Raw genomic sequence first — 144,179 nt, forward strand, 5'->3', positions numbered from 1 at the left:
CAATCAAAGCCACTCTCCAGGCCACTTCCCACACGCTTGGGCTGAGCCTGACATGAGTGAACATATTCCTGGTTCACGCATCCACTTCATCATAAGACACTCCCTACCCATTTTCCATAATTGCCACATCATATTTGATGGGGTTTAGACAGTAGGCAACAAATCAGAGAGGGGAATGTGTGTGTGTGTATATATATATATATATATATATATATATATATATATATATATATATTTTGGAGAACCCAGCAAGCTACCAAGAATATCCCACCTGCACAGCAGAGGCAAGCCTGGCAAGCTCCCCATGGAGTATTCCATATGCCAAAAACAGTAACAATAACTGTTACTGTTACATTCCCCTGACCCTGAAAGAGCCTCCAATACAGCAGCGTTGGGAAAGATGAGTAAGGAGAGGCTGCTAAAATCTCAGGACTGAAATGAATGGAGATGTTACTGACACCCGCTCGAGTAAATTGATGAACAACAGGATGACAGCGATACAGTGATACAGTGAATTGGAGATGATCCATAAAACTCTCTTTTAAACATTCTTGTGAAAAAATTCATAAAGGAAAATAATAGTATAAGTTTCCAATAGTATAAGAATTAGCAGCTTATGAGCACCCTTAATTTTTATCTTTGTCCTTCTTGCTTTTACCTGGTAGATTATTTTTAAAGAAATCTATGATATGATTTCACCAAAAGCAGTTCAGAGTCAGGGCAGAAGTTCAGTAGTAGAGTGAATGACTATACTACTATATGAGTATGGTGGCAGTTTTTCAGTGATGGCAAGCACTATCAAATTATTTATTGTTAGTGATATCAGTAATTATAAGTGATCATTGCTTATATTTGTTCATTATGGTCACAAAATGATAATGGTGATATTTTAATTATGTTATTAACTCTTTGCTTTTTTTAGAATATTTAATAAATATTAATTTGTCCGTTCTTTTGTTTCTCATATTGTAGCTTATACAGGAAAGATTACAAAAATGCTCAACTATTTCATTTTATTAGTTTTTAGATTGGTTCTGGGCTGGAGTGATAGTACAGTGGTAGGGCGTTTGCCTTGCACGCGACCAGCTGGGCTGACCTGTGTTTGATTCCTCCGCCCCTCTCTGAGAGCCTGACAAGCTACCGAGAGTATCATGCCTGCACGGCAAAGCCTGGCAAGATCCTCATGACATATTCGATATGCCAAACACAGTAACAAGTCTCATAATGGAGACGTTACTGGGCCCGCTCTAGCAAATTGATGAACAACGGGAGGACAGTGCTACAGTGTAGTGCATATTGGTTCCAAAAATTCTACAAAAAATGATGAATATATTGATTTTCTTGAAAATCTATATGTTATTTATTATAATCAACAGTCTATTATAATCCTGGTAAATGTGAATATTGGCCCATCTTTGATTAATGACACAGCCCTCTTCCAAGATGACTTCTGAATTCTTTTGATGCTTATGTTTTTTTGTTTCATACCATAAAATTACACTTTATTGTTCCCTTGTGCATTTTTATTCTGCTTCTATAATAGACATTCCTTCTTATGAGCCTGAGTTTGCTTCCCTGGTAAAAGTATTTGAATGAAAAAAAAAAAGTATTTGAATGGGGGTATGGTGCCGCTAGCAGGTCAACCAGTACCTGCAAGGTGAGTGCATCAACAGCCTGATGGTGCATTCAGACTTCCTGTTACCCCAAAATTGCTATGTGCCTTTGGCCAGAACCCAAAAACTTGGGACCAAGTTTATCAAGAAATTAAATGACCAAAAGTTAGATGTGTGGGAGACACATCAACAAACCACCTCCGGCTCAGCTATACAAGCTCATTTATTGGCCTTACTTCACAAACCTATAAATAAATCTTGAAAGAGATCAAAGTTGCAGTTAATCTCAGACCCGTGCATGGTTGAACAGACCAGGGTAAATCAGAGTGGGGAGCGGGCTAGTCTTGGGCCCACCCAAGCAGAGCACCTGGCAGCCACTTGTTTCCACAATCCAAAATCACCGCCATACTCCTGGCCTGACTCCATCTCAGGACAGACCTCACCAAGATATAATCTGCTTAAAATTTGGGTATGTGGGTTTTGTGACTGAAATCTCCAGGCTTTCTCAGGGTCAGGATGGGCTACCTTTCCCCACCTCCCTATACTTCCAAAAGCCTTGGTAGTCACATTCACATCCTAAAGTGACCACCCTATTGAAAAGCTACTCCAGCCTTACAATCCTGATAAAAATATCAAATGCCCTGAACACCATGACCTCTTAGCATCTGTATTACAAACCATAATGCACAAAAGGAAAAGGAGAGAGAGAGCAAGAAGGAAAGTGCCTCCCATAGAGGGAGCCTGGAGGTTGGGTGATGGGGTATTGGGGAATGGTGCTAGGGAAACAAGGGTCATTGGTGGTGGGAGGTAAAAACTGATGGAGGGATGGGTGCTGGATCATTGTATGACTGAAACCCAACTATGAACAGCTTTGTAATAGTCTTTCTCATGAATATTCAATTAAAGATTAAAATAATTTTTTTTCTTAAAAAAGTAATGTGGAGTTCATGCCCAATTCAACAAGCTTAGTTAATGGCTGAATAAATAGCAGTACTCCGACATTAAAAAAAAAAAGTATTTGGACTGTACCTCATGGTATTTCACTAATAATAAAAAAAATTTAAAAAAAAAGTATTTGGAGACCACCTCTTGGCATTGCTGTGTTCAATATATTAAACATCACTTATTGTTTCTAGGTTTTTCAATGGACAAAGCAGAAAATATGTTTTTAATTCTTTTAAGAGAGTTTTTAAAAATTTATACGTTATTTCAATTCCATTTTAGAACTACAGAAAGTTAACAAAATTTTATTGTAATAGCCTGCGATATATTAAATTATTGTTAAAAATATTGTACTATATAAAATCATTATTGTTAATCACTTAATCACTTAATTACTTAAGTGATTATTGTTAAAAATATTTAAAAATTTTATCTGCTTTAAACCATCATATTCAATAATAACTTTGTAATGGCAACGTTTACGACATCCACAAAATAATATAAAATTGTGGGTACTGGAGATATAGAACTGGAGCTAGGACATTTGCCTTTCATGTGACCAATCCTAGTATGATCTCCAGCATTGCACGTGGTTCCCTGAGCACTGCCAGAAGTCCAGCTGGCACAACTGGCCATGGCCCCCCAAATAATAAATAAATAAATGAATTTTTTTTAATTGGGGATTTGGATTATACCTTGCAGTGCTCAGGTTCTACTCCTGGCTCTATGCTCAGGAAAACTTCATTGTTTTACATTCTGGTTCTTTTTTTTTTTCTTAGAATACGTTTGTCTAGTAATTAGCTGTCAGAATATTTTGTCAGTATATTAAATAGTATACATAAGTATTTCAATATATAGGAATATAGAGAGAGAATGTTAAAGCTTGGCAAAAAAAAATGAACCTGTGCATATACTTTGAATTTTTAAATTAGCAAAATTTCAAGTTTGCTGTAACCCCTAAATAGGAGATTTAAAATGGTTTACATTCTGGGGTAGAGCCAAGATGGTCAGATAGGGAGACCTTGTGTTTATTTCTTCCAGCAATGAGAGCAAATCTACACAAAAATCCATCTGTAACTATACAGAAATCACACTGAAACCTACACAAACAAAGCTCTACAAAAAGGGTTTAAAGGGCAGCTCCCAGGATTGGAGAAAGAAATAGGTTCACCAAAGAAAGAAATGGGTTAGCTAGCTATAATCACTAAGAGATCTCTAAAACGTGGGATTTTCCCCTAGGAGTAGGGAGGGTTACACCCCAACCCCAAGTCCCTGATCTTATATTTGTAGCATGGGATTAGGTGTATTAGAAAAATACAGAACATAAGCAGGAATTACAGTTGAATTTTAAAAAAGAAAGGCTGAGAAGCAATTAGGGCAGAAATAGGCATCTCACTAACATAACAATAGATTCTGAAGACCAGTTCCTGAGGACAACTCCACCTACCCCTACCAAATAGCCGAGAGCTGGGAGAAAATGGTCAAATCAGTGTGCTCTGACAGAGAAAATGTCTGGGCCCCTGTCAGCCCACATCAGAGTACTAGCCAGTAAACCCTACCATTAATGGCAGATTGAAACTGTGGACAGCTCAAAGCACAGAGAGTAGCAAGCCGGGCTCTCTCTCTCAGCCTCAGTGTATGATCTCTGTCACTAGCGAGTAGTGAGGTACAGCTTACTGAAAGACCTGCTCTAACACAAACTCTGCAGTGGCGATCCAGATCTGCACTGCCACAATGCTTTGATTAGAACCAGACACTCATGGCAAGAAATTTCTTGATTGCTGCCAAACCTTGCTTGAAGAATATAGGCAGTGCCAGCCACTCTTGACCATAAATTCCCAGACATTTTTCAGGTCTTCTCAAACTCAGTACCATAGGCAGGGCAAAGAAATGCAGTTGTGATTTTTTTCCCAGTGACTTCCAGACCTTCACAAATTTGGCAGTACAACAGCAGCAAGGCACTAAAGACTCTTTACCTTCTAGACACTTTCAAGTTCACTCAAGCAGTGCCAGGCATTGGTAACTGAATTGTCTGGTTATTGTCAGGCTTCTTTAAATGTGGTGACATACACAAGGACAGGAACTAGAAACTATGAATCTTTTAGTTAACCTCAAATCCATTCAACCTTCTTGCAGAAAAACCCTATAGCTATAAAAAATGCTGAAAGTAGACTATAGACCAAACATGATTGCCACTCAATGCCTCTTTTGCAAACCACAACATCCAAAAGGAGAGAAAGAACAAAAGGGAATACCTTGCCACAGAGGCAGGGTGAGATGGGGGGATGGAGGGTGGGAGGTATACTGGGACCCGTGGTGGTGGAAAATGGGCACTGATGGAAGGATAGATGTTTGATCATTGTATTATTGAAACCCAAGCACAAAAATTTGTAAATCTACAACTGTACTTCATGGTGTTTCACTAACAAAAATTTAAAAAACGTAAATGAAGGAGAATGGGCACTGGTGGAGGGATGGGTACTGGATCATTGTATAACTGAAACCCAAGCACAAAAATGTGTAAGTCTACAACTGTACCTCTTGGTGTTTCAGTAATAAAAATTAAAAAAAAATACTGACAGTTTCCCAGGCCTGTCCAATTATAACCCCACATGAGTCCCTCCACACAGGTCTTTATGAGAATAGAGAAAAATGCATTTGCACAAATTGGTCAAGAAAACTGCCTCTAAAGACTACCTAATACAACAGAGTTATGCAAATTGTCTGAGGAGACGTCCAAGTGATAGTTGTAATAATAGCCAATGCAACAAGTAGACTAATGGAAAAACTTACACAATTACAAAAATAAAAGGTGTGTATGTGTGAGTGTGTAAGTGTGTGTGTATGTGTGTGTGTGTGTGTGTGTGTGTGTGTGTGTGTGTGTGTGGTATGCAGGAGAAAACTCCAGAGATATCATGGAGCTAAAGAAATTTAGCTCAGTAATTTAACTAAAAATTGTAATGGGAAGAACAGAATAGGAGATATTCAAAATAGAATTAGTGAACTTGAAGATAATGTAGAGAAAACCATCTGAAAAAGAGCAACAAGAAGAAAAAAATTATTTAAAAAATGATGATAACATAAGAGCCATATGGGACAGTATCTAGAGCAATTTACAGCAATTGCATTGGGGTCATAAGGTAGCTCAATAGATTGAACACATGTTTTTCATATAGGAGCCCCAGGTTCAACCCCTGCACTTCATGGTTCTCTGAGCACTGTATTCAGTAGAGTAGTACCTGAATACTGTTAAGGGTGGCCCAAAATACAAACAACCATAAATTGCTTCATTAGTGGTACATAAAGAGATGAGAGAGAGAAAAAATGGATGGATTTTTATTGGATGAAATAATGATTGCCAAAGCACTTTCCCAAGCTGAGAAAGAAGTTAAACATCCTGTTCTAGGAAGCTCAAAAAAGTTCCAAGAAAAATAAACTCAAATAGAGGCACACCAAGACTTAAAATGGTAAAAATCAAAGATAAAGAGAGACTTCTGAAAGCAGAAAAAGAAAAGCAAAAAAAAATCACATATGTTACCCTCATCACAACATCAGCAGATTTCTTAGTAGTAAGTATACAAAGTTCTAAATGAGAAAGGCTGCCCATCAAGTATAATCTACCCACTAGATTATTACACAAATTTGAATTTGAATGAGGAATAAATAATTTTTCTGAATTCATCTCCACTGAATATAGTGTACAAGAAATAAACTTTATAAAATTAAAGAAAATGTCATGTAGAAATAGCAAAACATCTGAGAAACTTAGAATATGAAAGTTAAAGTGTGAAATTTAAGAATTTACTCAATATCTGCCTGCATTCAATTTAAAATAGGCTGGAAGCTTAAGACTTTATATGGAAACCTTGATTTAAATTCAAAACAAAAGTATTTAGAAGAAATATTTTGTTGTTTACTTTTGGGGCTACACCCAGTAGTGTTCAGGCTTACTCCCAACTCTGCACTCAGGATGACTCCAGGCAGGGCTTGATAGACCATACAGGGTATCTGGAATTGAACCCAAGTTGGGGTTGGCTGCATGCAAGTATTACTACTCCAGCTTTACTACTACTTAGAATATATTTTAAATAGAAACAAATAGAACCTGCTCACTGCATAAAACATAGATATGAACATATAAGGGACAAAAATAAGAAAATTTAAGAACAACAGTGAATTACAGCAACATCACTCAGAACCCACATAGAAAAATATAAATAAATTCCTTTAGATAAAAACATTCACTAAATGTCAATGGCCTGAACTCACCATTCAAAAGATTCATATTGAGTCAGGAAACAAAAGTGAACTTTCTGTCTGTTGGAGACACATTTGATTGCCAAAGACAAAATAGGCTCAAAGTAAAAGCTTGGGGCCAGAGAGAGTTCAAAAGGCTGTGTATAAGAATGCCTACAGTAAACCCAGGGTCTGGTAGAAACTGGAGCACTATCCTATTCATAAACAAACATAGGCAAAATACTCCCTGATATTGACTTTCATGATGTATTCAGGATTCAACTACATTGTCAAGGGAAACAAAATAAAAAATAATCAAATGGGATTATATCAAACTAAAAGATTTCAGCATAGCTACACAGCTTGCCACAGATTAGGAGAGAATATTTTCATACTAGCCATCTGACAAAAAACTAATATTCAAAATGCACAAGGAACTATCGAGCATGAAGAAAACAAGCTAATAATAATAATAGTTATAATAATAATAATAATAATAATAATGAGAAGAGTTGAAAAACCCTTTACCAAAATGGCGTATAAATGGCCAACAGGCATATGAAAAAATGCTTATTGTTATTTAATGTCAGAAAACTATGCATCAAAAGTACAGAAAACTATACATAAATATTACTTTACATCTGTGGGAATTGACATCATAAAAAATGACATAAATAAGTAGTGTTGGACAGGCTGTGGAGATACAGGAATTGTTGGTTGGAATGTAAACTGGTGAAGCCTCTATAGCAAACAGTATAAGGAACTCTCAAAATATTAGAAATGCATTCACTTTATAATCCATCATGTCTACTACTAGGTATCATTTTTATTTATAGTATACACTTTACAATTTTATAATAAAATATTAAAAATACATGAGTTGATTTCAATTAATTAAAAATTAGATTATTTTTGTAAAGTATGATTTATACTTGTATTGAAGAACAAGTCCAAGAAACTTATAAACTATTAAATAAAAGCATATTTGGCTATAAAAATGAAATATTTATTAGGTAAAATATCATTAGTAAAACTAAAAATTAAATATCAAATTTAATTTGTATTTTATTACAGACATTCATATAGAGAGATATATCATTTATCTATCAGAAATAAAGCAAACCCCTACTGACCTATAACAAGGATATATACATAATATTGTATATGTTAATTTGAACAATAAATATATGAAAAACTCACATAAAATCATTGTATATAATAATTTGTATATAAGTAAAGTGAGGACCAAAAAAAGTTTAAATCAACTGCTTATGTAAATACTGATAAAGTTGAGATTAAGTCTTCTGTGGTTTCAGTTACTCCAATGATGGAGAAAACTCAGATGAACTTCACCTACATAAAATTTTTGTGCAGCTAAAGAGGTAGTCCAGGAAGCAAGTTATTTGTTTTGCATGACTCTTATTATAGTTTGATCCCCTGCAATGAATATGGTCTTCTGAGACTATTGTAACCCTCAAATCCAAACCTCAGTCATTCTCCCACACACAAAATATTTATGTGGCTCATGGTTTTAATCAAGAGTTCTTGAGATTAAAGAGAAATATTCTCCTTTTTTTGAATACTAGACACTGACTAAACTTCATTAAACTATATGATTCAATTATTTTCAATTCCAATATAGCATACTTTTCATTTACCTTTTAATGTTAACAGAATTTACATGTTTATATTATTAAAGTATCGCCCATTAAAGTATTATTCAATAAACATGCTCATATTATTAAAGTGTTAAGTGTTAAAATCTTCAAGCTGTCCTTAAGTCAAATTGGAAACCACAGCTCAGGATAATGAACATTTTTGTCTAACCAAGCACTTCCTCAATATAAAAGCCATGTTTTATAAAGTATTTTTAATGACTTTCATACATTTATCTATCACTTTGTTCTTTTTGTGGATTCAGATATAAATATAGAATTGAGGCCTTAGACATTTTTCTTTAGTAGTGGTTTCTTCCACCTACCACTTCCCATTTGTTTAATGATATTTGTGGCTATAAATTAAAAGCATTCATACACTAAAATTTTTCTAATTAGGAAATTTTCTACATACAAATTAGAAAGCAACCAGATGCCTTGAAAGTTTTATAAACAGCACTGTTTCTGCAATAGTTTTTTTTTAATGCTGTATATATAGTGTATATATGTATATAGTGACAGCATTCTGCTGCCATTCTTAGCTGTGGCAAAGGAGTCAACTGATATGAGAAGTGTTTGGAGTTTTTTTGAGTTATATGGCATAGCTAAACTTCGTTCTTCAACCAATTCTAGAACTCTTCATTAGTAGCAAAGTCAAGAACCACGGTATCATTGAAAGTTCAAAACCTGGACTAAACGATTTACCAACTTCTATTATTTTTTGTGTATGTTTAGAATGCTGAAATTTTTGGAGTTTAATGAAAGTATTAAGTTTTCAAACTGTTCTGTGAAAAAAAAAATTTTTAATGCCACTGTGGATAAATAACCTTGTAACTTAGAACACTTTCCTTCCAAGCCTGTGGTTGCTAGTTTAACTCCTGATTGGCAGTACATGCACCAAACACAAACCTGGCAGTTCTCCTGTCTGTAAATCTGTGTGAGCAGCAGGTCCAAGAAGTCCTACCCCTTGCAAGAATGTCTATGAGAGCACTGTAGCTGCCCTTGGTGAGCAACGCAATCAGAATGTTGCATGAGCACCACAACTAAAAAGTGATACCTAGTGAATGTATGTGTAAGCACAACTAATAGAGCGAGGTCCTCATAGAACATGACTGCCGAGTGTGTGAGCATCCAAACCTAACATGTAACAGAGTAAGTAGCAGATCCCATGTGTGACACTGGGTAAGGGATGAAGGATAAAAAATAAATTATGGCTGGAGCAATAGTACAGCTTGCATGTGGCTGACCTGAATTCAATCTCTGGCATCCTATATTTCCCCCAAGCCCTCCTGGAATGATTTCTGAGCACATAGTCAGAAATCTGTGCTCCAAGCACCATGGGTGTGGCTCCCAAACAAAATAATGACAAAATATTTAAAAGTGAGATGGCTATTATTTCAATTTTAAACAGTGCTTGAAAAAGAACTTTTTTTCATTCCATGAGTGTTATACACCCCCCCATGAGGGTAGACAAATGGGCTTATATGTTATAGTCATCAATCAATAACTTAAGGTGTCTTTTTTTTCATATACTGTCATCAATAATAGAAGACCTAAGTGTGTACAAAACTGATTCTTTAGGATGTGACTTTGGTGGAGCAGCACACTTGGCAGTGCTCTGGGTTTACTGCTAGCTCTGTTGCCCAGGAATTACAGCTGATGTGTCTTGGGGGACCATATGGGGTGCCTGGGATTAAAGCCAGGTCGGGTGAGTGCAAGGCAGTACCCAAACTACTGTACCAACTCTCCAGTCCCGGGGTATGTGGCTTTTTTTCAGTTCTTATTTCAGTTTCCTCACTGAGTCTGGTATGTCTCCCCCTAAAGAACAAATCCTTTGTCTACTGGTTCACCTCAAACTTAGAGGAAAATTTCTCTAAAGTGGGACACTTAAGGAATTTATGAATTGATCTGTCACAATTATTAAATAATTTGTTTAGTGTTCCTTATAAATGCTTACTCTAGAAATCAAAACCGATGACAAGAAGGAAAAGAATAAGAACTGGTGTTGCATGCTGGTCTACAGTGGCAGCAAAAATGCATGCATGGACCCTCTGGTGAAATTAATGAAATTGATGAAGGGCTCCTCTTGCTCCTTGTGAGCACCAGCCTGCACCCGCTCTGTTGTCCTCCCTCCCTTTTATTAGCCCCCTTAAATCTATGAACATTTTGAGCACTTACATTTTTACAAGGTGGAAAAAAATCTGTAAATAATGAATGGCCACTTTAATATTTATTTCCAAAAATAGTGTTAAAATCATGCCTAAATGAATGATCAAAGAACTGCTTAATAGCCTGTCTTTTCTTTCTTTCTTTCTTTCTTTCTTTCTTTCTTTCTTTCTTTCTTTTCTTTCTTTTTCTTTTTTAATCAGAGGACATAGTTGGTAGCCAGAAGCTCAACATTAGGGAACTCTCAAAGATCATTTCAAATTCAATTTTTATCCAGCACCTGAATCACCTCTACCACTTGTGGTGTTCCAGCCTTTCACCTACAGAGGTACAGAGGTTTGCGAGGTCCCAGGGTAGCTCATGTCAATATTGATCAGCTCTAATTGTTAGAATGTCCTTATTTACACTAGATTGTTCCTTTCACTGTTAGATATACCTATAGGCTTGATAGAAAAAATTGTGATATGTGGGGAAAGGCTGGAGGCGATCTTTATCTGCAGAAGAGGGATTTGGGCAGAATGTGAATACTGCTGAAATTTAGGGTGGTGGGGAAAAGTGAGAAGTGTAGCATTCTTAGATTTTTTTTCTGTTACTTTTGGTGAAAGACTTCATTGCATATTTAAAATATCATTCATTATGGGCCTTGAGAGATAATACAATAAGTAGGCTATCAACCCAGGATAGATCCTCAGCATTACATATCTCAGCTCTGTCAGGAGACCATATCCCTGAGCACAGAGCCAGAAAGAGGCCCTGAGCACAGCTGAATGTGGTTCATCTCCTCTAATCCCCCAAATACAAAATGGCATTTATTGGGTGTACCTTTGTTCACCAAAAGCATAAAAACTTACCACTATTGTGACCATGTTACCTGAAATATAATCAAAATTAAAAACAAAAGAAGTCATTATGAGGCAGGATAGAAATGCTACCTTGAAGGTCTTTTAGTAACTTGTCAAAGGCTACAGAGCAAATATAGAAGCACAAGTATTTCTTACATGAAACATTTATGAACAGGATGCCAGAAAAAAAATCAGAAACCATTCATTGGTGATGTCAGAAACTTTTAATTAATCCTGCGCACAAAGTAGATACAAGGAAAGGCTTTAATTCTAATCAGTTTTGTTGGTACTCAAGTCAGAATGAGTGCAGCTAGCTTGCCATAAGACTTCTGCCTTTTTGAACTAATTAAAGACACCTTTCCAAACTCTATATCAGGATTTTCTCATTTATGCCCTGATGTTAAGAAATATCTTTATTATATTTATTAGTTTTTTTGAAACCCAAACTGAATTTAACCCAGAACTTCAGTTGTGCGCAGTACAAACCTTGCCACTGAGTTCTATTCACAGCCAAGATATATGCTTTTTAAATATTGAAGAGAACAACAATATGTCAAATATCATACTTTTTCATAAATAATAGTTGAGAAAATGAGTAGCGACTCTACAGATTCTCCACACTTATAAAGCAGATAATTGTCCATCCACCACAGATGGGCCTGCTCTAATCTGATTCTGAGTGGTCAGATTGACCCAGAGTGCAAAGGAAGTAGGCAGACACACAGCTGTGTCTTGGAGGTAGCACCGGTGTCAAGGTAAGAAAATAATTGCAATGATTTAAAGTAATGCATGGTGGATTGTGGGGGCACAGTTCTGACAGCTTTAAGGGATATGGGCGCACTGTGTTGGGGAAACCCAGAAAGATTTGGGCTATGATTCCATATGAAAAGTCTGTTCCCATCATTCATTAAATGATGAATCCAACCAGAGATGGGGCTCAGTGGGAGAGGATAGACTCGTGTGAGCCCTGAACTCAATCCCAGGCACCATGCACACACTAAGAAAATAATGACAGGATGATATTTGATAGAATACAACCATATATCATGGTGAGATATTAATTACCTGCTCACTAAAATGACAAAAAAATGGTTTGAAAGGCGAACACTGAAAGGGGCATGAACACAAGTATTTATTTTTTGCAAGGCAGAGTTTTCTGAAGTTCTGCAAAAGAATGAATAAACTTTTTGTTTATTTATAAAGTGGGTGATTTTTTATGAAATTTGGTAAGAACTATATTTTGCATCTGATGGATTATGGAATTTTATAGCACCAGAGCCAAAGAACACTGATCTAGGGTGGTAGAGAGAAAGTAAACCAGAAAAAAACTTCTCCAAAAATAAGGAATGGGCTTTTGCCTTTGGAGTGGTGTTTAACAAATTTCATCAGAGCATGGGGGCAAAATAACTTTAGCTGATTTTTAGGTGAAATCTATAAAATTTATTTTTAGGACAATCTTCCTCCTGAAACTAATGTTTAAAAATTCTTTATTCTCTTTATCAAAGTATCTACTTAAAGGTCAAATTGTCTTCTCGAATTGTGAGCATATTTTACTGTTAGTACTAGTGAATAGTCCCTCTACAAAGCCCTAGGATTTTCTAAGCCCTGTTTCCCTAAATGTTTAAAGTTAATTTCCTTCCCTTGCCTATTCTTAAAGCTTAAAAAAAACTAACTTAATTTTGAAATGCTTTGAAACTTAGAGCACATTAAAAACCAAGGTCATGTTACTCAACTTCCAGCTTGCCTACATTTTGCACATGGGGGAACAATAGTTAAAAGATGTAACTTCGAAAAATCTTTTTATGACTTTAAAAGAAGAAAAACTTATGTAAAAGAAAAAAGTCAGAGGTCACCCACAGGCCGTTGTTCTGGGATAAAATGATTTTTTTTTAAAAAAAAGTACTTTAACATTTTCTGTTTTAGAACCTGAAGAATTAGCGAACACTGTTCTTATGTGATGGGAGCTGACTTGAGAAAGGCTGGATTTAATTTGTTTTTCTGGAACTGGCCTTGCTGTCTCCTGGCAAAACAAAATTTAAATGATAATAAATCCATAGCTGCCACTATGTGTTCAAAATAAAAAGTTTTAAACTCGTTCCGATTTTAAACTGCAAACTGATGTGTTGCCTAAGGTGATTCTATTCTTAAATTCTTGCCCAAGTGTTCCTAAACCACATATTCCTTTCAGGGATATGTTAAATTTCTGATCTACCTGCTGAAAAGCAAGGTGCTAATTGGACTTGAGCTAAAGACACACTTATGTTTCTTTTTCTTTAGAAATAATATTAAATGAAGTGATTAATACCCGTTTTCTTGATGTATTATACATTCAAATTTGTATCAAGTTCATCTAAATTAGATAAATTAAAGTCATTAAATGTTTATTAAATATTTTGAAGGAGCATGAGCATATGTGGGCTAAATTAAAGCAAATTATAACATGCTCCTTGATGATTGTAAATAAGAAAGTTACAAGTAAATGATAAAAATTATGTGCATATTGGTATTTAGTTGAATAGTCCTAACAAAAGCATCCTATAATTTTTCTAAAGATTCTTGGTGTTATAAAGCAATACATGGAAGGCAACATAGGGGCCTGGAAGCCTCAGTGTCTGCAGTGAGAGGCCGCAAAATCCATCTCAGGACTGCAGCACATACCAGCAATATGACTGCCCTCCTGCATGCTGGGGTCCCTGGCATGGCAAGTACTTTCACACCTTCAATTTTTTTTCTGTTACTTGAGGAGTTCAGGTAAGTATTCTCTATATAACATCACTACAAAAATGACAGAATTTCAAAGAGGGAAGAATTGATTGTCAATTCTAATAGGCAGAGATGATAGGGAGAAGGTTGAAGGAGTCTTAGAATATGGATAAGTGTTTTGGACAGTTTTTGATGAAAGAAAGGCAAGTATTCAGGGCAGAAACACAAGGCTCACCAAACATTTTTTAGTGTAAAATATTGCTTTAATTTATATTTGAATAAGGAGTTGGTGCCTACAGTCATGGGAGATAAAGCCAGATAGCATGAGTTCATCTAATGAAAACTTTGAAAACAGGTTATAAAATTTGAATTGTATTGTGTAAGCAAAGGAGTTTCTTAGAAGGCACTTCTGTTAAATGAGATGATTGGAGAGACTCAATGAATTTGGAAGGAAGAGGAACTTAACGTGAGAATGGTAAAGGGGTGAGAGACCATAATATTTGGGAGTGACTGCCCAAGGACCAGATCAGGTGGGAGTTAGAATTAAGTAGTTAAGTCAATCTCTATAGTGTGTGTGTATAGAGTGTGTGTGTGTGTGTATGTGTGTGTGTGTTTGTGTGTGTGTGCATATGTATTTTAAAGGAACAAGTAGCATTTTGTTATTGATAATATAACAACAATTTCAAGGCTAAATTGATCGATAATCTTTGTTGATGAACAAACATTAGTGGAATGATTCCGGTCTCTTATAAAAGACAGCTGCCTGAGCTGTTTAGCATGACAATATGATGAGCATAACCTCGTTTCACTCATGTCGTTTTCGAAGTAAGACATTCTGAGAAAAACTTGGTGTGCTTTTGAGACACCAGTATATTTGTGTAATTCTTATAATGAGAGCTACAAAGTCCGGGCTCTCTTCCCTGAAGGCTAGCAGGCTCCAACCTAGGCTTCAGAACAGCTGTGTTGACTTTAGACCATAATCTCTGCTTTCACTTTTGTTAATTCTCCTCCACACTTTTGTCATTACTCTTCGCAAATCTTACTATCTTGAGTTTTCCTCTTTTCCTCAGTAAGATCCTGTAAATAATTTTCAAAGAGACAGCAAGATAAGTACATGAAATATGTCTCAATGTCTTCTTCTGTGCTTCCAGCATCAGTTTCTTCCCTGACTTTTACATGGTATTTCTACACCTTGTTGTTTTTCCCCAACCTCTAAGCAGATGCCCCCAACTAGCATTTCTTTTATGTCCGACCTCAAACTTTATTTCAATGACATCTTTGAACCAACAGTAACAGTAGTCTCTGATCAATGTTCAGAAATAGGAGTTAACTCACAGTACTGAGCAGAAACCAGGAGTGACAACCTGCAATCTTTTATTTAACAAGCTTCTCAGGTGATTCTGACACATATTAAAAGTCTGAGAAACACTGCTCCACAATGACTGTACACTTCTGTCATCTATGTGTTCTCTCTTTCTCAATTCTTTAGTAGGGGGTGGAGTGGGAATACACAAGTGATGCTCAGTGGTTATGGCTTGGTGTTGGGTGAGGGCACTCCTTACAGTTCTGAGGAACCACATGTTACCTGGGATTGCACTGCAGGCCTCCCCAGTGCAGAAAATGTGCTCCAACAGTTTGAGCTTTCTGCCAATATCCTCCTTCTGTGTTGTCAGGCTCAAGATGTATGTTTCACTGTGCATATTTGCTCTTTTAATCTGGAAAAATTCTTCTTTATTTTCTTTCTCAACTGGGCCAGAAACTCAATAGAAGAACGGTTGCAGTGCTGCTCTGGCTTGTGGTATCAGAGACTATCAGGGATATCTATGCCAGTGGTGCTTAGGGGGTCTCAAGGCTGCACCCTGGAATGCTGAGATGGGGATCAGACAGTTTGGTACTGGTAAGTGAACTATGACTACTTGTAAGATTACTTGTATGCAAAGCAAGTGACTTAATCCCTGTATTACCTCTCTGGCTCCAGGAAAAATTCTTTAAATAATTGATTTTCAATCTAGTTCAACCTGGGTCCTAAAAGTACTCCCCAAACCAGGGCGTGAAAACAACTGTGAAGGTGTTTATCTGATTGGTGTAACCAGTAATAATCCGTCACAGTTTATAAAGTGTTAATGGGTTTCCTATCTCATAGCCATTGGCTGGTCATGCGTGAGGCATTAGCAGTATCTGCCAATCACAGCCTGGCACTGCTTCCCTGAGAAGGATGCAGTAGATAAACCAGCAGGCCTGCTCTTGTCCAATTAATTCATCTTTAATCGAGTAGAAATGTACAGTATGACTCCAGCAGAAGGCCAGCAGAATTTTCTTAATCAGATTTTAAGTTGGATAAAAAGCTAAGTCTGTTTATGTTGAGTCAAAACCTGGATTTCAGAGTTCTTTTAGGAACAAGAAGAGGCAGCTATCATTGTTTGACATCATTGGGAACAGTAAGAGAAAAGGAAGTTTATTATTTTGATATTTGAAGATGGTTCAAATTAGGCTTGAGATGAAAGGTTCTTTTATAAATGGACAAGAACACCATTCATACATTACACAGATGCCACCCAGTCTATATCCTTAAAGGAAATCTGTTGCTAGGTGGTTACTTTAGTATCTAAGAATACTATCGCTTCTCCTTTTTAAAGTTAAGAATCTCTTTATAATTTTAAATGTAGAAACTTAATAAGAATCTGTTAAAAAACTTCAAGTTGTTTTGTTGGAGGCAAAACATAGTGGGGTGGGGAGAATATGTATTAGGGGAAATCTCATTAACTGGAAGCTGGAGAGAAGAAACTTCTGGAAGCTCTGCATGGTGGCAAAACAAAAAATAAATGAGTATTCTTGCAAAATAAATGTGTTCCAAACATTCACCCTATTATAATTTGAAAAATGCTTGTGATCCAGGAAGCTTAAAACTGGGCCAAAGTCTGTCTTGGTTCTATAATTGATCTTGAAAGAAATTTAAAAAATAAAAAGAAAGAAAGAAAACAGAACAAATAATTATTAGGCATTAATGTAACTTTTAATTTCTACAAGGAGACTTTTATCTCCTTGAAGAGTCAAGGTTAATATATCAGAAGCAATATCAAAGTACAAGATAACAGATGGTAAAGTGCTAAACTACCTTATCCTTTCCATATTTGTCTTTCTACAATCTTGGAAATCTCATTTCTCATGAGATTATTAGATATTAGACATTATCTAATAACTATGTAGGCCAGTGTTTCTCAGTCTTGAACAATGCAGGGATGGCGTGCTGTGTCAACTTTCCCTTAGTATGCAATGAAATGTTTTCATTGTCTTATTTAAACCTACATTGATCCAAAAGTAGACGTGAACCATTAAACAGTGTATGTCAAAATAACTATAAAAACAAAAATATAATAAATATACATTTTAAAAGTCACACATCTAGTAGTATTTCAGTTAATATGACATTGATAAAGTTTTATCACAGCATATAAAGGTAAAGGTAAAGGCCCTCCTGTTGATCATCGATTTGCTCGAGCGGGCCCAGTAACGTCTCCATTGGAGACTTTATTGTTACTGTGTCTGGCATATCCAATACTCTCGGTAGCTTGCCGGGCTCTCCGAGAGGGGCAGAGGAATAGAACTCAGGTCGGCCATGTTGGCCGCGTGCAAGGCAAACGCCCTACCCGCTGTGCTATCGCTCCAGCCCCTCAGCATATAACAGCACCAAAAGCTTCAGCATTCTGCCAGTAAGGTATAGTTTTTCTGCTTTCAACGGCCCTTTCTTACTTTGAGTTAAGCAGTTGGTGAGTTGGGACTCCACTTCCTTATTCAGAAGATTGTGAAACTACCCTCTCTTTTCCTATGTTTTTTTTTTTTTGTAAGAGTACTGCTATTTATTCAGCCACCAATTAGCTGAATGAATTGGGCATGAACTCCACCTTAATTATTTATTTATTTATTTATTTTTCTTTTTATATGTATTTATTGAATCACTGTGGGAAAAGTTACTAAGCCTTCAGGTTTAAGTCTCAGTCATACAATGATCAAACACCTTTCCCTTCACCAGTACTCATTTTTCACCACCAAGAACCCCAGTATACCCCCCTTCCTACCCCTCCAAATGCCTGTGAGGCAGATGATTTCTACTTAATTCTTCTCTACAATGATTACATTCATCATTTCAACAAAAAATGCACTATTATTGTTTAGAATTTCCCCCCAAACAATCAGAATTGCTGAAAAGGCATTGTGAAATATTTTGTTTTCTATAGCTGGTTATGAGAATCATATAATGTCACGCAGCCACAATTTTGGATTTCTGCAAAGAGCCAGATAATTACGAGATTGGTTTCTGTGTGTGTCGGTGTTATGGCCGTGCCAGAGAGCTGCTCGTGGGGGGGTAACTCATGTTACCTCAGTAGGGCGTGAAGGATGTGCCGGTACCGCCCCCCTTCCCATGAGACTGCAGTTGCCCCGTCACCCCCGGCTCGTACCTGGCTTTCGTATAAGCTCTGAGGCGGCAGCCACCTTGCTGCCAGGGGGGAAAAGGCAGAAGGGAGCAACACCATTTCCCTCCTGGGGAGGCATGGCACTGTAGTTTAATGCATGGTCCATTCACTCTTCTTCTGCAAGCTGCTGGGCTCTGGAGTAAGTCTTTTTGCCTCTGGAGCCATGACTGGGCCAGAGCCGCTTGTGGGGGCCAACTCATGACCTCGGTAGGGCATGAAGAATGAGCCGGTACCATCCCCCTTCCCATGAGACTGCAGTTGCCCCTTTACCATCAGTTCATCCCTGGCTTTCCAATAAGCTCTGAGGTGGTGGCTACCTTGCTGCCAGGGGGAAAAAGGCGGAAGGGAGCAACACCCTTTCCCTCCCAGGGAGGCATGGCGCCATAGTTTAATGCATGGTCCGTTCACTTTTCTGCTGCAAGCTTCCGGGCTCTGGATTAAGTCCTTTTGCCTCTGGAGCCATGGCAGTGCCAGAGAACCACTTGTGGGGGGCAACTCGTGACTTCAGTAGGGCGTGAAGGATGAGATGGTACCGCCCTCCTTCCCATGAGAATGCAGTTGCCCCGTCACCGCCAACTCATACCTGGCTTTCTAATAAGCTCTGAACCGGTAGTCACATTATATGTAGTCCAGATGCATTTCTGCCAAAAGCTGCTGGGTTTCAAGATTTGTTTCTGAGTCTCCAGTATCATGGCTATTAATCAACTTGATCAGGAGCCAGAGAGGCCATTTGTAGGCAGCAACTCAGAGTCTCGTTGGGATGGGGAGAAAGAGTCGGCTCTGGAGCACTTTCAAAATCCGCGCTCCCAGCTGCTGAGGAAACTTGGTCTGACTTTTCTAGATTTTATGCTTTCCAGTAGAGGAAACCTATGGCATATTAATTACTCCTGTGATTCTAGAACCACGACTGATGGCCTAGTTACTTTCCAGGATGTGGCCATTGACTTTCTCAGGAAGAGTGGGACTGCCTCAAGCCAGCTCAGAAGAACTTGTATGTGGATATGATGCTGGAGAACTATAGAAATGTAGTCTCACTGGTGAACTTCACATCTCCTACTCGGACTTTCATGCATTTGACCTCTCCTTGATGACTGGGGTAGATATGCAATATGAAGAATTTGTTTCATAACAGCCAGGGACCAGCCCTGGTGAGCAGGGTTGAAGCAGAGGCACCACAGAGGATTAAGAAAATGAGATAGAAATAAGAGAAAAGGGCTGGAATCATAGTGGAGTAGGTAAGGCACTTGCCTTGCACATGTTCGATTGAGTTTGATTTCTGGCACCACATAGGGTTCCCTGAGCCTGCCAGGAATGATCCCTGAACACAGAGCCAAGAGTAAGCACCATCAGGTGTGCCCCAAAACAAAAAACATAAAAAGAGAAAAAGCGACCATGTGGAGGGCTGGCTCCACAGCTCCCGGAGAAGACACCAGGTTCCAAAAAGAGCCGAGATCACCAGGAAGTTCCAGATGGGGTAGATGCCGCATCCCACGTCCCCCAGATGGAATCCCGGTGACCAGAAGCCTCTACAAGCATAGCTCAAGTATGCGGGAACTAGGACTTTTCCTCCATATATACAAAGTGATCAATGGGAAGTAAATCACCCAACGTTTCTCCCTGAAAATCAGAGTTAAGCTTGGAGCAGAAAAGTGAACGGACTATGCGTTAATCCAGGCCATCATGTCTACCCGGAGGGGAAAGGGTGTTGCTCCCTTCCGCCCTCCTCCCTCTGGAAAGAAAGATGGCGGCCGCATGGGAGCCTTGTGGACAGCAGGTATGAGTCCGGGGTGTGGGGGCGACTAAAACCTCATGGGAAGGGGGGCGTTCTGGTCCATCCTTCACGCCCTACCAAGGTCACCAGTTGCCTTCCACAAGCGGCTCTCCAGCACGGCCACAGCCCCAGAAGCACAAGGACTTAATGCGGAACCCAGCAGCTTGGAGCAGAAAAGTGAATGGACTATGCGTTAATCCAGGCCATCTTGTCTGCCTGGAGGGGAAAGGGTGTTGCCCCATTCACCCTCTCCTCTCTGGAAAGAAAGTTGGCGGCCGCATGGAGCCTTGTGGAGAGCAGGTATGAGCCGGGGATGTGGGGGCGACTAAAACCTCATGGGAAGGGGGGCGTTCTGGTCCGTCCTTCACGCCCTACCGAGGTCACCAGTTGCCCCCCACCAGCGGCTCTCCAGCATGGCCACGGCCCCAGAAGCACAAGGACTTAAGGCAGAACCCAGCAGCTTGGAGCAGAAAAGTGAACGAACTATGTGTTAATCCAGGCCATCATGTCTGCCTGGAGGGGAAAGGGTGTTGCTCCCTTCCCCTCTCCTCCCTCTGGAAAGAAAGATGGCGGCCACATGGGAGCCTTGTGGAGAGCAGGTATGAGCCGGGGGTGCGGGGGCAAATAACATCTCATGGGAAGGGGAGCGTTCCTGTCCGTCCCTCACGCCCTACTGAGATCACCAGTTGCCCCCAATGAGCGGCTCTCCAGCACGGACACAGCCCCAGAAGCTCAAGGACTTAATGCAGAACCCAGCAGCTTGGAGCAGAAAAGTGAATGGACTATGTCTTAATCCAGGCCATCATGTCTGCCCGGAGGGGAAAGGGTGTTGCCCCATTCGCCCTCTCCTCTCTGGAAAGAAAGATGGCGGTGGGAGCCTTGTGGACAGCAGGTATGAGCTGGAGGTGCGGGGGCAACTAACACCTCATGGGAAGGGGAGCGTTCTGGTCCGTCCTTCACGCCCTACCGAGGTCACCAGTTGCCCCCCACAAGCGGCTCTCTGGCACGGCCACGACTCCAGAGCACAGAAACCAATCTCTTAATTATCTGACTTTCAGTAGAAATACTTCCAGGGTTAATAAGTAAAATAACGGAAATCTAAAACCAACATTTAATTCTTGAACCCAGCTGTAGAAAGCAAATCATTTCACAATGCTTTTTCAGCATGTGTGATTGGGGGGGGGGGGGTGGTAAACTCTAAATAATAGTGGTGCATCTTTTATTGAAACAATGAATCTAATCAAAGCAGATAGAGTGTTAACTAGAATTCATCTGCCTCGCAGGCATTGGGAGGGGTGGAGGGTGGGGTTTTATTGGGGTTCTTCATGGTAAAAAATAAGTATTGGTAAAGGGAAATGTGTTTGATATTTGCATGACTGAGACATAAACCTGAAAGCTTTGTAACTTTTCCCACAGTGATTCAATAAATAAACTATATAAAAAAAAAGAAAAGAAAAAAAGTTGGCTCTACCCCCATGTGGTGAGGCCCCGTGAGCCTCGTCACTGCAGGCCCAAACCTGACTGTTCAGTTGCCTCTGGAGGATGGCGGTCACCAGGCCGCCAGGGAGAACAGGCCAAGGCACAAAACCTATTCCCACATGGAGTGGCCCAGCGCCAGTAACCTACTGCAGGAACAGGACGCATTTCTGCCAAAAGCCTTTGGGTTCCGAGATTTGTTTCTGAGACTCTGGGATCATGGCCATTAAGCAGTTCGATCAGGAACCAGAGAGACCATGCCTCCAATTTTATAGCTGAGCTGGAGGTGGTTTGTGGGTGTGTCTCCCACATACCTAACTTTTGGTCGTTTGCTTTCTTGGTAAACTTTGCCCCAAGTTTTTGGGGCCTGGCCAAAGGCACAGCAGCAATTTTGGGGTATCTGAAAGTCTGACGTTGCCATCAGGCTGCAGGTGCACTCACCTCACAGGTACAGATTGACCTGCTGGCGGCACCATGCCCCCATCCTATAAGTTTTTGATTTTCTTTCTTGCCTGGAATTCATACAAACACATTTTGTGTATATTAACTTTGTTTGTAATCTATTCTCACTATTTGGCAACAATTACTATAGTAATATGGATTGTTAATTCGATTGAAATATATCTTAGAAAAAGGTGTGAAATAAGATATATTATTTGTATATGAAGCCAGACAGACCCAGTTTCTTGGAGAACTTTTTAAAAATTGTCATAGATATAATGACATGAAATCATCATTAAGAGAGGTAATAACCTAATATTGAAGCGACTTTTATTGATTACCGAAAGCAGTGTGGTGTTCTAACTACTTACATTTCAGCTTTCATTTCCTTGTGGTTTGTTCAGTGGCAATGAGCTGTCTAGCTCACTAGCATAGATGACTGCTTTCAGTGACTGATAAAGGTAGTTGTAACAAAAGTCAGCTATTTCACTAGAAGAGGAACAATGCCAATGGGTCAAGTATACTTTTAGGGGAGGCAGGGAATAGAACATGCACACCTGGTGGTGTCAGGGATCACTTCTTACTCTGCTCAGGGATCACTCCTGGTAGACTCAGGGAACCATATAGGCTACAGGGGACCCAGACTAGGTTGAGTGCAAGGCAAGTACCTACACACTGTAGTATCTCTGGTCTATGGGCCAGTTTTCCTATGGATGTAGATTCCCTGTGGATTTGGTTGAGTCTTTATTAGCCTTCTTTGCGGTTCACCTAGCCCTCCCAAAGCTATTCTCATTTTCCTCATTTGTTGTAATTCTGAACACTGTACACTAAAGTCTACTTTACTATCCTTTTTTTCCCCCCAAGAATTCCAATGAAGAGCTCCCAAGAATCTCTGAGTACTCTTCACCTGCAACAGGCACAGAAGAGTAAGAATGTTTCTTTTTCAGCTCTTTTCTTGCAGTCTTCTAATTTGGAAGTTCAACTTCCAGTCCTCTATTTCCACTAGCATTTCAAACTCCACAAGGCAAAAACTGATGTATAACTGATCTCTTGGGATCATAGCTCAAGACATATTGTGAGGTTTTCTTCCCTTCTGTTTTATAATTTATTTATGGACACTACCATATTGCAATGGAATCAAAACATGGGGAATAATTTTGGTTCCTCACACACCTTGCCCAGAACATTCAGTGTATTATTCATTCTACCTAACAAGGGAAAAACTTAACTCATTTTTCTTGGAATTCATTTCCCTCTAAACAAGGGATGCTGCTGAAATGGTAATGGTGAGATTCTCTTTACTCCCTGAATATATATATTCTAATAGTTTTAATGTCTGCTTGAGCAAACTGATGAACAATGGAAGGAGAGTGCTACAGTGCTACAGTTTTAATGTCCTTATATCTTTGAGTCTATAGACCAAAAGACAAAATTTCTGTGGTTTTATTTTTTCCTAACAACATAAACATAAACTCCCAACTCACAATCATCTACTTATTTTGGAGGACAAAAGATATGCTTTGAGCGAACAATAGCAAATGTCAAGGCTTCACTTGTGATTAAGATTAGTACAACTAGGATGGATAGGAGATAGTATAGGGAGAATTATGGCACTTGCCTTGCATGCAGCCAACCTCTGTTAGATTCTTGGCACTGCATATGATCCCCAAAGCTCTGCCAGGGAGTGAACCCTGAAGAAACAGCCCCAAGTACCATCTATGTGACGCCTCCCCCAGGTCTTTCTTTTCCCCCTAACCACCACCCCCCAAAAAATAATGCAGAGGTCAGAGAGAGATTACAATAAGAAGGGAGTTGTCTTGGATGCAGTCAACCAGAGTTTGTCTCCTGGCACCTTATATGGTCTCCAAATACTGACAAGAGTAATTTCAGAGTGCAGAGTCAAGCAAGGTATGTCACCCACCCCTGACCCCCAGCCAAAAAAAAAAAAAGTTTAGTGCAGTCCACTTGTCAAAACAAAACATTTAAATTTTTATCTCAGTTTAACATAAAACAGTTTCAATTTTATTTTTCTCTTTACCTTTTATATTGGACTAAAGATAAACAAAAGCAAGTTCTAATCAATTTTGTAACACAGAGACTAGAAGATGTGAATATTAAGGTGCTTAAAGACATTGATTTTTAAAGTAGTCAACTCATTGAAAGTTACTGCTGTTCAAGTTGGGAAATTGTGTTGTTAGTTGCAAAGGAGACACTGAAATGTTTGTGAGAGATAAATTGTTGGGAAAGCAGTAGAACATTTCCTGCCCATGTGTGCAGTCTTGAGGATGTGTGACAGCCATGACGAATCCAGCACACAGTACCACGGCACCAAAGGAAAGCATGACACAGGACATAATCTTATCTAAGTGTGTCCTTGGTTCCTCCGACAGCTTCAGATAACATGCTGATGGAATGATAAAAATTAGGGGAGTTGCGCAGAGCACACCCTGGTATTTAAAACAAGAAAAGAGATAATGTTACTGGACAAAGCATTCCTGGTATGGCTTTAAAAAGACTTTTTTTGTTGTTGTTTTTCTTTTTGGGTTACATCCAGTGATGCTCAGAAGTTATTCCTGGCTCTACACTCAGGAATTACTCCTGGCAGTGTTTAAGGGATCATATGGGATGCCAGGGATTGAACCCAGGTTGACCGCATGCAAGGCAAATGCTCTACCCGTTGTACTATCACTCTGGCCCCTAAAAAGACATTTTAAAAATATATTTATCATTGCATACATTAGAAGTTTGACAGGTTCAGTCAAATCAAACAAAGAAAAGAAAAATAATTCTACGAAAGGATAAAGAATGAGTTTTGCTGTCTGATGGTGTAATTACAATAGAGAAGAGAAGATATACAAATATATCAAACTGAAGAAAAAATAATCAGGAAAGAGTACAGGAAATAAAAATGATATGAGAAACTTCTGACTATCTTCAAATTTCCCATTTTCAATTTTTTCCATATTTATTTTATATTCTTATTCTCTTTATCTCAAGTTACTGTGTAGCTACTGTGCTGTTCAAATTTGAGAGGTCTATTTGTCATTAGGTGCAAGTCAGTACTTTAGGGAGCTGTATAAGTCAATTCTGTCTTTCATCTTTTACTTGGGCATGTTTGAAAATCAATTCCTGCCTCTATAAGGAAGGAGAACTATAACCCAAGGGCACTTAATGAAATAGCGTTTCAAAATCCTCTTTCAAGCAAAACTGAACACATTAATTACTTTAGAACATTAACAGCAGAACTAAATGACTATGACTCATTCACCACCCCTACATTAGCTTATGGATATGTCCCACCTGAGGGAGAATGTCAGATTAAAAATTATGAGGAGTAAGTAGTATAGTCTATTATAAAAATATCAGGAACTACAGACCTCAAAGGAAAAAGAACTTTCCCCTTAGAAAGCATAATTTTCACTAGAAAGTGTCTCAAAAATATGGTGAAATTTAATACATTTAAGGTGTTATATTTCTAATCATGTTCAATGTTAACATTACAAATTAAATATAGTATATATTGTCAATAAAACATAAAATAGTAATCGAGTGACAAATGATATTTATTGTTGTTGTTTTGAGACAATACCCAGCAATTCTTTTTTTTTATTATAAAATTACAATTTATTCATTTTTTGGGGGGAGAACAATTTTTCTTTTCTTTTTTATTGAATCACTGTGAGGTACAGTTACAAGGCTTTCATGTTTGAGTGTCAGTCAGACAATGATCAAGCACTCATCCCTTCACCAGTGCACATTTTCCACCACCAGGGTCCCCAGTATCCACTCCGTCCCACCCCTCCCCCTACTTCTATGGCAGACAATCTCCCCCATACTCTCTCTACTGTTGGGTATAATGGCTTGCAATATAGATACTGAGAGGCTATCACGTTTTGTCCTTTATCTACTTCCAGCACACATCTCCCATCCGAATGATTCCTCCAACCATCATTGACTTAGTGATTACTTTTCTATTTCAGCTGCCTTCTCCCCCAGCTCATGAGGCAGGCTTCCAACTATGAAGCAATATTCCTGGACCTTGAGTCTACTGTCCTCACCCAGCAATTATTAACTCTTACTCCTGGTTCTGCATTCAGGGATTACTCCTGGAGTCATTTATAGGACCATATAGGATGCCAGAGATTGAACCTAGGTAAAGTACACGCAAACAAAGTGCCTTACCCGCTGTCCTATCTCACCATGCCCCAGTTTTGAAGCTTTCTGACACATTATTTTGTTTTAATTTCCCCTAGGAAAATCACAGAAATTTTATTTTGTTGCTAGATGATATAAAATAACATTACACTTTCATCATTGTTTGTTTGTTTATTTATTTATTTATGGTTTGGGGTCATACCTGGCAGTGCACAGGCATCACTTCTGACAAGTTTGGTGGGGTGGCGGGTGCTATGGATTGAACCTGGCTTGACTGTGTGCAAGGCAAGGGCCTTACAGGTTGTACTATCTCTTTATCCTCAAAACATGTTTAAAAGTGTTTTTTTCAATATCCCCATTTAGGAAAACTGCTCTTTTATATGAAGGAGGATATTGATAGCACAACAGCAGTAAGAGATTTTAGCACTCTTCTATCAGTGCTGTATAGATCAATGCAGCAAAAACTCAATACGAAAATGCTGGTCTGGAGGGAAAATTATGGCTGAGATGGGCCTAGCAGAAATATATCAGGTACTCCATCCCCCAAAAAAGCTGATTACACATTCTCACTGTGCATGGAACATTTTCCAAGATAGATCACATGCTGGTTCATAAAACATATCCCCATAAAGTCAAGAAGATAGAAATCATATCAATAATCCTCTTAGATTATGACGTTTTGAAAATGGAACTTAACAAACAGAAAAGTGTATGTGTGTGTGTCTGTGTGTGTGTGTGTACGTGCGCATGTGGGGGGACACTTTTAAACATAACTAAATAAAAACCAAGGATTTTCTGAGTGAAAGTGCAAACCATTATGATTATACTCAAAAAAAGGAAGGAAAGAAAGAAGGAAGGATGGAAGAAAAAAAGAAAGAGAGAGAGAAAGAAAGAGAGAGAAAGAAAGAAAGAAAGAGAAAGAAAGAAAGAAAGAAAGAAAGAAGGAGGGAGGGAGGGAGGGAGGGAGGGAGGGAGGGAGGGAAAGGAAGAAGAAAAAGAAGGAAGAAACTTAGTAAGAGAGCAACAAATGACCAAAGAGTTGGTCCACAGAATAGAGCTTACCTGGGGGAGAAATCATGATGCCTGAAACTGACAATGATTTTCTGTTATGGAAAATACTTTAGAGTTTAAGTTTGTGTCTAAAAATAATTGTTGCACTTTGATTCCTGATATACAATTTATGAAAAACAATTTAAAAGTATCAAAATATAAATGCATATGCACATGTATACAATGTATACATATGTAAAGGAGGAAGAGGGGAGAGGAAGGCAGAGGAAGGGGAGAATACAAAGGGGTGGGAGGGAGTAGAGGAGAAAACGGGATTTTTTTTTATAGGAACAAATAAATGAAGTCATGTGGAACCTCAGAGTGTGAAAGTGCTAGTAAGGATGAAAACTGCCACCAGCTGCTACTAAGAAGCTGTCATCAGTCAGCATTTGGGACTTTTCCAAACCTAACTGGCTGGGCAGTGCAAAGCAATAGGTGTTCTGTTTATGTTATAATTCTTACAGTTGAGAACGTAGCAATTAGTGAGAAAACTATAGAGCTGATGTTTGTACTGGAAGAAGTCCAGTTGGGTATCTTACCTAAATAGCTCTTACTTTCTTAATATTTGAAAGCTCAGTCTTGCTAGAAGTAAGTAAAGATCATTAGCAAAATGATAGTGAATTTCCATCTGCTCTATTCCCTATAAATTAGTTGAGCTTATTTGATTCATATAAACTTGTTTGAGACTATGCCACTGGCTCTGGAATAATTTTTAAATTTGTTTGACAGAATATCAATCCCACAACTGTTTATTACAGAGACAATAAAATTAGCCTTATTTATAAAAGCAGAACAACACAATCCTTAGATAATAACATGGATGCCTGGGTATTTTCCATATTGCTGTTGGGAAATAACAGAAGGTGCTGAAGAAGTTTTCTGGGAATACAGGTTGGAAAAGGACCTGAATTTCTGCACCTTAACAGATGCCTTTTAAATGACAGGAGGATATTTAAAACTGGAGGGAAGAAGGCAAATATGTCTTAAGTTTTTATTTTGTAATGAATTTAGACTTATGAAATATACAAAAATCTCTCTAGCTCAGGTCTTAGGCTAGTTGACTTGTGACTTTTCATCCTGATGACTATGTCTCTATGGGGCTCTCATGGGTATATGGCTTGGTTTTTTCCCCTTCTACTATAAGCTGCACACAATGATTGCTGGGTTGGTTACTTTGGCCACAAGCCCCAGCTGCTTGGTCTTTTTTTTTTTTCTTCCCTTTCTTTCTGTTCAGCTTCAAGTAAAAACCCACAGGGCCCAATTATTGCAGATGCTTCTTCTCTCGAACAGCAACATCACTGCCAAGTTGCTGGATTCTTATTACCCATGACAGAGCTTATATTTATTTTATTTGCTTTTAAAGGGAATCTTTAAAAATTGAGAGTACATTTAATTTGGAAAAATGCATTATTGTTTTTATTGCCCTGAAAAATAATGAAATAAGGAGGAATTTCAAAATAGGGCATTTTATTGAATAATATTACCCCAAGGGTTTTTTTCTATATTATTTTAGCTATACTTAGTGACATTTCTTTAATTTTGCAAACTGAAACATGATTCTACTATACCTCTCATCTGGGAAGATTGCTATTTTGTAATAATTTAGAACTAACAATAAACATAATTAATGATTTACTTTAATGATCAGTCATGATAAAACTGTAAGCTAAAGTTATTACTTTAGATTAACAATGTTTTATTTCATTTTATCTCATATCTTGGTATTTATTATGCCAAATTAGACTTAATTGCTTGAATCTAATAATATTAATCTCACTTCCAGATAAACTCAATACATATATTTGTAATTCAAAAATCAATAAAGAAAATAAACATGATTATTTTACATCAAGTCTTATGTTAAGAACTCTCAAGTAGCATAAATATTAAAATGTGGCCTTTTGATTTCAAAAGTTTGTCTTCAAATCTGCCATTTAAAATTAACATGACTGCAGGCTGTTAAACATTCTGTGCATTAGCTTCTTCATCTATAAAATTAATTCAGATAATAAGAAAGATAATATATGAAAAATACTTGGCACAAGTAAATATACATGTTAGCTCACATTGTCATTCTGGAGTGGAACACAACATGCTTTAGTCACTTTTAATATGTTGCATGACCCAGCCTGCACTAGTTGCTGGCAGGAATGATGCTTGATCTAGTTCTATTAGACATGATAAATGCCCACACAAAAGGGAGTTAAGTAAAGACCAGAATATATTATTGTGCATATGAAAAGTCTTGTTAACTGGAAAATATACACTAAGAGAGTCTGAAAGAGAATGAAGATGGTGGATTTTATTAATTCCCTCATAGTGCTTTAAAACCAGTAAAGTCTTGGGTCATTATAACACAATAGACAAGTGAGCAATCTGTTTTTTTAACAAATGTCTGTTATATTTTTCTAAGTATAAGGATTTAGAATCATGTACTAATTAGCGATAGCACAGTGGGTAGGGCGTTTGCCTTGCACGTGGCTGACCTGGGATTGATTCCTCCGTCCCTCTCCAAGAGCCCGGCAAGCTACTGAAAGTATGCCGCCAGCACAGAAGAGCTGGCAAGCTCCCCGTGGCATATTCGATATGCCAAAAACAGTAACAACAAGTCTCACAATGGAGACGTTACTGTTGCTCACTCGAGCAAATTGATGAATGGTGGGAAGACAGTGCTACAGTACAGTACTAATTAAAAAAAAAAACAATCCTCCCATAGTCAATTCATACTTTCACTTAATAACAAATATTTATAAAATATAAATATGTTCATGAAAACTAAAATTTTCTAAATTATAAAATATTCAACACTAAGTACAATTGAGAATATTTTAGTACATTTTAAAAATTATGTTGGCAGGGAGAATTCTCCGGGCTCCATACAGAGCCGATATCACCAGGAAGTCCCAGATGGGGTAGGTGCTGTCTCCCCACCTTCTCCAGATGGAATCTTGGTGACCATGAGCTTCTACAAGCATGGCTCTGGCATGCGGGTACCAGGACTATTTTGCGAAATACACCGGGGGCCGCCCTGGCTTCCAGGCAACCTCTGATTCTCTGATTCTGGAAGTCATGCCCACAACACGCCCCCAGCGCCATCTTACAGCACACAGCAGAGAAGAAGAAAACCGGCTGGAGGGCGCCACAACTCCCGGAGAATTCTCGGGGCCCCATACAGAGCCAATATCACCAGTAGGTCCCAAATGGGGTAAGTGCTGTCTCCCCGCCTTCTCCAGATGGAATCCCTGTGACCATGAGCTTCTACAAGCATGACTCTGACATGTGAGTACCAGGACATTTCCTAATATACAAAGTGATCAATGGAAAGTAAATGATCTAGCATTTGTCCCTGAAAAACAGGCTTGAATGGTGGTAAGAAAATCTGAGCAATCATCTAATCTTTGATAAAGGTGCAAGTAATGTGAAGTGGAGTAAGGAAAGCCTCTTTAATAAATTGTGTTGGCATCACTGGACGGCTACATGCAAAAAAATAGGCTCAGAACTCTGCCTAACACCATGTACAAAAGTAAGATCAAAATGGATTAAAGACCTCAACATCAGACCAGAAACCATAAGGTACATTGAAGATAAAGTTGGCAAAACCCTCCATGACATTGAAGCTAATGGTATCTTCAAAGATGCCACGCCACTGGCCGAGCAAGTGAAAACAGAGATAGATAAATGGGACTATCTTAAACTAAGAAGCTTCTGCACCTCCAAAGAAACAGTGACCAAAATACAAAGACAGTCTACAGAATGGGAAAGGATATTCACCGAATACACATCTGACAAGGGGTTGATATCCAGGATATACAAAATACTGGTTAAACTCCACAAGAAGAAAACATCCAACCCCATCCAAAAATGGGGCAATGAAATGAACAGAAACTTTCTCAAAGAAGAAATCCGAATGGCAAAAAAGCACATGAGAAAATGCTCTACATCATTAATCATCAGGGAGATGCAGATCAAAACCACAATGAGATACCATCTCACACCTCAGAGACTGGCCCACATTCAAAAGAACAAAAGCAACCGATGCTGGCGTGGATGTGGCGAGAAAGGGACACTCCTTCACTGTTGGTGGGAATGTCCACTGGTTCAGCCCTTCTGGAAAACAGTATGGACGATTCTCAAAAAATTAGAAATTGAGCTCCCATTTGACCCAGCAATACCACTCCTGGGAATATATCCCAGAGAGGCAAAAATGTATAGTCGAAGTGACATCTGCACTTGTTTGTTCATTGCAGCACTCTTTACAATAGCCAGAAACTGGAAGAAACCTGAATGCCCAAGAACAGATGACTGGTTAAAGAAACTTTGGTACATCTACACAATGGAGTACTATGTAGCTCTTAGAAAAGATGAAGTCATGAAATTTACATACAAGTGGTACAATATGGAAAGTATCATGCTAAGCGAAATGAGTCAGAAAGAGAGGGATAGACATAGAAAGATTGCATTCATCTGGGGGATATAAAGTAACAAAGTATGAGATTAATACCCAAGAATAGCTGAGATCAGCACCAGGAGGATTACTCCATAACTTAGAGGCCAGCCGGGTATCCTAGAGGAAAGGGCTGTTCAGATAGAGAAGGGAGCACCAAATAAAGGATGTTTGGAGGATCCTCCCAGGAGGGGAGATGCATGTCGAAAGTAGACTATGGACTGAACATGTTTGCCACTCAATGCCTCTTTTGCAGACCACAACACCCAAAAGGAGAGAGAGAACACAGGGGATTGTCCTGCCACAGAGACAGGGGGGATGGGGGGATGGGGGTGGGAGGGATATTATCCATGGTGGTGGAAAATGGGCACTGGTGGAGGGATGGGTATCTGATCATTGTATAATTGAAACCAAAGCACAAAAAAATGTAAATCTACAACTTTAAAAAAAATAAAATAAAATAAAGGGGAAAAAAAAAAAGAAAATCTGAGCAAAATATAATGCCCAACGAAATGCACCTGGACTGTGTATTTAACTATGGTGCTATGCCACCCTGGGAGGTGAAGGGTGTCTGTCCCTGCACCTGTCCCCCATTGCGGTGGCGGCATGGTGGCCTGCATCATTTAGAGCCTAATGAACAGCCAGGTATGAGACTGCACTGACGAGGCACATGAAGCTTCACGGGATGGGGGGGTGGAATCAGCTTTGCTCCCCGCCATGACAATGCTCTGGATTGCTACTCTAAAACACCTCCTCTGGCTTCTGACTGACCATGAACCCACAGGCACACATACCAATCTCAGAACCCAGGGGCTTCTGGCAGTAGTCCCTCTAGGTTTATTACTAAAATATCAGAAATCCAAATTCGCGTGGCCACTATTGTGGCCACACGACATCATATGCTCTTCATGATCAGTAATAGAAAACAAATTATCTAATGATGTTTTTGTAGCAGGTCTGAATGTTGGGGGAAATTCCAAATAACAATGTTGGGTCTTTTGTCATAAAACTGAATGTGATCAACGCAGAGAGAGAGAGAGAGTAAAGTAGAAATCTGCCACATAGACTGGGGGTGGGTGGGAGGGGGGGTATACTGGGGTTCTTGGTGGTGGAAAATGTGCACTGGTGAAAGGATGGGTGTTTGATCATTGTATGATGGACCGAGACTTGAATTGAAAGGCTTTGTGACTGTGATTCAATAAATAAATAAATAAATAAATAAAAATTATGTTGGCAGCTACCAGGAATAGTTAGCAATCAATAGAAATTAATGATAAAATTTACAAATATTCATTATTCCTGAAAAAGAAGTAATATTTGTTTTCTGTTTGTAAACTGTGATTTTCTGTTATTTGTGAAACTGAAAATTCCATGAAATTATGAATCCTTTCTGATTTCCTCCAATCACTGTTTGCAAACTGTGAGGGTATCAGGCACAGAGAGATAGTACTAAAGAACGGTAGGGTGTTTGCCTTGAATGTGCCCGATTTGATCCCCAGCATGCCCATATGGTTCCCTGAGCCAACAAGGAGTGATCCCTGAGTGCAGAACCAGGAATAAGACCTGAGAACTCCCAAGTGTGGGTCCAAAACAAAACAAACAAACAAATAAAAGTTAGGCTACCAAGATATGGTGAAATGACAAATATATTTTCTTTAATACAAAAATCTTACAGTGTCTCAGACATTTCAAAAATGAAACTCAGCTAGAAAATATATATTGATCTCCACAGCACAGCTGAAAGATTACTGTAGCAGTTACCAATAAATCACCAATAATTTACTTTTGGTGAAGTTTAGTTTCTTCGTGTGTTCAACCAATTTACAGTTTGGTATGACAGACAAGCTTATGTGCAGTACAAACTGACATGATTAAATTAGTGTATTCAAATTGCAGTCGTCCATTCCACAGATCAATGTTAGAGCATGAAAAGAGTTTGAAAAGCCTTTAGTCTGAAAAACTGGGAAGTAGATAAAAGTTGCTTTTGACACTTCTTCACTTTTAGAAGATTGGTGGAATAGATGATTCCCCAAGTTCCCTGAGTCTATTTTCTACTTTCCATTTATTCTGCTGGAGGAAACCTGCCCCCACCTCCACCCTCACCCCACCTCCACCAAAGTGTGTTCCTGACTAAATATCCCATTGTCCTTGTCAGAAACTGGAACACACATCTGAGGGAAAGTTACTTGGGCACTGACTAGTACCTCTTAAACTATTCATAAAATCTCAATGGAATGAGTAAAGATATTACCTGTAAAAGTCTGCTCACCTGTGGCACATGAATATGAATGTAAATTGTGTGATTCTGAATAGACATTTTAAGAGAATTATAGAAGGAAGAAGATTAATGATTATTGAGTGGCAGCTCCATTTCTGTTCATATCTCACAGTGGCATCATTATCCTAGTTTCACAAAGTAGAACCAAAGTTGTTGTTCTTGATCTATTCCTCCAATTCCCTATCCTCCCAATTGAATTTGTTGACAAATCCTGACAATATTTTATCAAAAATATCTTTTGGAAGTCCTTCTACTTCTCTTTATATTGATTATATAGCAGCTGTATTTCCATTTTTATTTGTAAAACTCTAACATCCATGAAATTATGAATCCTTTCTCATTTCCTCCCATCATTGTATTTCTGCTGTGAGGAACACAGTATTAATACAAATGTGAGCAATGAATAAACATGTTAGAAATTTCACTAACCCATATGACTGACTTTGTTAAGTCTTGCCAGAAATAAAAATAATAATTATAGGGAATAATAAATATAAGCCAAAAGATGAAAGAAAGAATTAGTATGCCTTACTCAGAAGCCAAAATAGATTGACTGTAGCTGAGTACATTTTGGAAGTAAAACTAACTTTTCCTAAAAGGTATGAGGTTAGTTTTTAATACAAACAGAGTTTATGCTTAGCAAAAATCCAATATGAATTCAGATGTGATAAGGTGACCACATAGATTTGGAAGGAAGGGGAAAAGAGGGAGAGAAGAAGGGAGAAAGAAAGGGAGAAAGAGAAAGAAAGAAAGAGGGAGACAGAGACAGAGACACAGAAATACAGAGCGTTTTTAATGAGTCTCTCTAGAACATTTTTACTCAACAAAGGAAATCCCAGGCTCATTGAATTTATAGTCATCTTAGTAATATCAATGTATTATTGAATATGAAGTAAAACAATGCACTAGGGTTTCTCAATAACACCTCTATAACCATATTGGATCATCATCAGTTGTATAATTTTTTGCTGGCAGAGGTGAGGAGCAGTCTTCTCTTGTCCATTGTGTCATATTAAAAACATCCTTGTTACCCTCTAGATGCCAGTAGCTCTCAACTACCCAGCTGTGACAATAAAAAGTATTATCTTTAGATTGCTAAATATACCCTGAGGGAGGAGGAGCAAAATATCCCTCAAAGACATTTTGAGGGTTAAACAGTAGGTTAAATAGTACTCTAAAACTATTCAGTTTTAGAATGGTCTAGCATCAATCATTATAAATATTTACTCTAATGAACACATTTCATCCCACCATTTGTGTTTTTTTTTTGGGGGGGGATGGAAAGGTCACAGTTTTTTAATGTACTTACATTGAGTTCTAAAACGATTCCTAGGCAGTCGATCAGCAATGACACCACTGTCGCTACAGTAATGATGACAACTGTTATGATCGTGTGGAAAACCAATGAAAGGTTCCCATTGAAAAATACATTAGCAATTACCTGTCAAGTAAACAATATTTAACAAGAGATTCTTAGAGATAGTCAAGACTTAGTAATAGAGTATTTCATGTCATAGAACTTAGGAATATAGAACTACCAGCAAGGCAGTAAACCAAATCTTAGGTCAGCATGAATATTCTATATTTTCCTTATTATTCACATATAGACACATACCATCAATGGCAAGTATTTTTTTACTTATCTACTATGTAGGCAATAGATTATCTTACAGATCCAGAACATGGCATACTAAGGTGTGAATAAATATATTCCTCAAATATCAAAGAGACCTTGGGTAGTAACCTTATCTTCCTCTCTTGAGTATAACAAGGTCACTACTAAAACAAACTACACATTCTATTTAGATTATCTGAATGACCTCTAAGGAAGGAGTTCCTTTTGTAATAATGGATGTGTAATATCCTTTCCAAACAGGAAATTAATTTTATATAATGCAATTTGATACAATTCAGGTCTTGCCTTTCCTCTCCAAGAAAACAAAAGAATAACTGATCATTTTCCACTGATACTCAGTCTAGGAAATCAAACAGCAGTTATCTGTTTAATGTATCCCATGCTGTAATATAATTTTCAAAGCGAAAATGCCTGAATATAGGACATAATTTCTATGCTCAGGTATTAACATCCCAATTAGAGAGATCCAGCTAATATAATGAAACAAATGGAGGTAAACTCATAACAAAATTGAAAGATAACATTAAATTTTGTATTAGAAGCAGTTTCTATCTAGATCTTCTATCTAACACCATCTAGATCTTGGTTCCCTAATTAGTTTTATAGTATTTCTGATATTTTATTGTATAATTTTTGCTTGATATGACTTCAAACATAGATGCAATATAGGCCAGGTTGAAACAACAATATGAAAAGGGGCAGAGAGAGATGATAATAATAGATATCTAAGAAGACATGGATGAGGTCAACTGAACTGGGACGTGACTGTGCAAAAACAACAATAGGACCGAGCTGGAAAGGGTAGGAGATGATCAGGTGTTGGAGACATTAACAAAGTCACTCTTTCCAAGCTGTGATCAGCAACATTCTCCACAGACTGGGTCCTGCCTCACTCTACCAACAATTTAATGGCAATACAAGACATTTTATCATTTATGGTTTTCACTTAAGATTAATAAAACTTTAGTATTTTTCTGACTTTTGTCTTACAAATTTTAGTTTTGGGGGTTGGGAAGATAGTTTGAAGTGCTAGAGTACATTTTTTGCATGTGTGAGACCCTGAGTTCAATTGTTGGTATTGCATATTCCTATCTGCAGCACTGCTAGGCTTAGCTCTGGTGATCGCTAAGTACTTTGGGGAATGGTTCCCGGGTCCAGGAGCATGACTGGGAAAGTTTTCCCCAAATTCACTTTTCTGAATATCTTTAGGATGTGATTTTTTTATATATGTATATATTTTATATATTTTTATATGCATATATATGCTCCTGTGCATATGTATGTACACACAGATACATTCACATATGCATGTGAAAAATCTAATGAGTGATACTTATTAGGGATAGTGGGCTATTTTTGGCATCTTTCTAAGTGGTTGGAAATATTACCTATGAACAGCTGTGGATTTGATTGTGTTTATGGCAACTGTAACATGCACAGTGCATTATGCTAATATAGTGCATGTGTGTGTGTAGGTGGGTATTTAAGAGAAGAAAAAGAAAGAAAGAGAACTGATAAGGTATGCACTTGAAGTTTCTCTGCTTAGTATCTGCTACATGACAGAGATCTTGATTTAACTCTGTCTTCCTGCTGTAGCTGCTAGAACGGAAACACACATTATGAGTACTGAACACATAACATATGCAGATGGAATGACTCAGATTGTCCACAAGCAGTTCACCAGAAACCACATGAGAATGTACCATCTGTTATTACTAATCGAGAGATCAGATTTGGACCGAACATACCCGGCAAAAGTTGAAATAATGCCATTTCCTCAATCCAACAATAGCAGAAATTTTAAAGGCTCTTATATTTAAACAACAACAACAGCAACTAAAAACACCACTTATGTGAAGTAAACCTCAGTTCAGTCTACTTGGAGAACTAGACAGTGGGTTATATATTTGTAAGTAAAGACAAGTGTTTACTGTGAAGGACACATATAGGGCTGATGCCACGTTCCTTCAAGTTCCTTATCCCTAGAATTGACATAAGGTAAGCCCTGGTCAGCTTGGAGAAGCCTGCCAATTAGTTACCTAGAGTTTTTAAAACTCTGTAGGCCTTCACATCACACATTAGACCTATTCACACAGCACTGTGGGTAAACAGCCTCTAGGAATATATCCTAAGAAAGACTAAGCCCATTCAGAGTGGTTCCTAAAAGAACCACTGTGGAGCAGTATCATGTTTTCAACTGGTACGTGGATGTTAATGCTCTGTATAAGGGATTCCTAACCACCCCAATTAAACACAAAAGGAATTCTCTTTCAGCTAAGCATCTTTCAAAAATTCAGCAAGACTATGCATAGAACATAAATTGGGTTGACTTTATAAAGGAACTAGAAACAATATCTTATTTATGATTGTATATAAATATGCTTTATACATAATATGAATGATACATATCAATAAAAAATCCTTAAAATGAAGTCTTGTTTTTGCATGAAAAATAAGATTTCTGAAATGTTCTTTTTTGGGAGTGAGGGGGATTTGGATCACACCTGGCTATGCTCAGGGTATACCCCTTTTTCTGTGCTCAGGAAATGCTCCTGATGGGGTTCAAGAGATCACCTGCAGTGCTGGGGATTGAACCTGAGCTAGCTATGTGAAATGAAATGCCAGTGCCTTTCCTGCCATACTCTTTTTCTGGCACTTTTAAAAAATATCTTATAAAAATATATATTAACTTTTTGAAAAGAGTATTGCTAGGGAGATAGCACAAAGGACTGGAGCATGCTTTACAGGTGGGATACCTGTGTTTGATCCTCAATACTGCTGGTCCCTCTAACACCACCTGCAGTGATCTCCAAGCACTATGCTAAGAGTAGCCCCTGAGTACCACCAGGAGTGGACAAAGACACAAAACAAAACAAGACTAAATGTAATCAAAATCTGTTCTACAATGCCTTTAATGCATATTCACTTATAAACTATTTTAGTAAAGAAATAATTTTCTAAAATACTTTTGAAAACTTAGGGCTGGAGCAATAGCACAGCGGTAGGGCGTTTGCCTTGCACGCAGCCAATATGGCCGACTCGAGTTCGATTCCTCCACCCCTCTCGGAGAGCCCGGCAAGCTACCGAGAGTATCTCGCCCGCACGGCAAAGCCTAGCAAGGTCCCCGTGACGTATTCGATATGCCAGACACAGTAACAACAAAGTCTCCAATGGAGACGTTACTGGGCCCACTCGAGCAAATCGATGAACAACGGGAGGGCCTTTACTTTACTTTACTTTACTTTACTTTTGAAAACTTAGTACTTTTATTTATTTGCAAAAAATGTTTTATAGGCACTTATTTTGGCTCTATTAAAGGATGCTATTCATTGTGTAATGGAGTTGTGTAAATATTTATACTCATGCAAAAATATACTAAATTACCAAGCATTTTAAAATCTGACTTTCGAAAAACTGTCTTGGAAACATTTAAATTTATCTTTAAGGTCAGTGACAAAAAAATGTTAAAAAGTATATTGTTTTCTGTGTGCTTATGAGTTTGCATAACTGAATTCTTTACAAATTTTCATCAGAGACCATCTATATAAAGTGTTGCAAAGGAATTGTGCTTACCTCTCTAGTCACAAAGCATTCGATTGGGTATGTTAAAATGATAGTGACTCCATAACAAAACCTTCCAAATGTTACCAGGTCATCATTTCTGCAATAATTTTCAAATAAGTCTCCTAGGTAATAATATGAAACATATTTTTTAAAAGACATTGAAGATTTGAGATACACATTTAATAAATGAGATTACTCATTACATAAGTGAAACCATATAGACTTAATTTAATGACTAGAACAGATTGCCTATCTAAATAGGCCTTTACAATCAGTGGCTCCTTGATTATTTGTTGATAGTTCATTTTCCACTTGATTAATTCATTACTAAATACTTTTTCTTTTTGTTGATTTGGTAGATCAGTCTTAAATTTGCAGCAATTTTTGAAAAGTACTTTCTCCATTGTTTTCTTACACTAGAATCAACTCCCTAAATCCTGGTGCCTGGATTTTAATTTCTGGTCTTTGTTTCTGCTAAATGACTTCATTTTTTAAAAGTCTCATAAAATAAACAAATTTCCTTTTGAAATGCTATTCTTAGCTGAAGTACAATTATGAAGGGAAAAGTAGACCAATACATCTGGGGAGCTGAATTTCCTGTATATCATGCTATGGAGTTTAATCACAAATTCAGGGCCACCACAAGAAATTCCAAACATGAATTATCTTTCATGGCATCCAGTGAATCTGAGTTTAAAATGGCTAGTTAAAAATATATATAAAAATACATTTACTTTTCTCAGAAAGAGCATTAAATTTAATTGGTCCTAAAGTAAACAACAGATCACATACTCCTTGAAGCAATTCTTATTAAGAGATGATGTTTTCTCAGACACCAATGCCTAAATTTAGGCATTTAATGAGAGCAAAGAAGTTACGTCAAAAAAAAAAAAAAAAACAAAGAATGTTCTCATGGGCCTGGGAGATATGCAGGGAATAAGGGAATAAGAAACTTGGTTTGCATGTGTCTGACCTGGTACCTGGTTCAGTCCCTGGCACTGCATATGGTTCCCTGAGCTTTGCCTGAAGTAAATCCCTGAGCAAAAGCCAGGAGTAATTCCTGAATGTCACTGGGTGTGGCCACCTCTCCCTAAATGCGATCCAAAAAGTTCCCCAATGTCAAAACAGGCATACTTTTGCTGGTTTATTTCCTAAACATTACTTACTTGTATTTCAATTTTGAAGGTCATTTGTCAATCAGACTAAATAGAAAATTAGATTTGTTCTTTTTTTGCATTTGGGGGCCTTAGCTCCTGTACTCTTTCTCTGGCTCCTGAATTGAAAGTTAGATAAGAGTCTCACATTATATAATGCTGTTTAGGGAAAAAAAAAACTAATATCACATTTCTATACAGTTTTCAATGAAATTTTTATTCAAAAGCCAAATGACTTATCTTTCTCTGGAATTGCTTTAAGTGTTTCCTCTACCTTCCCCAATCAATGAGGAATGTTCATTAGGTTTTAGTGTTTCTTTGGGAGCTAAAGGAGTTTCAACCATAAAGAAGTAGAGGCAAAAACTGGTATCAAGGTTGAATGAAAAGTTTCTAGCACGCTGTGAAAGTAAAAGGAGTGAAGCTCCCAGTGAACCAATCTCCACTAAAACACAGGCCTAAATCTTTACAAAAGTCACTTACAAAAGTCTGTTACCAGCAATTTATCCACTGAAAGTGAAGCACACTGTTTGCACAAACAAGACCAGATATGCTTAAGGTGATATGTGCTGAAGAAAATAATGTCAGGTACTCCAGATTTAGTCAAATGTATTTTAGGCTATTATAACTAGAAACACAGGCATCTACACACCCACACACCACCAACACCAAAACCAAACTGTCCGCTTCGTTATATAAAGATTTAAATTGTATCTAAGCAATTCCTACTAATAAAAACACCAGGAAAGTATGACTAAGGAAAGTGCTTATGTCATGTTGAGAGAGCAATTAAAAACCAAGGTTTTATACAGATCAAAGCTAGAGGCCATCTGAGTTGGCAAACTATGAAGCAATAGTGATACACAGCAATGTTTTGTAACAATTTTTTATCAAGGCTTTCAAAGTCACTTTGTTACTGTTCTCTAAGGGCACACAAGATGCTATTTTTCTGATTATCTGTAATTATATTAAATGTTCTTTCTTAGCCATTTCTATTTCTTAAGAAATCTGTTCCTATAGTCATGGTCATCCTTAACCTCAGTTTGATATAATGCCCTATCTCCTGCGAATCAAGTTTGAAAACTAAACTCTTAGAATGTAAGAGACAATTTTTAGTGCTACTGACTAACATGGGAGAGGCACCAAGACGGCACCAAAAAGACTTGCACCCTACTTTGTCATCAGCTGGCTTAGGCAAGTTACTTTACCTCATTGTATTTTAAGCAGGGAGTAAAACTAGTTATTCCACTCACTTTCGTGGGGTTGCTTGAAGGTCAAATGAGATAACCGACCTGCAAAAGCTTCGAGCTGTGTGAATCACAATGCAGCAAGTTGGCAGAGACTATCACACCCTGAATATTACACCACATAGGTGAATAAATGCAAGGGTAAAAGGAAGACAAGAGCTAATCCCTCAGGTGTTGGAACAGAGAGGTAAGTTTTATCTGGATTTGGAGGACTACATTGGGTAAGGAGGTGGAGGAAAAGGAATGTTTTCTGAGAAAAAGGAAGCTTTTCTTTAAACTAAGAATAAGCAGATAGAAATGTCCTATTGATAGAGACCAAAGATGAAGTCTGATCTATGAGTTTAAGCAATGCAAAATTTGGAGAATTCTACAGAATTTATTGAAAGTATTTGCCTGATTAAGAAGGAAGGAAGGAAAGAAGGAAGGAAGGAAGGAAGGAAGGAAGGAAGGAAGGAAGGAAGGCACCAAAACCCTAGGAAACAGAAGGAGCAGAGAGACAGCAAGGTAGAAGTGAGAATGGTAAATGAAAGATAATCTTTTTAAGTAGAGAATTTTGTATAATTGTACCAAAAATGATAAGGGATAGTACCGATTACACCTGAATACCAAATACGATTAAACCAAATCTCTTATTTTACCTTGAGTGAAGCCAGTAAATGTCAAGTATCCACATGTAGCAAAGAGAATACAAATGAATAAAGAAATCGCAGTGGACACATGAATGATGCGGGAAGGAAGGAAGGAAGGAAGGAAGGAAGGAAGGAAGGAAGGAAGGAAGGAAGGAAAGAAGGAAGGAAGGAAGGAGAAAAAAAAGTAAAGGGCCAGAGTAAGGGGCCAGAGTACAGCAGGTAGGGAGCTTGCCATGCAAATGACAAGCCTGGGCTCGCTCCTTGATATCCCAAATGATTCTCTGAGCACCACCAGGAGTATTTCCTGGGTGCAGAATCCAGGAGTAACCCCTGAGCATTGCCAAATGTTGCCCCAAAACAAAAAAGCAAGGATCCAGGGATGGAGGAAAATGAGAGGGAAAGGAGAAATACATGGTGAATCTCTGGAAGAGAAAAAGAATATCAACAAATCAAGTGAGGGCATGGGCAGAATTCATTCTTCTATGAGAATAGACTGTTCAGAAAGGAGAAGTGACTCTGAAAGCTCTGTGAGTCTATAAACCTATATTATCTCTGAAAAGTAGAAGCATATTGGTGTCTTGGAAAGTAAAGTTTCAGTAGGCTAGTGGGGTGGGAAGAATTCATGTGTAAACAAGGTCATCAAGAGCTTAATTTCTGAGGAGTGTCCATATTGTTTTCCAAAAGGGCTCAACCAGTGACATTTAAGGCAGTGAGGAAATGGTGGGGGAAGCAGCTTCAGAGGAGTAGGACAATGGTGAGGGGAAGCAGACACTCTGGGGGAAGGGGTGGAGTTGGAGCAATGATGCATGGAACCTATCATTAATAGTATTATAAATCACATTAACTGCAATAATTTTTTTTAAGTGTAAGCACGGAAGGAAAGAGAATGGACTACAGAAATAACTGTTGCAGTATAAAAAGAAAAAAAAACCCCTAGGAAACAGAAGGAGCAGAGAGACAGCAAGGTAGAAGTGAGAATGGTAAATGAAAGATAATCTTTTTAAGTAGAGAATTTTGTACAATTGTACCAAAAATGATAAGGGATAGTACCGATTACACCTGAATACCAAATACGATTAAACCAAATCTCTTATTTTACCTTGAGTGAAGCCAGTAAATGTCAAGTATCCACATGTAGCAAAGAGAATACAAATGAATAAAGAAATCGCAGTGGACACATGAATGATGCGGGACCACTTAGCAACAGAGGGGTCTTCCAAAGAACCATAAACTAAGAAGCAGTTATGGTGGCAAATAAATGCTGCAATAAAAAGAAAACATTACTAAAGTAAACACCAGAGTCCTCATTCTATTTTGTTGGTAAGTCAATGAAATGAAGTAAAAAAGTAATAATTTATTTTATATGTGAGAAAATAATTTCTCTAACAGCTGTAGGGATGAGAAATTTCATCCACATTGGGCTTATGTGGTTTCTTCATGTCAGTCTTGACACAAACCATGTCTAACCAACTTTCTTTCACATTTTCTGTTTAGTATAAGCCTTTCCAGTCTTAAAAAGAATCTAAACAACACCATATTTAAGTCTATGGTCTCCCTTTTAATTTGGGATAGAGAAGGGTGGCATAAAATATTTGGCCAATTACTAATGCAGTATCTCCTAAGTTTTGAAGAAGCCCATAACACCTTATAAATTATCAACCTAAGAAATATGATGCTTTAATGAGTTATCTGCATGGAAAAAAAACTTGCCTAAGTTGAAGCAAATTTTACAGATGAGTAAGAAAAACTTGAGCCTAATTTTATGTTGGCACACACTAACTAGATCATATGCTGCTAATAGGAAGTCTAAAATTTAGGACATCTGCTCTCTAGACACAAATAGGAAACAGTACTTTTTCACTGTGTAGAAGACTACATGATGAGAAATGGCCTTTGAAACCATATTATACTTACCAAATGACATAACTCCAACAGCCTGAATGGCATTAGGTTTTGCAAATACCCAGGCATCTTCTGTTTTTGGACTAGAAAAAGAAAGTATATAATTACATGGACATACAAATTCAAGCACAAGCATATCAGAGAATAAGAAATGGTGCCATCATGTAAATTGAGCACTTATATTAATAAGCCAGATACTAACAGAGACCCCTATTAATCTTATTTAATTACCTATTTCATGGAAATAGCAATGTTATCTATTAACCTATTAACCCCAGCCCTCTAAAATGTATGTCAGAGATTCATGGTATGGCTAAGTGGCAAAACAGCTTGCAAGTGTGAGACCTGAAGTTTAACCTAATTGCTGCCTGTTTCCAGTGTGATGCTGGAGGCTCTGCTATCTGGGAAGTCTTTCATTGCTACAGAGTTTAATTTCTGCTGCACAGTTAAATGTATGTGAGCTTAACAACTAAAATGTCCACCACAATCAAATATGCCAGAACCACAGTCAAGTGAGTGTGTGACTTCCAGTCATCATAACAAAAACATCAAAAAGAACAGGTTTCTAAAGTTCTGAAATGGTTAGAAAATATAAAGGGGCAGGAGAGACAGTGCAGGTGATTGCCTTGTATGTGGTAAACCTTGGTTCAATCCCTGCCACTATATAAGGTACCACAAGCAACACCAGGAATGATTACAGAGCACAGAGTCAAAGTAAGCCAAAGCACCACTGAATGTGGTCTCCAAATCCCACAAATAAATAAATAACTGAATAAATGCATGCCAAAATGTGGACTCTTATTTTTATACATTTAAATATACATCAACTCTGTGACCTTATTTGATCAATATAACAATAAATATTTTTTATATTTGAGAAATTTACTAAGGGGGGCACAACATTTTTAATAATGCAATATTTACTCTGAACTACTCAATGTGACTCACATTATCCTCACATTTTTCCAGGTTTATGCTATTTACAGAAAATCATAATCAATATTACTATTTATCAAAGACCGTAGATGTGAATATTAGAGGCTAAATTTAACATATTCTAGGAACCTGGGCTGGAGCCATAGCACAGCGGGTAGGGTGTTTTCCTTGCATACAGCCTACCTGGGTTCGATTCCTCTGTCCCTCTTGGAGAGCCCGGCAAGCTACCAAGAGTATCCTGCCCGCATGGCAGAGCCTTGCAAGCTCCCCATGGCATATTCGATATGCCAAAAACAGTAATAACAAGTCTCACAACGGAGACGTTACTGGAGCCTGCTCGAGCAAATCGATGAACAGTGGGAGGACAGTATATTGCTACAGTGCTAGGAACCTACTCTATGATATTTCAACCTTCACAGTAGCAGTTAAGTATTATTATTTTCACTTAAAACATTATGAAAATTAAGCTCTGGACAGGAATATAACTTGTCAATATCCCCTAGATATTATGTGAGGAAGTCGAGGTCAGTCTTCCTGACCTGTATGTCTTCCATCCAGAATTATCAGAGGCACCACATTTCCAAGTATGAGTCCACTTCTCAGAGTGATTTATACTTTATGTAGCTTAAAGAAAATGTTATCAACACTTAAACATTTGTCAGCCTGTCTGTGATGCAGCTTGGGCTCCCTGGTGAGCACATCCATGAGTCACGGTAAAGGAAACTGTGTTCAGGGTCTGACAGTATGTGTTAGTCCTCTGACTCCATGGACAAACTTACTGTGTGACCTGAGGTAAGCTCCCCAGCCTTTTCGTGATTCAGTCTTTCTATATATAAAATGGGATATAACAATAGCTGTACATAATGCGTTGTGTTCTTGTGTGAAATGAATAAGATAAAAATGCGTGGACCCTCTGAGAGAGGCCTGCATATAATGTGGCCAGTAATGACAAGTATTATCTTTGTATTCATGCTGTGCTTATTATCCACTGGCCTTGAACAAAATGTAGGAAGAAAGAACTTAAAGTATGGCCAGCTTCCCTGAAATGGAGAGATAATAGCAAGATCCAAGAGAAAAAGAAACAGGGCAGAGGAGGGTCTTAGAAAACATAAAAGCAAGGGTACAAACATTTCTTTCAAAAGTTTTGTCATTCTCTCTGGAGAGACAAATAATTCACTTTTTAAAAAATGACTTGACTTTATATGGTTTATATGTTTCCATATTTAAAACATGCTATTACACACACAAAGGAACTAGGGAGCTCTGAGGCCTGGCTGTTGGGAGGCCTATACAGATTGCAAGAATGTTTTGAGTGGAAGCTGCTGCCACCTACTGCCTCACTACTGCATGATTGCAGTTCACCTGATCAATCCTTAACTCTAGCCCTTACAAATGACTTAAGAGAGGGAGTGAGGATAATTATACAAACTTGAATATTTTGATTTTTAAAATATGTTTACATTACACACTTTTCTTTCTAGAATTATTTTCATGCGAAAAACATTCCCCTTTCCCTTTAGTCATTCTCTCTTATATAAATAATGAAGAGGCAGAAGTTTTGATTTTTAACTTTCCTCCTTCCATTTAAATTCAAATCGTTTTCCTGATCCACATGGTTTCTTGAGTATATATTACTAGATGAGATGAAGAGTGAACTGATACCTAGAGATAATTTTGGATTTTACATGTTTATGTTAAGATGCTGATTTTACAAAGTAGAAAGTTGCCCCCCCCCCAAAAAAAAAGTTACACAGAAGTGAAAAAAGTGTTTCAGAATCTAGGGAAGAAGAAAAAAATCAAATCATTTCTATAATCTTTTATAAAATAGTCTGGGATTAATTCCCTAGAAATAGCTGGTTTCACAGGAAATAAATAAGAGAAAGTCCCTTGGTGAATTTTATGAGGTTGCTGAAATTTTGATGCCCAACATGGATGAGAAAATAAAGTTACAGACTACTCATACTTTGGACTTTATATGCTGAAACAGAACATAACATAAAATGCAATAAAACATAATATAAATCATAAATAATAATTTTAAAATACCCAGTTAAGTGAATCACAAAAAATCTATCAATATAATTTTAATTTAGAACATTAACAGATTAAAGAATAAAACTTTATGATCTCAAAATACAAAAAAAATTCTACAATCCAATGTTTATTTTGCATACAAGATTAACAAGCTATTAAAAAGACATAACTTCCTTAATATGAAAAGATTATTTACCAGAACATCTAGCAAATGACATCTTTAAAAGTGGAAAGCTAAGGAACAGGATGTAGCTTAGTATACAGTGCATGCTTTTGCATGTGTGGGGCTCTGGGTTCAATCACCAGGACAATAAAAACAAAATGAGGAGTGTAATGTTAAAAATATTTAATGGGAAAAAAGGATATTCTCTTACCTTTCAGAAATATACAAACTGTAATTCTTAGCTAATATATTAAAACACAGTGATAAGATATAGAATTCTTGGAAAGGAATAAAATATTTGGGCATAATATAATTATGCACATAGAAAATTCAGGTGGATCTAAGTTATTGGAGTTAAGAAGAGTATTAGCAAGATAATTGAGTAATCATTAAGCCAATATGGTTGATGGAGAGAAATAACTGCTAATTAAAATATTTTTTAAGTCGCACAGATAACAAATACTAAATATTTCGAAGTGTATACATAATCCGGTTCCAGCCACAGCCATACTTAAGACCACTCTCCACACGTGCGGACGAGCCTCACGCATGAAGGAACCAGTAGAGGAACCCAGGTGTGCGGGACTCGGGGCGTAGAAATCCAAGCCTGCTCAGACTGGGGCTGGGCCTCCTCCACCAAGATCCCCCATCTTCCAGTATGTAGGCGTTACACCCAACAACTGCCCCCGGCACCGTGTAATCCCATCAACGGCCAAGACCCAGAGACTATAAAATCCAGCTCCAGGAAGTTTATTATCTAGTTCTTACTCTGGAGAATCTGGCAGGCTACCAAAAGTATCCTACCCACACAGCAGAGTCTGGCAAACTCCCCGTGGTGTATTCAATATGCCAAAATCCAGTAACAATGATGGGTCTCATTCTCCTGACCCTGAAAGAGCCTCAAATGTGGCACTTTCTAAAATCTCAAGGCTAGGATGAAGGAGACATTACTGGTGCCTGCTAGAGGCAATCAATGAACAACAGGATGACAGTGATACAGTGATACATAATCTTAATAAACAATGTAATTTTATTGAAAGATATAAGGGACTGTGGATAGATATACCATATTCACATATATTAATGGGGAAATTTAGTATCATGTTAATGCCAGGTTTTTTCTAATTAATTTTTATTTTAAATTAATTGATTTATTTTGTACTTTGGTTTTGGGGGCACAGCCAGTTGTGCTCAGTACTTACTCCTGACTCAGTGCTTAGGGATCACTTCTGGGGAAGGGGGAGAAGGGAGTGCTAGGGAGTGAACCGGGGTTGGTCACATGCAAGTCAAGTGACTAAGACATTGTAGAATTCTAACTAGCACCTATTTTAAATTTTAAATATTTAATGTTATTCAGGTAACATGGTTATAATATTTAATATCACAGTGTTATAACATCGTGTTAATGTTTATAAAATAAATTTCACTCTTTACTTTTGGCATACCTTCATTTTACTGTAACTTCAATAAACACCAAAATGCCAAAGGCCTTCCACAGATTATTTAAATTTAAAGATTAAAACATGCTTTTGAAGCAGAAAGGTATTTTTTTAATTTCTCCATCCCAAAGAAAAGTATATTTAAAAAAAAACAACCAAGCCATAAATGTAAAATTAAACAAACTGGATAAAATCAATATAAGACATAGAGTGCTGTATGGAAAAGAAATTTATATTCATAGTCAAAAATCATTAAGGTAAGTTAACAGCTGGGAGATGATTTTGTCATGCATATAATCATGCTATATTATATACTCCTCCAAGTCCATTTGAATATATAGTCCAATAAACAATGAACAAGACACAGTTTATGGAAAAGTAAACAAGAAAGGAAAACAAATATGCTATGAGTTACTAAAATTCTTTAATGGAGAACCCTAATGAAGTCTGTAAAAAATGGGCTTGATGCACTGGCATCAGACAGTCCCTGAGCATCACTGAAAGGAACCTTGAGCATTTAACCAGGAATAGTTCTGTGCACCACCAGGTGTGACCCCCAAACAAAAGAATAAGAGGCAAAGAGAAATGAACACAAATTGAAAATAATAGTTTCTTCCGAAGAAAATGCAATGAAGCAGTTTTTAAACATAAAGTGTACTAATGTGAATATTGGAATCAAATACGGAAAATTATTTTTAAAATGTCTAGCCCAATTTCCTGCTTGCTAAAATTTAAGTAACTACATAATACATAAAACCGCTCTAAATTTAAAACCAATTTTAAATACTGAATTTCCATAAATATAACTGAAAAAACAAGATTCTTCTTGGTTTCTGCTCATTTATTTAACTCATTCCGTTTTGTTTGTTTGGGGTGCCAGAAAATCAAGCCCTGGTAAACCACATGCTAGGCAAGTCTCCTACCTGTTGAATTATCTTTCCAGGCCCTGATTCCATTTTGAGCTATTCCATCTTATATTATTTGTTAAGCATTATTTGTGAGGCAATAACTGTAAAATCTCTGAGGACATTGAAACACAAAAAGAAAACTATAGAGTATCATGGTGTCTATAATATAATCAGAATAGTATTAGTAAGTGTTATCTGTAATTTTGGCTCTGTTCTATGTCTATATTGTTCCATACTGCTATGATTAGCCACATTTAAAATGGCTACTGAGCACTTGAAATTGCAATTAATTAGAATGAGAAATTAATGTTATTTAATTTTGTCAAATTTAAATTAAAGTGCTATATATGGTTAGTTGCTATGGTACTGAACAACACGTATCAATAATCTTTTAAATTTAATTTTATTTTTTGATCTGCTGGAGTTTGAACCTAGGGTCTTACACATACAAGCAAGTGCTTTGCTGCTTGGCCACAAAGAACCTCGTAGATAATTTTGTTTCAAAAAATCTAATTCTCTTCAAAGAGCCTAAAAATGTAAAAAAATTATTTAAAAATCCTTATCTATTTCTCTAGGATATCATATGCCCAATTTTTATGTTATAACTCATACACTTGAGCAATCTCAAAAGACTGGAGGTGTTTAGTATAATAATAAACAGGAAGAATATTTTATTAATTTATGAAAAATCTTGGATATTAATAACTTTACAAATAAACTCAAAGCAAGAAAAGAACTAACTGAAAAGGCATTTAAACAGTCATTATGAATAGGTACCAGGAGAAAAGACAGAACGTAGTAGTCACAGAAATACTATAAAACATGAACCAATTAAATGAAACTTCATTTGTTATTACAAAATGTTTACATTGTGGGATTAGTATTTTTCCTTTTTTACAAGCTTAAGAATAATTTGCAATAAATTACCTGTAAATAAGGAAAGTATTTCAGATTATCTAAATTTATATTATAAAGTTATTTACACTTATTAATTAAACTTTAATGTTTAAATATTTTCGTTAATAATGTATAACACTTTATTTTTAGTAGTAAGTCTTTTGAACAAAGTAATCTGAGTTTAATCCTGAAGAAATTAATAAAAACCGTACTTTGCAATTTCTTTTTTTTTTAACTCTTCTTTGCAACAGTTGAAGTCTACTTCCTTGAGGAACTTAAACCAAGTGTATTATTGGTATGTCCAGGATTTTCCATGGAAACCAGTCATCCAATAATGTCAGTAATTTTCCATCAGGAAGTGTTAATATTAGCTGCTGATGAATAGAACTATTTTTAATCCCATTTTAATTTCTGTTTATTTCATGCAGTGTGATTATTTGCTATGTGCACTCCAAACTGTGGTTAATGTGCTTGATAATGCATGATAAAATAATAACTTAATTTCCATTGTTCAGGATAACTTTCTCATAAGTAAGAAAAAACACAAACCTGAAATTGGAAAAATAAGCACCTAGGTGTCTTTAGGTTTAAACTTTTTGCTTTTGGGCCACACCAAAGGGTGCTCAGGGTTTATTACTGGCTCTGTGTTCAGGGATCACTCCTGAGGGTGCTCAGGGACAGTATGAAGTGCTGAGGATCAAAGCTGGATCAGTTGCATGCATAGATTAAATTTTAACTGATATAATAACAGGGGGGGCTTCAAGAAGATTATTAGAGATAATAATACAAAATTATTAAAGAAAACTTGTCTCAGTTGTCTGAAGAACAGACACAATGCTACTAATTATATTCTGTTTTGTGGCAGAAAGGTTAAGTGAGAAAATGAATTAAAGAGTATGGCATATAGTGGACAATCAAAAATGATTAATCCTTATTTTTTATGTCATCACTAAACTAATAATGCATGTGTTAGTTTGGGTGTAAGAACCAGAAATTACGGGAAATGCAATCATCAGAATATTCATATTTGTTTAGAGAATGGAGGTGGGGAAGACAAGATAATTAACTTAAAATAATATCATTGATCTTGATAATACACATGAATGAAACCAAATGAGCAGCTATTTTATGATGAAAAGATAAAATTGTTCACTTATGCTTTGATATTCATAGTAAATGTTCATTATTCTACCTCATGCACCAATTTTCTGCTCAACTGGTTGTCTGGAATTGGTGCAATTTCCAGCTGTGAGGTCATTTCAGACAATCATAGAGTACTTGAAGTTGCTCATATCACGCCAAAATATATACGTTACCCTTGCTGTCAGTCTCCCAAGACAGGTTTGTTGTATATGTGTTAATGCAGATTTTCCTATAGTAATATACAAAATATTGCCAATGAAAGAAAATTAAGTGTTTAAATATATGAGAACTGTCTTTAATGACAACTTGGACCAGAGTGATAGTACAGCACACAGGGTGCTTGCCTTGCATGTGGCTGACCTTAGTTCAATCTTTCTGAACACTGTAAAATCTGGTCCAAAAAGAGAAAAAAGGAAAAAAAAGAGATATTTGACACCTAAAATGGACAGAGAGGCAAATTGCCTGATTATTTACTTACCAGATAACATGTTTAGACCAGTCATTTGAATTTTTAAGAAGTATAAATTGACCCTTTACATTTTAAAAACTTCTCTTTACAGACATAGAAACATATATGTATATATATATATACACAAATTAAGGTTATTATTATAATTATTTCATGTTATGTAAATTTCTGATAATGCAGTATATATTTTTATATAAGATACAAAGAATAAGTTTATGCCTTTTGTATTTCACTCTAGAGAAAGATCATAAAAATATTCATATTTTATTGTGACATTAACAATGTAAATACAGTTATATTTAAGTTTATTTCCTTTTATTTACACTTTTAAATTACATATTTTTATTGAGATCTAACTGACATATAACATTAAGTTATTTCCTGATGAACAGCAACATTCAATACTTAAATAGCATTGTAGCACTGTCCTCCCATTGTTCATCGATTTGCTAGAGCGGACACAGTAATGTCTCCATTACTGTTACTGTGTTTGGCATATTGAATACGTCATGGGCAGCTTGCCAGGCTTTGTCCTGCGGGCGAGATACTCTCGGTAGCTAGCCAGGCTCCCCAAGAGGGGCGAAGGAATCTAACCCAGGTTAGATTGCAAGGCAATTGCCATGTGCAAGGCAAATGCCCTACCCGCTGGGCTCTAGCTTCAGCCCAATATTTAAATAAATATATTGTAAAATGATGACCATATTAAGTAGAGTTAATATCAGTCACCATACAACTACAAAACTTTTTTTCTTGTGATTAGGATCAACATTTTTAAAATTATGATTTAAGTAAGATGATTACAATAGTGTAAAGTTGGTGCTAGAGAGATAGTATAGTAGGTAGGGTGTTTACTTTGCACACAGCCAACTCTTATGAGTTCCAGTTCCCTGAATACTGCCAGAAGTGATTCCTGAGCACAGAGCCAGAAGTAAGCCTGAATAGCACCAGGTGTGGCCCAAGATAAAACAAAATAAAACAAAACAAGCTTATAGTTTTATATGTAGTTATCATTGCACTTCTCAACCACTGGTTTATATCACCCTGAGTCTGGTGTTCATTGCTCCCATGGCTTTTAATATGAGGCCAAGGGTTTATCATTGTTCCATTTTGTGTATTCCCTTGTTCTGTCTCTCTATATGTGATAAGGGTTTTTAATATTTACTTTGTAAGCAACATTCAAATACGCAATATAGTAGTACTGACTATAATTACATGCTATACATTAAACTTATAAAATGAATTTATTGTATGGGAGCTTGTACATTCTGACCTCCATTCACCTTTACACACCCACACCATACCACCAATAAGTTCTTTACGTATAGGCTTGTATTGTTTTTTGGGTTTTCTTTGTGTTGTTTAGATTCCACAAAGAAGTAATATTGTATGGTATTTATCTTTCTCTCTCTGCATTATTTAATTTAGCACAATTCTTCGACCTTTATCCATACTATTATAGTTAGATTTCTATTTCTGTCTAAAAATATTTCATTGTATGTACATATGTAGATATTGAGTGTATATCTATAAATGTAGATATGTGAGTATATATGTAAATCTGTGAGTATAAATCTATATGAATAAATTTTCTTATTTATTCATCCAACGGTGGGCACTTGCACAACAGACAGAAGCAATGCATTCCCAATTGGGGACTACTAAAAAAAATTCAGAAAAATAAAGATACACTTTTAATTTCCTCCATTTTTTCCCAACAGATATCTTTCCCAAAAACTTTCAAATAAGTGCTAGTACATATTGTACTTCTTTCTTTTTGTTACTAATCTTTCAGTTAGTAGAGACTTATAGTGGCTATAAATTTAGAAGTAGAAAAGGGGACTAGGTAGTCCAGCAATTTTATACATTTTGAAAGATAATTTTTTAACAACTAACTTCCAGGATACTAAATCTATAATCCCTTGTGTAACAGTGCCAGCCCCATAAAAAATAAAATAACCTCCTTTAAGAGAAAAATAAATTTTAAAAAATCCTTAAACTTTCACTTAATGTATCAGGCAAATTCATAATGAAAAACTAGACTTGGACACTGAGTAATGTGTGGCTCTTAAAGCATTTGTAATTTCTTGAGTGACAGGAGTGTCTTTGTTCTAATGAAGCCACAATGGGTGGTCTCCTGGGTGGCAGATCCCTAGAAAGCCCAAGCCATGACTAGAAGCTTGAACTTTACAGCCTCATCTCCCTCCTTGGTCCCATTCTTTGAATGAAAATGAAACTAAAGATCCATCTTGCCTACATCTATGATGAAGCCTCTACAAAAATGCCACAATGACCAGTGATGAAGCCTCTATAAATGGTCTCTTGGGGGTTCAGAGAAATTCTGGGTTAGGGACAGAGACTCATTGCGCTCAGAGAGAACACAGAAGATCTGCACCTCTTTCCACTTAACTTGCCCCACACAACATTTCCCTCTGGTTGCCCCTTTGTGTTCTTTGTCATCTTCTGTAATAATGCTCTAGTAAATAGAAGTAAGCTGTTTTCCTGAGGTCTGTAACTCACTATCAAATTAATTAAATCCAAGGAAGTGTTGATGGGAATCTCTGATTTATAGACAAGGTATCAGAAGCACAGGTGGCAGTGGTGTCTGGCCACTGGTATAAGAAGGGGACTGGTGGTTGGGGGTGGGGGGGGGGCGCACAATCTGGAAGCACTGAATCTTTGCCTGTGCTCTCTGATGTCAATCTCAAGGGAGGTAGAACTGAAGGAAATTGTTGGGCATCTAGAGGGTGTTGTGAGTAAAATTTAATCTCAGATTTGATGACCTGAGGTGTTAGAGTGAAATGAGCTGTGTGGAAGTAAAGAAGACTGGAGTGTAGGATTTTTAAGGGACATTCTTTGTCTCTTCAGACTTCAGAAATTGCCAAATCCTGAAGCAGCCCAAAGGCATAAGGACCACACATCCCTTTGGAATGCAAATACTGAGCTCTTTGGAGATGCAGAAACTGAGTCAACACTTAGATGCAGAAAACCTCAGAAGGGAAGCTATAGGACTTTAAAGGTAATGATAAGAATATCATTATTATCAACAGTGCAAGGCTTTCCCTGAGACAACATTTTAAATCAACTGTTGTGCACATAGAGAATTCCGGTCTAAGACAACTTGGAAGAATTATATTTCATTTCCTCCCCAAAGCCATTTGAATCATTTTTCCAGGTCCTTGTTCTTTCTCTGTCCCTTCCTGTCTCCCTGCCTCTGTTTGTCTCTCTCTCTCAATGGTTTTTGGCAACACCCTTCTTTGCTTAGGGTTTACTCCTGGCAGGCTAGGAGGAGCCCATATAACCCCTATAAGGCCTCAGGATAGAACATGAGTTGGCTTCAGGCAAGGCAAGCACACCACCAGCTGTTCTATCTTCCCTCCTTCGCGCTCCCCACCCCCATCATTTCTCTTTCTCTTTTGCTTTTTTCCATTCTGAAAAAGTTCATGTTTTCTCTTGAACATGCATTCCCCTCTTTCTCTCTTCTCACATCTAAGTAAATTTCTTTCAATGAAAACAATTTTGCTTTACTAAAAGACAAATAAAAAAAAAAGAAGACTACCAGAAGAATTTAAGAGGGAGATAAATCCAGCACGAGCAGATAGTGGAACAAAACATCAATGGAGAAACAGTGGGTTTACTTAGGTTTGGAAACCACACCCATTTGTGCTCCAGGGCTACTTCCAACTCTGTGCTCCAAGGTCTGGTATGCAAAGCACCCACCAAGTCTTTTGAAGCTATTTCTCCAGCCCTGGAGAAAGCACTTTTGAAAAAAAGGAAAACAGATACTTAAAGGATAGCTGCTCATGGTACTGGAACAAAGGCAGAGCTGCAGACCAATGGAACAGAGTTGAATATACTGACATCTCCTCCCAAACACATAATCATCTAATCTTCGATAAGGGGGCAAGAAAAGTGAAATGGAGCAGGGAAAGCCTCTTTAATAAATTGTGCTGGCAAAACTGGACGGCTACATGCAAAAAAGTGGGCTCAGATCTCTGCCTAACGCCATGCACAAAAGTAAGATCGAAATGGATTTATGACCTCAACATCAGACCGGAATTCATAATGTTCATTGAAGACAAAGTTGGCAAAACTCTCCCTGATATTGAAGTTAATGGTATCTTCAAAGATGTCATGCCACTGGCCGAGCAAGTGAAAACAGAGATAGACAAATGGGACTATCTTAAACTAAGAAGCTTCTGCACCTCAAAAGAAACAGTGACCAAAATACAAAGACAGCCTACAGAATGGGAAAGAATATTCACCAAATATACATCCCACAAGGGGTTGATATCAAGGATATACTAGGTACTGATTAAACTACACAAGAAGAAATCACCCAACCCCATCAAAAAATGGGGCGAGGAAATGAACAGAAACTTTCGCAAAGAAGAAATCCGAATGGCAAAAAGGCACATGAGAAAATGTTATACATCACTAATCATCAGAGAGATGCAGATCAAAACAATGAGATATATCATTTCACACCACAGAGACTGGCCCACATCCACAAGAACAAAAGCAACCGATTCTGGTGAGGATATGGCAAGAAAGGGCCACTTCTTCACTGCTGGTGGAAATGCCGACTGGTCCAACCCTTTTCGAAAACAGTATGGACGATTCTCAAAAAATTAGAAATTGAGCTCCCATTTGACCCAGCTATAGCACTCCTGGGAATATATCCCAGAGAGGCAAAAAGGTATAGTCGAAGTGACATCTGCACTTGTTTGTTCATTGCAGCACTGTTCACAATAGCCAGAATCTGGAAAAAACCTGAGTGCCCGAGAACAGATGACTGGTTAAAGAAACTTTGGTACATTTACACAGTGGAGTACTATGTAGCTGTTAGAAAAGATGAAGTTATGAAATTTACATACAAGTGGTACTACATGGAAAGTATCATGTTAAGCGAAATGAGTCAGAAAGAGCGGGATAGACACAGAAAGATTGCATTCATCTGGGGAACATAAAGCAACAAAACGGGAGACTAACACCCAGGAATGGCTGAGATTAGTACCAGGAATTTTGCTCCATGACTTGAAGGCCAGCCACAGGTGCTAGGTGAAAAGGAAGCTCAGATAAAGAAGAGAGCACCAAATAAAGGGTGTTGTGAAGACCCTCCCAGGGTGGGAGAGACATGCTAAAAGTAGTCTATAAACCAAACATGATTGCCACTCAATGCCTCTCTTGCAAAACACAGTACCCAAAAGAAGAGAGAGAGAACAAGGGGGAATGCCCTATCACAGCGGCAGGGTGTGGGGGGGGAATGGGGGGGTGGGATGCTAGGACCCGTGGTGGGGGAGGATGGGCACTGGTGGAGGGATGGGTACTTGATCATTGTATAAATGGAACCCAAGCACAAAAATTTATAAGTCTATAACTGTAGCTCATGGTGTTTCACTAATAAAAAAATGATAAAAAATAAATAAATAAAATAAAAATACAAAAAAAAAAGTAGAATAGTCCTGGGGGGGGGGGGAGGATAGCTGCTGAGAAAACATATCAAGAGAGCTGGAAAGCAGAGATAAGGCTCAAGGGGTAGATCACATGATTTGCATGTGTGAAAGTGACATTCTGGGTTTGGTCCTGAGCATCCCCATCCCCACCTTTGCCCAGCCCTCTTCCCCAAAGGGATGATTATGCTAAGGGACTTATTTGCTTTGCAAAACTTTTCTGTGTGTAGTACTCAGAGTTACAGAAAAGCTACTCAGTATAGTACAACAAAAGGAGAAAATTAAAACAATAAAAAATATCTGAGACACTGTACACACTGTATCTAACAAAGATGTAAAAGAAAGATCTAGAATGACATGCCTTGCACACAAAGTAACATTGTCAAAATTCGGAACATTGACACTTCCATTTGCTGAGTAAATGCAATTCTTAATTGTTGTTGCTGAAATGTCATATAAAACAACAACTTTGTAAGAGAGTTTGGTGGTTTCTTACAAAACTAAATATAATCTTTTTGTTTTATTTTGGGGCCATACAGTATTCAGGGATAACTCCTAGTAGGCTCAGGGATGGGATGCTAGGGATCAAATACTACTTGGCCATGTGCAAGGACAGCACCTTATCCACTGCACTTTTGCTCCACCCCTAAAACTAAACATATTCTTACCATACAATTTAGCAACCACACTGTTTGCTATTTACCTCAAAGATTCAAAAACAAGGGGTCAGAGAGACAGTACAAGGATTAAAGGAGTTTTAGGTCCCTGACAGCACATATAGTCCCCCAAGCACCACTCTGGGCACAGTGCCTGGAATAAGCCCCGATTACTGCAGTGTACAGCCCTCAAAAACCATAAGCAAGTAAACAGAAATATTTAAAAACATGCCCACTTGAAAAGTGTAAATAGATGTTTATAGCAGTCTTATTTATAGTTGCCAGAGCTTGGAAGCAACCAAGATACCTTTCAGTAGGTGAACAGAAAAATAAACTGAACATGCCAACAGAATGTTAATCAGTAGTAAGAAAAAAAACTCTATCAAGTTTTGAAAAGATATGGAAGAACTTTAAATGCATATTACCAAATAAAGAAAATCAGTCTGCAAAGTCTCCACGCTACACATTTCCAACATATTGGAAGATACCGAATTTTGATAACAGTTAAGAAGATATCAGTGGGGGTCGAGAGAGAGTATTCTAAATATGGGGCTTGTCTCCCATACAGCAGACCCAAGTTGAATCCCAACTCCATCAAGAATAATCCCTGAGCATAGAACCAGGAGTAAGTTCTTGGTGTGACTCCAGAATCTAAATAAATAAATAAATATCAGTGTTATCAAGGTGGAGAAAAGGAGATAGGGTGAACATTGAGAAGGCACAAATGATTTTTAGGTGAATTAAAAGTTATCTGCATGATAATATAATGATAGTTTCATGCCGGGCTGGAGCAATAGCACAGCGGTAGGGCGTTTGCCTTGCACGTAGCCAACATGGCCGACCTGATTTCGATTCCTCCGCCCCTCTCGGAGAGCCCGGCAAGCTACCGAGAGTATCTCGCCCACATGGCAGGGCCTGGCAAGCTACCCGTGATGTATTTGATATGCCAAACATAGTAACAACAAAGTCTCTAATGGAGATGTTACTGGGCCCGCTCAAGCAAATCGATGAACAATGGGAGGACAGTAACAGTGACAGTTTCATGCCATTATATATTTGTCCTACCCTGTGGCATATGTAATAGCATGAGGAAACGCTAAAGTGAGTTATGTACTTTGGGAGACTATAATGGAACCAATCTATTATATTAATTATGATCAATGGAATACTGTGATAGAGAATCTTAATAATAGAGGGCATATATACTTATATACATACACATAGTTAAACAAAACTGAAAGCATATATATTAGCACTGTAGCACTGTCCTCCTATTGTTCATCAATTTGCTTGAGCAGGCACCAGTAATGTCTCCATTGTGAGACTTTGTTGTTACTGTTTTTGGCATATCAAATAAGCCATGGGGAGCTTGCCAGGCTCTGCCATGAGGGCGGGATACTCTTTTCAAAATTTCATTTCAAAAATTATAATTAATTCCAGGAATTATAAATCATTCTAGAAGTTATGATCTACTTCTAGTGGTATAGAAGACAAATGTAACTATTTAATTTTGAAAGTTGTATCATATCTAGACCCACATAATGTGATATGATAGTAAAAGAAACATAATTGGAGAGTGTTGAATCTTCGCCTACTGTTTCACAAGGCAAAAGTGCGAATTTTGAAATAACAGCTATAAGCTTGTTTCTAGGAGTAAAGATGTAAATGACAGAAGGTAGAGCTGAAGGCGAAGGCCAGGATTTGACTCAGCAGGAGAACACTGGCCTTATATGCCTGGAACCTGACTTCAATACCCAGGATCAAAAAGGCATTCATTGGTTGAATAAATACATTAAAATATACAGCTGAAATAGAAAAGAACTTGGAAGGAAGCTGCTCAAAAGAAACCCATTTTTAATATATGTTTTTGTAAAAAAAAGTGAATGTATTATTTTGAGAAACAATAAACACAAACAAAAGCTATACTGAGAATAAGAAGGGCTCTTCAACATGTCTTACAAAGCTTCACAGATCATGACAATATAATGGACACGAATTATAATGCTCCTGTCTTTTAAGAATCATGCTTTCAAGGTTTTAATGTCTTTTAGTGCTACGAAAAAAAAGAGTAGCAGCAGTTTGTTGTTATAGTTTTGAAAATGCTTTCAAGAGAATGAGAATGAGTGTGCATTCCTTATGCTGAAAAATCCAGACGTTCTGTGTGTGTGTGTGTGTGTGTGCTGGGGGTGGGAGTGGTTAAGAGTAGGGAGATTTTAAATTGATTTAGTAAAATTACCCCAGCTTAATAACTGAATTCAGACATTCATTTCATCCTATTTTGAAAAAAACAAACACATCTCTCCTGTAGCTGAGCAGTAATAAGGCAAAGCAAAAGTCCTACATCTCTCTCCAGTTTTCAGAGACTTGTGAAAGCAGCGGGATTGCTTCTGATCTCTACAACATTAGACCTTCAATCAAGAGGATCAAACTTCACATTTTGCTGTGGTACCTGCCCAAACACTTTTCAGCTGAATACAGGCTCCTTCTAAATCACACAATTGCCATTGAGCTTTACATATTAACCTCTTCATCCAGACACATCCCAGAGTTAGATGGCACACAAACAAAGGTTCTATTTCCTGTCACATCACAAGCTTTTAATGACAGAGGCAGATCTGCCCACTTCCCCTGCTTGGGCACCAGCAGACAGCTCTCTACCACTTCCTCATTCCCAGCTCACTTTCATTCTGATTCTTCTCTACAGGCAATTATGGTTGACATGAACATATCAAGCTGGAAAATTTTTGAGAGTGGGGTCACATTAAATAGTAAAATTTTTGAGAGTGTGGTCACATTAAATAGTAAAAGAGAGTCTTTTAGAAAAACAAATGTTTGTATTAAGTTGATCTTTTGTTAAATTTACATAAAACATAATGTCTGTTTGTTTGTTTGGAGACCACACCTGGCTGTGCTCAGACATTCTCATTGTTTGTGGGCTTGAAGGACTATATGGGTTGCCAAAAATCAAATCTGAGTCAGTCACATCTTATGTTCTGTACTGTATCTCCATCTTCTAAAACATACTTCCTCCCCAAAAAGATAATCTTCTGTTTATATGATTCATAAAAATGCATGAGTAGCTTGGCACTGTAAATATTGAAATACTATTTAACATCTTGGTCTGTTGCTATCTGGGATAAAATTACTTTTAATTCTTACTCTGTGAACTCCCTTTCTTCTTTTTTCCCACTTGTAGCAATAATTCTCTGTCAGCACCTTAAAATTGTATTAACATAGGGCTGGAGCAATAGTACAGCAGGTAGGACGCGAGCCTTGCATGTGACAGACCAGAGTTCAATCCCCAGAACCCCATATGGGTCCCCCAAGTACTGCCAAGAGTGATCCCTAAGCACAGAGCCAGGAGTAATTCCTGAGCACTGCCAGGTGTCACCCCAAAACAAACAAAAAAAATTGTATTAAGTATCTTTATTTTCAGCCATTTACAAATTATTTATGCTGCTTGGAATCGCCCCCCCCCCCCCGCCTTTTAAATTATTTTTTTATTTGAGAATTTACCTATGGTACTCAAGGGCTACTCCTGGCAGTATTCAGAGCACCACGAGGTGCCTGGGATTGAACCAACATTTTCTCCATACAAAATATGACCTCTAGCATGTTGAACAATCTCTCTAGAGACTGGAATGTGTTTTAACACTAAGCCACACTAATATAGTGATTGAACAAGGTAAAGGTAAGGTAAAGGCCCTCCCGTTGATCGTCGATTTGCTCGAGCGGGCCCAGTAACGTCTCCATTGGAGACTTTGTTGTTACTGTGTCTGGCATATCGAATACTCTCAGTAGCTTGCCAGGCTCTCCGAGAGGGGCGGAGGAATCGAACTCGGGTCGGCCATGTTGGCCGCGTGTAAGGCGAACGCCCTACCCGCTGTGCTATCGCTCCAGCCCGTGATTGAACAAATCTTTAAGAATATGTTGTCTTGCAGTTTTTTTCTATTTTCAATAGACATTGACAATGTTTCTATTTGTTACTTTGAGAAAACAATCTGTTTGGGGAATATGTAACATTAGCTCTATTAGTGTTTTTAAACCTGGAATTAAATGGTATGATAGCAAATGATTCAGCAAATTTTGCTAGTATTAATATAGCTGTAGGACAATTACTTTGTCAAGGAATTTTTTGCATAAACTTTTTGTTTTGTCAAGGTAATTTTTGCTTCATTCTCTGTAACATTTTTCATTTATCTTTATATTGAATTAACAAAACAAAGTTTCTAGGTCCACTCATTCATTCAACTTATTAAACAGTTACTTGGCAAATTCTACTTCTGTGATATACACTGTGTTGACTAATGGTGTACTAATGAGTATATGAAAAAAGCATATATCAGCTTACAGTATAATGGATATAATGGTGAAAACAAAAATAAAGTTAATTTAACATTTAACTTGACTATATTATTCCTATATGTAGATCACTTCTCACTTTTTATGGTAAAGTACATTAACCAATTAACCAAAAATTCAGATTCTGTGCTTACCCACATTCTCAAGTAATACTCTCACCTCTGTAAATAGAAGTAGAGTCTACTACCATGAACATTCAGATTTCCCTTACTGATTCTCAGAAAGTATTTATATTTTGTTCTCATGCTCATACTATTTTAATAGGAAGAAACATCCTAGACCCTTTACATGGTTTCTTCTATATTGTATGTTTCAACTTTTCAAGGTCACCTAGAAGATTTTAAGTTAATCAATTATAACATGTTCGACAAATCCTGTGGTTAAATATATTTATCATCATTACAGCTCATCCCACAAAGCCACTTGATTGTCATGCTATTTTCATTCATGCTCTTCAAAAACAAAATTTTATCCTCTTCAAAAACAAAAAGAGTGGAGGGAGATGTGCAAAATTCACTTCTCTATCATTAAGTTAAATCTTGGTTCTATCAACCTGGTTTTCACCCCTATCATTTGCCTGAAATTCCTAAAGGTTACATGTAAACTCTTATCACCTGACACAGACATCTGTAATTTGCACCACGCATTGGCTACTGCCCCCTCTCCTGCCTTCACTGCCTGGTTCCTTTGAGTTCATCCTTTCCTCCATTTTCAGTGCATGTACTTTAGTTTAGTTGACCCTATCCTTATCATTAAGGTTAGGCAGTAATCTAAACCCTACCAACTCAACGTAGGCCATAATGATAGGGCTTGAAAATATCATAGGTTCTCATTAGAGTCAATCAGAACTATTACTGGAAATGAGGCTGGAGGTAACCAATTTCATTTCTCTTTATAAACTTGAACTTGAACAGATGTAGGCTGGGACTATAGCTACCCTCTTGTCACAATGAAAGGACAGAGTTAAAACAGGAAGCAAAACCAAGAGATGAAACAAAGAGAAACTATGTCTGATTTCATTGACTCAGATCTTAAGTATAATATCTAATAGAAATGATCATACTCCAATATCTGTGACAAATTGAAATTTACAGTTATGTAAATCAACAAATTCTCATTTTTAAAAATCTTTTAAGATTCTAGAATGGTTGTCATTTGCAACAATAGAGACAATAACATCGTAAAAATATATATTTGACAGAATAACTGTACCCTTTTTCAAATATGTATCAATCCTTTGTCTATTTTTTTTTTCTGATCCTTTTTTTAACACTCTTTTGTTTTTCTTTAAAAGAGATTGTGTAGCATTGAATTGTAGACTTTCAGGGCTTGAATGGATAAGGGGTAAAGAAACGAAAATGTAATGAAACCCTTGGGGAAGGGTTTATATACATATTTTATATGCAAAAATACCTGTTAAAATATAGATATATTTTTAGAACTGTTTTAGAGCAACACAGTATTGATTAAAATATTGGAAATAATAAATGAAAAGAAATTAGCTATGAATTTCAAGTGCATATTACCGTTTCCATTCTGAATGTAAAGTAATGAATACTAATAAGGCACAGAATGAAGGTTTTCATGATGAAAATACCTCTGAATCAAGTTTGAAAAAAATACTAGAACTGTGTTATTGCATTCGTATACTAGCACACTTTCTGGAAAGCAATTAAGTTGCCTTGCAACCTCTGTTTTTAGAAAGCACAAAAGGTTAGAAAATACAATAAAACTGAACATTTTTTCCAAAAAGAATCGAAAGTCATTGGACTGTGAGATATTTGAAATCATATCAAAAAGCAGAATTTATGGCTCTATGAGTTATGGAAAAGGAAATTGAATCGTGTGTTTTATTTTTAAAACATAACCACTAAAGAGATGTTTCCATAGTAACAAGGTCAATACCAGTAGCCATTACAGACCTTCCTCTTTTCTGATAGTGAGTTTAAAGATTTTTCAAATACCACTTAAAAAAAATCATGAAAAAGTACAGCTTTTCTGATCATCCATCTGAACCCCAAAATGAGGGAAAACACACATGGAATATTGAATTTCTCATGTTTTATGGATTATAAGCATTCATGGCTGTCATCTTTTCAGAAAGAAGCCAGTCTGAATAGTTATTATGCCAACCACTGAACATGGGATTTGATTAGCCTGATTGTAAATCTGGACAAACAGAAGTTGTTTGCAGTAGTGTTCAAACAGAAATAAAAGGCAGCACAGTATTAACAAACATACTTCTTTAACATCTAAATATTGAAAGAGTTAAGTAAATAAGTCCTGTTATTAGAAAAATTTCAAAAGCTTAGATAAAATATAAAATTACCACTTGAGGAAGGTTACAAAGATTAGATAGAATATATAGATGGATATACATCTCTCTCTCATATATATATATATACCTATACATACATACATACATACACACATATATATGTATGCAAACAGCTCTGTGGTCACAAAATCAATTCATTTAAAGACATTAGGAAGTGGTCTCTTCTTCCTAGTTCCTTTGTATCCAAATATACAAATTATACGATACTTAATTGCATGGTCTTATATTCCTCACTAAACTGTGAGCTATTGAAAATGTGTTTTATTTCTCTTCACGTTTGCAGGAATACTTCATAAAATATTTTATATGAAAGTGAATTAAAAATAAGTGGAGAATTAATCATAAAAAATAATTATACAAGATAATTAAAATAAGGATCTTCTGAGTTTAAAACTGCAATATCAGTTAAAATGTGAATTCATGACTTTAGTCTCTAATCAAGAGATTTTAAATTCTTGTTCAAAGAATCACCAACTTAAATATCAAACCAAAATACTCAATCCTTATACCAAAGATGAAACCCTGGCATCAATATATTATTTTAAAAGCAACTGAAGCAATTCTAATGTCCTCCTGAGATTAAATTAATGATTAATTTACCTACCATCAATATTTAGATATTTTTTCCCTCAATATTGCCTTGCAGTACTATATTTACTAAATCCCTAAGACATTTTATATTAATGATTTATTCTCAAAATCATGTTTAATAATAAAGACCTCATTGTTTTTCCATTATTTCATCAAAAACTATTGACTATGTTAAGGACTATGGTGGATACTGGAATAGTAGAATAAACTTGGCAAAGGATTTGTCATGGGCAAGTGGAATAAATAAGCATGTAAAATATGTTTAATGTTTAATGTAATTAGTTGATTTTAATGGTCTTTGAAAGAAAAGACACAAACCCGGATCCCAGAAACTGGGCTTCTACACCGTTATTTATACACAGAAATATCTACAATCTCTTATTCATTTGACTTACTGATTATATATTTATCGTTGTTATTCATATACATTAGATGAACTAAAACTTAAGTAAATTACTTTCTAGTAAATTAAGTAGCATTATATTAAATAGACAGCAATCAGGTATCTATTGGTATATTTCTGTGATACATTTCCAACTCCCTAATACTAAGAATTGTTTCTGTTCTGATCGGGTTGCTATTTCTCTTTTAACTGGTTAGCCTATATTCCTCTTAGACCCTCATCATGGGATCCTTCTTGGATTCTACTGATGCCTCGTTGGAATTACAGCATCAGCAGCAGCTAGTCCTCAGAGTTATTCCTCTTTCCATTTCTACCTGCACAATGACCAGCGGCTTTCCCCACTTACTAGGTAGTAAGGTAAGTGGGGAAAGATCAGGTAAAAGATCCCACAGTTTTTAATTCTTTCTGAATCTCAGCGCCCTGGGTCTTTTGGCTAGTGACCTCAGCATTCTGTCCACATGTAGAAAACTCAGGAATGGTTTTGAAAACACTCTTTTCATAGAAAGTAACTGGGACTGAATTCAATGATGCTAAAGTTTCCAGACATGTAGCAGTTCAGGAATAAAAGCTTGAATTAAAATAGCACTACAAATTCAATAGGGCTGAAGTGACAGCACAGTGGGTAGGGCATGTGCCTTACACGCAGGCAACATGGCTGACTGGAATTCGATTCCTCCACCCCTCTCAGAGAGCCTGGCAAGCTACTGAGAGTATCTCGCCCGCACAGCAAAGCCTGGCAAGCTACCCGTGACATAATCGATATGCCAAACACAGTAACAATTGTCACAATGGAGACGTTACTGGGCCCGCTTGAGTAAATCAATGAACAACGGGAGGACAGTGACAGTGACAAATTCAATAAAAAAATTGTTCTTTATTATATGTGTAAAATATGTGTATAGCTTTTGTTGCTGTGAACTGTTGTTTCTGGAAACCTAAAATATTGAACTGATATAAAAGATGATAAATAAATGACAGTGGAATCAAATACATGCTTCTCTGCTTTTTCGGTTAACTTTCCTGAGTTTACAATGTTTTTTGTTCTTTCATAATATCTAGGTAAATATTGGGGGGTGTGGTTTGGGCCAGAGGTGGCAATAGTCAATGCTTACTCTGTCATTGTGCTCAGGGATCACTTCTTGTCCTGCTCAGGGGACCATATATGGTTCCAGAGATCAAACCAGAGTCAGTCACATGTAAGGTAAGTGCCTGAACTCCGGTACCATATCTCCAGCCCCTGGAAAAAAAAATATTTAAAAAAAAAATCCAGCTCATTTTTTTTCCCCCTCCAAGAAGATCTTCATGATTCTGACAGGGTTGTCTGGTGCTACTGCTGCCTACTGATCCTATTTTGCACTCCTCATGCTGGACTGTCATTGTGGTTGCTTTGTTTTTAAAATAAATCCTTTTCTTTATCTTCAATTGTGAACACGTGAGCAGGTGCTGACTTTAGCCTTTCTGCTTTTCTCAGGCACAGCACAATGGTTAGAAACAATAGCCATTCAATATACACTGACAAAATGAAAAAAAAGAAATGGCCACATTGAAACCAGCCAGGTGCAGTTTGAAAGATTATTGCTCCAGATTGAATTGTGTCTTCTCAAAATATTAACATGTTACATCCCTGGCCCCCAGGTGAATGCATCCTGAACTGGTGCCTTTAGGAGATAAGTGGATTTAGATGAGGTTATAAGGGCAGGGAAACTCAGAGGGGAGGGGAGCTCTTTCAGAAGATGCCACACCAGTCTGATTACCCCCACTCCAAGCCTTGGGAGGGCACAGCAGGAAGTCAAGCCAGAGGAGATCCCTGAACTCCACCTAGCTGGCAGAGTTCCAATCTAAAAGAAAGCAAACCTGTGCACTTAAGCCATTCAGTCTATTGTATTTGGTCCTGGCAGATAAAGCTAAGTAATACTACTGCACACTGGGATTAAATTATTTTATGTGATCATTAATCTGATCATTATAGCTATTCAAATCCTTGAACAGTGGGTGTTTGGTTATTTGAGGTGGGGTGGGAAATTTTTTCAGATTACTTGCTTTGTGGAGCAGGGAGAATCTTCCCAGCAGTGAATAGGAACCTGGGAAACCCTGCCCCTAAGTCACTCCTGATAATACACGGGCAGGTGGTCCCAGTCAGATGAGGCCATGCTCAGATCCTACAATTTGGTGCTATTTGGACCCTGGGGTGAGATCACCAGGGCCACCCTGGAGTCCGCACGTATTGGAGTGAGTAAGACTCAGAGTTTCACCTCCAATCCTTTGACCTATTTCTCCAATCCAAGTCCTTTTTGGTTTCTTCATGTTTTTCTTTTCTAAAATAAGGGTCAGATAAGTGCATTTAGAGGAGATCATTTTTCTATATAATTTTTTCTTCCTTCTCTCCAAATTTGAGGCATAATTTTTGGGGCTTTTTGGTAAATGAAGAAGCCTGACATAAACATAATCTGTTAAAAAAATAAACTGACTTTGCAGAATAATAATTAACCAACAGGGGGCAGGAGCAATAGTACAGCGGGTAGGGCATTTGCCTTGCACACGGCTGACCCGGATTTGATTCCCAGCAATCCATATGGTCCCCTGAGCACCACCAGGAGAAATTTTTGAGTGCGGAGCCAGAAGTAATCCCTGTGTATCGCTGGGTTATGATTCAAAAAAAGCAAAAAAATATAAATAAATAAAAGAAAAATAAATTAACCAACAGGGAAAAACAAGTGACCCAGGGATTGTGTCATCCATTATAAATCACCAGGTTTCCTTTTTCTTTCCCTTTAGAGATGGCATTCATTGAGAATCCAATATGTTCTCATGTTACTTGCAATTTGCTGGAAATTATATCTTTGTTTTGTTTTGGGGGCATACCCAGTAACACAAAGTCTGCTGCCCCTGTGCTTGGCTGTCCCCACCAGGGGCCCCTTGGAGGGGGAAGGGTTGAGTTTCCCTCTCCACCCCTAGCAGAGTCCTGGTAGCTGAAGACCTCTGAAATCCAGTCACAGCCATGCTTAAGAACATTCTCAACATGCTCCGACGAGCCTCACGCATGAAGGAGCCAGCAGAAGAACCCAGGTGTGTGGGACCTGAGGCTGAGATCTCCAAGCCTGCTTGGATCAGGACTGGGTCTCCTCCACCCAGATCCCCCATCTTCCAGTAGCTAGGCATTACACCCACCAACTGCCCCTGGCACCATGTAATCCCATCAATGGTCAAGACCTAGAGACTATAAAACCAAGCTCCTGGGAAGCGAATTCTTATTGTCTAGTTCTCACTCTCGGAGAGCCCGGCAAGCTACAGAGAGTATCCTGCCTGCATGGCAGAGTCTGGCAAGCTCCCCATGGCGTATCCGATATACCAAAATTCAGTAACAGTGATGGGTCTCATTCCCCTGATCCTGAAAGAGCCTCCAATGTGGCACTTGCTAAAATCTCAGAGCTAGGATGAACAGAGACATTACTGGTGCCTGCTTGAGGAAATCGATGAACAATGGGATTACAGTGATACAGTGATACCCAGTAATGCTCAGGGTTTACTCATGACTTTTTGCTGAGATATCACCCCTTGGAGTGCTTGAAGGATGATGTGTGATGCCAGGGATCAAATCAGGATCAGCAGCATACAAAGCAAGCACCTCGCCCCTATATTATCTCTCCACCCCTGAATCTTAATTTTGTTTGTCATAAAATTGAGAACATATTTAAGGTCTCAGGAGAACTCCATAATTTATTATTTATTTATTCAATAACTAATTATTGTGTACTGTAGAAATAAAATTTTATGTAGAAAGTCAATTTAAGCTAATTTCTTTCCAGCACTGTTTGGAGACTGAGGCCTTATCTGGTGAATTTAAAGGTAAGGTAAAGGTAAAGGCCCTCCCGTTGATCGTCGATTTGCTCGAGCGGGCCCAGTAACGTCTCCATTGGAGACTTTGTTGTTACTGTGTCTGGCATATCGAATACTCTCGGTAGCTTGCCGGGCTCTCCGAGAGGGGCGGAGGAATCGAACTCAGGTCGGCCATGTTGGCCGCTTGTAAGGCGAACGCCCAAGCATAACAATGAAGTGGATTATGTGATCAATATTTACACTACAAATTTTATGGATAAGTAACCTGTTAAAAACTGGGGAAACTCAACGTGTTGGTCACTGTTTCCTCCCCCCAAATAATAACATTTAAAACAATTTATACCACTATTAGAAATGCCAAAGTATTTTAACACAAAATAACCAAAGAACATGATTTCAGCAAGACTAATGAATGATTTTCAAAGCACTATAATTATTTTTATGGGGAAGAATATCCACTGTATTCTTTATTGTTTTTTCAACCAAGGCTAGTGAAGCTTTATTAGAAAATCTATCTCTGGATTAACTAGAGAAAGGTCTTCCATCTCTCCCTGTATTGTTCCTGAAAGTTCCACTTTGATTTTCCTTGTTACTATTCAAAGTCCCTTCTTTTACAATTCTCAATACTTAGGAATTCTTAAGGCTAGTTATTGAAACAAAAATCAAATTTAGTTAAACCCATAGTACCTGGACTCATATGCAATTATGTTTACTTCTGTTAATCCTTTTGGTACAATGACTAATTTATATTTCCACATTTATACTATGTTATATACCTATATGATGAATATAAACCAAGATCAAAAAATATAACAAAACTTACATGTATGGACCTAATGAAACTGCCCTTGTCATTACAATCCCAAGAATTATAGTTGTTAAGAGTGTTGAAATAAGAGAGATCTGTAAAAGAAAATATAAAATTACCATCAGTTTAGAATAGTTTGTTTTGCTGGAAATATTAGGTGTTTCTCCTTTCACTTCAATAAACTTGTGTATTTTTTAGAGAGTGACACATTAGTGATCTCTCACATGCAAGATATAAAGGTACATCACAGTGATATAATGAATACCCAAAGACAATGGAAACCGAAAGAGAAACCTGGTATGCAGTAAGAAACATGCCAATGAAGAGTCTGGGAATAGGACAGAGACATCTGTGATATAGGGAAGCATTCAATAGGAGGAGGAGATAGTGTTGAAAGGTGATAAAATGTTATGTATGAAATGCTATCAACAACAGTACTATAAACCACTGGGTAAAAACATTTGTACAAGCAAACTGTGGGCAAGAGGCAAATAGGGAAGGGGAGGCAGTAGACAGTGGTGAAAGGATCACTGTCACTGTCAAACACTGTCCTCCCATTGTTCATCGATTTGCTCCAGCGGGCCCAGTCACGTCTCCATTTTGAGACTTGTTACTGTATTTGGCATATTGAATACATCACGAGTAGCTTGTCAGGCTTTGCCATGCGGGGGAGATACTCTCAGTAGCTTGCCGGGCTCTCCGAGAGGGGTGGAGGAATCGAATTCGGGTCGGCCATGTTGGCTGCGTGCAAGGCAAACGCCCTACCTGCTGTGCTATCGCTCCAGCCAGTGTCTGAAATATTATCTGACTGAAACTCAACCATGAATAACTTTGTAATTTCACAGAGACTGAATTAAAAAATTAAATATATAATTATTCAATAGTTTATAGGCTACTATTCATAATCTCTCATAGACTCAAGTATATACGTTTATATCAGATTATCATCTTAAGCTTTTCTTTTAAATATGAAGCATGTATCACAGTGACTATTGTGATCTTGCTACATGATTTTAAATGATTTTAGTAGCTTCTTCTTATGCAGAACATGAAATGAGGTTTTCAAATTACATTATGAAAGTTGAAGTGAAATTGCTTTCTTTTTATTTCAAATCCTATTTTTTCTGCTTTTTTTGTGTGCCTTTTTTTCTGTTTTAATTTTAGCCCCTTATTTCCAACATAGCATCCCTAATCCCAATACACAGTGTCTCACATTAACTTCTTGGTGTCCCACTGCTTTTTTTCTTTCAGCTGTCTAATCTGAGATTCCATGTTTCCTTTGTGGTTTGGCCTTTGCTTCCAAGTTCCTCTTTTCTCTCTTTTCTAACTGGGTTAAAATATAAACTTCTCTGTGTTTGTGTAATCTGTATGCTCATTATATTAAGCTTGTGTTTCTGATTTTAATTTTTAATACAGGATGTTTTATACTATTTCTGAGAAGAAAAATACATAAGTGTTTTCACTTAACCAACATGTTATTAACATTATTGTGTGAGCGATTAGCTTATCTAGAAAGAAGATGCTACTGTGAATTCTCTGATTTACTGAGAAACAAAGGTATTAACCTTCCCACGGTCTTGCAGGTAATAAGTAGCAGTGCTAGATCAGATCTCAGACTAGATCACAGCCCTGTTTTGCTCATTCTAAAACTAACTTAGAGACAGCAATGTGGTGATTTTTTTTCCCCAAACAATACTCAATACTTACTAAGAGAACACTATAATATGAGGAATTTTCTTTTCAAATGAAATAGAAGGCGTTTCTAAGAATTCATGTTGCAATATCCCACACTATGGGAACAATATTAACAATTGGCAGATATAGTAATGACACTTAAAAAGATATTTTAGGGAAAATATTCCATTAATGATATGATATAATGTTTGCTCTGTTTTTACAAATGCCTTGTCTCCTGTTTTCAGAAGATTTATTCTTATACTGAACATGTCAAATGGAGCATAGCTCAATCATTTCAGAAAATTTACCACCAAAATATCCTTTTTTATTTATCTTGTTATTTTCTTAATGTCTGTCAGGGAAAGAAGCTAAAGTTGTGTAAATACTCTACAGTGTCATTTCTATCCTCTGCTCTGTCTGGGTTTGAGATTTCATAACTATGGATAATGATCGAAGTGAAAAGTAAAAGTTTACATTAAGAAAGGTCTATTTATGCCTAGTTTCTACGAATTTCGTGCTGTTTTAAATAATGAAGGTAAAGGTAAAGGTAAAGGCCCTCCCGTTGATCGTCGATTTGCTCGAGCGGGCCCAGTAACGTCTCCATTGGAGACTTGGTTGTTACTGTGTCTGGCATATCGAATACTCTTGGTAGCTTGCCGGGCTCTCCGAGAGGGGCGGAGGAATCGAACTCGGGTCGGCCATGTTGGCCGCTTGTAAGGCGAACGCCCTACCCGCTGTGCTATCGCTCCATTTCCCGAAATAATGAATTAATGTTTTATTTATTTTAGATGTTCTTTCCATCTCTATTCAGGTGATTTTTTTTTACATCTACAGAGACTTATCTTTTACTTACTAATACAGATATTTAAGCATTATGTATAATATTTCCTAACAAAACCAACATTAACTTTTTAGTATAGACACACTTTAACATTTGTAGACCTATTCAGATTGTCCTTTAGTTTTTAAAAATTTTCATTTTTTTATTCTTCTAAACTGTATATTTGTAATTTTGTAATTATGTAAATTTTTAAATTGTATTAACATAGAATTATTTATACCATTATTTGTAATGTATATGGGCTGGAGCGATAGCACAGCGGTAGGGCGTTTGCCTTGCATGCAGCCAACATGGCTGACCCAAGTTCAATTCCTCCGCCCCTCTCAGAGAGCCCGGCAAGCTACCAAGAATAACAAGCCCCCATGGCAAAGCCTGGCAAGCTACCTGTGACGTATTCAATATGCCAAACACAGTAACAAGTCTTGTGATGGAGACGTTACTGGGCCCGCTCAAGCAAATCGATGAACAACGGGAGGACAGTGGTTTTTGTAATGTATATATCTATTAAAAGATACATTGTGGGGCAAATGAGAGTATCTAGCAATTTACTTCTTAAAAATAGATTACAAAAATAACATGAATAATTTTTGAAAGTTTTCCATTGTATGTGGTACTATGTAGATATAGTATCAATAATATTTTGAGTAAAAATACAAATGTCATATTGTAGCACTGTAGCAATATCCTCCTGTTGTTCATCGATTTGCTCGAGTGGGCACCAGTAACATCTCCATTGTGAGACTTGTTGTTACTGCTTTTGGAATATTGAATATGCCATGGGGAGCTTGCTAGGCTCTGCCATGAGGGTGGGATACTCTCGGTAACTTGCTAGGCTCTCCAAGAGGGATGGAGGAATCGAACCCGGGTCATCTGAGTGCAAGGCAAATGCCCTACCTGCTGTGCTATCACTCCAGTACAAATGTCACATTAGAATAAAAATATAAAATACAGCCAGATAAAGAGTAAACTATGTAAATGAGCATATGTGACTTGTTGAACAATTGAGTTGGTTTCATTAGCAAGATATTAATATTTTCTATGGTATTTGTGTGAATCATAAATACTGATCAAATTTTCAACAATTAATTAATCAAATCACTATTTAAAATCACTTGACAAGCATGACAAACATTCTAATTTATAAATTTTTAGTGATTAAAGCTAGATAGCACAGTGGGTAGGGCGTCTGCCTTGCACGCAGCCAACATGGCCGACCCGAGTTCGATTCCTCCGCCCCTCTCAGAGAGCCCGGCAAGCTACCGAGAGTATTCGATATGCCAGACACAGTAACAACAAAGTCTCCAATGGAGACGTTACTGGGCCCGCTTGAGCAAATCGATGATCAACGGGAGGGCCTTTATGCTTATATATTACTATTTAATTTCAAATTGTCTAAACTACTCTATAAAATGATATTTTATACAGGAAATTAAATCTTGGATCAAGTATAGTTTCTTATATTTTATAAATTAAAAGCTGTTTATATCAGAATATTATTTAAAAAAGGGAGAGTACAGCATGCATCAACTAATAACCATCAGTTTTACCTGATAAACTAAAGAATTAACCATAGTTTAGTTTACTATAAACAAAGTGAAATTAATGATAATTAAGAATCTGGGCATAAAGCCAGAAGTGTGAAAAAAATTAATGCAGGTAACAAAATGTATCTCTGGAGCTAAAGCTAGAGCTAGTACAATGGTTAGGGTGTTTGCCTTGAACAAAGCTGACCCGCTTTTGATCCCCTGCACTACATGTGGTTCTCCGAGCCCCAGGACAGGTCTCTGAGCACTGTGCCAGGAGTAAGCCCTCAGCACCACTGAGTGTACCTCAGAAAAAAAAGAAAAGCATTAGTCATCATATTTAAATGGAAAACCTGGGGTTAGAAAATAACTCAGTGGCTAACGCTCTGCTGAGTCAGTCTGGAGTCCTGAACTCAATCCCCAGTATCACCCTATGTGCTGAGCACCATCCTGGATGTTCTGCTGACCATGACTCTGAGTACCACAAGGGATTTTTTGGTAACACTGTAACCAGATATGTCCAAGCACCAAAATCGGAATGCACACCCCCATGAGCACTAAAGGAAGTGCTAGCACCACAGCCAATTCAGTACGCTTGTGTGTGAGCACCAGGACTGATTGTGAAGAACACAATGGCACAGCGTGCAAGCACGACCACCAAGTGTGTGTGGAGAGCATTGGCGGAGAGAAGGGAAAGGGAAAATGTGAAAATAAATGAACAAATGTCAAAATTACCTTCCCCAGCTTTGCTATATCCCGGTACAAGGACAAAGGCAGAGTAAAGATGACAGTGGTTAGCACAATAATGAAGTGACGACCAATAAACAAGTTTTCAGGATCAACTAAAACACAACAAATTAAAACATGTTTATAGTTATGAAGAATATACTACTGATACAAGTAAATATTTGTACCACAAAACAAACCCCAACTAAATAGCAAATATGACCCGACGACAATGGTTTGAAGACTAAGTAAATTTCATAAAAACACACTGATTAAAACAGATATTATTTATAATGCTGTAGATATAAAATAACATGAAAGAATCTATAGTTTAAGACTAAAATATTTTACATTCAAATCTATTATTATTATTATTATTATTATTATTATTATTTTGCTTTTTAGATCACTCCTGGCATTGCACAGTGGTTACTCCTGGCTCATGCACTCAGGAATTACTCTTGGCGGTGCTTGGGGGACCATATGGGATGCTGGGAATCGAACCTGGGTCAGCCACATGCAAGGCAAACACCTTACCTATTGTGCTATCACTCCCGCCCCTTATTATTATTATTGTTTTGGTTTTGGAGTCATATCTGGTAGTGCTCAGGACTTACTAAAGGCTCCATTCTCTAGAGAACATTCAGATTATTTTAATAACCTCCTAATCAGTTTCCCGGCTTCCACCTTGCTTTGTCCACTTACAGTGTATCCATAACCTAGACGTTACAGAGCTCATTTCCAAAGATAAAAGCATTGCAACTTCTTGTCCAACTCCCCCCTAGTGTCTTCTTTTTGAAAGCTACATGAACATAGGGCATGTTCTACTTTTTGTTTTATTTTAAACTTTTGTATCCCAAGGAGATTTAGACAGTAAAACAAAATTTTTTAAAATTCAAGATTTATATAACAGTCACTATATTGCTATACTTTGGTTAAGAAAGATCTGATTTCTCTGAAGGAAAACAGGCTGAATTTTGGATTATGTTGCAGACTCTTGTCTATCAGAATGAGTAAGCAACCACTCAGTGGACGTGAATGTATGTGTGCCTCAAATAAGAATTATAAACATAAAATCAATATTAAAAGATTGGTACATTTTAGGGGCTGGAGCGATAGTACAGCTGGCAGGGTGTTTGCCTTGCAAGCAAGTAGCCGCTGGGTTCGATCCCTGGTATCCCTTATGGTCCCCCAAGCACCTTCAGAAGTATTTCCTGAGTGCAGAGCCAGGAGTTAACACCTACACATCACCAGTTGTCACTCAAGAAGAAAAAAAAGTGGGGGATACATTTTAAGCTGTGCTAATTACAGCTTTCATGTCAGAAACAAAATATTAATTTCAATGTAGACACTGGTGCTTTACAATTTGTAGCTTTTACTGAATTCATTCAGAGATCCTGTCATATTTTTTAAATTGCCCTCAAGTCTTTGTGGATTAATTTCTGCAAATTGCAAAGCATATAGGAGCCAAGTCTATAATGAGAGTAATTTTATAATTTTAAATATGTATCAGAGAAAGAGGAAAGAAACAAATACATTTCTCTGAAAAAAATGAGATTAATTTTCTTATATGGCATACAACATAAGGAAACTTCAAGAGGGATGAATTGTACACAAGCACGCATGTGTAATGCAATTGAGAAAGGCAACAGTTACTCATGAGCATTTGTTTAGCTGCATCATAACTAAACAATTATAAATTTCTGAATTAAAATGTGAAAATATCAGTTCAATTTCCTAAAAGCCTAAATTACACTACTATATATTTTTGTGAAAAGAATTTGAATTAAATTATTTGCATATCTACTTCTGTTTAAAGTAATCCTTTAAATTACTTCTACTAATGTTTTGTAGAAAACATACTTGCTGACCTAGATGAAAATCCTAGAATTGTACCTAGAAGCATAATAACTGATAATCTTAATTAGGGTAATGGACATTTTGCACTAATCACATAATGAGATATATTGCCTATACTGATCTAAAAGTATGTGTGAGTAAAAATGTTAAATGTTAATATAAAATAGAGATATTAAAATTATAAAAATTACTAAAATTGCACAGAACATTACATTGTTTTCCAGTGTACAATCTACTAATTTAGTATTTGTGTGCATTCTTGAAACAACTGATCAGCCTTCATACACAGCTAACTTTAATGTTTACTGTCTTAACAACTTTTAAGTCTACCCTAAAATACTACTGATTATAATTATCATGCTTTATAGTACGTTTCCATGATTTATCTTTTTTATAACTAGATGTTTGATGGCTGTGGATATAGTTGCACAGTAGGGAAGTTGTCTTGCATGCGTGAGAGCCTAGTTTGATTCCTAACAGACCCCCTCTGCCAAAAAAAGATATAGTTGGAAATTTGTACCTCTTAATCCTCTTTACCCATTTTTCCCACCCTTCAATGCCCTTCCCCTCTGGAAACTATCATTCTTGTTTTTGTAACTACGGTTTTATTTATTTTTTTTCACTTTTTATGATACTTATAAATGAAATCATATAATTTGTCTTTCTATGACTTATTTTACTCAGCATTAATTATCTCCTAGTCATTCATATTGTTACAAATTAGATTTCATTGCTTTCTATAGCTAAGTAGCGGTACATTGTGTGTGTGTATGAGTGTGTGTGTGTGTGTGTATGTGTGTGTGTGATATCATATATTCTTTATCTATTCACCGAGGAATGGATATGAAGGTTGTAAAATACATTAGCTATTCTAAATAATGCCATGATAAACAAAGGAATAAAGATTTGTGTTTTCATTTTCTTTTTGAATAAATACCCAGAAGAAAAACTGCGAATAATGTGACAGAATATTGAATTTTTTTTTCTTTTTGGGTCACACCCAGAAATGCACAGGGGTTACTCCTGGTTCATGCACTCAGGAATTACTCCTGTCAGTGCTAGAGGGACTATAGGGGATGCTGGGAATCAAACCCGGGTCAATCATGTATAAGCAAATGCCCTACCCGCTATGCTACCGCTCCAGCCCCAGAATATTGAAATTTTGAAAATTTTAAAATCACTATACATTCTAATTCTTATATCAACATTTCTCATTACTTTGACTTGTTTGAAGAATTAATACTTTGGTTATTAGAAAAATTATAAGCAATAATCCATTTGTCAGCTTAAGACATTTCAGGGGGATATTATAGCTGTATATTAAGAAATTTAGAATTATTAAATTTAGAAAAATAAAGAAGTTTATTTACTTCTAAATAAATTGACATCACATTATACTTTATAAGATATACAAGCGGAGTGTACATTATAAAATCTCACATTCAACAATTGTCTAGAAATTGACAAAAACATAGTTTTTATTTTTCAGGATGATCTCATTTATATGTGGTACATATAATACTGGATGAGTAAATTTATTGTAGTAAAAAAGGAAGGCCTAGATTGCTCTTGATCCTGATAGAGAGGAGACAGAGAAGGTAAGAAATCAAGGTTGGTAAAAGAGAATAGGATGTAATGGATGAACAGGCAACAGGTCTTCGGTGATACCTGTGATATGAGTGAGCGGTACAGCCATATATACGAAACAGATACTCAACAAAACTGAAGATATGAGGTAAAACCTCAGCCACGGAAACTTTATAATACTCCTCTTAAGTTGATAGACAAGGATGGGGTGGGGGCTGGGGTGGGGAGGGAATATGGGAACACTTGTTTGACACTGGTGGTGGGACTGAATGTTAAAATAATATATGCACAAAACTCAACTATAAATAATTCTATAAATTACAGTTCTTTAATAATAAATAAATAAATTAAGAGTATAATGTTTTTGGCTTTTGTGATCTATTTTTAAAGGCCACTTTCTACTATTATATAATTAATAACTAGGAAGAGAATTTAGAAGGGAAATTATGCCTCATCTATGATTCTACAAGCATACATACAAATATTATTCAAGTATGCACTGTAGCACTGTCCTCCTGTTGTTCATCGATTTACTCGAGCAGGCACCAATAACGTCTCCAATGTCACCAGTAACAGTAACTTGTTGTTACTGTTTTTGGCATATCGAATACGCCATGGGGAGCTTTCCAGGTTTGCTGTGTGGGCAGGATACTCTCAGTAGCTTGCCAGGCTCTCTGAGAGGGGCAGAGGAATTGAACCCAGGTCGGCCACGTGCAAGGCAAATGCCCTACCTGCTGTGCTATTGCTCCAGCCATTCAAGTATATCACTCCATTATTCAAGTATATAATTCACAATTAAAGATTAATAAAAATTTATATTTAAAATGTTTATCTCAAAAAATATAAATTCTGCTCCATCCATATTTTCAATGGATTTTCTTCAAAAGAATACTGACCCTCCTTTAATAGAAAATATTCCTATGTGTTAATATAAGAAAGTGTCTCAATACAATGATAAGAAAAACAACAGCATATTATGGGACGCATATAGAATATTCTCTCATATGAATATTTGAAGTTATAGGCATTTTTACTCTGAAAACATACATAATTAATGGAAATAAAGGAAAGAAGAAAGGCAGTTGTTGGAGGACTGTCCAAATTTGATTGTCCTGAAAGAGATTATAAAAGTTTTCTATCATTTCCATTTATAAGTCTTTTCTAAATGACTTTTTTTCTAACACATGAGTATTGCTTGTCAAATACATAATTAGTTGATCACAGTCAGTAACAGTCCTCCCGTTGTTCATTGATTTGCTCGAGCGGGCCCAGTAACGTCTCCATCATGAAACTTGTTACTGTGTTTGGCATATCGAGCACAGCGGTAGGGCGTTTGCCTTGCGCACAGCCAGCCTGGCCGAGCCAGGTTTGATTCCTCCGCCCCTCTTGGAGAGCCTGGCAAGCTACCGAGAGTATTCAATATGCCAAACACGGTAACAAGAAGTCTCACAATGGAGACGTTACTGGGCCCGCTCGAGTAAATCGATGAACAACGGGAGGACAGTGTTTTGTTTTTGTTTGTGTTTGGCATACCAATACGTCATAAATAGCTTGCCAGGCTCTGCCGCGCGGGCGAGATACTCTCGGTAGCTCGCTGGGCTCTCTGAGAGGGGCAGAGGAATCGAACTCGGATCGGCCACGTTGGCCTCTTGTAAGGCAAAAAGAATTTTATGTCATATATTTTTATTTAAGAAACTTAGTGAAAAGTTTCATTAGTAACACTGGTTCAGTATAAGTAAGGCAAGGGCCTTAGACCCTGTACTATTTTTCTGGGCCCTAATTTTAATTTTTATAGCACTTTAGGTAACAGAGTTATACCAGTGTTAATTTACAGTATTAGTGCATGAAATTTCTAGACTCCACAATGAATTGATAATCAATTTACATGTGAATATTTTCCTCTTTTATTTAAAATTTACATAATTTGATTAAACATTTTTAATCTGTTTTTATTAAAAGACCATGATTTACAAAGTTGTTCATAATGGAGCTGTTTCAGGCATTTAGTGTTCCAACCCCACCAGTGTGACCTTCCCTCCAAAAAATTTACATAATTGGAAAATTTGAGTAAATGAGACAATTATTGTATAAATAGTGTCATAACTGCCCCATTTTACTTAATATTCACTGTACTAATATGAGCTAAGTTTATGAAACCAAATTGGGAAGTTGAGGGCTAGGACAGAAGGTTCAGACCATTCATGGTAACAGTATTAATAAATGAAAGTATTGTATAAGTCCACTGTATGGTAAGCACTGTGTACATTATCCTTTTTTTAAACTCAGTAACTCTACGCATCAGAAATATCAAAGTTTTCACTTAGAGATGAAAAGACTAGAACTCAAAGTGGGCATTAACCTTCTCAAGAACAGCAGATCCTTAGAAAGCAGTGGGTCTATAGTTTGATTTTTTAGATTTCCTGATTTCAGATTTCTCCAGACCCTGTGAGAGGAACAGGAAAAATTTCTTGCCCTAGATTTTTCTTTATTTTATTTTTGTATGTCTTCAGAACAGGCTGAAGAGATAACACAGCGGTAGGGTGTTTGCCTTGTGCACAGCCGGCTTGGCCCAGCCAGGTTCGATTACTTTGCCCCTCTCGGAGAGGCCAGCAAGCTACTGAGAGTATCTCGCCTGCACTACTCTCGCCTGTGCGGCAAAGCCTAGCAAGATACCCGTGACGTATTCAATATGCCAAACACAGTAACAACAAGTCTCACGATGGAGACAGTTACTGGGCCCCCAGCAAATCCATGAATAACAGGAGGACAGTGCTACAGTGTTTCAGAACAAATGATTCAAGAACTGAAAATAAGTACTTTTTACATCAATCCAACTACAACAGCAACTGTAGAGCTAGGTCACATTCCAATATGACTTGAGAGTCTCTTTAAAGAAAGATCTTTTAATTTCTGAATTACTCAAATAATAATGATATGGTAAAAGCTGTAGTATTATGGTAGATGCTGTAATATTTATAGAGGCCTTTTTGTAGTCATCCCAAACCACCTAAATGTTGCTCAAGTATTGTGTATTAGATAGACTGTTGTAAGCTCTGTGATGAAGCTGTTGTAAGTTATATGATGAAATATTCTTCAGCAGTTAAAAAATAAGAGCAAGCAACTAATATACTCAGATACATAAATTAAACTCTAATGCACTATGCAGTGACAGAAGACAGACTTGAAACAGTAGATAATGTATGGTATCATTTTTCTGGCATTCTGGAAAGGCAAAACTTGGGAGAAAAATCAGATCTGTGGTTGCTGAAGGCTGGAGATGAGGTTAACCAAAAAGCAGAATAGAAAAAAATATGGGAGAGGTGATAAAATTGCTTTGCATTTTGGTTGTGGTTGTGGTTATATGACTATAAAAATTTGTTAAAATAAGTATGATACATCAAAAAATATTAGACTATATTAGTTATACTCTGATGGAATAAAGGAAGGAAAGGTCTCTTTGCTTATTTAACAAATGGCATACAAAAATAATTTATGAGAGAATGCTCATAACAAGAGCAAGGCATATATAACAGAATATATTTAAAATATAAACCATTTAACATTATAACATCATATTAACATAATATAGTATAATGAATGAATGTTGGTAATACAAATTACTATTAACTAAGTATAATAATATATTTAAAAGTACATTAGGATCATAGATATTATTAGATATTTGAAGTCATCCAATTCCTCCATTTGCAAAAAATTTGCTTATAAATTATTATGAACCACATAACCCTCCCTGCCCTGAGCAGAGCCCTGGAAGCTAATGACCTCCGGAACCCAGCCACAGCCATGCTTAAGACCACTCTCCACATGCTCGGATGAGTCTCATGCATGAAGGAACTGGCAGAGGAACCCAGGTGTGCAGAACCCAGGGCTGAGATCTACAAGCCTACTCAGATCAGGACTGGGCCTCCTCCACCCAGATCCCCCATCTTCCAGTACTAGGCAGCTACATACTACAAATAACTATATAAAATAAATATGTTGACATACCTTCTGGAATTCTTTGAAAAACTTTGCTCAAAATATCTCCAGTTATTATGTTGTAACTTATCATAGCTATAAGAAATAGATTAAATAATAGTCACCAAACCAACAAACCATTTCAACTTGAAAGCAATCAGTTCCTACTTCCCTAAGACCTGCATAATTCAACTATTATCAAATATATGTTATATTTATCAACATGCATTTCAAATAACTGAACAAGAGGTTTATCAAAGAATATCAGTTTATATTACAGATAAACTTTTATTTAAAAACAGATACTTTACAGAATATCCTTAAGTAATAATGAACGTGGTTTGTCAATTAATATGTGATCTATTTTGCTTTTAAAATTCAGTCTCCAAATACATTTCCAGGAACACATGTATTTCTCAGTATAAGGAAAATATAGCAAAGAAAATTAAAGAAAATAAAGTAAATAAAATTATGAAGATTCCAAACATCCCCACATTTTAAAATGTAAGGTTTCCTTGAAAGTGTATTTTTAGCTTTTAGTAGCAATTAAGAAACAATTGGTGTGAGCAACAGATTTTGTATTACTGATTTTAAGCATAAAATCAATTTGGCCAATGGTGAAAGTTAGCATTTTACTTAAGAATTTCACAGTAAGAGTTTACCTCATTTAAAACTTTCACATTTTCACCATTATGTTACAAACTTTAAATAGCATGCTGACTTTGTCCATGAATCTTGAGCTTTATAAAAATATATTTTAACCTTAGAAGAGACTCTATTACTTCCCTTTTTATTTCAAGATTATTTAATTTTTCCAAAGTAGGAAAACACAGCCTAATCTAATAAAACCAACTCTCTATTTGATTAATTAACTCTATCAGAAAATTAACTAAAAAGATTTGGAAAAGAGGAGAGTTGAAAAAGTTAACACTCTGAAAATATTTCCACTAAAAATATTCTTTAATTACATGTAGTAACTATTTTACTCAGAAATGGTTTTTGCAAACAATTATGACACTCATCTTCACATTCATCTTACCTATGAAAGGATACAAAAACTGCAAAACAGAAAGGAAGAGATACCCTGGAAAGCCGAATGTTTTATTGACCAAAGATTGGTAAGTGTCAGTTCCAGAGAGTGTCCCTCCTTTTATCAACAAAACAAGGGAAAAATCTGTAGCAAAAATACAAACAAAAGTCAGATTATCTTTACTATAAAGTTGGTATGTTGGTGTGGAGAGGGCTCTTGAGCAGTGCTCACGGTGCTCTGTGGGATAACTTCTAGAGATACTCAGTCACAGAGAAAGGAAGTTTCGGTGCTTAGTGCAGAACACAGTACTGGGGTTGGGTACTCAAGCTCAGTTGGGTATACAATTTGTGGCCCTGAACCTGGCCTTCTGAGCACTGAGATATATCATTAAATATTTTTTTCTTAATATTTCGGCAATCACCATTGAGAAGGGAAATTTTAGATTTTAATTTAATGATGCTACAGTATTCCTATGGCAAGGCTTACTTTCCTTTCATAATGCATTACCTTTCATGAAACAGTGCTATTTCCAGTTACTTATATACAAATATACTTAAGCATATCTGCTGGATGAACTGGATGGAAGAGGGGAGGCAGATAAATGTCAACACATCAGTTTTCTTTTCCCTAACTGATCAAGAAGTAACTAGCAACAGGAAGTGGTTCAGGTGTCCAAGCTATCCAGAACCTGGGCATTTATGCATGGCATAAGCACTCAATGAGTAAAAAAAAAAGAATAAAAAACAAGCAAGCAAACAAACAACCCCCCCCCCAAAAAAAAAAAAACACCACCATGCATGCAGAACAAACTTTAGGAGATTCAGAAAATAAGATTGTTTACTTAATAATAGAATATGACTAGCATTAAAATTGAAGGTGCAAATGCCTAGATAATATATAAATAAAAGTTACTCTCTTCAGGTTTTTGTCTTCAACATTTTTTAATATCTCACTTTAAAAGACAGAAATAACAACTTTTAGCTGTATAATTTTGAGTTTACCTGACTTTCCTGAATCTCACTTTACATAGACTATAAGCAAATCTAGAAGCATCTATAAAGATTATGGTGCTTAAGTATCTATTGTACGGGCATGACATAAATGATATATGAACAACAATGTAGGATGTTTTGCCTATTTAAAAACTTAGTTTGATGGCTGTGTGATTGTAGTAAAAGTATTATATGTAGAGTCAATAAAAGATAATGTGAAACAGAGTACTGTGAATAGGGAGGGTGTTTGCCTTGCACATGGTTCATTGGGTTTGATCCCCAGCATTCCCGTGGCCCGTGAGAACCTTCAGAAGAAATGCCTGAGTGCAGAACCAGGAGTAACCCCTGAGCATCACTGGGTGTGGATCAAAAGCAACAATAAAAGAAAACACACACAAAAAAGACAATGATAACCACCATAAAAATTCTAATTCTAATTTAATACTTTCTAAATAAAATTAAATTCTAATTTAATACTTTCTGTGTACCTGGCCTTTTCCTAAATGCTTTAAAGATGTTAATTTGCTCAATCTTTGCTACTTTATATAGGTGCTATTATATCTGATTTAATGGGAAAAGAGGAGCAGAGAAGTTAATTGCCTGATTTCAGAGAGCCAGTAATGAATCAGGACTCAGCTTAATAATGGGACCTAGAATTCATGCACTTAATCACAAAATCCCAATTCTTCTGCCATATATCTGCTGTCTGTAAGCAAGTGATTTTAACCTTTGAAGTTAGCATTTTCTCCTACTAAGAACAGCACATGAATATCTATGTCAATGAGTCAGATAGGTTAAGTATAATGATTATTTTTTGCTCAGTAGCTATACAACACTCAGAAAATGTAAAGATTATCATTACAAAGTAAATTTTATGAATGTATCCACAAACTTCTCTTATTCTATCTTTTTTCACTTACAAACATCCACCACTTCAGTCAGACTGAATTGTTACCAATTTTTATAATTTTATCCTTTCCATCTTTTTACATGTCCATATTTTTATTCTCAAAGGAAACTCTCTCATTTTTATACCCCTCACTCAACTTTTCCATAAACACTCCGGTGGAGGAGTCTTCTCTTTCCTCAAACAGGATGACTTCTCTGAACATGAGTTAAATGGCAGTACCCTTTCTTATCATCATAAACATGTTTTTATTATGACATTGTATGCTTGTCTGCTTAAGAAAATATTGTGAACTTCATACTTCAGGGATACAATTTTTCACTGCTACAATGGTAACAGTTGATATATAGGTTGAATGAATCAATAATCAATAAAGCACAATGATAACTGTGTATGTATCTGAGTGAGATGTAATAATGTAAATAACCTAATAAATGGATTTCAAATATTCCAAAAGTACAAAGTACATAGAAACAATTTTTTTCTTTTATATGAAATTTTAAAAAGCTTCAAAGAAGACTGTTTATCTTTGATGTATATGACACAATTTTATCAGGTATAGAAGAAAAAGAATGTCCAGCCTGGAGTGCTATTTATAGATGGCAGAAGAAAGTTTATTCTATATGGGGAACAGAACCAGAATAAATAGAGTAGATGGTATGTATATTTTTGGTGACAGGGATAGAGAAGATAGAGCAATTGGGAATGAAACTTAAAAAAAAAAGCTGGTCAAACTGGAAGTAATTTGTTATTTTTCTCCCTTTATTACCTGTATCTTTGATCATTCATTGTATGTTTTGATTAGAGGAATGAGGCTGGGGTTTTAGAAATGCAACACTTGTGGTAATATGGAGGGACTGATAAGTATAAATAGGCATGGAAAGAAGAAAAATTGCAGAGCAGCATTTCGGCCAAGACTAAGGAATAAAGCTTTGAATAAAGAAGATGGGGGGATATTCCATGGGTGTTATGAATTGTCTGTGAAAACCTATGTGGTTGGGATGAGACTACTGACAGTTTTAGGAAAGTTCTAAATACACCACTTACAGTTAACAATTTAGTGTGGATTACCAATTTCAATATAAGTGCTTTGCCTGTAAGGGAATGCCCTGCCACAGGGGCAAGGTGGGATGGGGGGACAGGGGGTGGGAGGGATGCTGGGACCCGTGGTGGTGGAGAATGGGCACTGGTGGAGGGGTGGGTACTTGATCATTGTATAACTGAAACCCAAGCACAAAAATTTGTAAGTCTATAACTGTACCTCATGGTGTTTCATTAATAAAAAGAAAATAAAATAAAAAACTAAAAAAATTTTAAAAAGAAAAAAAGAAAAAAAAAGTTTCAGAAATCTCAGAACAGGGAGGTAACTCAAAAGGCTGGACAGCAGGCACTGTATGTGAGAAGCTTGGGTGGGGTATGATTCTTGGCACTTTATGGTCCCCCCAAAACCATCCATAGGGAGCAACCCTGGTAAATGAGCTGCCAAGTACCACTGGGGATGGTCCAAAATCAAAGACCAAACAAAAAAGAGTTTTAGAAATTTTAGTTTTAGAAATGTCAGTCTCATTTGGAATATAAAGTGAAAATCTTAATCCCTAGAGTAATGTTTGCTCTTTAACAAGGACATTTTCTTTCAAGTCATTACATATGCATGGGCAGTAAAATTTTAAGTATTCTGATTAAAGTGTAAAAAAAAGAATTAAAAATGAAAATAAAATTTACAGTGGTAAATTTTTTTTATTAAAAATTTTTTTAATAGTGAAACATCATGAGGTACAGTTGCAGACTTACACATTTTTGTGCTTGGGTTTCAATTATACAATGATCAAATACCATCCCTCCACCAGTGCCCACTTCCCACCACCACGGATCCCAGTATCCCACCCCCATCCCCTCCATCCCACCCTGTCTCTGTGGCAGGGCATTCCCCTCTGTTCTCTCTCTCCTTTTGGGTGTTGTGGTTTGCAAAAGAAACATTAAGTAGCAATCATGTTTGGTCTATAGTCTACTTTCAGCATGCTTCTCCCATCCTGGGAGGATCCTCCCAACACCTTTATTTGGTGTTCTCCTCTTTATCTGAGCTCCCTTTTCGCCTAGTATGTGGGGTTGGCCTACACATCATGGAGTAAAATTCCTGGTACTAATCTCGGCCATTCTTGGGTGTTAGTTTCCTATTTTGTTACTTTATGTTCCCCAGATGAATGCAATCTTTCTATATCTATCCCTTTCTTTCTGAGTCATTTCGCTTTCCATGTATACTACTTTCCATGTAGTATACAGTGGTAAATTTTATAATTCATTTTTGTTCCTCAACATTTCTCAGATAAAAAGAGAATTTAGGAAAACTACGTGTTAAATGGGATAATATATTTTTAAGACCTTTAAAATACACAAAATAACTCAAGGCAAACAACTATGCATTTACAATATTTTAAGGAGTTATTCAGACCTGCTTGCTGCTCTGCCTTTCCAGGTATGGCTGGTCTCCTCCAAAGGACATCAATGGGCCTAATCTGAAACTGGAGGGAGACCTCCTCCTTACTGGCTAGATCCCCACAGCCTCCACACCCAACCTGTGCCATATAAACAGAACCCACATAATTTTCCTGTAGTGATAGAGCTACATAGCAAATTACATATTGCACATGGTTATTCTTCTTGTTACGGACATCTTAGGATTGGTGTTGGAGCATTGTATTCCTAAAACAACTCTATTAAGAAAAACTTTGTACATCAGAATGTCTTAACAAGAATTAAAATGAAAAAGAATAATCTACAGTGTATAAAGTGTGCTATTTTAACTTAAAACTTAAAACTTAAAACTACTAAATTCTTAGATGAGAGATATATATGTATATATATTTAATTTTTCTACATACCCATTTATAATGTGTTCAAATGTATACAACACACATAGGCCATGGTTGTGATATTTGGGTAGAAATTAATTGATTTTCAATGCTCACTTACTGGAAAATAGGAAATTAAAATGACAAGGGTAATTCCCCAGATGGAACAGTGATACAAGCTGTCACAACTAGAATGCAATTTATAAAACACCATCATATCAAAATAAATACAAACACATGGAAACTAGATTACTAAATAATGGCTGTATACTACAGATTAAGAGCTATCTTGAGTGTAGAAGCAGTAGGTCTGAGAGTAGGAGTTGTAAGAAAGCAGAGGACTGAGAAGACATCCTAGGGGTCAGTGTGAATGACAGAGGTCCTAGTTCCATTCTACGCAGCACATTCTCCTAAGCACCATTGGGGTGAAGCTGGGAGGCCTCTGGGCACTGTATTGTAAGGCCCTGCTGGTCTCTGGCATCACTGTGGTGGTCCAGGTGGTCTCCAGTATCAAAGACACTGAACAGCAGCACTTTGTGCAGTCTTAGCATTCAACCATCAGGCAGAGAATTGCCAGAAATGGCTCCAGGATACCCGTGGCACTGCTTGGGAGAATTCCACAAATAAACAGAAAATAAAACAGGGCAGTGAGGAATGGGGGATCTTGGCTCGAATTTTATATATCTTATAGGCTTCTCTCTCACTCAGGGAAAAAAATTAAATTGTGGGTTAGTATTGGAACTTTGAGATTTTATGATATGGCACGTTGTTCAGAATATCAAGAGCAGAACTGAGAAAGAGGTTCTTGGGGCAGGTGACTCCCTCAATAAATCCCCTCAGAAGAAGTGGTGTGAGAGGATAGACAGGGCAGGAGAAATGCTCAAAAAGGATGTGGTCTCACATGGAGGACAGCTGCAAACCAGTTGAGTAGAGGTGGTGCTTTGGGGCTCCAACTGTCACACACCTTGGTCCCCTCTCAAAGAAATTCCCTGTTTCCCAGTCAGTGAGAATGGAAAAAAAAAAACCAAAACAGCAGCTCTGGGGTTTCTATCAGTCATTGGCTCCCAGGTCTGGGGAATGGTAACTGGGTAGCCATAGTGTCACAGAAAAGGTCACTCCCTTGAGACCCAAGTAAATACACCAGAGAAAGGAACAGCTGAAATATTTTGTCCCATTTGGTAAAAGAGCATCGAGGGGCCCACTCATCAGCACTACAACAGCACCAAGCACTGCTGGTGACATCTGCTTATGGTTTTATTACTAAGGCCACTTTCATAGTGCTCTGTGGAGACAACAAACTGTTTGTTGTGAGGTAAGCTGATGAGATGACAAGGCAGAGATGAGAGCAACAGGAAGCAAAGAAGATTATGAGTTGTATAATCTACACCTAGGAGCAGTAGTGGTAAAATATGGATGTGAAGAAACATGTTACACACAGAAGGAGATGCAGAAGAGAAGTGAGAAACAACTGCTTGCTGCTTTAAAAGATGGTGGCAGGCAGAGAGCAAGGGCAGGCCTGGACAGAAGAGGGTGAGTCCTGCTGATTGAGCATCAGGATTTCATTTCTACCTGCACTAACATAGCTGGAAAATGTTGTTGATTGGTTTGCTCCTACCCATGAATTCTGTGGGAAAGAAAGCCCTGATGTCTAGACTTTCAGAGCCATAATCAAAGTTACTCAGCCATAATTAGCCTTTAAAATGACTCCATCATCTACCACTTGTGAGTAAAGTGGAAAAAGCACATGGAAAGGATTCAGCTGGATACGTTTTAATGCTTTTCTTCTTTTTCTAATCTGTTCAAAGGATTAGGAAGAAAAGCAAATCTCCTCCCACTGAAGTGTCTTAATTCTTTAGAATTCTTAAATGGGCTTTCTAATTAGGAAGTTCAACTGCAGTGTGAAAGTGTGTTGGTGGCTCTGTGTGTGTGTGTGTGTGTGTGTGTGTGTGTGTGTGTGTGTTTGTAAAATGGTCACAGTATATTTTAAGTTGCAGGAATAAATAATTACATAGTCTTACCTGTAACATATGAAACCCAGAATAAGAGTAATATTCCCAGAGGAAAGCCAGCTTGCTTCACTGAATAAGGTAATCCTGAAAACACATGAAATGCCCCACCCATAACATTAATAAAACATAGAACTACAGAGGTTTCTCCAATTTCTGAATCTAATAAGTTAGCACATTTACAAATTTATGTACAGTAGTTGGAGTAGATGGAGTTCAATGGGGTGACCATATAGGAAGAGAATAAAGTGAAAGCAGAACAATTTTTAAATAAAGCTGAAAGAGGTATATAAAATTATTTCTCATGAATTATTTAGGAAATGCACAGTTTAAGATTAAGAATACAATGTTTAAATTAAAATATTTCCACCCAAAATTTTTATTCTTTAAAAAAAATCCCCCAACCTGCTAAGCATAATTAAGAGCTTCTTTTTTTTTCAAAAAAAAAAAATTCTTTGAATGTTAAGCTGACATGGATCAACTTCAAGTGTTCACATCAGGAATTACTCTGGAACTCTGCCAATAGAATTGTGAGCCTGATACTTCCCTGATACATGAAAGCATAATTTCAAGCAAGTTTTTGGCCTCACTTGCTTCATTTTCAGTTCAGGTCCCTCTATTTTCTGTTCCACTTAAAAAAAAAATAAAGCATTGTCTCAGTATGGAAACAAGTGAAATCAAGACACATAAATGTGTGACTTGTGAAAGCCAATAGCTAAATCCAGATAAAATATTCAATGATGATTCTAACTAAAATAGCATAATTCTGTGGGAACAAGTTATATTCTTAATGAGTATTGCATTTTTCTGCATTCCTTTTTCCCTTGCATTTTCATCACTGAATGCTTTCAAATAGCAAAACAAATGGTCAGCACTGAAAAACAAGAACCTACAATGCAATATATTGATTTTTAAAATTTTCTCATTGCTTCTGAAAGTTGCTTCTAAACATTTATTTCTTTTCATTCTGATTATTTGACTCCTTTGATGTAAAAAATCTATATGCATTTTCATTAAGCCTATTTCATGATACTGTTTAAATGGTAAAGTTAATAAAATATAATATTTTTTACTTTAAAATATAATACAACATAGGTAGGTAAAGAAGTATTCATGAATATAACTTTTTATAAGATTATTACATTTTCACATTAAACTTTGTGAAGTTTTCCAATATTTCCAAATATCTGGAGGCTTTGCCCTTCTAGAGAGTCATAGAAAGGTGATGCATGGTAGAAATTTCATGTAGAGGTGGGGAAAAAAGTAATACTATCATTGCTCATGTAGTCTACAGAAAGAAAATTAGTATTTCTTATATACAAATCCACCTTAATCAAAGTCCACTGCTACATAGGACAAAAGAAAAACTATAATGGAATAAAATTACCAACATTATCAATTAATATTTTTTCTTTTAAAAGTAAGGAACACTAGCAGCATAGGAGTTTAAGTTTGACCTTTAACTTAAAATTAATACTTCAGAATTAAGGTTACTAGAGAAGAAAGAGAGTGGGAAGTGGAGCAAAAGCTAGAGGAGTGTGATGGCCTTTATTAGACGCTCTTTGGTGCTTTGGTGATGATTGCTGTAGTGTGAACCTGTATTCTGAAAATATATAGTGTGGTGAAACAATAGGATGGCAATTGAAAAATACCAAACATCACCACTTACCTATTGTCCCAGATCCTATAATGGAGTTGACAACATTAAAAACTGCAGCAAACTGACGACACGTTTTCCCTTTTTGTTCAGAAAGGAGAGTTTCTCTATCATCCGAACAACTCTGTTTTTATTCAAGACAATTAAATATTGAATAATGAAAGAAATTAGAAAACGTTAGACGAATATCCAGTGTTGGTCTACAAGACACTGGAAATAACACGTAACGTGAATATCAAGAAGAAAATGATGAAGTGAATAATTATCAAGGTAAATAATAAGAACCAGTAGTTCAGCTGAGCTATGGAAACTGACTCCACCACACTGGAGAGAGGTTTCAAGGCCCCCCCCCTCCCCCCCCCCCCCCCCCCCCCCCCCCCCGGCCAGTCAGAGACCTGGCAAAGATTTCCAGAGAACTGGATTTATAGGGAGCTGAAGATGTGACACTTGTGAAAGTAAATGGGTTATACTAAACCCCCCCTACCAAGAAAATAAAAAGTAGATGAAGGCAAAGCTTTTCTGTCGGGGGTGGGGAAGGGAACTTTCTGCGGTTCTAACCCAAGACCCAGAGTGGAAGGAATCCCACCTCTAGGGCAGGGAAATGGAAAGTGATAGGCCTCTTTTCAAAAGCTGGCCCTGCCTCCAGTTTTACCAGCAGCTGGGGACCCATGGCTGCACCGAGGTCCGAGCCGGCGGTGAAGTGTTCGCGGGTCTGGATACGCCGCAGCAGCCGGGCGAAGTGGCACTCCCGGGATCTGTGCGCGGCTGGAGGGAGCGGCCCGTCTGCGCGGCCCGGCGGGCGGCGCGGGCTGTTGCCGGGAGTCCTCTAGCCTGCTCCCAGCCAATCGCACCTTCCGCCAGCAGCCAAGATGCTACCCGGGATTCTGAGCTGGGCCGCCCTCTCCGCCCGCACCCCTTTCCGCCCCCGCCCCCCACCTTTTTTTCCCGTATCTTCACCCAGTCGGAGGGATAGTGTCTTCATTTAAGCCCGTTCCCCTAATTAACTGCTTTTGAGCTAGCATCTGAATATAATCTGAAACAATCTGAAGCCCAGGTAAGAACGCAGATTGCTCTTCGCTTTCTGAGGACGAACATCTCTAAGTGAACACAGGCTTCCACCTTCCTCCCTGGTATTGACAGAAATGCCAAAGAGGACATTTAGGGCTATTATTAAAATGGAAAATAAACACAAGAAAAGAAAACACTTCTGTCGAGGTTTGGTAGACTTGATTATGGAGCAAGCTTTGGTCAAAAGTTTTCCTAGTGAATTAAAAAAAAAAAAAGATAGGGGAAGGTAGCTGAATTGGAACAAATTATGATTTTGAGAGTATTTGATCTCCAAAGAATTTGAAGTGACCGTTTAATCGTTTTTTTTTTTCTTTTCAACAGAAGATAGAATTGGGACCCAGAGCATATTCAATCTCCCCAAATACAGAAATACACCTAATGTAATATTAGTGTTAATCAAATAAATTGGGCTGGAGCGATAGCACAGCGGTAGGGCGTTTGCCTTGCACGCAGCCGGCCTGGATATATTCAATATGCCAAACACAGTAACAAGTCTCAAAATGGAGACATTTGCTGGGCCCGCTGGAGCAAATCGATGAACAACGGGAGGACAGTGCGACAGTGCGACAAATAAATTATAAATAGCTTTTCCCCCATAATCATTTAAAGTCAAGAAGTATTTTTTTTAATAAAACACTGGAAAAGTAAAGAGAATGCTAAAATAAATCCCATGTATTCACCTATAAAATTATCAAATATTAATATTTTCTTTTCTTCAGGTTGCAAAAATAACATTAATAGGGGCCGTAGCAATATTGTAGTGTGTTTGGCGCTCACCTTGAACGCAGCCCACTGAGGTTCAATCCTCGGCACCCATATAGTCCCCCATACTTAACCAGGAATGATCCCTGAGCACAGAGCAGAGTTAAGACCTGAATACTACAGAGTGGGGCCCCATAAAACAAAAAATAATAATACATAATATTTACTGCCACCACAGGAAGCTTTTCTCCTGTTTCTGATCCTTTTCATTCATCCAATTCATGAACTTGGTGTCAGTATCTTGAATATGCATGTTTTTTATTCTAATTCATGCGTTGGTGGCCACAAATGATGTGTTGGCAGCCTTAGAACGCTGAAATGTGTTTTTAAAATTTACAAAACGATATCATAGTGTACATGTTATTTTCACGTTCAAATATTCTTTTTTTTTTTAAATTACACGTTCAAAAATATTCTGAGTGGGTGTTTCATTGTTCTGTTTTGTTTTGAGCCACACCCTGCAATCTTCAAGGAAAACTATCTCCCCAGTCCCCTGTTTATTGTTTTTAAGATGTGTGGTGCATAAATATGTAGACATAGTTTATTTTTCCTCTGAAAGGTATTAAGGTGCTTTTAATTTTACACATTGTTGGAGCCAAAAAGTGTCAGTTTCTCTTGAAGCAGAATTGCTAGAACAGAGTTTTTTACACATTTTTAACTTCTCTAAATATTTCCAAATTCCTCTGCAAATTGATAGTACCGATAATATTTCTATTAGCAGAGATGAGATGGGATTCCTCTTTACTGCACTGTCAATATCAGAGATCTAATTACCATTTAAGTTTTGTTCTTCTGATGAATTTTTAGGTCTCCCCTCTCCCCCAGAGGAACCATGACTCAATAAAGGACTTGGCACTTGTGAGACATAAGCTGCACCACTGAGCTATGGTCCCAACTGAAATTCTGAAATTCTTTCCTTCTCTTCCCTCAGGGCTAACAGGACAGTAAACATAAGAAAATTCTAATTCTTTATTTTATTATTTTTAATGTTGAGATTGAATCCTGGGTCTCACACATGCAAGGCATGCTATAACATTGATCCACATCTCTATTCACTGATATATCTTTTAAAAGGTACATTATTATTCTGTTAATTTGTATTATTGTCATCTGCAGTGAGGTGAAAGATTTTTATGATATTAAAAAATATACTTAAAGATTTAGGTTGTCCTCTTTGTGAATTTTATTTTATATTGCTTTCCCTATCTTGGCTTGGTTATTAATCTTTCCCTTATTTATTTGTAAGAGACAGATATCAATATATTTGGGGTACTAACTTCATACCAGTTCACTTTTTTGTATATCTTTTTCCAACTTGTTTAAAAAATTATAGATTTTTAAGTCATCAAATGTTTACAACTTGGAAATATTCAAAATTAGTAACTATGATCATAATATAAGGTACCTTAAGAGAAAGAAATTGTAATCTTATTTCAAAGTTACAACTAAAATATGTCAAAAAAATGCTAGTAAACTTAATTCAAAAGGGTATGGAAGGGCCCAGAGCGATAGCACAGTGGTTGGGGCATTTGCCTTGCACGCAGCCGACTCGGGTTCAGTCCCTGGCATCCCATATGGTCCCCTGAGCACTGCCAGGAGTAATTCCTGAGTGCAAAGCCAAGGGTAACTCCTGAGCATTGCTGGGTATGACCCAAAATAGGAAAAAAAAAAGGTATGGAAAATTTAACCAAACAATTTGAACATTGAGAAGTAAAACTAACTAAAAAATGCCCTAATTTCACTCATCAACAGTTTATAAGGAAAAGCAACGTAATTAATTTACTATGTCTGTCACTGTCCTCCCATTGTTCATCAATTTGCTCGAGTGGGCCAGTAACGTCTCCATTGTGAGACTTCTTGTTACTGAGTTTGGCATATCGAATTCTCCACGGGGAGCTTGCCAGGCTTTATCGAGTGGGTGAGATACTCTCAGTAGCTTGCTGGGCTATCTGAGAGGGGCGGAGGAATTGAACCTGGGCTGACCAGGTCGGCTGCGTGCAAGGCAAAAGTCCTACCACTGTGCTAACACTGCAGCCCTAAGTGTCACAATTAATTTACTATATTCAGAATAAATATCTGATAATATTGAATTTATAATTGAAGAAATTGATGAGCTCTAGCAAATATCTTACTAATGAAGAGTTTTGAACTCCTTTCTATTTTATTAGGAAATGAAACAAAATATCACCCACAATCATTGCTTTTTAAAGAATTATGATATTGCTTGGAGCAGAAAAGCAAATGGACTATGTGTTAAACCGCGCCAGCATGCCTGCCTGGAGGGGAAAGGGTGTTGCTCCATTCGCCCAATCCTCTCCGGAAAGAAAGAAGGCGGCCGCACAGGAGCCTTGTGGACAGCAGGTTTGAGCCGGGGGTGGGGGCGGCAGGGACCTCATGGGAAGGGGGGCGTTCTGGGCCCCCCACGAGTGGCTCTCCGGCACGGCCACGACTCCAGAGCACAGAAACCAATCTCTTAACTATCTAACTTTTAATAGAAATACTTCCAGGGTTAATAAGTAAAATAGCAGAAATTCAAAAACCGCGCGGCATCATTTTATTCTTAAACCCAGCTGTAGAAAGCAAATCATTTCACAATGCTGTTTCAGCATGTCTGATTTTGGGGGGGGGGTCATAAACTCTAAACAATAATTGTGCATCTTCTATTGAAACAATGTATCTAGTCAAAGTAGATAGAGTATTAACTAGAACTCATCTGCCTCACAGGAATTGGGAGGGGTGGGAGGTGGGGATCTATTGGGGTTCGCGGTTAAAAATAAGTATTGGTAAAGGGAAATGTGTTTGATATTTACATGACTGAGACCTAAACCCGAAAGCTCTGTAACTTTTCCCACAGTGATTCAATAAAGAAATAAATTATTAAAAAAAATGCACAAAAAAAAAAGAATTATGATATTGCAACCCCAAGTATAAAACAAGAAAGGAAACAGAAGTTAAGATTGTGAGATTATAAAGTAGAAATGAAGCTACAAATTATCAAAAAGTTATTTTTAGAGGAGAAACTCAAAACTATTTTTAGGGAAAATTTTAGAAATGATTAGACAGTTGGGGCCAAAGAACTAGCACAGTGGTTAGGGCACTTGCCTTGTGTTCAGCCAACTCTGGTTGAATCATATCTATGGTCCCTCAAACCAGCCAGAGTGATTTCTAATTGCAGAGCCAGGAGTAAACCCTGAGCAAAGCAAGGTATGACCCCCCCCTCCCAACAGAAAAACAATAACAAAATAATAATAAGAAAGTCTAGGAAAGCAACAAGACAAAATGTTTTTCTGAAGAAATTACATTTTCAGTAACAAATGATTATTATCAAGAAAATTTATGTTTTCACTTGATCATTTGGCATCCCATTACTCATCGATTTGCTCGAACAGGCGCCAGTAATGTCTCCATTTATCCCTGTCACGTGCTAGTGCAGCCCAATGGTGTCTACTGGCTCCAGGAACATGAAGCGCCTCAAACCATTCGTTCAGGGTCTTGATGAAGAAGTCTGACCATCTTGTAGGTGGGTGGCCACGCGATCTTTTGACATCCCATGGAATCCAGTCCATAATGGCTCTAGTCCAGCGGTCATCTCCAAACTGCATTACGTGTCTAGCCCATCTGATTTTCAATGCTTTGGCAAATGGGACTGCATCCTCAATTCTTGATTGTCGACAGAGGTTGGAAATCCGGATTCCTTCTCTCACTTGAGTGAAGCATGATACTCCAACCATAGCTTTTTCGATTCCTCTTTGGGAGACCCGAATAGTGTTCTCGTCCTGTTTTCATAGGGCCCAGGTCTCTGAGGGGTATGTTCATGCAGGAAGAATGGTGGAGTCAAAGAGATGTGCCCAGAGCTAGAGGTTCTTTGCCCTCTTGGCTATTTCTTTGACGCTCTTGAAGGTGTTCCAAGCCACTCTCTTCCTCCTGCACCACTCAGGTGCCAAGTCATTTGTCATGTTGAGTCCTCGACCTAGGTACACATAACTGCTGCATTCAGAGATGTTCATTCCGTTGAGAGTTAATGAAATGTCAGGAACAAGACTGTTTCTAATAAACATTGTCTTCATGAGATTCAACTGCAGTCTGACCTTTCCACGCTCACGGTCGAAGTCGACCAGCATTTGTGCCGCTTGGCTAATGTCTAGATACATTTATTATTAATTTAAAATAACATGAAATACTAAATACTTAGGAATAAATTTAACCAAAGATGTGCATAGTCACTTCAGGTAAAATAATGAGTATTGTTTTTTGTTTTATCTTGTTTGGTTTTTTATTGAATCACTGTGATATACAATTACAAAGTTGTTCATGATTGGGTTTCAGTCATACAATGTTCCTACATCTGGCTCGTCACCAGTACACTTTCCACCATCAAAGCATCAATGTTCCCAGTTTACCTCCTGCCAATCCACCCCCAAACCTGCCTCTGAGGCAGCCACTTTTCTTTCTTCTGCTCTCTCTCTTTCTCTCTCTCTCTCTCCTTCTCTCCCTCTCTATCTGTCTCCCCTCCCCCCTCTCTTTCTCTGTATCTCTCTCTTTCTGTCTCTCTGTGTCTTTCTTTACTATTTGGTATTATGGTTTGCAATACAGGTACTGAAAGGTTATTATGTATATTCCTTTACCTCCTTTCAACTTGCAGTTCTTGTCCAGAGTGATCATTTCCAACTATCATTGTCATGGTGGTCCCTAATCCCCCCTAATTGCCTTCCCCCACACTTATGGCAAGCTTCCAACAATGAACCAAATCGTCCTGGCTCTTGTATCTACTGTCCGTGGGTGTTAGTCTTATACTGTCTTTTTTCTATCCCACAAATGAGTGCAATCATTTTGTTTCTCTCTCCTTCTGATTAATTTCACCCAACACGTTACTCTCCATGCCCATTGATTTATAAGCAAAATTTGTGACTTAATTTTTCATGGTGGTTAGGTAGTATTCTATTATGTAAAGAGATCTTGTTTATTTATCCAGTCATCTGTTTTTGGGCACTCACATTGCTTCCAGATTCTAGCTATTGTGAATAATGCTGCAGAGAGCATAGGAATGCGGGTGACTTTTCTGCATTGTGTTTCTGGGCTCCTAAGGTATATTCCCAGTACTGGTGTTGCTGGGAACATACAGAAGCTCAATTTTTAGTTTTTTAAGGAATGCATACATATTGTTTTCTAAAAAAACTGGACCAGTAGACATTTCCACCAACATAAACAATCAACAACAAAATCAAATATTTAACCCCTTCAAAAATGTAGCAATTGATGAAACTATTGACTTTATAATTAAGACTCAGAGTTCATAATTTACTTTAGGATTTGCACTTGGTATTGTACATTGTATGGATTTGGATGTATGTAATGACTTGTATCTGTCATGAGAGCATCATACAGAATAGTTTCACTGCCTCACTCGGTGTTCTGCTACTTTATTTCTTGGTTTCCATTCCCAAATCCCTGAAACTACTGTTTTTATTGTCTTCATAGTTTAGCCTTTTTGCAGAATCCCATAAAATTGAAGTGATCTTTCAAATTGAACTATTTTACTTTAAACTACTCATTTATGTCTTTTTCCTGTCTTTAGAAGATGATAGCCATTGCTTTTTAGTGTTAAATATTCCATTGTCTGTGTGTAGTGTAGTTTATTCATTCATCTATTGAAGGATATCACGGAGGCTTCCATGTTTTGGTAGTTTTGTAGATTTACCATAACAGTTTGGGGGAGATATATATGTTTTCAATCTTTTTGGGTATAAATTACAGGGTGTTTTCACTATATGTTTGCTTGTTACTTCTGGTAGGAAAAAAACAAACTGTTTTAAAAACAAACTGTTTTTCCAAAGTGGGTCTTTTATACTGAATGATACAATGAATGAGAGTTTCTGTTTCTCATTCTTACCAAGATTTGATGTTGTTAGTGTGCTAGATTTTGGCCGTCCCAACAGGTCATGGTATATAATTTTATTCTAATTTGCATTTTATTGATGCCATACATTGTGTAGCAACTTTTTATGTATTTATTTGCCACCTGTGATATTTCCTAAAATCTTAGGTAATTTTACATTAGGTTGTTTGTATTTTTCCATTAGTTTCAAGAGGTATTTGTCTATATTTATAGAAATTCATTATCAGATAGAGCTTTTGCAAATATGTTATCCCAGTCTGTGGATTACCTTTTTATTCTTACTGCTGAACCTAATAATGGTTTATACAATTACCATTGCCATTAAATGTACCAAGTAAAAAAAAAATACAATCTTAAGAGGAATCAGCTAGTAAATAGCTTTAACTAAGTCAGAATAATTTTAATATGACTAGAAATAGAGGCTATCAGGAGAACATTTCAGTAATGAGATTATGATGTTCATTTGCCTTGAGGGCCTCTGAGAAATGGAGAATGGCTTGGCTCCTCTACATTTATTAATGGAACCAGAAAACTAAAATAAAACAAATACATAAAACAGGTTGATACAGGTTGTATTCCAGTTTTAAACGCATCTATTTAATAAAGCAGTGCTTTGCTTTTAACGCCCAAACATAACATAATATAATTTTGTGATTCCTACAATAATTCTTAAATGTATTAAAATATTTCTTGACAATACTTAAGAATAAGGTAGTAATTTAATGGGATGTGAGTTTAAATTGATGATGCCTGACACACTTTAATTTATATATATGGTAAATCTCTGAGGTTGCTTATATATGTTAAGTGTTCATTTTAGAGATAAAGCTAAAATCTGAGAGTCTTCGAGCATTGAACACTCAAGTTAAATCTGCTGTTCCTGGGGCTGAAGAAATAGCACAGTGGGTAGGGCATTTGCCTTGCACACAGCCGACCCGAGTTCGATTCCCAGCATCCCATATGGTCCCCCAAGCACCACCAGGTGTAATTCCTGAGTACAGAGCCAGGAAGAACCCCTGAGCATTTCTGGGTGTGACCCAAAAAGAAAAGAAATCTACTATTTCTTTTAAGCACCTGTCACAGACATTGGAAACCTTATAAATATTTAGTAGAAATGTATTTAAAAGATAAAACTTACAGCCCAAATATGAACAGTAAATGTAAAAAACTATCACTCAGTATTCAAGAGAATTAATTACCGATTAATTCATTTTAAGAAAAAAGGAATATGAGTAAATTACCAGACTCCACTGCATAATGCCATTTGAGTCAAGTTTCTGAAAGCTCACAGGGTTCACTAGAGGAAACAGTGTAGAATCCATTGAACATGATCATAGTTTTCTTTTGGCCATTATTAATTGTGATTAGCATGTTGTAAAAAAAGATATGTTTGCTCTATACTTTGGAATCAACCTTTATTTAAAATGAATAACTTGATTAGGTAGTATAAGTTATGTACCACTGAGTGAATTACATGTTTGTCAGAATAACTGTATGACCATAAAAGACTAGGATGGGTGGGCAGAGACACTTGAAAAAGATTGAAAACTAGTCAGATTTACCTTAACAGATGAAACTTAACTTGTAAATCTAAAACCTGGATTGAAAATTGTATCTAAAATCAACTGCACAGGGGCTGGAGTGATAGCACAGCGGGTAGGGCGTTTGCCTTGCATGTGGTCAACCTGGGTTCGATTCCCAGCATCCCATATGGTCCCCTGAGCACCGCCAGGAGAATTCCTGAGTGCAGAACCAGGAGTAAGCCCTGAGCATCGCCGGGTGTGACCCAAAAAGCAAAAAAATAAATAAATACAAATAAAAAAATAAAATAAACTGCAGTCACAGGGTGGGAACATAAGTTATCTGACATTAATTTAAAGAGTTATTAATGCTTTAAATTGATAATGTTCAAATGATTTAGCAATGTGTTTGGAAAATGCCTCCTTCCCTCTTAGGCAATACCTCCTGAAACATGTTACATAGAGCAAGCAATATGGTTGTGCAGACCATCTCTGTTAATTACAATACACCTGGACTATTGCTTTTAAAAATGGAAATCACATTTTAGGAACTTAAAAAAAAACTGCAACACATTCCAAAAAGGGTGTTGTTTGGTCTTTGCTTATGAATAACAGAAAAAAACCTCAAGTTTCCTTAGAAAGAGTCAAAGGATGGTTTTTAGAAGAATTTATACACTACATCTAGCAGTAGAAAACTTAGCAATGCTCTACATATCTTTGTATATTTGTTTTATCATTCCCAGTTCTTGTACAGAGTGATTATTTCCAACTATCATTGTCATAGCGGTCCCTTCTCTATCCTAATTGCCCTCCCTGCACTTGTGGCAAGCTTCCAACCATGGACCAGCTCTCTTGGCCCTTGTTTCTATTGTCCCTGGTTATTAGTCTCATTATATCTTTTTTCTATCTCACAAATGAGTGCAATAATTCTATGTCTGTCCCTCTCCGTCTGATTAGTTTCACTGATCATGATACTCTCCGAGTGCATTGATTTACAAGCAAATTTCATAACTTCGTCATGAAAAATTCTACCTGGAATTTTGAATTTTCTCTTCAGATCCTTTTGTTTTGTCTTGAAACCAATCAGTTAATCACTCTCCATTCTCCTGGGAAAATTCTGGAGGAAGTAAGTCTGTCAGGTTCAGCTAAGTATTGATGCTCAGCACAGCTTTGGTGCCACACCTCTTTGGAGGCTTCAAGCCTAGACCCTAACACTGCTAGATTTAAGATCAATACAAAATTGGGATTGGAGAGATAGTCCAGAGAAACACCAGGAATAGATAGAGTAGAGCTTGAAATAAACCCTGATCTCAGCCATCTGTGGCCAAAGACAGAAAAACATCAATGCTATAAATTTTAACACTATTTCTTCTTCTGCTTCTGCTTCTGCTTCTGCTCCTGTTCCTGCTCCTGCTCCTGCTCCTGCTTCTTCTTCCGCTTCCGCTTCCGCTTCCGCTTCCGCTCCTCCTCCTCCTCCTCCTCCTCATCCTCTTCCACCTCCTCCTCCTCCTTCTCATCCTCCTCATCCTCCTACTCCTCCTCCTCTTCTTCCTCCTTTTTAAAAAATAAATTTTTATTAGTTAAATACCATGAAGTACAGTTGTGGACTTACAAGTTTCTGTCCTTGGGTTTCAGTTATACATTGACTGAGTAGCCATCCCTCCACCAGTGCCCATTCTCCACCACCAATGATCCCAGTATCTCTCCCACCCCTTTCCCCCATTCCATCCTGCCTCTGTGGCAGGGTATTCCCTTTTGTTCTCTCTCTCCTTTTGGGTGCTGAGGTTTGCAAAATAGGCATTGAATGGCAATCATGTTCGGTTTATAGTGTACTTTCAACATGCATCTCCCAAGCTGGGAGGATCCTCCCAACACACTTTACTTGGTGTTCCCCTTGCTATGTGAGCTGCCTTTTCCCCTAGCATGTGTGGCTGTCTTTCAAGTCATGAAGTGAACCACCTGGTACTTACCTCGACTACTCTTGGATGTTAGACTCCTATTTTGTTACTTTGTATTCCCCAGATGAAAGCAATCTTTCTATGTCTGTCCCTTTCTTTCTGGCTCATTTCACTTAGCATGATACTTTCCCATGTAGTACCACTTGTTTATAAATTTCATGACTTCATCTTTTCTGACAGCTGTATAGTACTCCATTGTGTAGATGTACCAAAGTTTCTTTAACCAGTCATTTGTTCTCAGGCACTCAGGTTTTTTCCAGATTTTGGCTATTGTGAACAGTGCAGCAATGAACATAGAAGTGCAGATGTCATTTCGACTGTACTTTTCTGCCTCTCCGGGATATATTCCCAGGAGTGGTATTGCTGGGTCAAATGAGAGCTCAATTTCTAATTTTTTGAGAATCATCCATACTGTTTTCCAAAATGGCTAAACCAGTCGGCATTCCCACCAGCAGTGGAAGAGGGGCCCTTTCTCACCACATCCTCGCCAACGCCAGTTGCTTTTGTTCATTTGGATTTGGGCCAGTCTCTGTGGTGGTGGTGTGAGATGATATCTCATTGATCTGCATCTTCCTGATGACTAGTGGTATAGAGCATTTTCTCACATACCTTTTTGCCATTTGGGCTTCTTCTTTGAGAAAGTTTCTGTTCATTTCGTTGCCCCGTTTTTTGATTGGGTTGAATGTTTTCTTCCTGTGGAGTTCAACCAGTGCTTTATATATCCTTGATATCAAACCCTGTTGGATGGGTATTGGGCAAATATCCTTTGCCATTCTGTAGACTGTCTTTGTATTTTGGTCACTGTTTCTTTTGAGGTTCAGAAGCTTCTTAGTTTAAACTAGTCCCATTTGTCTTACTCTGTTTTCACTTGCTTGGCCAGTAGCGTGTCATCTTTGAAGATACCATTACCTTCAAAGTCATGGAGGGCTTGGCCAAATTTGTCTTCAATGTACCTTATGGATTCCGGTCTGATGTTGAAATCTTTAATCCATTGTGATCTTACTTTTGTACATGGTGTTAGGCAGAGATCTGAGCCCATTTAATTGCATGTAGCTGTCCAGTTTTGCTAGCACAATTTGTTAAAGAGGCTTTCCTTGCTCCACTTCACATTTCTTGCTCCCTTATCAAAGATTAGATTATCATAAGTTCAAGGAGAGATGTCAGTATATTCAACACTGTTTCATTGGTCTCCAGCTTGCCTTTGTTCCAGCACCATGCTCTTTTAATTTTTTAATTACTATTGCTTTGTAGTAGAGTTTGAAGTTAGGGAGGTTGCTTCCTCCCATTTTCTTTTTCCCAAGAATTGCTTTAGCTATTCATGGGTGGGTGGGGGGGCTTATTGTTCCATATGAATTTCAGGAGTGTTTCCTCCATTTCTTTGAAGAATGTCATGGGTATCGTTATTGGGATTGCATTGAATTTGTACAATGCTTTGGGGAGTATTGCCATTTAGACAATGTTAATTGTCTCGATCTATGAGCAGGGGTTATCTTTCCATTTTCTTGTGTCCTCTTTTATTTCCTGAAGTAGCGTTTTGTAGTTTTCTTTGTACAGGTATTTTACATCCTTAGTTAAGCTGATTCCTAGGTACTTGATTTTCTGGGGCACAATTGTGAACGGGACTGTTTTTTTCATGTGACTTTCTTCTCTCTCTCTATTTGCATATAGGAAAGTCATGGACTTTGGGGTATTTATTTTATAGCCTGCAAATTTAGTATACAAGTCTAGTGTTCCTAGGAGTTTCTTGGTAGCGGTTTTAGGGTTCTCTAAGTATAGCATCATATCATCTGTGAATAGTGAGAGTTTGATTTCTTCCTTTCCTACCGGAATGCCCTTAATATCTTTTTCTTGCCTAACCACTATTGCTAGTACTTCCAGTACTATGTTGAACAGCAGTGGAGAGAGTGGGCATCCTTGTCTCATCCCTGATCTTAGAGGGAAGGCTCTCAGTTTTCCCCATTGAGGATGATGTTTGCCATAGGCTTGTGGTAGATGGCTTTAACTAAATTGAGAAAAGTCCCCTCTATACCCATTTTGGAGAGGGTTTTCATCATAAAGGGGTGCTGAATCTTGTCAAATGCTTTCTCTGCATCTATTGATATGATCATATGGTTTTTTTTCCTTCTTTTTTGATATGATGGATTATGCTGATTGATTTCAGAATGTTAAACCATCCTTGCATTCCCGGGATGAATCCCACTTGATCGTGGTGTATGATCTTTTTGTTGAATTATTGATTTCTATTTGCTAGTATTTTTTTTTTTTTGCATTTTGGTCATACCTAGCGATGCTCACGGGTTATTCCTGGCTCTGAACTCAGGAATTATTCCTGGCGGTGCTTGGGGGACCATATGGGATGCCGGGGATTGAACCCAGGTCGGCCACATGCAAGGCAAACATCCTACCCGCTGTGCTATCTCTCTGGCCCCCTATTTGCTAGTATTTTGTTGAGAATCTTCGCATCCATGTTCATCAGGGATATTGGCCTGTAGTTTTCTTTTCTGGTGGAGTCTTTGTTTCCTTTTGGTATTAGAGAGATATGGGCTTAATAGAAACTGTTTGAGGGCGTTTCTGTTTCTTCAATTTCCTGGAAAAGCTTGAGAAGCCCTGGAAATATGTCCTCTTTAAATGTTTGGAAAAAATTTGCTAGTGAATCCATCTAGACCTGGGCTTTTGTTTTTGTTCTCTTTCTCTTTCTTTGTAAGTCTTTTGATTACAGTTTCAATTTCCTTGATGTTAATAGACTATTCAGGTACTCGAGATCTTCTTGATTCAGCCTTGGGAGATTATAGGAAACCAGGAATTTAGCCATTTCTTCTAGGTCCTATTGGTTTGTTTTTCTCGTTTATTTTCTCAAAGAACCAGCTCTTGGTTTCATTGATCTTTTGGATTTTTTTTTTTTTTTTTGGTTTCCATGTCATTGATTTCTGCTCTAAGTTTTTTTTTTTTTTTTTTTTTCTTTATTTTATTTTATTTTTTTTTAAAGTTGTAGATTTACAATTTTTTGTGCTTTGGTTTCAATTATACAATGATCAGATACCCATCCCTCCACCAGTGCCCATTTTCCACCACCATGGATAATATCCCTCCCACCCCCATCCCCCCATCCCCCCTGTCTCTGTGGCAGGGCAATCCCCTGTGTTCTCTCTCTCCTTTTGGGTGTTGTGGTCTGCAAAAGAGGCATTGAGTGGCAAACATGTTCAGTCCATAGTCTACTTTCGACATGTATCTCCCCTCCTGGGAGGATCCTCCAAACATCCTTTATTTGGTGCTCCCTTCTCTATCTGAACTAACCTTTCCTCTAGGATACCCGGCTGGCCTCTAAGTTATGGAGTAATCCTCCTGGTGCTGATCTCAGCTATTCTTGGGTATTAATCTCATACTTTGTTACTTTATATCCCCCAGATGAATGCAATCTTTCTATGTCTATCCCTCTCTTTCTGACTCATTTCGCTTAGCATGATACTTTCCATATTGTACCACTTGTATGTAAATTTCATGACTTCATCTTTTCTAAGAGCTACATAGTACTCCATTGTGTAGATGTACCAAAGTTTCTTTAACCAGTCATCTGTTCTTGGGCATTCAGGTTTCTTCCAGTTTCTGGCTATTGTAAAGAGTGCTGCAATGAACAAACAAGTGCAGATGTCACTTCGACTATACATTTTTGCCTCTCTGGGATATATTCCCAGGAGTGGTATTGCTGGGTCAAATGGGAGCTCAATTTCTAATTTTTTGAGAATCGTCCATACTGTTTTCCAGAAGGGCTGAACCAGTGGACATTCCCACCAACAGTGAAGGAGTGTCCCTTTCTCGCCACATCCACGCCAGCATTGGTTGCTTCTGTTCTTTTGAATGTGGGCCAGTCTCTGAGGTGTGAGATGGTATCTCATTGTGGTTTTGATCTGCATCTCTCTGATGATTAATGATGTAGAGCATTTTCTCATGTGCTTTTTTGCCATTCGGATTTCTTCTTTGAGAAAGTTTCTGTTCATTTCATTGCCCCATTTTTGGATGGGGTTGGATGTTTTCTTCTTGTGGAGTTTAACCAGTATTTTGTATATCCTGGATATCAACCCCTTGTCAGATGTGTATTCGGCGAATATCCTTTCCCATTCTGTAGACTGTCTTTGTATTTTGGTCACTGTTTCTTTGGCGGTGCAGAAGCTTCTTAGTTTAAGATAGTCCCATTTATCTATCTCTGTTTTCACTTGCTCGGCCAGTGGCGTGGCATCTTTGAAGATACCATTAGCTTCAATATCATGGAGGGTTTTGCCAACTTTATCTTCAATGTACCTTATGGTTTCTGGCCTGATGTTGAGGTCTTTAATCCATTTTGATCTTACTTTTGTACATGGTGTTAGGCAGAGTTCTGAGCCTATTTTTTTGCATGTAGCCGTCCAATGATGCCAACATAATTTATTAAAGAGGCTTTCCTTACTCCACTTCACATTACTTGCACCTTTATCAAAGATTAGATGATCATATGATTGAGGGGAGATGTCAGTGTATTCAACCCTGTTCCATTGGTCTGCAGTTCTGCCTTTGTTCCAGTACCATGCTGTTTTAATTATTACTGCTTTGTAGTACAGTTTGAAGTTCGGGAGGTTGATTCCTCCCATTTTCTTTTTCCCAAGAATTGCTTTAGCTATTCGTGGGGGCTTATTGTTCCATATAAATTTCAGGAGTGTTTGCTCCATTTCTTTGAAGAATGTCATGGGTATCCTTATAGGGATTGCATTGAATTTATACAATGCTTTCGGTAGTATTGCCATTTTGACAATGTTAAGTCTCCCGACCCATGAGCAGGGGATATCTTTCCATTTCCTCATGTCCTCTTTTATTTCCTGAAGTAGCGTTTTGTAGTTTTCTTTGTACAGGTCGTTTACTTCCTTAGTTAAGCTGATTCCCAGGTACTTGATTTTCGGGGGCACAATTGTGAACGGGATTGTTTTTTTCATGTTGCTTTCTTCTCTCTCACTGTTTGCGTATAGGAAAGCCATGGATTTTTGGGTATTGATTTTATAACCTGCAACTTTACTATACGAGTCTATTGTTTCTAGGAGTTTTTTGGTGGAGGTTATTGGGTTCTCTAAGTAGAGTATCATATCATCTGCGAATAGTGAGAGCTTGATTTCTTCCTTTCCTACCTGAATGCCCTTAATATCTTTTTCTTGCCTAATCGCTATTGCAAGTACTTCCAGTACTATATTGAACAGAAGTGGAGAGAGTGGGCATCCCTGTCTCGTCCCTGATCTTAGAGGGAAGGCTTTCAGTTTTTCCCCATTGAGGATGATGCTTGCTGTAGGCTTGTGGTAGATGGCTTTAATTATGTTGAGGAAGGTCCCCTCTATACCCATTTTGGCTAGGGTTTTCATCATAAAGGGGTGCTGGATCTTGTCAAATGCTTTCTCTGCATCTATTGATATAATCATATGCTTTTTATCTTTTCTTTTGTTGATATGATGGATTATGTTGATTGATTTTCGAATGTTAAACCATCCTTGCATCCCTGGGATGAATCCTACTTGGTCATGGTGTATGATCTTTTTGATGAGTAGTTGGATTCTATTTGCTAGTAGTTTGTTGAGGATCTTTGCATCTGTGTTCATCAGGGATATCGGCCTGTAATTCTCTTTCTTTGTGGTATCTCTGTCTGCTTTTGGTATCAGTGTGATATTTGCTTCGTAGAAACTGTTCGGAAGTGTTTTTGATATTTCAATTTCGTGGAAAAGCTTAAAGAGCATTGGGAGTAAATCCTCTTTAAAGATTTGGAAGAATTCACTAGTGAATCCATCCGGGCCAGGACTTTTGTGCTTGGGGAGACTTTTTATTACCAGTTCAATTTCCTTGATGGTGATAGGTCTGTTCAGGTATTCCAGGTCTTCTTGGTTCAGCCTTGGGAGTCTGTAGGAGTCTAGGAATTTATCCATTTCCTCGAGGTTTTGATGTTCTGTGGCATAAAGCTTCTCAAAGTATTCCCTGAGGATCCTCTGAATTTCTGTGGTTTCTGTTGTAATGACCCCCTTTTCATTTCTGATTCGGTTTATTAGGGTTTTCTCTCTCCCTTTCTTTGTGAGTTTTGCTAGCGGCTTATCGATCTTGTTAATTTTCTCAAAGAACCAGCTTTTGGTTTCATTGATCTTTCGAATTGTTTTTTGGGTTTCCATCTCATTAATCTCTGCTCTGAGTTTTATTATTTCCTTTCTCCTGTTCGGGTTGTGCTCCTTTTTTTGGTCCTTCTCCAAGCTCTTAAGCTGTGAGGTTAGGTTACTTATGTGTGTTCGCTGCTCCTTCCTGAGGAATGCTTGTAGAGCTATAAACTTTCCTCTTAACACAGCCTTTGCTGTGTCCCATAAGTTTTGGTAACTCGTGTTCTCATTTTCATTCGTTTCTAGGAATCTTTTGATTTCCTCTTTGATTTCCTGTCTAATCCACTCGTTGTTCAATAGTGCACTGTTTAATTTCCAGGTGTTTGATTTAGTTTTCTGTTTTTGTGTGTGATTTACTTCTAATTTCAGCGCATTATGGTCTGAGAAGATTGTTGATACAATCTCTATCTTCTTAATTTTATGGAGGCATGTTTTGTGGCTCAGCATGTGGTCTATCTTGGAGAATGTTCCATGGACGCTTGAGAAGAATGTGTATTCAGCTTTTTGTGGATGAAGTGTCCTATATATATCTACTAATTCCCTTTCTTCCATTGTTTCCCTCAAATGAAGTATGTCCTTGCTAAGCTTGAGTCTGGTTGATCTATCAAGAGGTGACAAAGCAGTGTTGAAGTCTCCCACTAGTATTGTGTTGCTATTGATGTCTTTTTCCAAGTCTATGAGTAGTTGTTTTAAGTACTTTGCTGGTCTCTCATTAGGTGCATATACATTTATTATTGTAAGTTCTTCCTGTTGTACAGATCCTTTGATCAATAAGAAATGGCCTTCACTGTCTCTTATGACCTTCCTCACTCTGAAATCGATGTGGTCTGATATAAGGATGGCTACCCCAGCTTTTTTATGGGAGCTGTTTGCCTGTAGGATTGTTTTCCAGCCTTTGACTCTGAGTCTGTGTTTGCTTTGACTATTGAGATGCGTTTCTTGCAGGCAGCAGAATGTTGGGTTCAATTTTCTAATCCATCCTGCCACTCTATGTCTTTTAATTGGTGCGTTTAGCCCATTGACATTGAGAGAGATTATTGTTATGGGATTTTGTCCCATTGTTCTGTTAAAATTTGGTGTATTTGAGGGGCCTTTCTTGCCTTAAAGTAGCCCATTTAGTTGTTCTTGTAACCATGGTTTTGAGTCTATGAAGTTCCTGAGCTGTTGTTTGTCTGTGAAACTGTGTGTTGTTCCTTCTATTATGAATGAGAGTCTCGCTGGGTAAAGTATTTTTGGAGAGGCATTTATTTCATTGAGTTTTTTCACTATGTCCCACCACTGTTTTCGGGCCATGAGGGTTTCATCAGAAAAATCAGCTGTGAATTTTAAGGATGCTCCTTTGTAAGAGATTTCTTTCTTCGATCTTGCTGCTTTCAGGATTTTGTCTCTGTCTAAGGTTTTGGTCATTTTGATCAGAATGTGTCTTGGGGTATTTTTATTCGGATTTCTTCTAGCTGGTACCCTTCGGGCCTCCTGAATGTGGTCACAAGTTTTCTTCAGCTCTGGAAACGCTGTAGCAATGATGTCTTTGACAGTTTCTTCTTCATCAAGGTTTTCTTCCTGTACCTCTGGGACTCCAATAATTCTTATGTTACCCCTCTTGGCTTCATCCCGATCTTCTCTTGCCATCTGTTCGCGAATTGTGAGTCTCTTTTCCATTTTCTGCTCTTTTCTGGAGAGTCTCTGAACTTCATCTTCGAGTTCACTGATTCTGTTCTCAGCAGCTGTTACTCTGCTGCTGAGGCCTTCCACTGAGCTTTTCAATTCACCTACGAGATTTTTCAGGTCTGATATTTCTGATTGCATTTTCCTCATTTCTGCCTTCAGATCCTCTTGTCTTCTATTGGCATTGGTTTCCATTGTTTCTTTTAATTCCCTAAGCATCCTAAGTAGCTCCCTCCTGAATTCCTTGTCAGAGAGGTTGTCTAACACTACAGTACTGTTGGTGTCATCTGGACTAGACTCTTCAATATGAAAGTTTGGTGGGCTTCTGCGTTGCTTTACCATTGTGAGAGGTGTGGTTTAGTCCTTCAGTTCACTGTTACTATTCTGCTTGATATGCAGTGTGAGTTAAGATAGGCTACTGTGTTTCTAGTGGCTGAGCTAAAATAGAGAAGTTTCTATCTAAGAAGGTAGCTTATGGTTCCTATGGCATATGTAGTGGGAAACGGCCACGGCTCCGGAAAGAGTCCCTGGCACTGGCGAGGAGTTGGGAACGTCTCCTGTTTGAAATTGGAGCCGTTCAGCTTTGTTGCCCAGAGCTGGGCCTCCGTGCTGGTCCTGAGCAGCTCAGGGGTTGAAAACCGGCTGTCTGGGGGCTGGATCTAGGTGCGCGTGCCCAGGAAGGGTCCCAGGCCCTTGGAGGCGGGCTGTACCTGTTTGAAATTGGAGCCGTTCAGCTTTGTTGCCCAGAGCTGGGCCTCCGTGCTGGTCCTGAGCAGCTCAGGGGTTGAAAACCGGCTGTCTGGGGGCTGGATCTAGGTGCGCGTGCCCAGGAAGGGTCCCAGGCCCTTGGAGGCGGGCTGTACCTGTTTGAAATTGGAGCCGTTCAGCTTTGTTGCCCAGAGCTGGGCCTCCGTGCTGGTCCTGAGCAGCTCAGGGGTTGAAAACCGGCTGTCTGGGGGCTGGATCTCTGCTCTAAGTTTTATGATCTCATTCCTTCTGCCTGGTTTGGGCTCCTTTTGTTGTTCCTTTTCTAAGATCTTGAGCTATGAAGTCAAGTTGGTTATGTGAGTGGTTTCTTTCTTCCTGAGAAATGCTTGCAGAGCTATAAATTTTCCCCTTAACGTGGCTTTAACTGCATCTCACATGTTTTGGTAGCTCGTGTCTTCATTCTCATTCATTTCCAGGTATCATTTGATTTTGTCTTTGACTTCCTTCCTGACCCACTCATTGTTTAATTTCCAGGTGTTGGATTTGGTTCTCCGTGTCTGTGTGTGATTCACTTCTATCTTCAGTGCATTGTGGTCTGAAAAGATTGTTGATACTATTTCTATCTTCCTGATTCTATTGAGGTTATGTTTTCTGGCCTAGCACATGGTCTATTTGGGAAAATGTACTGTGTGCACTGGAGAAGAATGTGTGTTCTTTCTTTTTGGGGTGTAAAGCCTGTATAGGTCTATAAACCCTCTCTCTTCTATTTCTTCCTTGAAAGCCAATGTTTCCTTGCTGAGTTTTGTTCTTGTTGATCTATCCAGAGATGGTATGATGATGTTGAAGGCTCGAGCTACTGTTGTGTTGCTAGCAATGTCCTCCTTAAAATCTGTTAGCAGTTTTTTCTTTTAAATATTTAGCTGGTCCCTCATTAGGTGCATATACATTTCAGAGTGTTATTTCTCCCTGTTGTGTGTATCCCTTGATGAATAGAAAATGGCCTTCGCTGTCCCTTCTAATCTTTTTCAACTTGAAATTTATCTTGTCGAATACTAGTATGGCAACCCTAGCTTTTTTGAGGGAGCTCTTTGCTTGTAGGATTGTTTTTCATCCTTAACTTTGCATCTGTGTTTGCTCTGACTGTTCAGATGAGTTTCTCGTAGGCAGCAGAATGTTGGGGTTCTGTCTCTGAATTCATTTTGCCACTCTGTGTCTCTTAATTGGTGAATTTAGACCATTGACGTTAAGAGAGATTATTGTTATGGGGTTCTGTGTCATCTTTCTATAAGGGTTTATTGTGCTTGTAGGGTTTATCTTGTCTTATTGTAGCCTCTTTCGCCCTTCTTTTAGGTTTGGTTTTGAGTCTATGAAGTTCCTGAGCTTCTGTTTATCCACAAAATAGTGTACCATTGCTTTGAGTTTGAGTGAGAGTTTAGCCAGATAGAGTATTCTTGGTGAAGCGTTCATTTCAGTGAGCTTTTTCACTATATCCCACCATTGCCTTTGACTTGGAGGGTTTCCTCTGATAGGTCTGCTGTGAATCTAAGGGGTGCTCTTTTGTATGTGATTTCCTTCTTTGACCTTGCTACTTGCAGTATTGTGTCTATATCAGTGGCATCTATCATTCTAACTGTGATATGTCTTGGAGTGTTTTTGTTAGGGTCTCTTTTAGCTGGCACCCTTTGGGCTCCTTGAATCTGAATGGCTGCATTGTCCAGCTCTGAGAACTTTTCAGCAATGATTTGTTTAACCGTGGCTTTTTCATTGGGATTGTTTCCCTGACCTTCTGATACTCCAATGATTCTAATGCTGTTCCTCTTGGAATCATCTCCTAGAATCATCTGATTCATTTTAGAGCTATTTGAGGTCCTTTGCCATTGTTTGTTGTTGTCTGTAGGCTTTGTCCAGCTGATCTTCCAGGTCACTGATTCTCTCTTCAGCTGTGGCCATTCTACTGTTGAGGACATAGACTGAGTTTTTTATTTCATCTACCAAATCTTTTATTCTTAACATTTCTGTGCATAGCTTTCCAATTTCTGCTCTCATTTTTCCCTCTATTTTCTCAATTGTTTCTCTCATGTCCTTCTTTAATTTACTGGATATTTGTCTCACTGTTTCATTGAGTTCATTGAACATCTTCATTTCTTCATATCTGAATTTGTTCTCAGAGAGATCCCTTAGGTGATTAGCACCTAAAGAGGCTTCTGGACTCTTTATTGTCCTTGCCTCATGGTGGAGATTTGCATTGTTTCTTCATGTTGATGTGGAGGTATGGAGACAGAAATGTTATACGAGATTGCTGGGTATGGGTAAACTACCTGCGGCTGCATGAGCAGCCTCTGGCCCAAAATTAGGCCACGCCCACTTCCGAAGAGGCCATGCCCCCTACAGGTATCTGGTGTCTGTGGGGGGTACAACCTGGGGGTGGAAGAAGACCATGCACAGTGCTAGGTATGAACAGAAAGAGGCTCAGGGATGGTGAGCATCCCAAGGTCCTAGAGGATGCCTGGAGCATTTTTGCAAGGAAAGCCAAGTCCCGGGTTTGAATCTCCTCCTTTTATTTCAGGCCTTTGTTTAACATTTTATTTTGCTTTAAATTTTCTTCCCTTGAGTGTGTTCTTTTCTCAGTCTCAATATTTCAGATGTTTTCTAGAAAAATACCAGTGTAAATGACATGACCTCTCGCCAGATAGTCAGGAACTCTAAGTATAAAAAGAAGTTTTAAAATAGTACAGACAAGAATGATAAGAATCCATGTGTATATTTTTTTCTAAATACTGCTACCTTCTTCAACTCAATGTCCTCAAGGACCCATTTTTCCCTAAGGGCTGAAGAAGGAGCTACACAGACAGCAACCACATTCTCACGACCTTGTTTCCCAGGGACATGACCCGGATGTAATGGGAAGAACAGGGCAGCAAAGCCATTACTCAGTCTATGTGCATGTTTGCCTGGCCTTAAATGTCCTCATTACAAAGACAGAAGAAATAGTAATTAAGTAATTTAAAACATATTTCAAATAAAATTCAAATTTTCTAAAGGGGAAAAAAACCAGAAAGATTTAAGGATTGCAAATACTAACTAGTAGTAATCATTAGAGGAAGCATGCCATGAAAAGGGAATATAAATGTATTTTAAAATTCAATTATAGCAATCAGTGAACTCTTTGGTGGGAAGTATTTCCTACTAATATGCTTATAAATTTTCTCTTTGAGCCTTGAGAAAAAAATAAGAGCATGCACACACACACACAAACCACATCACATCTCCTCATTTAAATGATGCGGTTGGGGAGTAAAAATAAACTATGCATGTCTTTCACATTTTTATTTTTAAATAGCCAGTTGAAATAATAGAACCAAACTATTCACTCTTGTGCCAACCAGTGCACAGGAGGTAGGTGGCCCCTCAATGCAAGAACCTGAAGACTCTGTGCTGTGCAGTCAGGCCTTATGATGCCTGGAATTGCTTGTACCCCCCACAGCAGTTCTGGGGTACAGGAGGCCTCAGGGATCACACCCAGTGCTGCTTAGGGGCCTCCAGGTCTGCATGCTGCAATGCTCAGAGTAGCAAGTGATTCTGGGGATCAAAAATGAGGTGACGGGGAGCTTGGCTGCACGTGAGGCATGATCCTAAACCTGTACTGTCTCTTCCTCCATGTATTCCCCTTTGAATATTTTACTCTTAGAATTTTTTAAAAGCAATTTAATATTTTAAATATTATGTAATTGTTCTATGATTACTTAGGGAAAGGGGCAGGATTTGATGTAATGCAAAAGGTTGAAATTAAAAAAAAACACAAACTCTGAAATCATTATTATTTCTATTCTATATTAGTTCAGATGATCTCTAGTCATATTAATGGTATGTTCCTGATTATATTTTTTTCATGTGATTTGTTAATTAATAGTTCTTTACAACTTCACCATTTAACTTTTGAATATTTGACTTTATTTCCATAACCCTTCATATAAATGAACATAAGAATCTGCATTTTTTAAAAAATGGTTTTGTTCCCAGAGAAAACTAATGGACTGAGGTGGCAGAAGCTTCAAGATTTTCTGACAGTCTGAAGTTGAAATCAGCAATCTGAGGTTTGAAGAATTGGGCTGATTGTCTTAAGTGGCATTGACCTAGCAAACACTCCATTAAACACTATTTCTATGTTTCTAAGTTCTTTGCTGAAAATATAATTGCTTGGGAACACATTCCCTTGATGTTATTTTTCAAATTTCTGACAGCTATCATAACCATTACTTAATGGAGCATTAGGGTCTCTATTCAGTAACTTTTTTTCAAAGAGCTGGAGAAAACGTGTATCTGGGAAATAATGGAAAGAGACATGGGGCTTCTTTTTGAGCTTTTACCTTTCCCTTACTTGGATTTTGGCAGCTCTGGCATTTTGAGAGTCTCAGGTTTTCTCTTTCAAGCTTGTACTTGGCTGATGCCATTGGAAATAGATAAGCATTAATCTACTTTATGCTATTGCAGAGTAGAATTTCTTCTTAAAAAATATCATGTAAGTGAAACATATATTTGTGTCTGGTTTCATGAATTTAGAATAATGACTTTGCACTCAATTCTGGTTAATGAATGCATCACCAGTTCATTCATTTAACTTTTTTTTTTTGCTTTTTAACGAACGGCATATCCATATGTCGTTCCCAACGTTCTCCCTTCCAAAATCTGACATGCCATTTCGTCGGTAAAGAAACAAACAGCACCTGGCCCAGACAAGGTCAGACCTGAACACCTGAAGAACCTGCCGTCAGTACTCATTAATACACTGGCTCGGCTCTTCACACGCTGCCTGTCTGAATGCAAGGTTCCATCTCAATGGAAAACCAGCAAGACTGTACTACTGTTCAAGAAGGGAGACATTCATGACATTGGCAACTATCGCCCGATCTGCCTATTGTCTGTCATCTACAAGTTGTTCACTCGAGTCATCCTAAATAGGATTGGCAGAACACTAGATGAAGGACAACCATGCGAGCAAGCAGGGTTCTGCAAAGGATTCAGCACCATCGACCATATCCACACGATAACCAAGCTCATTGAGGTTTCTCGGGAGTTCAAGATGCCGCTCTGTTTAACGTTCATTGATTTAAAGAAGGCCTTTGATTCTGTTGAGACAGAAGCGGTCATTGAAGCCCTAGCCAATCAGGGCATTCAAGCCCAATACATCAAGATCCTCCGTGAGCTGTATTGCGGATTCACTACCAGGATCTCACCATTCTACAAAGAAGTAATCATTGATGTCAAGAGAGGAGTTAGGCAGGGTGATACCATTGCACTGAAACTCTTCAGTGCCACCCTCGAGAACATCATGCGATGACTGGAATGGGAAGGAATGGGAGTGAAGATAGATGGTCGGCAACTACACCACCTCTGCTTTGCTGATGACATTGTTTTAATAACACCAAACATCAGCCAAGCGGCACAAATGCTGGCCGACTTTGACCGTGAGTGTGGAAAGGTAGGACTACAGCTGAATCTTACGAAGACAATGTTTATGAGAAACAGCCTCGTTCCTGACGCCCCATTCACTCTCAACTGAACGACCATCTCCGAATGCAACAGCTATGTGTACCTAGGTCGAGAAGTCAACATGACAAATGACCTGGCATCCGAGCTGCGCAGGAGGAAGAGAGCGGCTTGGAACGCCTTCAAGAACATCGAAGAAATAGCTAAGAGGACGAAGAACCTCCGGCTCCGGGCACATCTCTTTGATTCCACTGTTCTTCCTGCTTTAACATATGCCTCAGAGACCTGGGCCCTATGCAAACAGGATGAGAACGCTATTCAGGTCTCCCAAAGAGGAATTGAAAGAGCTATGCTTGAAATATCACGTTTCACTCAAATGAGAGAAAGAATCCGGAGTTCTGACATCCGTCGACGATCAAGAATCAGGGACGCTGTCTCGTTTGCCAAGGTGTCAAAAATCAGATGGGCTGGTCACGTAATGAGATTTAAAGACGACCGCTGGGCTAGAGCTGTTACCGACTGGATTCCACAGGATGTCAAAAGACCGCGTGGCCGCCCACCTACCAGATGGTCAGACTTCTTCGTCAAGATCATGAAAGATCGGTTTGAGGCTCTTCATGTTCCCAGAGCGAACAGATGCCATTGGGCTACACTAGCACGCGACAGGGACAAATGCTCCAGCCCATGAACTAACATTTTTATTAAATTGACACAAAACAAGTAATTCATTAGATGTCTTTGAGTTTTTTTCTAGTTTTTAGCTTTTATGAGCAAAGATAATACAAAATTCTGTGGATTACTATTCTATTTTTGAAAATAGTTGGAATAATGTTGGGATAATGGGGTATATGTATATCTAGTTTCAAAAAGTGCACACTCTAATCAATAATGTATGAATGATCCAATTGGCTCACATTACCCCCAATATTTGCTAAAAATAGGTGTAAATTTTTGAATAACCTATTTCATTTTATTTTGTTTTTAACGATACTGTGCACCATATATCTCCTTTCAAACTGTCTTTTAAAAATATTTTCCCACAGAACGATAATATATCTTGTGGTAAAGCATGTGTCTTGCTTATGTATAGTCCTAGGTTTGATCCCTAGGAACACATGGACCGCAAGTGGCAGCACCAGACATGGCCCAAACTAAAATAAATAAATAAATAAATAAATAATATACCCTGCCTGCTATAGTACTGGAACGTAAATTATTCAGAAAATTTTTGTTGAACTTATATGAATTGAATAATAAAAAGTGTAGCTTATAATATGTGCACACGTGATTATTAGTTCTGACCAAGTAAAAATCAAATGAGAGCACCAAATAAAGGCAATTTCAAAGGAATTGCATATTCTCTCCCTCAAAACAAAATGACTCCAGGCAATTTGTTCAAAAATCACAGAGGTAATCGGAGGTAGAACAAATATTTGCATATAGATTTTATCATTCTCTTCTCCTCTTTATGCTGAAATCAGAATAAATTTGAATTTATTTTCTATACTATTGAATTTAAATTTTATTCAATGGCTATTTTAAGGGGAGATATTTGGGCCACACCCAGCAGTGTTCAGGGATCACTCCTGGTGAATTAGATGCCAGGGATCAAACCCATGTCAACTGCATACAAGGCAAACATCCTACCCACTGTACAATGTCTCCAGCCCCTTATTCAATGACTTGTGTCATTGTCATTTCTTTCCATTCAACATAGCAAATTTTAGCTCTGTGACAAAAATCTATCATTACTCAGAATGCATTTTCTTCACAAAAATGTATTCTGAATTTCAGATTACAATAAACCAATGGTTTAACTTTGGGAACTCTACATATTCATTAATTTATCTGTTTCCTATTTTATTAATATTTTATAAGTACTCAAAGATTAACCAATTCAAAGATGAATTGCCTAAAAAAATCAAAAGAAATTATGTGTGTATTTGCTTACAGCCCTCTAATTGCGTTTAGATCTGACTCAAGTGAACTGTATGTGTTCTATGTATGATTGATAGGGTGGGATTGTACTACATTGCACAACCCAAGACATAAGAATTCAACAAGAGTCCTTTTATGTGCAAAACTTAAAATAAAAGCTTGCTTGAAGCAATATTTTATTTTCACAAGAAAATACAAAAAATAGAGCACTATAATAAAGCTCAGATGTTAAGAATCAGATTTTTTTTTTTACTTACGAGATATGGGGAGTAGAAGTGGCAGTGCTCAGGAACTATGTGTTATTGGGAATAATAACCTGGTCTCTAGCCTGCAAAGCATGAAGACTTATTCTTGAGGTTATGGATATTTTCCTTTGCACAGGAATGTTTTTTTCAAGGCATCATGATTTACAAAATATTTACAAAAATATCCATACTAGGATTTCTTAAAGATCCCACTTAATTAGGTCATTTTGATACAGTATTTTGTTTTTGTTCTTTACTCAGAACTCTCCTTTGTTTGTAGAATGGGAAAAGTCTTGCACAGCTCTTTTTTTTTTTAAATTTTTATTAGTGAAACACCATGAGGTACAGTTGTAGACTTACAACTTTTTGTGCTTGGGTTTCGATTATACAATGATCAAATACCCATCCCTCCACCAGTGCCCATTTTCCATCACCATGGATCCCAGTATCCCTCCCACCCCCAACCCCCCAATTCCACCCTGCCTCTGTGGCAGGGAATTCTCTTTTGTTCTCTCTTTCCTTTTGGGTGTTGTGGTCTGCAAAAGAGGCATTGAGTGGCAATCATGTTCGGTCTATAGTCTACATTCAGCATGCATCTCCCATCCTGGGAGGATCTTCCAAATGCCCTTTGCACAGCTTTTAAAGCACACTTAAATTATTATTCCTCACTAACATGGCTCATCACATGAATAACTCCCTTTAAATCTGAATTTTTCCTATGCTTAAGTATGTGTGTGTGCATGTGCATGCGTGTGTGTGTGTGTGTGTGTGTGCATGCGCACGCTTATGCATGTGTGCTCTTTATTCATGGAATTATAGAATAGAGTGAGGCTTGGTCTCTCAAATCACCAGAATATGTGATAATCAGTTTAATTTGTACTCAATGTTTATTATTCCTTCAAGTTTCTTCACTGTGAAAGTTTAATCACAGCTCTTAACAACTGCCTTAAAATTCAGTGATAAAAGTAACGGCTAATTTTGGTATCCTTAGTCACAAAAATAGCTATGGAACAAACTGTAGACTAAGATAGATGGGTAAGACTGCAGACATACTATTTTATGTTAAAGCCAAGTTCTTAAAATGTTCTTGTTTCTTCTTATGTTTAATAGAGTTTGGGTTGAGAAAAAGGGGAGGCAAGGATTAGTTAATGGGAACTTAACCTACATAACTACTCTTTTGTTAAAGATACTTCCAGAGTGTAGACTGCTAACTTACTCAATGGCATAAATATCTGTTTTTGCTGTTTACAATAATTCTGAAAGGTAATATTATCTGCAATTCACAAATGTTGATGATAAAACTGCTCACTTTAAGTAAACAAATATCCAAAGTTTGTATACAATATGCACTAAGAATCTCCTGCCCCTGTGCCAGGCTGTCTGCACAGGACCCCTTGGAGGGAGGTGGATTGAGTTTTTCTCCCCACCCCAAGCAGAGCACTGACAGCCGAAAACCTCTAGAACCCAGCCACAGCCAGCTCAAGCTCACTCTCCACATGCTAGGACGAGCCTCATCGATGAAGGAAACGACAGAGGAACCCAGATATGCGGGACCCGTGGCTGAGATCTCTAATACTGCTTGGATCGGGGAGGGCATCCTCCACCCAAGTCCCCCATTTTTCAGTAGGTTGGCAGCCACACCGACAAGCCACCTGGGAGAACCATGTAATCTCATCAACAAACAAGAACCAGAGACTATAAAATAAAGCCCCCAGAAGAGAGTAAAACAGTATTTCCTGGAGCAATTGGAGGTTGCCCCAAAAGCCTCTGTTCCTCTTGGAGAGCCTGGCAAGCTACCCAAAGGATCCCACTTGCTCAACAGAGCCTGGCAAGCTACCTGTGGTGTATTTGATATGCTAAAAACAGTAACAACAACGGGCCTCATTCCCCTGACCCTGCAAGAGCCTACAATACGGCAGCGTTGGGAAGGATGAGTAAGGAGATGCTGCTAAAACCTCAAGGCTGGGATAAATGGAGACATTACTGGTGCCCACTCAAGCAAAACAATGAACAATGGAATGACAAGTGACAAGTGACAAGTGATGCACTATGTCAAGTTGAAAAACTCAGGTTCAGAAAATCCCAAAGCTTATGCTTTCACACATCACTGTAAAACTTTATAAAACACCACCCAAAATCAACAATGATTTATGATTTTGTGTTTTTTAAGGTCTCCAAAGAACCATGAGTATAGTAGATTGTTATTTGTTTTTCGTTTGTCTGTTTTGAAGTTTGGGACCAAACCAGGCCTAACCGATTTCTTCAAACTTTCTCGACTTGCTCCTGTCTCCTGGTCATTAATGTGTTCTGTGACTGCCTGTAATACTTTCTATTATCTATTCTCATCCCTTCCTTTGTTAAGTGCTCTCAAAAGGGCCATCCCAGATTCAATCCCCAGAAATCCTAATGGTGCATTGGGCACCACCAGGAGCGAAATCTGAGCACAACCAGGTGTCCCCCTCCACAGCCCCCAATAAAAAGTCCCCCAACTCCACCTCCCAAAAAAAATCCTTTTCTTTACCTTTTCACCGTGGTCTTTTCCTATCCTAGAAAATCTTTTAACTTTCATTTTTAATTGAGAAATCAAGAATAATGATATATCTATTGCTATCTAATGTTAGCACAATTCTATAAAGAAATATGGTTCTTATTTATGGAAAGCCAGTTTTAAAAATGTGTATCCTGTTATGTCAGTAAGCAATGAACTCAGTTAATTTAATTCAGGAGTTTTGTGTTAATCACTTAATAGCCATATGGCATCTGTTCTTTTGCTGTATGATGGATCAATCTAATAAACCACATAACTTGCACAAGTACACCTCTAAATTTGATTAACTTATCGCTCAAGATAGGCTGGTTATAAACCATCCTGAAATCTATGTTTTTAAACAACAAAGGTAATTTCTTGTACAGATACATGACTCATAGTCGATGATTCCTATCATGGGTAGGAAGAAAAACTGCCCATGGTCCATGGTGGTCTTTCAGAGGGTCATCTAATAAGACAGTTACATGTACATAAGTGCTAATCACCACTGCAGGAATCAAAAGAGATATCAGTGGTACATTTGTCATCAGCACAAAACACTATGATCCAAAAGTGGTTTGCCACTTCTAACCATCCACATGGTCTAGGACTAGTAACCTGTCCTACTCATCACAAAAGGGCCAAGAAGGGCCATATCAACCATAAGGATGTTCAGGACAATGAATTTTGTTGTTAGCTTCTTTCATAAATTAACAGTAATTTCAGATACTTTTTCGCTGCCTGGAAACAAAAAGAGTAGAACTTCATGCACTATAATGACTCAAGTTCAGTGATATATTTGGCATGTTAAACCTTTTCTTTGAATAAAAAACAAAAGATTTCAGACCAGAAGAATTAAGAAAAGTATTTTAATAGATGAATTATCACTGGAGAGATCAGTTATGTTTTCTAAAAAATAATAAAGAAACGGAAGCTATGTAGTTAGGAAGTGAAGTCAATAGACTGCTTTATAGTATGATGATTTCTTCATAATGCTTAAACAAATGGAATTTTCCAAAAATTTTAATCCTATTTTATTTACTCTCAATTTATTGGATTTTTTATATAACTAATTTTTCATTGTAATTATGCTAGATAAAATAAGTCAGTAAGAAGGAAAAAGACATATATAGAATAAATCCCTCCCTTATAAGGATTATAATGATATTCCATAAGGAAGCAACAGATGACTTGGCAGCAGAACTAGAGAGTTAGAACAGAATGAAGTTTAGGTGGGCAAGGAGAGGGGAAAGATTTGCTCATTGGTGGGGAAAAACAGGCACTCTGGTGGTGGGTGTGGTGTTGGAAGGTTGTATGCATGAAGTTATCATTAGCAGTATTGTATATCACAGTAACTCAACAGAGATGAGACAAAATTAACAAATATAAAAATTAACTCTGATCACAACTAAATTTTTCTCTATAATATTTTATTTTGAAAAATCGTAAGCTTACAGAAGAATGGAAAGAATAGTACAATAAATACCTTGTTAGCTTTTATTTTGAATCACTGCTCATTTACATATTTCTGAAATGATCTGCCTGATTTGCAGGGCTCACAGATATCAGGAAGTTCAAGGATCAGCTAGAGTGTTACAGTTCTGGGAATAGTTGCCCCAGGGGACTGGAAGTTTTCTTCTTTCCTTCCTTCCTGCCTGCCTTCCTGCCTGCCTGCCTGCCTGCTTGCCTGCCTGCTTGCCTGCCTGCCTTCCTGCCTTCCTTCCTGCCTTCCTTCCTGCATGCCTGCCTGCATGCTTGCCTGCCTTCCTGCCTTCCCTTTCACACCTTCTTTCCTTTCCTTCTTCTTTCCTCTTTACACCTCCTTATTTCGTTTCTTCCCTCCTTCTTTCTGCTTTCCTGCCTTGCTTCCTCCTAGCATATGGTTTGAAGAACAGTAACAGGAGCTCTCCAGCAGACCTTTCTCTTTTGTTTCTAAACCACTACTAACTGCAGTATTAGTCATCGCTCCCCAGCTGCCCACCATGTTATTTAAATATCCCTCTTTGGGGATATTTTTTTCTTATGTTTCCTTTTTTTGCTTCATAGTCATGACTGTGGAGGAAACACTCTAGGTAACGCCTCCCACACATGCCCAATATTGATTACTTTTTCATTTGTGTATCTCTGCTCTGTACAGTGTCTACAGCATTTCATTGCTGACATTCTATTTATTGATTATATTGAGTGTAAGGTCAGTAGGATAGTTAAAGAAGATCATGTTACTGCTCCTTATATAAATGGTACAGGTTAAAACATCATAGGTTCATGAGAAAGTTCATGGTACCTTTCAAAACATTTAAGAGATACAGTTTTGACAGTATCCTTGGCATAATTGCTTAATAACCTATGTCTGACTGGGAATTTAAAAAAAAAACTGCCTCCAATCAGTTAATGTATGAGTTTTATTTGTCAGTTTCTATTAGTTCAATACATGTTTTCTTGAGTGATTTGAATGCACCAGGTATCAGATTAGATCCTGCAAATGGATACGAAATGAGTCCAACTTCCATATACTTCGAAATGTGGCTTAAATTAAACCCATAAGAGTTTCATTATAAATAGTAAATCCAAATAAAAGCATGTTGTGCACTGGCACCTAAGAGCCTGCTACGTGTATGAATTTAGCTAAGTAATGTGATCCTTCCATGCTTCATTTTCTCTCTATAAAAGGGAAGGGTTTAATTAGGTTCTTTTCTACATCTAACACTATAGTATCGTTTTACCATAGGATGTACTGGTCCATGGGCTTTTTTGACCTCAGAGCCATCTCTCGCCCAGTTCCTGCTCTGCTCTTGACCATGAAATAGAGAGCACTCCTTGCAGTGCTCCTCTTCTGGCTCCAAGTAGTTGGATTTCAGTGAATTAGGTATCAGGGAGACAGACTTAAACCACTGGGGGAAAAAGGAGGGCAGGACGAGAAGTGGGTTTTGGAGAAGGGAGAAATGAGAACAGCCGCTCCTTCTTTTGGATTCCTAAGTCTTCTGTCCTGCTTTTGTCTCCTCTTGTATCCAGATCCACCATCGAGTCTAATTTCTATTAGGTGATCCTGACCTGTGGGTTCCAGTGATTGTTTTATCTGATGGTTCTTTCAGCCAGCACTAACTTCATGCTCTAGAAGTCTCTTGGGTTGTTTTCTACTCCCTTGTTTAATTTTTAGCCTCTCCATTTTCCAGGAACCCATTGCTTCTACTGCGAACACTAAATATGACTTTTCTTTTCTTGGTTTCAATATAGCTAATCAGATTCTCCCCTAGAACCTCAAAGGACTTACTTCTTATTTACTCTAGAGCAGTAAAAAGTACTGATATAATTGAGGAAGAAAACGATAAGCCTGTTTACATGCACTGAGCTGACCCAAGCTAATTCTGGCAATGGATTCTGACATCAGAAGAAATGCTCAGTTTTGGTCCTTTCAGCTCAAATGTTGAATGTTGAAAGGAAAAAAGGATATATGTTTAAAATTAAACAATTTGTTGACATTTTAAGAAACATGGCTACAATAGTGTTAAAATTTATGATTTTGATTTTAACGTATGTAGTTACTGCACCTTTACTACCACCAAGTGCCCAAGTCCCTCCACTATTCCTTGTGTCATTCCTGACCCTGACCCTTTCGCCCCACTGCTTAGTAATGTCAGGTTTGTAATTAAGGCCAAGATTTTAACATCATTCAATTTTCTGTTTTTTAATTGAAGCGGTAAGGTTGAATCTTTTGAAAGTCCCTTATAAATGAAGGCGGGGCAAATCTTTAATGAAGATCTATATTCCTGTATACATATTGGCTTTTGGGCTGGAGCGATAGCGCAGTGGTAGGGCATTTGCCTTGCATGCGGCTGGCCTGGCTGACTCGGGTTTGATTCCTTCACCCCTCTTGGAGAGCCCTGCAAGCTACGGAGAGTATCTCACCCGCACAGCAAAGCCTGGCAAGATACCCATGATGTATTCGATATGCCAAACACAGTAACAACAAGTCTCACAACGGAGACATTACTGGGCCTGCTCGAGCAAATTGATGAACAATGGGAGGACAGTGCTACAGTCAGTGCTACATATTGGCTTTTAAGACAGTTGACTTCATTGTAACTTTGACATATATCCTAAATGCTGCTTTTGAGAATGAATTAAAATAAAAATACAGTGACAAATATAAAATCAAGCTAAAATTCTAATAAAAGTTGTGAGAAACTATTTTTTAAAGACTTCATTTAGGATTTATGGGGGTTTTTTTTGCATCCTTTTATTTCTGTTGCCTTTAGGTTGCTAAGATACTTTCTTCACTTTTAGCTTTTTCATTATGGAGAAAATGAGAACACAAACTAAAGAGATTTTATTTTAAACCAGTGTGTAGACAACAACAGTGACTTCACTCACTACAAAAAGGGAGATGGAAATAAAATTTGCTCAATTTTTACCCCACTGTGGAATAAAGTAAGACAGGGACAGGTTGTGGATTGTGTGACAAAGGAAATAATGACACTTGTCACTGGCAGATTAAGAGTTCAGTAAAGGAGCTAGGTAGATAGTCACAGAGAATGTCAGTTCTTTTATTTTTCTGGCTTTTTGGGTCACACCTGGCAATGCACAGGGGTCACTGCTGGCTCTGCACTCAGGAATTACCCCAGGCGGTGCTCAGGGGACCATATGGGATGCTAGGAATCAAACCCCTGTTGGCCGTGTGCAAGGCAAGTGCCCTACCCGCTGTGCTATTGCTCCAGCCCTGAGAATGTCAGTTTTTATGATGACTTGAAACAGACTCTTCTCAGCTTAAAGCAACACAAATTTATTTACTCGGAATTCTGGAGCCAGATGTCTCAAATCAGTTCTACTGTACATGAAACCAAGTGTTAGCTGGGATAGCTGGGATCCACATTCTCTGATGTTCTAGGAGAGAATCTGATCCTGCCTTTTCTAGCTCCTGGCTGCTGGCATTCCATAGTTTATGGCCACATCATTTAAAATGTCTGTATAGTCTTTTCCTCTTCAACAGTCAAATGTCCTTTTGTCCTTTTCTTTTAAGAACACTTGTGACTGATTGCATTTAGGACTAACTCAGGACTAAGATAGAACAGGGTAATCTTACCACTTTTAAATTCTTCATGACATCTGCTTTGTCCTTTTTGCTACAAAAGGTAACATTTACAGGTTCTAGATATTAGAATGAGAATTTATTTAGAGACCTTTTTTCATCTAAGTAGATTTAGGTAAAGACGCTGTGGGTTTTGTATGCATTTTCTCTGAGAGTCTTAGGGACAGTGACTAAAACAGGGCTAACAATTTTCTTCAGGGCTAATCTATGAATTGTAGAGCATATTTATTACTTCTTAACATCCTGGACTACAAACTGAATATGAGAAGAGTATAATTTTTGTCTTGAATGAGTCAATATTCTACTTTCTTAAAACTTGAAATTTTCATATTTGTCCTGTAAATGTTGTAGATGGAAATTGGATCATTCTTTAAATTTTGTTTCATTTCCTCTATCCCATAAATATGTTAATATTTAAGGTAATTTTCCTTTCTTAGTTTTTTTATGCTTTTGTGATACATGAATTGTTCATGAATGATACATTTTAAGCTGCATTGTAACTTTGATACATAAAATAATTATTTTCTACAATTTCATATTTTACCCTAACATAGGGCTGGAGTGACAGTGCAGTGGGTAGGGCATTTGCCTTGCACATGGCCGACCTGGGTTCAATTCCTCCGCCCCTCTTGGAGAGCCCAGCAAGCTACTGAGAGTATTCTGCCCGCATGGCAAATCCTGGCAAGTCACCCATGACGTATCCGATATGCCAAATACAGTAACAACAAGTCTCACAATGGAGACATTACTGGGTCCGCTCGAGCAAATCGATGAACAATGGGAGGACAGTGCTACAGTGCTACCCTAACATGTGTCTACCTCTCTGTTCCACTATATATTTCTTTTTTTTTTTTATTAGTGAAACACCATGAGGTACAGTTGTAGATTTATTATTTTTTGTGCTTGGGTTTCGATTATACAATGATCAGATACCCATCCCTCCACCAGTGCCCATTTTCCACCACCATGGATAATATCCCCCCCACCCCCATCCCCCATCCCCCCCTCCCTCTGTGGCAGGGCAATCCCCTGTGTTCTCTCTCTCCTTTTGGGTGTTGTGGTCTGCAAAAGAGGCATTGAGTGGCAAACATGTTCAGTCCATAGTCTACTTTTGACATGCATCTTCCCTCCTGGGAGGATCCTCCTAACACCCTTTATTTGGTGCTCCCTTCTCTATCTGAACTGCCCTTTCCCCTAGAATACCCGGCTGGCCTTTAAGTTATGGAGTAATCCTCCTGATGCTGATCTCAGCTATTCTTGGGTATTAATCTCATATTTTGTTACTTTATATCCCCGAGATGAATGCAATCTTTCTATCTATCCCTCTCTTTCTGACTCATTTCGCTTAGCATGATGCTTTCCATGTTGTACCACTTGTATGTAAATTTCATGACTTCATCTTTTCTAACAGCTACATAGTACTCCATTGTATAGATGTACCAAAGTTTCTTTAACCAGTCATCTGTTCTCGGGCACTCAGGTTTTTTCCAGATTCTGGCTATTGTAAAGAGTGCTGCAATGAACAAACAAGTGCAGATGTCACTTCAACTATAGTTTATTTGCCTCTCTGGGATATATTCCCAGGAGTGGTATTGCTGGGTCAAATGGGAGCTCAATTTCTAATTTTTTGAGAATCGTCCATACTGTTTTCCAGAAGGGCTGAACCAGTCGACATTCCCACCAACAGTGAAGGAGTGTCCCTTTCTCGCCACATCCGTGCCAGCATCGGTTGCTTTTGTTCTTTTGAATGTGGGCCAGTCTCTGAGGTGTGAGATGGTATCTCATTGTTGTTTTGATCTGCATCTCTCTGATGACTAGTGATGTAGAGCATTTTCTCATGTGCTTTTTTGCCATTTGGATTTCTTCTTTGAGAAAGTTTCTGTTCATTTCATTGCCCCATTTTTGGATGGGGTTGGATGTTTTCTTCTTGTGGAGTTTAACCAGTATTTTGTATATCCTGGATATCAACCCCTTGTCAGATGTGTATTCGGCGAATATCCTTTCCCATTCTGTAGACTGTCTTTGTATTTTGGTTACTGGTTCTTTGGAGGTGCAGAAGCTACTTAGTTTAAGATAGTCCTATTTATCTATCTCTGTTTTCAGTTGCTCGGCCAGTGGCGTGGCATCTTTGAAGATACCATTAGCTTCAATGTCATGGAGGGTTTTCCCAACTTTGTCTTCAATATACCTTATGATTTCTGGTCTGATGTTGAGGTCTTTAATACATTTTGATCTTACTTTTGTACATGGTGTTAGGCAGAGTTCTGAGCCCATTTTTTTGCATGTAGCCGTCCAGTGATGCCAGCACAATTAATTAAAGAGGCCTTCCTTACTCCACTTCACATTACTTGCACCTTTATCAAAGATTAGATGATCATATGATTGAGGGGAGATGTCAGTGTATTCAACCCTGTTCCATTGGTCTGCAGTTCTGCCTTTGTTCCAGTACCATGCTGTTTTAATTATTACTGCTTTGTAGTACAGTTTGAAGTTCGGGAGGTTGATTCCTCCCATTTTCTTTTTCCCAAGAATTGCTTTAGCTATTCGTGGGGGCTTATTGTTCCATATAAATTTCAGGAGTGTTTGCTCCATTTCTTTGAAGAATGTCATGGGTATCCTTATAGGGATTGCATTGAATTTATACAATGCTTTCGGGAGTATTGCCATTTTGACAATGTTAAGTCTCCCAACCCATGAGCAGGGGATATCTTTCCATTTCCTCATGTCCTCTTTTATTTCCTGAAGTAGCGTTTTGTAGTTTTCTTTGTGCAGGTCCTTTACTTCCTTAGTTAAGCTGATTCCTAGGTACTTGATTTTTCTGGGGCATAATTGTGAATGGGATTGTTTTTTTCATGTTGCTTTCTTCTCTCTCACTGTTTGCGTATAGGAAAGCCATGGACTTTTGGGTATTGATTTTATAGCCTGCAACTTTACTATATGAGTCTATTGTTTCTAGGAGTTTTTTGGTGGAGGTTATTGGGTTCTCTAAGTAGAGTATCATATCATCTGCGAATAGTGAGAGCTTGATTTCTTCCTCTCCTACCTGAATGCCCTTAATATCTTTTTCTTGCCTAATTGCTATTGCAAGTACTTCCAGTACTATATTGAACAGCAGTGGAGAGAGTGGGCATCCTTGTCTCGTCCCTGATCTTAGAGGGAAGGCTCTCAGTTTTTCCCCATTGAGGATGATGCTTGCTGTAGGCTTGTGGTAGATGGTTTTAATTATGTTGAGGAAGGTCCCCTCTACACCCATTTTGGCTAGGGTTTTCATCATAAAGGGGTGCTGGATCTTGTCAAATGCTTTCTCTGCATCTATTGATATAATCATATGCTTTTTATCTTTTCTTTTGTTGATATGATGGATTATGTCGATTGATTTTCAAATGTTAAACCATCCTTGCATCCCTGGGATGAATCCTACTTGGTCATGGTGTATGATCTTTTTGATGAGTAGTTGGATTCTATTTGCTAGTAGTTTGTTGAGGATCTTTGCATCTGTGTTCATCAGGGATATCGGCCTGTAATTCTCTTTCTTTGTGGTATCTCTGTCTCCTTTTGGTATCAGTGTGATATTTGCTTTGTAGAAACTGTTCGAAAGTGTTTTTGATATTTCAATTTCATGGAAAAGCTTAAAGAGCATTGGGAGTAAGTCCTCTTTAAAGATTTGGAAGAATTCACTCGTGAATCCATCCGGGCCAGGACTTTTGTTCTTGGGGAGACTTTTTATTACCATTTCAATTTCCTTGATGGTGATAGGTCTCTTCAGGTATTCCAGGTCTTCTTGGTTCAGCCTTGGGAGTCTGTAGGAGTCTAGGAATTTATCCATTTCCTAGAGGTTTTTATGTTCCGTGGCATAAAGCTTTTCAAAGTACTCCCTGAGGATGCTCTTGATTTCTGTAGTTTCTGTTGTAATGACCCCCTTTTCATTTCTGATTCGGTTTATTAGAGTTTTCTCTCTCCCTTTCTTTTTGAGTTTTGCTAGAGGCTTATCGATCTTGTTAATTTTCTCAAAGAACCAGCTCTTGGTTTCATTGATCTTTCGGATTTTTTTTTGGGTTTCCATCTCGTTAATCTCTGCTCTGAGTTTTATTATTTCCTTTCTCCTGTTCGGGTTGTGCTCCTTTTTCTGGTCCTTCTACAAGCTCTTAAGCTGTGAGGTTAGGTTACTTCTGTGTGCTTGCTCCTCCTTCCTGAGGAATGCTTGTAGAGCTATAAACTTTCCTCTTAACACAGCTTTTGCTGTGTCCCATAAGTTTTGGTAACTCGTGTCCTCATTTTCATTCGTTTCTAGGAATCTTTTGATTTCCTCTTTGATTTCCTATCTAATCCACTCGTTGTTCAATAACGCACTGTTTAATTTCCAGGTGTTTGATTTAGTTTTCTGTTTTTGTGTGTGATTTACTTCTAATTTCAGCGCATTATGGTCTGAGAAGATTGTTGATACAATCTCTATCTTCTTAATTTTATGGAGGCATGTTTTGTGGCTCAGCATGTGGTCTATCTTGGAGAATGTTCCATGTACGCTTGAGAAGAACGTGTAGTCAGCTTTTTGTGGATGAAGTGTCCTGTATATATCTACGAAGTCCCTTTCTTCCATTGTTTCCCTCAGATGAAGTATGTCCTTGCTAAGCTTGAGTCTGGTTGATCTATCAAGAGGTGATAAAGCGGTGTTGAAGTCTCCCACTAGTATTGTGTTGCTATTGATGTCTTTTTCCAAATCTATGAGAAGTTGTTTTAAGTACTTTGCTGGTCTCTCATTAGGTGCATATGCATTTATTATTGTAAGTTCTTCCTGTTGTACAGATCCTTTGATCAATAAGAAATGGCCTTCACTGTCTCTTATGACCTTCTTCACTCTGAAATCGATGTGGTCTGATATTAGGATGGCTACCCCAGATTTTTTATGGGAGCTGTTTGCCTGTAGGATTGTTTTCCAGCCTTTGACTCTGAGTCTGTGTTTGCTTTGACTATTGAGATGTGTTTCTTGCAGGCAACAAAATGTTGGGTTCAATTTTCTAATCCATCCTGCCACTCTATGTCTTTTAATTGGTGCGTTTAGCCCATTGACATTGAGAGAGATTATTGTTATGGGATTTTGTCCCATTGTTCTGTTGAAATTTGGTGTATTTGAGGGGCCTTTCTTGCCTTAAAGTAGCCCGTTTAGTTGTTCTTGTAACCATGGTTTTGAGTCTTTGAAGTTCCTGAGCTGTTGTTTGTCTGTGAAACTGTGTGTTGTTCCTTCTATTATGAATGAGAGTCTCGCTGGGTAAAGTATTTTTGGTGAGTCTTTTATTTCATTGAGTTTGTTCACTATGTCCCACCACTGTTTTCGGGCCATGAGGGTTTCATCAGAAATATCAGCTGTGAATTTTAGGATGCTCCTTTATAAGAGATTTCTTTCTTCGATCTTGCTGCTTTCAGAATTTTGTCTCTATCTAAGGTTTTGGTCATTTTGATCAGAATGTGTCTTGGGTTATTTTTATTCGGATTTCTTCTAGCTGGTACCCTTCGGGCCTCCTGAATGTGGTCACAAGTTTTCTTCATCTCTGGAAACGTTGTAGCAATGATGTCTTTGACAGTTTCTTCTTCATGAAGGTTTTTTTCCTGTACCTCTGTTACTCCAATAATTCTTATGTTACCCCTCTTGGCTTCATCACGATCTTCTCTTGCCATCTGTTCCCGAATTGTGAGTCTCTTTTCCATTTTTCTGCTCTTTTCTGGAGAGTCTCTGAACTTCATCTTCGAGCTTACTGATTCTGTTCTCAGCAGCTCTTACTCTGCTGCTAAGGCCTTCCACTGAGTTTTTCAATTCGCCTACGAGATTTTTCAGGTCTGACATTTCCGATTGCATTTTCCTCATTTCTGCCTTCAAATCCTCCTATCTTCTATTGGCATTGCTTTCCATTGTTTCTTTTAGTTCCCTAAGCACCCTAAGTAACTCCCTTCTGAATTCCTTGTCAGAGAGGTTGTCTAACACTACAGTACTGTTGGTTTCATCTGGGCTAGACTCTTCAATAAGAAAGTTTGGTGGGCTTTTGCATTGCTTTACCATTGTGACAAGTGTGGTTTAGTCCTTCACGTTCACTGTTACTATTCTGCTTGATATGCAGTGTGAGTTAAGATAGGCTTATGAGTTATTGGCTACTGTGTTTCTAGTGGCTGAGCTAAACTAGAGAAGTTTCCATCTAAGAAGGTAGCTTATGGTTCCTATGGCATATGTAGTGGGAAACGGCCACGGCTCCGGAAAGAGTCCCTGGCACTGGGCGAGGAGTTGGAAATGTCTCCTGGTTGGAATGAGGAGCCGTTCAGCTTTGTTGCCCAGAGCTGGGCCTCCGTGCCCGTCCCGCGCAGATCAGGGGAGAAAACCGGCTTTCTAGGAGATGGATCTAGCTGCGCATGCCCAGAGAGGGTCCCAGGCCCTTGGGGGCGGGCTGTACCTGGTTGGAATTGGAGCCATTCAGCTTTGTTGCCCAGAGCTGGGCCTCCGTGCCCGTCCTGCGCAGATCCTATATATTTCTTTTGATGAGAGAAACTATCTCCACCAATTATTTCCAATATTTCTTTGCCACACACATCATTCTGACTGACTTGTATTGGAAATTAAGTTATTTATTTACTTATGTAAATAGTCAAAACAAAAATTCCCTAATAGAAATTTTGCAAAGGTCAACATTGTTGGAGAAATCCAGCCACATAACTCTGTAATCATAATTAGTCTCCAGGAAAATGATATAGTATAAAAGTAAAAGTTGATCTTCATTCATTTCATTTCAATGTAGTAAACATATTTAAAAAATAATATCATACTTGATCTATAAAGTTAACGATTTATTTAAAGATTATTGAATAATAATAGGTTTACAGAGTATTTAAAAATAAATAATTTAAAACAATTCATAATTTACCTTAAATTAGACACTCTGCTTTGTTATATATAAAGGAAAATTCTCCTCTATAATTTTAGTGTGTTCATATGTAGTAGCATTTGTGTGCTTTTAAGTATTGGTGATGATGTATGGCCATAGACATATAGAACTTTATTTCAAGTACTTTAACAAATACAACACTTTTTAATGTTCTTCTCAGGGTCCGATCTATTTCTCACCACAGTTTAAGAGATATTCTAGTACGATAAGAGTTAGAAACTGTATGAAGTTTTCCGTTTCCTCCATCTCCTACAAAATGCAATGTTCTAACAGAGGTTGGAGCAATAGTACAGAGAGTAGAACATTTGCTTTGTACACTGCAGGGTCAGGTTCCATCTCCAGCATCCAGTATGGTCCCCTGTGCTTCAGAAGGAGTGAACCCTGAACCCAGAGCCAGGAGTAAGCCCTAAGCAATGTTGGATGTGGCTCCAAAACTAAGACAAACAACAAAAAACAAACCAAAAAAGACATACATTTATTAAAAAAGTTAACAGTTATCAGTAAAATCACTGTATCCATGATCAAAGATTGTTCCTGGGCCATATCATAAATTCCACTTCCTACAACTAGGTTTTCATAGTTGGATTGGGTAACTTTTTAAAAATTTGTGGTGTGTGTGTGTATGAATGTGTGTGTGAATGTGTGTGTGTGTGTGTGTGTGTGTGTGTGTGTGCATGCATATTTAAGGGTATGGAGCTGGGAAAAAATACCAGGTAGGCGGTGCTCAGACACTACTCCTAACTCTACAGCAGTGCTCAGTGTTCTATGTGATATTGAGGACAAAACCCACGACATTCCATATGCAAAGCATCGTCGATTTGCTCGAGCGGGCCCAGTAACGTCTCCACTGGAGACTTTGTTGTTACTGTGTCTGGCATATCGAATACTCTCGGTAGCTTGCCGGGCTCTCCGAGAGGGGCGGAGGAATCGAACTCGGGTCGTCCATGTTGGCTGCCTGCAAGGCAGACGCCCTACCCACTGTGCTATCGCTCCATATTCTTATCATATTAAGCTTCCTATGCCTGAGAAAGGTTGGGTTTTTTAAAGAGAAAGAAATTGATTCTTACTACTTTTCTCAGTATATAAATTATGATCCAATGCTAATATGCTAATATATCATAAGTATCTTATCTCATCTCATCTGGGCTAGATTAAAAGTGCTACTCTCTAAGACTCTAATGAGGATCGCTTACTGTTTAATGTAAAGTTCAGAAAACAAGAATAGTAATGTCTAAATTAAAAAAGCTCTTCATAAATAAGCTGCCAACAACATATGATCTTTTATCTTTGTGGTAAAATGTGTGGTGTGTCTTCCATGAAGGGACACACTAAAGACTGATATGTTGATTAATAAAAGATACTCATCAATATCATTGGTTGATTCCTCATGAACTTATGAGGACAGAGTGTACAGGGTACTATTGCTGATGTTAGACAATAAAGAAATTTTCTGATAAATCATTATAGTACTGGGATTAAAAATTGTTTTCAAAAATAGACAAAGTGAATTATTTCTAAAAGAGTAAGATAAATTTAATAAGCTAAATATTATTTTTAAATAGTTTTTTGCTGTTTGTTACTGTGGCATGTATGCAAGTAATGACTAAGACTTGGATCTTTGTCAGGAAGGTAATAGCTTCCAAATTTGCTTAGATATTATGTTAACAGATCAAACAACCTTTTGATCTGTTAACATAATATTCTATCTATATCTATGTCTCAATTTTTATATATAGAAGCTCAGAAGTTTGCCTTTTCTTTGAAGACCTGTTCTGAAATGGTATAGCTGTTTGTGGTCCATTGTATAACTACCTTTGTTGCTCTTCCAAGCTCCTTTAGATAGATTTATCTGTCTGACATCATTATACCAAATTTTGAAATCTCAAATTGGATGAATACCCTCTTCTCTGAGGATTTCCCTAGATGAAATTCTTGTTTGCTTCTGAAATAAAATTTCAATATGAAATCGTAAAGCTAGCTAGCTATCTAAAGGCTAAGTTTATTTGTATATGGAAAGTTAGGTCTCTTGGAGGCAACTAGATGTACTGGAAACTAAGTGCAGTTGAGAGGTTGAATCAGAGAAATTAGTCAGAAAAATTATCCAATAATAACTTCTGTATTAATTTCATTCTATTGAATTTAATATCAGCACTGAAAAGCAGAATGAGTAGACCAAGGGGATGTAAATGTTGAATGCTGAGTGTTGTTGCAAGAAGAAGAAAAGGAGTGATAGAAGTTATAGAAGATAAGTGTGGATGTAGGACTGAAGTGTCACAATGGTTCTACAACAGTGGACCATTGTGTAATTACCAGGCGGCACCCAGGGACGCCAGCTGTGTAATCACCAGGCTGCTGGGAAGCCCGAGGAGCTCTCTTGCTGCCTGAGTTAGGTGGTCTCTGGCCGCTTCCTCAGCTCAGACAGCCAATGCCATGGGTGGACAAAGGAGGAAATGAGGGTCAAGCTGGTTGGTGATCAGTTGCCATTTATTCCATTCTCCCCACACGCCTGTTACAATCTCACTATGTTCCCCATTCTAGTCTCACACTGTCCCTTGTCCCCATTTCCTCCTATCTAGCAGCGTGGTCTTTAGTATCTCACCAGCTCCCCTCATTGGGGGTAGACCCCACACACCATCTGGTAGCACAATCAATATATCAAAAGCACTTCCTGATTTCCCATCAGGCTCAAGGGTGGAACTATCACCGAAGGGGTGTTTCTTCTCACCTTAGTCCAATAACCTAATTAACATCTTAATTCTACTTCTTAATATTAGTCATTTTTTATGGACACAGTAAGATATATGTTAAGCTTGTAGGATAGCTCTCCTGGGGACATCTCACTATAGATCTCAGACTACAGTGCTCAGCCAGATTAATCTTTTGTAACCGTAGAAGAGTCCCATCTAGTTGTACGTTTTGGATCATGCCAGAATTTGTCCATGATAATGCTCTTAACTTATTGTTAAGTTTTATGGCACTTTGGCCTGGCCCATTTTGATGCCAGGGTAGCTCACAGCTTTTCCTGGATCCATCCAGTCCATCGTCAGAACCCTGCTTTGGGGGATCTAGGAAGTAAAGGCAACTGAGGCTTAGATCAAGAGAACAGTTGCCTAGGAGTAAATATCATTTGGAGTCAGTTAACTCCCAAGTTACAAAAGCATAGCATTAACTGTCTTCCTGTGTTTATACAAAAATGAAATTGCTCTGAATTAACTATGCAAAGGACTTAAAAAGAAGAGAAAAGCAATATTTACAAGTTAACAGAGTCTGATTAGGAGATAAAGGTGATTGACCAGTTGGGAAGCAGAGCACAAGGAAAGAAGTTACAAATAAACACAGAGGACTGGGAGCACTGTGATGGGAATAACCAAATAAACATAAGGTCCTTGTGGCAAGACAGAAAGGACAAGCCAATGTTATCCTACAGACTTTTGTTGGAGTACAAGGAGCTTAGGTTTATCTGGTTACACCCATCGCAGTGCTCCTGAAGCACTTCCACTTCCATTGTGTTTATCTGTAAGCAGTCTTCCCTATGCTCTCCTTCCCACCCAGTTAATCAGCTTTCCCCTTAATCAGACTTTGTTAATTTGTAAGATCAGTTTCCCAGAAATCTATGATTTTATATGTATGAGTGAAATATTGCCTTTCTCCTCTCCTTATGCCTTATGAACAGTTTACTTTAAAGTAATATCCTTTTTGTATAGATACAGGAAGACCATTAACATTATGCTTTGTAATTTAGGATTTGATTGGCTTTGAATATTATTCACTCCCGGGCATCTGCTTTCTCGACTTAGCCTCAGTTGCCCTTAGTTCCTAACACCCCAAAAGCAGGGTCCCGACGAGGGACTGAATGGATCCAGGGCAAGCGGTGAGCTACCCTGGCATCGAAATGGGCCAGACCAAAGTGCCACGATTCTTAACTATAAGTTAAGTTTGATCATAGACAAATGCTGTCATGATCCAGAGGTAACGACAAGACTAGGATCCTGCTAGGGGTGGGAAAGACTATCTGACCTGAGCACCGTAGTCTGAGATCAAGATGGCCCTAGGAGAGCAATTCTATAAGTTTAAGATATTTCTTACTGTATCCATACAAAATGATTTATATTATATTCTTATATGCTTGCCGGACAAGGAGAGGAGAGGCACGCCCATGGGATTATGCTCTAGGGTGGGTCCTCCTGCTGAGGAAGGAACTGTCCTAGTAGTTTTCCCTGAGGCTAAGATTTCTACCCCTATTGATTTCTACCCCTATTGACTGTGACCGCATCTATGTGTAATTGTTTACCCATTTCCTCTTGGAGAGAGATATAATGAGACCGTAGATTGGGTATAAGGGAGCAGAGACAGATGAAGAGAGAATCAGAATAAACTACGACTAATACCTATCAGCCTGGCCCTCGTTCCTTCCTCCGCCTGACCATCGCCATCGACCTCTCTGGGGTGGGAGAAGGGTGAGACTACCGAATGCAGGCGGCAGGAGAGATAGAGCCACTGCCGCTGTGTGGGTGAGCGCGTGCCCCCCGTTTTTTGTGAGTTTACACAGACTTTCACATAGCTCTGGAGGGCTGGAGGGCTGGAGCGATAGCACAGCGGGTAGGGCGTTCGCCTTACACGTGGCCAACATGGCTGACCGGAGTTCGATTCCTCCGCCCTTCTCGGAGAGCCTGGCAAGCTACCGAGAGTATTCGATATGCCAGACACAGTAACAACAAAGTCTCCAATGGAGACGTTACTGGGCCTGCTCGAGCAAATCGACGATCAACGGGAGGGCCTTTACCTTTACCTTTACCTTTCACATAGCTCTAGGCTTTAACTCCAAGTGAACGGATACCACCATATTTTTCATGTACTGTTATTATATAATTAATTTTCTTCCTTCCCTTTTCTTTAAAAAAATGTTGTTGTGATGACTGGAGTTCACAGACACTTGTTGTGGTACACTTGGGCTAATACTCTTTATTTCAGTTAAAGTTCTCTAAAGTGGCAGAACTGCAAGATTGCACTAAGACGTGTGGTCAACTAAGGTAAAGATACGAGAGATCAGACTCATGGCCTTATGGTGAAGACAGACACTCCACCACTGAACTATTCCTGGTATCCCTCTAGCACTGTAGTACTGTCCTCCCATTGTTCATCGATTTGCTCGAGTGGGCACCAGTAAGATCTTCATTGTGATATGCTACTATTTTTGGCATATCAAATATCCCACAGGGAGCTTGTCAAGCTCTGCCGTGCAGGTGGGATACTCTTGGTAGCTTGCCGGGCTCTCTGAGAGGGATGGAAGAATTGAACCCGGGTCAGCCTCGTACAAGGCAAATGCCCTATCTGCTATGCTGTTGCTCCAGCCACCTGTATAAAATTTTAATTTAATGGCAACATACAATTAAATTAAATTAAACATAAGAAAATGTGGATTCTTTAAAAACATATGACTAACATTAACCTTGAGAGAAAAGTCAGAAGGCAACTGTTTAAAAATGTGAAAGATTACTTTTAAAATATACTTCTTATAGTTTTGGTAACACATTTACAATAGTATTGACTCATGATTTTTATGTACATAGTTACCTTGCCTCTACTATCATAATGTCCTAGACCCTTGACTTGAGTAGTGAAGAATGAATTATTAAAGAAAGGTCAAACAGAATCATAGCTGATAAAAATGATGGCATTTATCAAAGAGATCAATGGAGATACTTAAGAAAAAGTCATGAGGATTGCAATAAAAGGAGGTTGAAAAGTACTAAATATTTTTTATTTTTTAAGAACTAAAGATTTTAAACATACTTTAGAGTTTGACATTTATTGCCAGATGCATATGTGTGTGTGTCTGTTGCATCTTCTGTGTATTATTTTTTTACATAAAAGAAATAGAACTTTACTATTTTTTGGTTCTTTTATTCTGTTTTTGTCTCTTGGGTATTTCCTCTTCTAATATTTCATATTCTCTTGGGATATGGAATCTTGAATGGAATATGATTTTATTATCTCATTGTCATAATTCTGTCCCATTGCAGAACCCAACAGTTGGTGCTGATTCACACTTGTATGTTGGAAACCAGAGGTAAATTTTAAATGTTTATCTTGAATCAATAAAAAATCTTTTCAGGAAATAGAACTAGAAGAATACCACTTAAAAGAATGAGCTAAAGAACAGAAAGCATTAAGCTACCTGCACTGGAGGGGACAAGTAAGAGTGTGTCTGGAAACTATGGTACAATGGAATACTATGTGGTCAACAGGAAAAACAAAGTCATGAAAGTTGCTAATAAATAGAGAGATTATCATGATGAGTGAAATGAGTCAAAATAAAAGACAGATATAGTACTCATCTGTGGAACATGTTTACTGAACATCTGTTTGTAACATTTGTTAAAAAAAAAAGAGTAACATGAAACTAATACCTAGGGACAGTGGGAAAAGGGCCAGGAAGACTGGTCTATTGATGGAAGCTTGCTACAAATTAAAGGGTAGGGGAAGGGCAGTTAGATTAGTGAAGGGACCACTATGACAATTATAACTGGCAATGATCCCTCTGGACAAGAACTGAGTGCTGAAAGTAGGTGAAGGGATATACATGATAACTTCTCAGTACCTGTATTGCCCATAAGGAAAGAGAGAGAGAAATAGAAGAAAGGTGCCCACCATGGAGACAGGTTGGGGTAGGGGTGGGGAGCAAGTGGGATGGTGGAAGCAGGGAAATTGGGGACATTGGTGGTGGGAAATGTATAATGGGGAAGAGATGGGTATTGGAAGATTCTATGACTGAAACCCAATCATGAACAACTTTGTAATTGTATCTCACCGTGATTCAATTTTAAAAAGGTAAACAAAACAAAAAGCGTGTGTCTTTTGAGAAGTTTGCTGTCGAATATACCTACTAAAGAGAGTCACACTTTGCCAACTTGCTCCTACCGCCCCACCACCACCTCTCCACCACCATCACTTTTATTCCCAGCCAGCATTCAGAGTACCTGAACTAGAAACTGTGCCTGTACTAGAACTAGAAACTGGGGGATTGGTTTATAAGGATTAACAGAAGCTCATGTTCACTAAGCTTTTACCAAGCTCCAAGGAAGGAATTTTACCATACAAAGAGCTCAATGAGCCTCTGGAGAACATTTTCTGATGATAGTTAGGTAAAGAACCTGCTTCAATCTTATCAAGTTCTTGCTCTATTGCTTTATGCTCAAGTATCTGTAGAATCTACCAAGAAGCAGGCAAAACCACTAACTTTTCTTGATGCCAACAGCTAAAAATCAAACTCTCAGAAGTGATTGGGATGACTTGTGCCTTCCAAACTTTACAATAGCTCTCACTGTGCTCTCTGAGTTGGTACTATGATTGGGGGGAGAGGGGAAACATTAATTTTCACAAGGAGAATTATTTTTCACTTTGCTTAAATAGGGCTGGAGCGATAGCACAGCGGGTAGGGCGTTCGCCTTACAAGCGGCCAACATGGCCGACCCGAGTTCGATTCCTCCACCCCTCTCGGAGAGCCCGGCAAGCTACCGAGAGTATTCGATATGCCAGACACAGTAACAACAAAGTCTCCAATGGAGACGTTACTGGGCCCGCTCAAGCAAATCGATGATCAACGGAAGGGCCTTTACCTTGCTTAAATAAATCTTTTTTTTATATCACCTTTCTATTTAAAGTACAACTATCCATTCATCATTCAATTCCTGTTTATCTAGTCAAATATTTGTTAGACAAACCTAGGGTTCATACCACCTTTGCAACCATAGCACTGTAGCACTGTCTTTGGCGCTGTCCTCCCATTGTTCATCGATTTGCTTGAGCGGGCACCAGTAATGTCTTCCTTGTGAGACTTGTTACTGTTTTTGGCATATCGAATATGCCATGGGGAGCTTGCCAGGCTCTGCCTTGTGAGTGGGATACTCTCGGAAGCTTGCTGGGATCTCCGAGAGGGACAGAGTAATTGAACCTGGGTTAGCTGCGTGCAAGGCAGATGCCCTACCCACTGTGCTATCGCTTCAGTCCTTGCAACCATAAATGGAATAAAAGTATTCCTTGTGAACAAGAAACAGATCCATAAAGATGTTTAATCATGTCTTACTTGAGTTCAGAAGTATCATATTTGAGAATTTCCCATTGAACAGTTATTCTGTGTGTGTTTTATTTGAATAGTAAGTGTTAGATTAAGAATCAACGACAGGATTTTAAGTAAACATTTAAATTCCCAGGAGGAATACCCAGCTTCATGGTAGTAAATAGAGTATGTACTAGAATTTATTTTCATACATTTAATCAGAAGGAAAAATATCATTTCTTGAATGGATTACTTCATGACACTCTAGTCCTTTTGATTACAGATTTTTAAAAACCTCAGTATGGTTTTTAGTCTAGGCCTTTACGACTTGCCATTGAAGAATGTAAAATACATTGAAGTTTTGCAAGTTTGATCCAGTAGCCACTAGAGGACAGCATTCCCCTTCTCTTAATATTTAATGCTTGGCTCTTGTAAAAACCGAGCTGTACCTGGAGGTCTGAGAAGTATGGAAAATCTTAAGATATTTGCAATAAAAGTCATTATTATTCTTTGATAAAGTGCCAGTGAAATGGAAAAATTATCTATGTGACTTTTTCCTATATTTAGACTGAAATTCTAAAATAGTTTGACCAAGGTGTTATTCTTCATGGTTGAGAAATTATTGTGTCATTTAAATTTGAAATTCATAATTATATCACCCTTCATGAGGATTTACTTTTTTTGTTTTGAGGGGCCCCTGCTGGCTCTGTGTTCATCACTCCTAAAGGTGTTTAGGGGACCATAGGCAGTGCCAGAGTCCATCATGTGCAAGGCATTAAAGACTGTAATCCCTATACTCTCTCTCTAAGCCAGATCTTTTTGTTCATTATTATTCTGGGGCCACAACTGGTGATGCTCAGAAGCTACTCTCAGTTCTGCACCAGAATCTGAACCCTTGCACAAAAACCATGCCCTCCGCCTATTGAGACATTTAAGTACTTTTTTGATGCATAGTTACCTCTTCAAGCACACGGCTTACTAAAATGTGCATACATCACAAAGTATCATGGTCATGACACTAATGTTGGCATTACTTGCTTGATGACTTGCCTTTGGAGCCCAGTGTTGTCCTGCATTTCCCTTTTATTTCACTGGCCTTAATCTTTTGTTTTTGTGACTGCTCATTTAGAAAATTTTCCCAGCTTTCAACTTTGTGTGTATTATGTCCTCAATTAGATGCAAGCTCCGTGAAGACCCAGACTTTGCTTTACATTTCCTCTCATCTACAGTCTTCAAGATAAGCTGCTGCAGAAGACATGTTCAATAAAATAATCAAATAAAGTGGAAAATGATACTGCAAAAACAAGACCAGCACAATACTGGATGCCAAATTACCTAGAGGAAATAACTGGCATCCTGTCATTATATATATGATTTCTATTGTATCTATACTTGCTATTTCTACATCACTTTTTCTAGTTTCCTGTTTTGTGTTTCATTTATTCAGAACCCAAACCAGACACTAATGGGCAGACTAGTCCCTGACGCATGATTTCTTATATTGTCTTCTCTACTTATTTTGTCTGTCAAACAGTTCTACTGATGGGAATTTCTGGAGAAAGTCCATGAAAAGGAAGCAAATTTGTCTCCTCTTTCCTGTCTCTTCTAACTTCTTAATTTTGCTATTAAGCACTGTGTTAAATCTGATACCATTTGACAGAGAAAAATAAGATATTGTACTTTTATTTTTAATATATTGGAATTATAAAAGGTCTTTGGATGTATCTTTATTGTAATTATAA

At 37.9% G+C, this 144,179-nt stretch overlaps 1 protein-coding gene across 1 annotated transcript; it reads right to left on the minus strand.

Annotated features, from left to right (window-relative positions):
• Positions 1–24,343: 24,343 nt before the first annotated feature.
• SLC38A11 (solute carrier family 38 member 11) lies at positions 24,344–93,128 on the minus strand. The gene is made up of 12 exons (XM_056110372.1): positions 93,093–93,128; positions 92,453–92,564; positions 90,796–90,870; positions 84,039–84,173; positions 83,030–83,095; positions 75,584–75,690; positions 70,823–70,902; positions 44,386–44,456; positions 43,571–43,732; positions 39,454–39,566; positions 35,554–35,685; positions 24,344–24,764 (listed from the first exon to the last, which is right to left on the minus strand). Exons 1-12 carry the CDS (start codon positions 93,108–93,110, stop codon positions 24,471–24,473), a joined length of 1,365 nt encoding a protein of 454 aa, XP_055966347.1. The 5' UTR covers positions 93,111–93,128; the 3' UTR covers positions 24,344–24,470.
• Between the last annotated feature and the right edge of the window lie 51,051 nt (positions 93,129–144,179).

The sequence above is a fragment of the Sorex fumeus genome, unplaced genomic scaffold, assembly GCF_029834395.1.
Source record: "Sorex fumeus unplaced genomic scaffold, SorFum_2.1 ptg000009l, whole genome shotgun sequence".
In the NCBI taxonomy this organism is placed as follows: domain Eukaryota; kingdom Metazoa; phylum Chordata; class Mammalia; order Eulipotyphla; family Soricidae; genus Sorex; species Sorex fumeus.

Bases quoted from the DNA above. Each gene is read 5' to 3' on its own strand.
- SLC38A11 (XM_056110372.1), bottom strand. The intron at 90,871-92,452 runs GTAAGTGGTGAT...ATGTGTTTTCAG, and splicing joins TATAGGATCTGGGACAATAG to GATTACCTTATTCAGTGAAG. The intron at 75,691-83,029 runs GTATGTCAACAT...GTTGTGTTTTAG, and splicing joins TTTTCAAAGAATTCCAGAAG to TTGATCCTGAAAACTTGTTT.